We start from the raw sequence: 144,179 nt of genomic DNA on the forward strand, positions 1-144,179 counted from the left end.
GGCCTCCTTGATAAATTGGAGCAGGCCCTGAATCCCCATGATGCTGGCTGAACTACAGGCGGGAAAAGCCAACTCGTGAGGACAAGGAGCCACCAGTCGGGTTGCGGGCACGGCGCTGCAGTGGACCCGAGACACGAGCAGCTCCCGCGCAGCTGAAGCGCCTCTCCGCCGGCCGAAGAGATGCAAAGCCTCGAACGCTACGGGGAACGGGGCCAGCAGGCTGCCGGGTAGGCAGCGGGCACCGGTTCGGGAGGGGGGCACGAGAGGGGACAAGCGCTGGCCTACCCCCACCGCCTAGCTCAGGGGTCACAGGGCCCTCCCTCGAGCGGCGCGTACTGACACCCGGAGCTGTACCCGTCCCCGGGAGGGCCTAAGGCAGCTCTCCCGGCTCGGGGCCGCACCCCCAAAGCGCCACTGCCCGGGGAGCGGGGAAAGCAGTGCTGAGGGGAGCGCGACCACCGAGCGCCAACCGCCACCAGCCAGTACCTCGCTGCGGGAGAACTGAGCGCCTGCACCGCGCCGCTCCTCTCAGCCGTGGCGCGTGGCAGCCGCCTAGGGTTTTCAAGCAGCCCGCGCTCAGGGCGCTGGCCCCGCCCCTGCAGAGGACTACAAGTCCCAGCGTGCTCCGCGCGGGAGAGGCCCGGACCGGCATGGCGCGAGCTCCACCCTCTTGAGGTCGACCCGCCCTGTCCGGCCTTTGGAGTGCCGTGGATAACGGAGGAGAGACGGGGAGGGGAGAAAAGGGAGAAGAGCGGCGGGGTGTGGGCCTCTAGGTCCGTGGCCAAGCTGACCCTGAGCTCCTGGTCATTTAGGGTTCTTTCCTGTGCTGGGTACCGGGAGGTTTCTGAAGCCTCCTACTCATTTAAAATCGGGCTTGAAAGCTGCAGTGCTTGTAGGACAGCTGCAAATGCTGAGAAAACAGGCTCTGACATGGAAGGGTAAACCGTGAAATTTGCCTCTGGCGAAGGAAGTGCAGCTACTTTAAGCATCTAGAGAGATCTTAAAGCTTATCTAGTTAGAACCTGCCTGCCATGGGCAGGGACATCTTCCACTAGACCAGGTTGCTCAAAGCCCCATCCAACCTGAACTTAAATGCTGCCAGGGATGGGGCAGCCACAGCTTCTCTGAGCAACCTGTGCCGGGGCCCACCACCCTTACAGGGAAGAGTTTCATCCTAATGTCTAATCTAAATCTACCCTTTTTCAGTTTAAAACAGTTCTCCTTGTATTGTTACACGCCCATGTAAAAAGTCCCTCTCCAGACTAGGATGACAAGGGACTCCGCAGTGCCAGCCTTAATTTCTTCTTTCATACATGCTGGAACCTAGAATAGTCTGAGATTGATCTTACTCCTGATGTTTGTTGTCTTCATACATTGCTAAAAACAAAAATGCAGCCTAGAAACTAAAGAATGGGAGAATTTGAACAAATGAGAGACTAACGCATGTAATACTTGATTATGCCATTTTTCTCTACACTCAAAAACATGCATGTCTGCTTCATTTGTTGAGCTAGTACTTAGATAAGACTGGAATGAATACAAGCGTACATGCACGTTTCCAGCTGCAAGTAATGAGATCACGGGACTAGAATTTTGCCAACACTCTAATTAGTTCACTGAAGCAGGTATTTTTATTGACTGATTTTCTCAAATTAAAAAAGAAAGCATGATGTTTAACTGCTTTATTAAGCTGCTCCTAGTGAAGGTCTGGTGATAGAATCCTGATTAGGGGTCATGTCTCTGTGAAGAAAGTTTGAGAAATTATTATATTGTCTTGGGGTGGAGGAAATGTGGTTAAATGAAGAGGAATCAAATGTAATGCTTAACTTGAAATTTCAGCGAGTTTAAATATCTGGTATGTTTGTAATTATAAACAGGAAATGACTTATATCTGTGATTAAAGTTTTCCATTCCTGAGCAACATGAATGTACATGCCCTTCCAGGCCTCATGGCATAGCATAAATGCCATAAATATCATAAATAAATATTGCATAAATGCAATAACTGGTATAAAAGTAATAGCATAAATTCATTTAAGAGTATCTTCAAGAGCTTTCCTTCCCCTTCCCTCCCCCACCCATGCCTGTTTCCTACACAGGCAGGAACTATGGAATGGGCTTATCCTTGTGTGACATGTCTGCTGTGTCCTGATGAGATCCTGCTGTTACTCCAGAAGGCACAGCCAGAACATGGAAATGAAGAAAACAGCCCTCCAGCAGAGGGCTTGTCAGAGCACACAGTGACATCTCCCACATCAAGGCCAGTGCCACATTTGCCACAACACAAGCTATCTCAGATGTTAGTACTGCAGTTCCACTGCAAGGATTTCTTGTTATGAGTGACAATTAGATTGTCTGGAGTAAAATGATCAACAGTTGACAAGTTTTGAGTTTGAGATATGTTGTAGAGCTTCTTTTTCTTGTTAGTTAACATAAAGGTATGCTTAAATTAAAATTTGCAGTGAGAAATATATCTGAGCTTTCCATTTTGAAGTCTGTATAGTTCTTTCAATACTTCGACTCCATTACATGGATGACTCAGCCAGCCGGGTAGAAAAACAATGTTTCCAGACAGTGGACGGCAAGGCCTAAATTCAATGCACTTTGGAAAAAGCACATCTGAATTATAGCCGCTTAAGAATATTGTGTGTGCACTGAGAAATACATAGAAATAATCTGGCCACGGTAACAGCACAAGATATTTTAAAGCTGAAAATACTGATTAAATTTCTTTTTGCTGATTCTTCTTTTCACTCCATGATTCTGTCTATATTTGATATGCTCTGGAAGTTTAAATTCAATTGCCACTAGAATTCCATTTGGATTAGGGTCTCTGAAGAATTTGTTCTTATATAAATTCTAACATTTCTTTTTCCTTCAAACTTCTGTGTTAATGGAAAGAACAATAATCAAGGTAGACAATATATCCGTATCTTTCAAAATGTCAAGAGCAGTTCAATTAAATCTACTTTTGATTGTTTCCTCTAGATTACATTAAAAATGGTCATAAGGTGAACCTCAGTTAGAAGCACTGAAGCCAAAGAACTTGCATTGAAAGAAGCCAGAGATCCAGAATTCTTGCTCAGCTCAGATTTTCCTCTTTGATTCCTTAAATGTGAAAGGGTGGCTACCTTGGAGCTGAAGAGTTAGCATGATATGCATTAACATTCAGTTTGTTACAAATATCTTCAGCCTGACTATCTATGACTGACCTTCATTACATCTCATACAAAATAATAGTTTTACACAGTGAGTCAAAGGCTTTGCTGGTTTCAGTAGAACTATCTTGACTTAAAATGGCTAAAGATACTGGTCTTTAAGCTCAACAGTGTCTCTTGGAAGGAAGTAGTCAGAGGATAATACTTTGGTGAGTGATTCCTTTAAAGAATATTTCCCATAGATACTACATGAAACTGAAGAGTAGCAATGAGTTGTAGTTGTCTACAAGACTTATAATAATATATATAATCGTTTCCTTTCACAGGTAGCTCGTGTATCTGGAGGATTTGCTAGGACTAGAGGTTACTATGACAAATTCCTGTTGTGCGTTTTTTATTTCCTTGGGTAGTTTTGTAATAGTGACTGGCAGAACACATTTCAAACAGACATGGAAACAGAAAGTGTAGCAGGAGCATTTTTGTTTCCTTACAATTGTTTTGTTTCGTGTAATAAAAAACAAGAGCTATAGATTACAGCCTTGTTGACCCCCAATGGAAATTTAAGATAGGTGCCCAAGATAAGTGTGCTAAAGTACCTTGAGAAGTGCTTCTTTCTCAACACTGACTATAGAGAGGAAATGGGATCACTAGGTTGGATGCAGACAGCTAATCTTTTCACAGCCAAGGTCAAGCAAAATTAATTTTGTCCACACTGTGCACCACAATGGACAAGGCCATCTTACAGATTTTTAGTAAACTTCCTTCCCTACATTGTCTGGCACTGATGGAATTGTTTTCACAGGGTAGATTAGAATACTTGGAATAAAAATGGGCGCTTTGCAGAAGCTTTCAGCCAGCTCTGATGACATCTGATTTATACTAGTTTTTCCAAAATTTCAGTGAATTCCTTATTATTGCTACTGTATTGTCTTTACTGCATAAGAATTTGATCACTTTTATTTCAGAAAGTCTGGCTGCCAGTTAGTTGGACTATTCAATAAGTATGTAGGAAAAGAAATTCAATCTCGTTCTGATAGACAGCAGTATTACATTTACTGCCCCCTTCATCTACCTTTTATTGAAATTTCCATATTTTCACACTTTGCTTAGCTAAAAAGCCGGGCCTTAATAGCACAAACAAACTCATGTACACATTTCTAGAGAAGTCTAGAGGAAGACATTCTTAAAGCTGTATTTAGTAGCAGAGGAAATATTTTTAAAAGCTCCTCATTTATGAGGCAAATATTGTATCAATAATGTTAGTAAAGTAATTAAAAACCCAGATTATCTAGTTAATATTGCAACTGCCATCTGCTTCAGTAAAACCAGGCCAAAAGCATGATTTATGTGAAAGGTATCTCACTTATCAACAGAAATACTAGGGACAGGATGTAGGTTTGGTAGAAGATTTGTATTTTTTGGATTCATAAGTGGTTCCACGAGAAATATGCTGAGCAACAATCACTCTAATGTGCAAGAATGATATTAGCTGACAGTTAATTGCTGTCAGTTACTGAAAAACATCCTTGCGAGTCTCAGCTTTATTAGCTGTATTTATCTGATTGTGTGTACCAAGTATGCCGTGGTTTAAACCCAGCTGGCAACTCAGTACTATGCAGCTGCTCACAAACCATCCTCTGCCCCCCACCCTGGGCTGTATGTGTAGGAGAATCAAAAGAATGTAAACCCCACAGGTTGAGATAAGAACCATTTAATTAACTAAAGCATAATATATTACTTCCATGAGCTTGCATGCCCTTGTGAGGTTGAGAGCTATGCTGGTGGTGGCATATGCCTCCGGTAGGGTCTTCCATGCCAGACAGGTCTCAACTGAAGGGTCAGACAAAGTGAGTCCGTGGGCAGGATGGGCTCACTAGCCTTCGGGCAACCATCCTAGGAGAAGTACAACTCTAACTTCAAACCCGGGTAGATGGAGCTCATTTAGCCTTGTAAGGCCATCCATCTAAGAGAAGGATACTCTAACCAAACCTACGACCTGAGTATGTTGCTGTCACCGTCCAAGCTCACTAGGCCCTGGCAGATAGACCTCAGGTGTAAAGGGTGGGGCCAGTTCTGCGCACGCTGCGCCTCACCTAAAAAATCCACTGTGCAGGCCTGAAGGGTTTACTCATTGGCCTTTTTAGTCATCAGTGTGCTTGTAGTAAGCGTGGGAAAAGCCCTTCCCAAATCTTCGTTCGTGAAGTCAAGCTGTCATCATCATCACTAATGATGATGATGATAAAGGAAGTGACAAGGGGAGAGAATATAAAACTAAAAGGGGAAAGGAAAAAACATAATAAACACAGGTGATGCACAATACAATTGCTTAGCACCCACCGACTGTTACACAGCCGGACCAGAGCCATGATTGGTGCCTTCCAGGTAACTCCTCTCAGTTTATATACTGGGCATGACGTGCTGTGGTATGGAATACACCTTTGGCTAGTTTGGGTCAGGTGTTCTGTCTCTGCTTCCTCCTGCCTTCTTGTACCCCTCCAGACCAGCAGACCATGAGAGACTGAAAAGTCCTTGATCAGGGTAAGCACTACTCAGCAACAACTAAAACATCAGTGTGTTATCAGCATTATTCTCAGACCAAGTCCAAAACACAGGTCTGCACCAGCTACTAGGAAGAAAATTAACTCCATCCCAGCCAAAAACAGCACAGAGTGTGTTCCTCCTTTCCTATTAATCTGTAGTTTACCAAAACTCAAGTAGTCTAAACAGGGATCATACATTATATCAAAGAAGTTAAAACAGATGACCAGCTGTAACAGAATGAAACAAGCCATGGAAGCTCCAGATCAATAGTATGGATTACCACAATGATTCAGTAGCCAGTCTAGCTTCCATTACATAAGCAGTATGTAACAGATCTATTTTAGTTCTTGTTATTAACTAGCTGGCTGTTTCACCAGCCATGTTGTTTTACATCGGAGAACAACAATTTCCAGGAAGGCAGAAAAGTCAATGCCTGAGGCAGTCTGTGTGTCAGCCATCTCAATCTAATCTGTTGCTCTTTGTCAGCAGACTCAGATCCTTACACAAGCTCAATGCAGTGCTTTGCAATGATAGGTTGTGCTCGGTTATGGATGTACTGAACACAGGTAAAAATGCAGTCTTCCTTGGTCTTTACAATACAGAAGAGGCATAAAAGAGTTATATTTCAAATTTCTATTTACCTTCATAGAAAACTTTTCTTGTACACATTGTCAATATGAGGATGTATGAGCCACAGACATAACACCCAGTCACTGTCTCTGAAACTTTAGATGCTGACTGCATTCATTTTGAGTACCTGTATAGATACAACATTTGTATAATGCACTAATGATGTGAAATGCTGTCTTGTTACTCACCAGAGGTTTGTCAGTGCTAAGGCAGGGATGTATAGGAGAATTAAGCCAAGGAGTACAATCCCAAATCCAAGCAAAACCCCACTGAAGCTTGCAAGACTTTTGTCGAAACACGATGAAGTAGCTCAGGGGCTAGAGGTGATTTTTGCTGCTTTTTTTTGAAGTTCACCATATATGTATCACCAGAAAGCATTTTCGTCAGTTCATAAGCAACAATCGAAGTATGTGTATTTGCAGCAACAGTTTGCAATTACAGCAACTGAGTACATGCATGCAGGAATATTACCTGTAACACTCATAAAATCTTTCAGGCTCCGTATATTTCTAGAGGCACTAGAATGCTAACCCCTGTCCCTTCATGTAAGGGCCCAACAATTTTTTTGGTGGGGGTCTGTAAATGATTTAATTTTTAGAAGGAATTTCCATTTGCAAAAAAACCATAGAAGTAATTTAATATTTTGCACAGCTGTCTGTAGAAGCTTAGAGGAACCTGCTTCATTATTTACTCTACAATGAGAAGCCTGAAAGAAGATGTGCATTTTGCTGATTTGTTAAGAAAATACTGAAAAGGACAGACAGTACATCCAGTTATCACAGCCAAGAGACAATTGGTTAACTGTGGTTCTTCACTCCTTATTAAAAATATTCTGAAGTGATACATAATGAGAAGCAGAATGGGATCCTAACAGTCAGCAACATGTAGCTGTGAGCTGCTGCACATCAGTAACAACGTAAGTGAGAACACCAGGAAAAGAGATCATGCTATACCTGGTCATGGATGCAAAACGGAATCAGCATCATGGAAGACTCCTGCATTGAAGCCTACTTGGTTGAAAAACAAAACACTGTGAAAAAACAAAAAACTGAAAAACAAAACACCAGCAGTCTGTCTGTCTTTTTCTAATTTCTTTCTTTATTTATTTTCTACATTTCTTTATGTCTCTGTATTTTCTTATTATAAATTGACGTATTTCCTCCTTTATTCATGTTGAGATCCTTCTGCTTCCAGTATTCCAAAGGACATCCCTGTCCCCACCCTGCCAATCTGTCTTTTTGTCTTTATCTTTCAACTCAGAGGCCTTTTCAGTTTGCCATCTCCAGTTGTTTCCATTCTTTTCTCTGCCAGGCATACCTTGGATTGATTCTGAGTGCAGAAAATGTATTTTCTCATAACAGATGGCTTTAAATGCGTAGATGAGTGTGCACAAAACCAGATGTATCCTATCACCTTTCCTACAGTGAAGTCTCAGAAAAATTCCTAGGCTTCCTCCAAAAGACCCCAAAAATTAAAACCAGAATTATGCCATTAAACCTCAAAACCCTCTTCATTACAAGCTTTGCCACCTTTACTGATGACACTGACTATTCTGAGCTTTCCTTTGGTGTGGTTGTGCTGCTTGCAGATATTTTTTTTTTATATCCATAAATGTGTCAGTATAGAGAACAAAAGCACGTTAAGCTTCTAGTATACCAGTGCATATTTTTTTCCCTTTCGTGATCCTTTGTTGTGAAATGATACATCCGGGTGCAGCTGAAGCCCCTGTGCCACGTAGCTGCATGGCCCAATCTGGCCTCTAGAGACCTCTGGAACAGAGGAAGCCCCAGCTGAAGCGAAGCGCCGTAGTCAGTCCAGTTTCACTTTTGAAGGTGCAGAGGCAGGAACAGCTCTCTCTCCCTTTCTTTATAGGTAAGCCTTCAAACAAGTCCCACAGTAATTACTACCAGTTTAATACAGTGTGGATTTTTTTTAACCTCATGATAAGTTTAGCTATGATCAACAGAGAACTTGGAGCCTGTTATTTTGTTTCTTATGCACATGGACTTCCACCATTGTGTTGAAGAAGACAAACAGGTACATTTTCTAGCATATTCCTCCTAGCCGCACATGCTTCTGTGCTTCTCTGAACACCATTCCTTTGAGTTAAAATCCTTTGGAAAGGCGTGTGCTTTGCTATGATAAAGTCCAAAATAGCAGTTCTAGCCTGTACTACTGTGACTTCACATTTTAGCTCTGCAGTCCCCTGGATGTTGTCCAGAAAAGCAATCTGGGGTCATAAAGGTCCTCCGGACTCTCCAAGTCTGCCCAGAGCCTGAGCTATGCTGAGGCAACTTTCTTCCAGTTTGGGGATTATATAGAGCTCTCTCTTCACATATCTTTAAGGCCTGACCTAGTAGTGTTAACAGCTTGATTCAGTCATTAACAAGAAATTGCAAAAAGACAAGCAAGCTGCTGCAGATGATAACAAACAGTTTGGGAGTGGGTGGGAAAGCTGTGTCATCCTATTTAAGATGAGAGCCTGAAGCAAAGGAAACCCAAATCCTTCTGGAGCAGGTGAGCAGCACCTGGGAGTTGTTGCTGTTGACTTATTTAACTTGGTGCTGGGTCTCACTACACCTGAGGTAAGCTATTCTTGCACTCTCTGCATGTGCAGTCTCATTTTCTGAGAAAAGGGATTTTGAATGATGGTTGGAAATATTCTTTTCCCCAGTGTTTCTGGTAATGCAAACAGTGAACTAGTAGGTGAAGGTCTGTGCCTCAAGAAAATCTAAGGAACATGAACTATACAAGGACTTAGATAAAAACTTGCTTTTAGCCAGTAGCTTAAGTAAAATGACTTGTTAACTGAAAGGTTAAAAAGAAATTAAAAAAGCTGTTAATTATGCTCTGTAGGAAAACTGATTCTCAGGGATCTGATTCAAGCTCAACTGTTTTGGTACTTTCAGCCCCGAAAGAAGAAACAAATGTTTGCTTTTCATATGCAGGCTCCTTAGTGTGGATGAGCTCAGTGGGCAGCAGAGGTTATCTCTAAAAAGCCGGCAGGATTCCCTCATGTGGGAAAATAATATTTTGCTGCATTATTTGAGTGAAATTGCCCTTTCATTTTCCAAGAGTAGCCACCTGCTGGGAGGGTGCTTCCGTACTATATCCTGCCCCCTCAATATTGCTGGCTGCTTTCACACACTCCTAGGCCAGATGCTATGGACAGATTCTTGCAGATCATCTTTCTTAACTCTGTCCATTGTCTGCTCCTCTTATCCTCTGCATCTCTGCAGGTGATGTAATGATGGGGCAGGACAAACAGGGCAGCCTGCCCATCTTCAAATGCATCGGTTTACATACTCCTGACCTATGTTGAGAGGTTTTATTTAGTTGTGGAAGTGAAAAGTATCCTTTTTTTATTCTGCTCTTCACTGACTCGACTCACTCATTTTATATCCATCCAACGTAGTTACACTCAAGGCACTGATCTTTCTAAAGGTGTAATGCCTTCAAAGCCAGCGTCTTGATGAATTGCAGCTTTCCAAAAAAAGGCAGAGTTAGCAAAGGCTTAGAAACATCTTAGCTCCTTTGGAGAGAGTGGAGACTTAAAACCTAAAAAGAATAGAGTCACTCCTTAATGCGCTCACTGGTAAGTATCTATAATGCTACCAAATTAACTCAGCCTGGAGCACAACTGGAGGTGGAGCTTCATAGCACTCAATTTTTATCAGTCTGCTTATTTTACATAAGCCCGTGCTGGTCTGAGCTGACATAGCATCTAGTTCCTAGATAACAGAAGTATTCCTTTCTGTGGATAACAGAAAGACATTTCATACAGGCCAATGCGATACACATGTTCTAGCAAATTTTGTTGGAATTTTATTAAATTTCAGAGGTGAAAAAAAAGGGAGACTTTGGCTGACAGAAAAAATATTTCAACTATTTTGCTGGGATCTAGTGCTTTTCTGGAATCAGATAGAATGATCAAATAGAGTTTGTGCTTTCAGGGGAAATGAAGGAGGCCCAGGGATCTACCATTTCCCTCACCCTGTTATTCTGGGAGAATCCTCTCTTTTAGAAACACTGCATCAGTTACATCTAGCCACACTAAGTGCTCTATTCCATTTCGTTTCTCATATAAGTACTTTTCTTCTTTGTGCCACATGGAACAAAATTAAAATAGGTTAATCGGTAACCAATGACTCCAGCAGCAGCTGAACAGTCTCTCATATGCTCCCAGCTGTAAGTAATCTAAACCCTTTTGCTTTTTCTTTTATGTAGGTACTGATATATTCCCTACTGCTGAGTCTTCCAGCAGCAAATGAAGAATATGTATATGTTCCTCCTTTCCACTTTATATTTGCTTTTGAAATCCACTGGCACCAAAGAGGTTATATTTGGTCATAATAATTTCACAGAGTATCAAGTGGGCAACATGAACCTGATTCTCTCTGTCCCACATGGTGGGTCAATGGAACCCAAAGACATCCCTGACCGAGAGGCTGCTTGTTGGGATGCAAAGACATCCTCATGTATTTTCTCTCATGAGTGTCCTCCTGGAAGTATCCAAAGTTATAAGAAATGCAAAGTGTCTACCAACCAAGACAGGTATACTATAGAGGTTGCTCAAGCTCTTGCTGAAGAAATCAACATTACTGGTGGCTTCTTCCCACATATCATTATAAACCACCTTCAGAGATTCAAGATGGATGCTAACAGGGTAAAGGAAGAAGCGTGCTTTGGAATTCCCCAAGCGGAACAGGCATGGGAGGAATACATGGGATTTTTGACCACTGCAAAAAGACAGATGACAGAGGGCCTGATTCTGGATATCCATGGACAAGCACATCCTGAACGGTGGATAGAATTAGGTTACAGTCTTTCAAAAACTTCTCTTAACTCAGGAGACTTTTCTGTGTCATGTTCCTCAATTAGCCACCTGGCCAGTCAGCTAGTCAATGTGTCTTCTCAGACTTTGGTTGCAGGGAACAGAAGTTTGGGTAAATATATTGAAGAACAAGATAACAGTTATGTCTGTGTGCCTTCTCCATCCAATCCTAGCCCAAATAACGGGAGCTATTATAGTGGTGGATACATAACAAAGACTTTTGGTTCCCTTAGCTCTGGCACTGTTGATGCCATTCAGCTTGAACTACCCCAGTGGGTGAGAGCAGCTGAAGAACGTCCCAGATTTTGTAAAGCACTAGCAAGGGCTGTAATGAAATTCTGGCAAACTAACTACTACAGCCAGCACAACCATGAATTTCTGCTGTGCTGGAAGATGCTGTCCTGTAAAGATAGCTTTCCATAATACAATAATGATCTGGAACAATGAAACAGCTGATACACTTAGAACACTTAGGCCTGCAATATAATTGTGGATGATGGTGGAAAGAAACTAACTTGCAAAGGAATACAGAGACATCTACATAGAGAAAACCCACAGCTAATACCAATAAGCCCGTTAATACACAGCTTTCTACTACATCCAGCATTGAAAAGACTTCTTGGAAATAAGTGGGTATATTTGGAAGTATCACTTGTCTGGTATGCTGCTCTGTGCCTTATTACTTTCCAATAGCATTCTCTAGCACACAATAAACAACTGTTCTTCTAACTGAATTCTGTGCAGTGTCTTAGTAGATGGTCTGTTCAAAGAAATGAAGCATCTCTGCTTTTCTCATGATGCTTAAGACAATAGGGTTGTCATGTGTACTATGTTTTGGGCTGGGACCAGTTTTTTGGTGTTTATAAAGCCCTAGGAGTTGGAACTCTTCAAGTAAACAGTAACATTGAGCAATGATACCCAGTCTGAATGACTGCAGGTTTTGTTAATTTAATGAATTATGAAAAAACCTCTGAGAGCATTAGAGTGCTAAAATCTTGTCACAGTTTAAATAGCACAACAGTAAGGCGTTATCTTTAGCAGCCTTCCATCCAGTTACAACATATCATGCATTTTTGAAAGTTATCCTTACAGCATGCTTCCCTCCTGAGAGCTGGTCCATTGATTTCATTCAGCATAGGATTAAACAGTTGATTGTTACTGGGAATAGTATTGCATTGTGGATGGGCTGTTCTGCACCATGGAGAATATAGCGGCATCAATAGAGGTAAGTTTATTTATGCCACAGTAGACAAAGCAGCTCTTGGAAAACATGGGCAATTAATAAGGAAAACCAAAAGGAGCAGACATGAAGACTGAAAAGAGTAAAATTCATAAATTAGGAACCTATGAAATCCTATCAGTGCTTTTTGTAAAAATGAAAGAATGAGTTAATAGTTCTGAGTAAATAAACAGCCAATTAATCAGCTGAAGAGAAGTAGGATTTCTGCATCTTGCAGCCACAGTAAAATACTTTAGTTCTAACTATAAATAGAGACAATATCAAACAGAAAATCTTGCACGACTATAAAGCAGAACACATAAGAAGCAATGGAAGAGGAGCTCTCTGAACCTGAACTGTTCACTTTTAATAATCTTTGAAGACTAGGCAATTTTCAGGTAACTGGAAGACAGCTGATCTAGCTGTCTTTCAAAGGCAAATAGGACTCATGGAACCGCAGGGTGTTACCTTTCATATGCTAACTGCTAAATCATGGGTCAGATGAAGGGACCACAGATAGTAAATGAGGGATTACATTTTATCTGGTGACACTTGGTTTGTCAGACAAACTTGATTTTAGTTTTAATGACAAGGTTAATTGTGGTTATGTAGTGGGTTTACCCTGGCAGGCACAAAGCACCCACCCAGTTGCTTGCTTACTTGTCCCAGTGGGATGCAGGAGAGATATGAAAGAGCAAAAGTTAGAAATCTTGTGGGTTGAGATAACGAGAGTTTAATAGGTGAAGCAAAGCTGCATGTGCAAACAAAATAAAGTACAGAATCCAGCCATTGCTTCCCATCAGCAGGCAGATGTTTAACCATTTCCTGGGAAGCAGGGCCTCAACGTGCATAATGGTTAAGTGGGAAGACAGGTACCATAACCACAAATATCTTGATTTGCTCCTCCATTCCATAAACTCTTATTGCTGAGCAGTACATTATATGGAATGTAATTAGGTTCACCCCAGCCAGATCCTGAACAGTTGGTAACAGTATTTTTAAACACCTTCCCACAAGATATTTTGCTAAAAAAAAATTTTGCAGATCAAACACCATTCATTACTAGTAATACAGAAGCCCCATTTTTTCCCCCAAAATAGTAGGTAATAATGGCACTAGTTACAGGAATTATCTTAAATACTTACCACAGTGACACACTTGGCAATGATTTGTACCTTTAGTGAAACAAAGGATGATAGAATATGTATTCTGTGACCTGTGTCATGTTGTGGCAGCGTCTGGGAATCTGAAATGCCAGGAAGGATTCAGGGAATCATGACTGATAATGAATTGAATGTGAGCTCAGCATGTAGTCTTCTGGTTTAGAGGGTGAACATGCTCTCTGAAAGCATAAGCAAGGAATTAAGAGGCAGAAACAACAGGACATATTAACCCTTTTTGTGAATCTGATGTTTATCTGATTGTGAGTGTAAAATGGAGTTCTGACACATTAGACACTTAAAAAACGTATAACCACTGTGGTGGAAAGGCTTGAAAAGGCTACAGAAATCTGCCTTGTAGTGACTCACAAAGCTCAAATTACAGTTAACTTTGCTATCAAGAGTAATTGTGAGGCTGACAGAGCCTGGGTAAAGGAGAATGCCATCTTTAATGGTATCTTTAAGCAGGCTGTTTCTCATTATTTGAACCTAGTTCTCAATCTTTCTTCTGTCTTATCTCCACATGATTAACAAGGGAATCTAAATGAAGACATTTGACTAGGATACTGTGGCATATCTGTGCTACCTACAGAACATCCCATCATCTCCTTGCCTAGCTAGGGACACAAAAGTTCTTGAAATGAGAGAAAGGTTAGAGCAATACCTCTGGAATAACATTTCCTGTTCTTCAGAGGAATCTATATGGCTAGCAAAAGCAGAATTTTTGCAGATTTATGGCTCTGAATCTTTAAGCAGTTAATCACAGTAAGGTCCTTTTCCTTCTTAGCCATCAAAAAGTGGAGTGAAATAGACTTTTCTGTGAGTATCTTGTTATAACCATACACTGTCTTTATCAGAATTTTTTATCTGCATGAAAGACTGGGTTAGAAGTAAAGGTTTGATTTCTAGATGTTCTACTTAATCGTGAGATGGATTTAAATACAATTAAAAATCAAAGAGAAACAGAGAAAAAATTAAATAAGGAACACGTTAATCCACTTGTCCTGCAGATGGACACTATGTTTATTTGTCTTGACCCTGTTCTCCACCTGTCTGCATTGTCTATCCAGTGGCATTTGGTGTCTCAGCTTTTCTCTTCTGAAGACCTTGAAAAATAAATTGCAAAATTTCAAGAACTAAATAATATATTCAGGTGAACAGACCAATTGATAGTGTTTTGTAACAACACAGACAAAAGAAAATACTTATTGTGCATGCAGCTCATAGAAAAAGTCTGATCTCATTTCATTGTAAATCCATCGCAGTGCCATTGGCTTCAGTGTAGTCGCTCCTAATTTCTTAAGGCACAAGACCCCCTGAATTTTATTTTCTTCTTCTGGAATAAAATGAAGCATAGATTTCCGAGGCACAATAATGGTCAGAAGGATAGCGTATGTGCCAACTATTTGAACATTGTGCTCCCAAGTTTTCTGTTTTCTGAGATACTCTGTAATGGTGCATGCACAAGCATTAAGCCATATAGATCTGAATGCAAAGTACCCTATTCATCCCACCTAACTAGCCATCTAGATGCTAGAGTCTCATCCAAGCTAGTTTTCTAGGTACCCTCTATAGAAAGAGATCACCACCTCTACTAGTGGTGATTCTTTCCATCCTATGATAGGTGGGATAAACACCTGTGGACATTCTGGTCTTTCTCCATAGATGGAACAACCTAGGAAGCCTTGCTAGACAGCTTGCAATAAATCAAAGCAATAGTACCTATAAAACAGTATTAACTTACAATAGCCAAATCTTTGTGCAAATAAGAATTAATTTTTGGGGGCTGGCTAAAAGAGTCAAGTCTGAGCAAAAAGGTAATGCGTTCAGAGTGAACAGGAGAAGCAAGTGTCTAGAATACTCACTTGGTGGCATTCTCTCTTCAGCTGGCTTCTCAAGCTTCCACCAAACGGAGAATTGAGTTGGATGGGTAGTAATGCAAACCATGTTTGAAAATTAAATTGAGAAGCAGATAGTTAACAATAGGATGTCAGAGTATATGATTGTAATAATTTACTAGTGCTAAAGGCTTCTGCTTTATGAATGCCACCGCAAAAGGTAGAAAACACTTATACTTACCTTATATATAGGAAGATACCCAAATACTGCACCAGCCAATCTGTTTCCAGGCTCAAAACATTTCACAGGTTGTTTATAGATCTGACCAAGGGAAGCCAAAGTCAGTGCATTACTAGCTGAAGACAAATGATAATGAAGACATTAGTTCTGTTGTTAGATTGCATAGTAAGATTCATGTTATCTGCAGAAATGTATATCACTACTATCTAGAGAGATCAGGGTTTATGCACTGGTTTTCTCTGTACCATGTAAAGGCTACCTTGAACTTCTTTTTTTCTTTAAATAGGAGGGATCATTATTCTACTACAGAAAATGCATATCCAGCAAAATCCTAGCTTCCCAAGGAACACAACACGAAGAGTTAACAGCAAAATGCCTTTTATCACCTAAGTTAAAGCTAGTTTTAAACACTTAGTTCTCTGACCTATTAACACTGTGGATAAGATCAATAAAGGAATAGTAGTAACAGTTTAAAAGATACCACATCTTCAACAATGTAAAACATTTATAAAGGAATCTTTTCCAGTATCTGTCTGCCAATTCTCAGCATTATTCATGCTCATTAATTACTAAGCCTTACCTATTTCAGAAAGATATGACAACTGAATTATGGTGAGCTAATGATATACTCTAGGTATTTGCACAGCCACTGAATAGCACACTCTAGTCTAAAGTGCAAACTGAAGTTCACTGGTTTGTTCTGCTCTAAAGCAAATGATAGGAAATCAAACTTTTTTCTCATCAAAAGCTTAATAAGAAGGAGACTGGTGCTAACATGTATCATGTATCTTCTGCTATGAGACCTCCAGTAAGTCATCTTTCCAAACAACTATGTAAAATGCAAAGCAGAGCCTACCTCTACTGTCTTGACCTACAATGTACTCAACCACTGACTTTGCTACAATAAATTTCATGTTTTATACCCAGCATCAACATATTTTTCCAACTAACTGTTCTTTCTTATTATACAACACTGTATCTACAGCTGTTGAACAGACAGGGACCAGTGATCAACTGCCTATACTTTGTAGTCCGTCCTTCTACAAAAAAGTAGGTATGTCAGTCTCCCTGTGATTTAAACACAGGCTGCTCTGGAGATTGTGGAGCACCTGTGACTGGTATAACTGTGACTTAAGGGAGCTCACCAACTTGTTGCCGTTCTGGGGTGAAATGATGGAATGCCTTAAAACTCCATGCTTGACTAGCTTTGTGTAGCAGCAAGTAATCCACTAGCTTCAATAGCCAAGCACCTAGACAAGATGAAAGCCGATCTTGAATCCTTGGTGTCCCAGTCAGCAAGGACAAATGGGAAAGGAAGAACTGGCTGGCAAGAAAGGGCAAGGATAGTGATAAGGCAAGGGGTAATAGGTTTAAACTTAAACAGGGGAAGTTCCGGTTAGATATAATGAAGAAGTTCTTCACTGTGAGGGTGGAGAGGCACTGGAGCAGGTTGCTTTAAGAAGTGGTAAACGCTCAATCCCAAGGCCAGGTTGGACAGAGCCTTGAGTGACACAGTCTAGTGTGAGGCATCCCTGCCCATGGCAGGGGGGTTGGAACTAGAGGATCTTAAGGTCTTTTCCAACCCAAACCATTCTATGATTCTAAGATTCTATGATTCTATAAATAGTGGAGAGGTGTCTTACACTCACCTTGTCATTCTTTCTTCCAGGGTACACAGAGAAAAGTAGCTGGCCACATGGGGCAATGCTGTTTTTCACTGGCTACTGTTTGGACCTTAGCTGGCCACATTAGAATTGTGGTACATAGAAGACTCATGGTACCGCAAAGTTTAGGAGAGGTTTTTAAAGCGTTCATAACCCTCACTGGCTTTTGACCAATAACCTCTAGGTCAGAGAAAGAATGGTCAGAAAGGTACTAATAGAAGCTTTTTTGGCAAGTGGTCACAGGATTTGTATCTTTTTCCTTTTCTGCTGCAACTGCAAGAGAAGTTTTATCTGTTCCCATGACTTTTAAGGGCTAAGCGAGGTAAAAATGGAGGACCTCAACCATTATTTAATTCAAGTTATAGAAAATATTTATAGCAATATCTACAATAACTCAGAACTCCTGGTTTCTGATTTTATGGGAACTTTAAAAGAACTATTGTGTATAATCAGGGATTCACTCTTGTTCTAGTATTTTCACACTTCGAGTAAATTTAAGATACTTAGGATTTCTGTTGGAGCATGTGAAAATTCTAGGTTTTTTTAATGCTGTTAAACCAAATCATTGGTGAATCACTGCTTTCTAAATTGGAATTTGTAAGTGTGAAACAATGAGTATGAAAACCAGAGAGGTTTCTTGAGTCCTTCTGTTCATGCATCTTTTTTCTAGCTTGTCCATTGAATGAGAAGGATATGTAGGATTATTTATGGCTAATTTCTAAATGAGATATACAATTGTATTTCCTGTATGTTGCACAGAACAGAAACAAGTTTGTCATATACATTAGCTACCTTTGGAGAAGCTAGAGATTTGAAAAACTTTGAGTCCTGTATTGTGTCCATATGTTTAAGACCTTTTAAATCTGAAGGTGGTCTGGTCAGTGACTTCCACCTGTAAAGACAAGACAAAAAATCTGATGCTCCTATAAAAATGGCAATTTTGAATGCAACATTCTTAGCTGGCTCCAAAATAAATTATTTTGAAGTATAAATTATTCCATATATCTGAAAAATACAATTTATATTAGGACATTCATAGGTGTCACAAAGTGCTTCACTAGCGCTTTGTCAATCCAGATACTGGCTTGTCATCTTTAGAAGGCTGGCAATGTTAATATAAAAAACACTAGTTACAATAGCTGGGTGCTATTCTGCTGTTTGATAATGGTTTTTCAGCATTTCTGTCAGTTCTAATTACAGTTCCTGTATGCTGCTTAGTAATACAGAAAGTTCCCTCTGCTCATATACCTGGTTTCCAAATTTAAAAAGAAATGATCTAGAGTGTAGATTAACAGTTTCATTTCTAATCAGAAAAATTAAGTCAGGTCACACAAGCTAAAGTATTATGAACTACAAAGAGAAACTGAGACTGTTCTTTTATATGGGCCTGTCTACATGCTGGCATTTTTCAATAGATAACCTGAGCTGCTTGTTTGAACTGTAAGCACCTATGCTATTCAGCTGTGTTTGTACCTTTCCAGGTATATGCACATTTGGGCGATATCTGTAATTAGCATTTATAACTTGTTTTGTTAATTGAAATTCTAAAATATAATTTAGTGACTTGACAGCTATCCAATAATCAAATTGTAGAAGTATCATAAAGATAAGTGACTTGACCCAAGAGAAGCTTCTGTGTCCTGTAAAGAACAAAGCCTAGCATCCATAACTAACACAGCCTTTTGGATGATGGTTGCCTAGCTATCCATTACACATTTGGTACAATTAATCCAGAGGCATCAAGTTAGTCTTAAGGTGGCAGCACATATAGAGTATATAGAATAAGACTGAAACTTTCTATTGTGCAACATGTGTCCACTTTATTTTTTTCCCCCCAGTTCTCTGCACAGCTAAGCAGGCTTTGCTGCCAGTCTAATTAATGCGCTTTTAACGTATGATAGCTGTTCTCCTTTACTGAAATAGTTGAATAGTCCTCCACAAGTAGTCACAGTTTTACATAGGCATGTCATTTATGGAAAGGTTCTTCAAAGTTAGCTGGCTTAATTATAGTATCTTTGATTCCAGAGGTTTCAGATTAATTGCTGAATATTCAAAAGGACTACAGGGGTTAGTCCTTCAAACACAGCCAAGCACTTCTCTATATTGATGAATTAGCATTTTGACTTCAGTACTACTCACATTATTATGAATTCTAAGGAATAATAAGTGTTATCAGGATGCTGACCTAAATGGAGTAATAGCAAAGCACTTGAGGGATTTGCCGTTGTCCCAGAGTGCTTTGGTTAGAAGGCAGCTGTTGTGGATTAAACCCAGCTGGTAACTCTGTAGCATGCAACTGCTCACTCACTCCCCCTTTATCCCCCCACCCCTGGTGGGATGTGGAGGAGAATTGAAAGAATATAAACTCCACGGGTTGAGATAAGAACCATTTAATAACTAAAGTACAATATAATAATGCTACTACTTCTAATGAAGATGATAAGGGAAATAACAAGGGGAAAGAAAACTAGAAGGGGAAAGGAAAAATCCCCAATAAACACAGGTGATGCACAGTACAATTGCTCACCACCAGTTGACTGATACCCAGCCCAACCCTAGCAGCGATCTGGGCCTTCCAGGTAACTCCCTTGTTTATATACTGGGCATGATGTGCTGTGGTATGGAATACTTCTTTGGCTAGTTTGGGTCAAGTGTCCTGTCTCTCTGAACCTTCTGGCTTCCTGTACCCCTCTTCACTGGCAGAGCATGAGAGACTCTTGATCCAGGGTAAGCACTACTCAGTGACAACTAAAACATTAGTGAGTTATCAGCATTATCCTCAGACTAAGTCCAAAACACAGGTCTGTACCAGCTACTAGGAAGAAAATTAACTCTATCCCAGCTGAAACCAAGACAGCAGCATAAGAATTGACTGGGTATATGAAGCCTTACTACTAAAGCAGGCATGACTTTTAAGTCTGGGAGTAATTTTTCCCAGATTTGGACTGGTTTGTTATTAATGGTACTATGCACATTGCCTCTGAAGATTTCAGCTTCAATATTTATGTTAGTTTGGTCAATCCACTAATTCATGAACCAGGGAGCTCCAGGAATATGACTTAAGCTAGAAGTCCGAGGCTCTCTGGCTTGACTGGTAACTAACCTAAATCCCTTGAGAACTCTATCTAGAAGGAGGGAGGTCCAGCACTGCTATTGAACACACAACATTTATGCGAGTGTCAGAATGCTATTATCAGAGGTATGTGAATGTATCCATAACATCCCATCAAATTTAAGAAGACTATTTTTTAAACTGAAAGATTATATTTGGCTTATTTTTACAGAAGGATTTGGTTTTGAGTTAAAACTGTTCACATTAAGATTTTAAAATAAATTTTCTGGAACCCCAGAAGTACATTGGCTTGTGGAACTGGAAAGGAAACAGGCTGCTAACCTGAACAGTGTACATAACATACAGACTCTAATTAGACTGAAATATGAGACAATTATCTAGCCATCACTATTACTGAATTCAAATTCTGAGCATCACTTAATCGTGGCTGTCACCTAGTCATAACAATTCAGAGATCTATCCATGCTATGTAGAAACATTTACACAAAGGACTTTTCTAACTAACTCATAGAAATACTCATAATTCTTTCTGACCTTCAGGTGAAAGATGCTTTTTACATATATTTTCAGAACTGTTTGCTCAGTCCTATGTGTATGTAAATGTATGAGATCTTACTTGTCCCTGTCCAGCACGAGACGATATTCAACCTCCTCCTCTTCCATATACTTGCTTTCTTCTTTAATTATAATAGGAAAGGTATTAACATCACACGGCAAAATCAACCGAGTAGTATCTGATAATTCAAACTTCCTGGGTTGTCCATAGTAACCAAGATAGTATCCATTCATCGCATTCCAGAGCCTACAGATGTAGTAGAAGCAGTGCCAAAGGACAGAAAGAAAAAAATGGATACTCTTAGAAGTGGCACATAAATGAGAAAATACCAGTCTACATTATCAAGTTCTGCAGCACTGTTCTAGAGTTCAGTGTGCTAGTCATAAAAAAAAAGTGATGTGATTGAAGTTCACTGTTTGTAAGGTAAGTAACTTGAGAGTAAAAATATCTCAGAAGGATGTTGTAAAAATCAGAAAACAAATAGTTCATCTTTATAATTACAAAACTGAGTAAAGGCAGCGGTATCCTGAGTTGCTCCTACAGTAAGGTGCTGCCACCAAAGCAGGATCTACACAAAATTTCCTCATTAATTCCCCCAAATACCCCAAAGAAACCCCTTCATATGTACTTGTTAGCAGAGAAGGAATTACCGCTATCTGTAAAGCATTTCAGGCTGCAATGATTAATTACATAAGCATTGGGTAGATGCAGTGCTTAGGACCCACGTCAATTTAACAAGTATTGAAAGCTAAAATAGGATTAGAACAGGTGGCTGTTCCTAAAATGATGGAGCCATTAACTATGCATTCAAGGTCACCTTGCTGGAAGAAAACGACAATCTGCAAAAGGTCTGACTTCCTAAGAAACCTGGAAGCTTTACCCTAAAATATGAGTTCTTTCAGGTGCAGAACAGAAAATGCACCCAGTTGTATTTATTTCAGTTCCTGCCTATATAGAAGTCCAGCAAGAAGAGGAACTCTGGAGACAGTTCTACAGATTTGCCATAGCCATAAGAAGCAGTACCTGACTGAACCATCAATAGATGCTGTTACTACCACATTTTTCTCCTCTTCATGAAATAAGTCAACCACTTCAGTAGTGTGTGCCCTCCAGCAGGCCTCCTCCTTTATCTGCTGAGGGAAAAAAGCAACATAACCACATTAACGGCAGTTCTGTAAGGTTGGTAGGTTAGTGGATTTATCAGCATGGCTTTCTGAAAATTCAGAGGTGAAAAAGGAATCCCTCCATGAAACAGTCTGTGAATGGCATATGGTAGAAACACCACTCAGAGGACATGGATAAATTCACTCTTAACGTAGCCTCTTTGAACACAATGGAATAATGTTAACAGCATTTTACTTATGTTTTTCTTGCTTTTCACAACATCAACATTCAAGCAAAAGATATGACCTTTATGTGCAGGAAACATTTTTAGTCCCCATAGTGCTCTGAATCCATTTTTCTGCTTGTCATATCTTTGTATACTGTTAAAGTTAAGAAAAGCTGGCAGATATTTGCTTACATTTTTATCTTTTTGTGGATCTTCTAAGAATGAGGCAATGCACCAGCGCATAATGTGTCCCTCTGTTAAAAAAAACAAAAATCAAAACATTAATAAATTTCATTAGTGCTGCACAGTCACTTTCTGCTACCATATGCTCTTGTAAACATTGGGCAGAATAAAGCAGAGATTAAAGGTCAGTGAATGTTATTTTAAGGTGAATGTCACTATCTCATCATCAAGCACAGGTTAAAAAACTATGGGCTATTCACTAATATGCAAAGAAATATATATACTGTTTGTGAACAAGGTATCATTAAATGGATAGGTTTGAAATGGAAAGAATTTAAAGTTTTTTCTTTAAATGACATGAGTGAAAAATAAGTCATCTTGCCAAGACAGTTTTCTATTGTACAAACTAGGTATGAGAGCTTCCTGGGGTTTAAACTGTTTTACAGTCCTGGTGAAATAGATGAAGTTGATTAATTGCAGACATAATGAAAGCTTAATATTTGACAACCTTTTAGTGCACTCATGTGAAGCTAGAATCAAAGAACCATTTTCCTTACGACCCGCAACTGCTCAGTTTACTGCCTAGGCTCTCTCTTTCCTGATGAAGTTGCCTCTTATCTCGTGTTTCTACTACTACACAGAAAAATCTTTTGTGTAATTCCAACTTTCATACTGGTTACATCTGGTTTCTAGGACTGTATGTTTTCAGGCAAGAAAGGAGGCTGACAGAGAAGTTGACATTTTCCTAACAGGGAAAAATCTATAATGGGAACAAAAAATTGGTAGTAGCACTGCAGATAGAAGAGAAGGGTGTGGAAAGTGTGGAAAGCCTGAAAAGCAAATACATAGCGGCATGAATATAAAAGGACAAAGGGACGGTATCATATGAATAGGTAATAGGGTGGATACTTTTCCACAACTAATTAAAATCCTGTTCAGTGCATGCTGCCTTCCTGAACTCATTTACTGATTTGACTCAATGGGGAGTGGAAACTACGTTTTCAGCATCAGTGTCAAGGTACTGCTCAGTTTTGCAACAAATGGAGAAAATGAGAAAAAACTTTCTCCATCCAACCTCTGACAGCATAAGAGCAGGAAGCTGGCAGGAAACAGTTCTAACAGCAATTTTAGAAGAAAACTGACACATTAAAAGACAAAAATCTCATTTGACAGATGCAAAAGAGGAAAATTTCCAGGGTGATTCTAAAGGTTTGGAGGAGGATCAGACAGCAGATGACTTTCTGCCAAATGAAAGCCAGATTTCGTGTGAAATTAAGTCTAACAAAGAGCTGCTAGCACAGACCGCAAGTGCTTTCTTTCCTTATACAGCAGGGTACTGCTGAAGCCAGTATTGTACACTCCACATCAGTGTCCATATCATTGCTCTTGGTACAGCCACAGCTGCAGTTTCTTATTTAGTTTTATTACTATGGATGTGAAATTTTTGACTTTTTTAGCAGCAATCTTTGCCCTTGGTATTAACACAATAATTCAGATGGAAAGTATATGCAGGGCATGTGAATGAAGAAAATTGTAATGTCTTTTATAAAAACATTTCTGTTGATAATGCTGCTAGCACTAAGCTTTAATCTACTATCCTTTCATACTAGAAAATACCTTTTTCAATTATTTAATTATAGCTTTGATGAAGAAATTCCGGAAGCATTTGGACATTCATTTCCACATTTCTGGCACATTTACAGCATTATATTTTGTGGTCCTACAGACTGTCCTGAACAGAATGACTATCATGTTTACTCACGCTTACTGCCTGCCAAAAGTATTTTAGTGGAGATGTCTGTACATAGTGCTGTCAGAGGAACTGAAGGATGTTTTGAAAATGGCAAAAGTTCTTTCACCAAGTTTCCCTAAAATAAATAAACACACACATATTTCTCTTTAAAATATATACATTAAAAAAACCCAAAAATCAATGCATCAGAAGTTCAGTTCCATCGATTTGCTGAATAGGTCAAATTCAGCATTACTCAGTTCATATCTATTCAGAAAGATGCTAAAAAAGTGGTTATTTAATCTACCGAATGACCAAGATAGCTGGGGTGTATTCTGGATTGCTGTCTCTTCTACATCAAGAGAAGAAGCTATTTTACTGTTCGGTGATCCGAATTCGGTACTCCCCCTTTTTACAGTATTTACTTTTTATCTCTTGTTTAGAGTAACATGTGTGATCACATATTTTCTGGAATTGTGTCTTATGGATCTGAAGTGATAAGACAACTAAGTCATTGACATTCTGTTGCATAACTGGCTTTAAAAGCTGATTATAGCTGTAGACTCTATGTGTTAGGTACTATTCTCTCCCTGTTTGTAACCTTACTAGTGCTAGCTGGCTTGTGCAATGTTCCAGACATATTTCTCACCTTCTGACAGGAGGATACTCTGCCTTGCCTAATATCCTTTCTTAGAATATAACTGTTTGGGGTGAAAAGTCAACTTTCAGACTTTGACATAACATTACAGTCAGTTTTTGTTAAAATGATTTCAAACAATGCTTCTTCAACTAATTTGTGGAAGAAACTGTTAAGAAAAAAATCAATAAAATATCTGCTGCTGCAATTGCTAGTTAAAAAGCATGTTTTCATGTTTTCAAAGATTAGTAGAATTACCTTCTCAATAGTCCAGTCCCATCCCAAAGACATTCAGATAGCTACCTGAATACTCCATAGGCAGATATAGCCATTTTCATGAGCAGAAGCCAGTATGGGTGAGTGTCCTGCTTCAGCTTTGGGTACATACTGCATACTCTTGCAACTAGTTGTGTCTCCTGCTTTAGAACGTAAATGATCATATATTTTCTCAACAATTTTTAGAGCTGCTTTTGAACGCCCAGAAATTACATAACGCTAGAAAAAATGTAAATTTGAAAACAAACTCCATCATCAAGATGACATTACTCTGAAAACATTACAGATACGGGTAAAAGACAACTGAAAAGAAATTAGAACAATCTTCATGATCTTATCTAAACCATCCAGAACTATTGCTTCATGATGGTGGGGGATCTTTACTCAGCATAGCAAGATTTTACAGAAACTGCAAGCACCAGTGAGAGTGGAGCAGAAGTACAAGACAGTGGTCATCAGGACAACTGAGAAGCAGTTCTGCAGCATCTGCATGAGGCTTCTAGAGATTACTGTAAATTCAACAGTGAAGTTTAATAACTAAATGACACTTAATTCTGGAATCACAGATTTCTGTACTTCTTAAGTTCAAAACTTTAGCTAAATGCAAGGTAGTGATTACAGAGAATCTTTTTTGAGTTCCTGCTATGACTTCCCTAGTGTTGGAAAACCTGGGGTGGGGGTGCCTTATGAAGGTGCTCAGTGAAATGGATATTCAGTAGATGCAGGAATGAGTGCCTATTTCATTGGGCAGCTACAAGGCTTAGGGATATTCTGGTTTCAGAGCATGTTTTCTTTGCAAAATCAGTTCAGCTTAAATCCGCATTTCAGATGATCAAATTTCTTGTTATTGGGAAAGTCTGCTTTACAGCAGAGGTTGAACAAAGGATTCAGAAGAATCCAGAGGATTCGCTTCTTGCAAATTCATGACTCCATTTGCACAGCTTTAACTCTTAAGCACTTGGTTCTCTGTTTTTTTTTTCCTGTTGTTTTAAGGATATATATCATAGGAAGACTTTTTCTTCTAAAATTTCATCTACTTTTGAAGATTTTGTCTGTGAGGTCATTCAGTCATACGTGAGTCAAGTTGGCTTTTGCTGTACTATTTCAATGATTAATTGCTCAAATATTTATGTGGCAGATAAGTGTGTACAGTTGACATTCCCATATTCTGCAAGGTTTTCAGCATCACGTCTACTTAGAAAAGGCAGCAATTAAGCCCCTGCATATCCTGCATCATGGCCTGGCTTTTGGGAAATAACTGCAAATCAGGAGGGAGCAGAAGATGTTAAGGTGTATCACCCACATACCAATGGTATCCCAGTTATTATAAATACAGTTTGTCATTCAAATCAACAGACTCATGCTCTGTGGTAATCTGGACAAAACTCATGGATCAGCAACAAAGAGAATGAAAAACGTTTCCATACCTGTTGTCTTTCCAGTATTAATTTCATCACTTTTTACATTTTCCTAATAACAAGGAATAAGATGTAACAGAATTAGAAAACAGAACACAGGTGTAACTACAGAACAGTTCTCCAGTTGAAATAATTTTAAGAATTTATTTTATTTTAATTGAAGGATTTAAATATTTCCACAGTTTCCATTCAATATGGGACAGCACTGAGTGAAAATAAGACACATTTCATTTGAAGAGAATCAAAATCACAGATGAACATATCACAAATGAAATTAATTGGCATTTAGGATCATGCTAAAGGTAAATTTGGATGAATGGCATTAACTTCTTAGGATAAGCAAAGTCAATCATTTAGAGTCATGTGACCTACATTTCTTAGAGAGTTTAATTCAGAACATGCATATAGTCTCAGCACTACTTTGAGCAAAGATGAACAAAGTACATAAGCAGCAATAACATTTACTCACATCTGCATCTTCAGGATGAGAATTGTGAGAGTCCTTCATTTGTGCCTTACTACACAGGCTTTTGAGGATCCCCAAGGCTGACAGTATACTGGTCTCAAAAATTGCCAAGTCAAATAAGGCAGGAAAAACTATTCAGCCACCAGTGTTTGAGATATTGTGGTATCTCAGAAGAGGACAAGTCACTTCAATTTCATCCTACCTATTGATCTTGATATGTCGGGGTTTTGGGGGTCTTTTTAAGAGCTGCAAATGGCTCATTTTGTTGCTCTAGTGATTAAATAGCACAAGATATTGTATACTTTAGTTTGCGGATGACAGTCAGGCCTGTGCCTACTTGGGGATCTATGAATGTGCTATACTCTGCTGAAACAACATTGTGGAAAGAATCTGGGAGGTAGCAGGTTCTTTTTCTTTTTGCCTGCTTGCCGTTTGTTCCTGTGCAGACGTGGCACGTTCTGGCATAAAAAGACAAAATGTGTCACAAAAATCGTAATGCTACCCTTAGGAAAAATACACAGATTGAAACACTGCCATCTTGATGGTAAATTTAAAAAAAAAGTAAAATCATACTGTCATTTGAAAGAATGCATCCGAGCAAGTGTGACTGCAATGTAGATGTAGTTCCAATTTTATTCAAATACTTCATGATTTCTCTATTTTACCTTCCCCTTTGAGTTCTTCTGTACTCAGTACTTGCGTACTGCTGTTTCTCACCACTTGAAAGTCAGCATTGCTATTGATAAGCGTCTGACAAACACTTTGGTAGTCAGCTATTCCATGTATCACTGAGCCAGCTGCCTGACAGAATGTATTCTTAATTCCCCACCTCATTCAGCTTAGGGGAACAAAGTTTGTTTCCCTGCAATTCTTGATACTTAGTTGTGTGCATGTCTTTATGGAGGGAATTCAGTAAGGTACAGGATTTTAAAAACAAGACTAAGATGAAAACAGAAATTTGCTTTGAACTCTACTGAACCCATGAAGCCACCATACTTACCTCTTGTAGGCTCAAAGAACTGCTCCTGTGCTCTGGAATGGCACCATTATGACTCCTCACAGTAGCAGCAGTAGAGGACAGGGAACTGGATTTCCTGTGTGAAAGAAATTATTGGATATCACTGACATTCTTGAAGAACTGTTTGCTGTCTGGAAAAACAACATCATCCAGTGTAATAAAGCATAATAAAATAGTGCCTGAATTGATCACACTAAGGGTTGGTGGTGTTTTAGAAATTTATGCAAGTAACTAGGCAATATTTGCATATTACACAGCCAACCTCTCTTGTTAGGAGTTTTGAGCAAATTAAATCCATAGTAAATCAAAATTAATACTGGTGTTTATCCTCAAGAAGTGAAGAGGAAAAATTCAGTGCATGTCAGTGGCTTGTTCCCTTTCATCTTACCCAGCACTTTGTTCTGCAATTTTTTTTTTTCAATTAGTTATAGATTATTTTCAATCTGTTAAGAAAATCTTCAGAAATGGGATTCTGTGGAAGAAACTCAGGAAAAAAAAATTGTATGTGGTCTTCAATGTTTATGTTTCCAAGTCAAGAAAAGGTCTGACTGTGCTAATGAGAGGTTTTTACCACATAAGTTACACCAGTTTCACATCTGCTCTTTTTTTGTATCTGAACAACAGGGATAATGTAAAACCCATATAGAAAGTATATAGCTGGGTTTGCCACTTAAATTTGGACAGGTGGCCATGGCTTTGTAATTTTTCAGTGTTTGATTTCACAAACTTGCTAGCATTCTTGAACATTGTGTGTCTGTATCTGTATATTATCACAGTCAAATTCATCCAGGTACCTTCCTAATACATACAAAACATCCTAAGCGTATATGATTCAAAGTCATTGTAGGATCCTCCTGCTTATGCATAATCATAACTTTTCCTGATTTATACAAATTTCTATTTCTGAATTGTAATCACCACATTTTTAATTTAGCTAGGATTTCCTAAACTGATCATTAAGCTATAATGTAAAATATAATAATATAATGTAAAAAAAGCAAATTTATGTTCAGTTAAGTGGCACTTGTACATTTAGGTGTGTAGTAAATGCATAAGCTACTTGAAGGTTTTAAAGCAACATAAGACCATAAATCATTCTTATGGTTCAGGAGAGCAAAAATGCTGCCTAATTGCTTAAGACCTTGAAGTCACATTAAGTATTTAAACCATATTGAGCCCTTCTGCCTACTGTTGCCTTTGCGCAACTATTGGAAGCCACGCTTCTGAAGTTATGTACATGTGCAATGCTTTTCTCTCAAAATGAGCATATTTGGCTAAAATTCTGTTGTCCATCCAACACTAAAACCCTGTGCCAGCTTCTAGTTTGTTTTAAGATGAAATTTGAGGCTACACACTTTAATGAGCTTGCTTCTCTCTTTGTTTGATCAGAGTGTCTAATAGCATGAGGATTGTATCCATTTTTAAATAAAGAAAAAGCCTGCTGCCACAAAGATTTATCTCATAGAGATAAGAATCAAAGAAGGTACAGTACACAGGAAAACTGATACCTGACAAAAGCTGATTTCTGTTGAATTCTTCAACAGAATTGAGAGTTATGACGTCAGATAAAAGACAAAAGGATAGCTTAGTGGAGCATTCAAAAAAGAATTTATAATATTTATGATTGATAAGCATTACAAAAGTTTAAGGATAGGAAAGCTAATTAACTGTTTGAACTTGAACTGATTAAATGCAACGAAAATCTCAATTTAAATCAGCTGTCTTGGACAAATATTACATGGGTGTACAACGAATGACTGCACCTGTCCTGGGAGGTAGATACAATGCACACAGTTACCTGGAAGAGAAAGCACTATGCACAAGGAATAACATGGCACTGACTCCAGATGCCTGAAGATCTGAAGCCTGGCTGTCTTCATTAATTTTATACCTGAAAATAGAGATGTTCTTACAAGATGTGTCAGAAAGGTTGCGTATTGTTCCCAGAAAAAGTTGCAAGCTTTATTTGTAATCTAAAAAGTCAAACATGTCATTTCCCAGAAAAGTGTTAGACACAGTTTTTCAGAATCAGTTAATCAGTTATGATGGATTAATATCAGTAAAGTGTAGGTACAAAATGTGCCTGTGTCAGGAAAACTAGGAACCTGATGGAATGATGAGCATTTTGTTCAGCCAAGTATTTTCTTGAGAATTAGTATCTAAGAGAAAAATAATGTAACTTATGTTGAAGTTAACTGCTAAGTTAATGTTAGAAAAGTACCTGTTCCTGGCATTCAAACCAGTCATGTGAACCCTGGGTAAAATACTCTACTTACAGATTGACTTTCCTGTCTTCCATGCATCCACATTAATTTGCTTCCTCATAAATGAGGAGGCAAAAGCAAAAGAAGAGACAGAGCCAGAACTGAGTTAAGTTTCATTATTTCCTGTGATACAGAAAAACTCAGCTCACTTTCTCACAAACATGCTGATTTTACATATGAAGGATGCTATGAAACTACTGGGTAGGATAAGTAAATATTGACATTGTATGGTATGAAAAGGCATGTATTCCACCACCATCACAGAAATACTGCCGTTCTGCTCCACACAGTCTAACCAGACATGTTGTAATTTTTCATTTTCCTCATTGTCCTGGGTTCAGCAGTAGCAGTCATTTTTCTCCTTCTTAGTAGCTGGTGCAGTGCTGTGTTTTTGACTTTCAGCCTGGGAACAGCGCTGAGAACACCGATGATTTTAGTTGTTGCTCAGCAATGTTTACTCTGACCAAGGACTTTCTGAGTCTCATGCTCTGCCAGGGAGGAGGGGAAGCTGAGAGGAAGCAGAGACAGGACACCTGACCCAAACTAGCCAAAGAGGTATTCCATACCACAGCATGTCATGCCCAGTATATAAACTGGGGGCAGTTACCCAGAAGGGCTAGATCATTGGTTTGGTCGGGCTGGGTATTGGTTGGCGGGTGGTGAGTGGTTGTATTCTCTCCACTTGTTATTTCTCCTATCATTATTGTTATTATTGGTGGTAGCAACAGTGATTTGTGTTATACCTGAGTTACTGGACTGCTCTTATTTCAGCCCGTGGGAGTTACATTATTTTGATTCTCCTCCCCATCCCTCTGGGAGTGGGGGGAGGAAGGGGGGGGAGTGAGTGAGTGGCTGCGTGGTTCTGGGTTGCTGGCTGGGCTTAAACCACGACACTCATGTAGCAATTAGTCTGCAGGAGAATATCTGGAACCAGTATGCTCACATCTTGTCACTTTCTGTGAAAGAATTTTACTCCCAAACCTCCAAATCTACTTGAGATTTCCCCTTGTTGAACCTGACTTCTAGTCGTCTAGGTATTGATAATTATACTGATACAATAATGTAGAACATCTGCCATTATCATGTGAAATAGTATTATTTCTAGATGCCCTTCCAGACATGAGACTTCCTAAATAAGGATGTTTCTTCAGCTCAGTAGCAGCCTCTAGTCAATGAGAGTGATTTACATAGAGTTTCCTCAGTGGCAGTGCTGAGTAATGTTAAAATACTATTCTTAATTACATCATCCCTTCCCCAGATGACTCCGTCTCTTGACCATGTCTCCTACCTGCAATGTCAGGAATAGCTAAAAAAGTATTTTGAAGTGGGAAGGAGAGGGGCACACATAATTTGCTACTTTAACTCCTGCTTGGCCATCACCCTTTATAGCTGGCATCTTAGCATTTCCAGCATGCCATTTGAAAAGTTTGTATGAAATACTAGAGGTCAAAATGTCTCCTTGAAAGCAATACTTACAGGCATCTCACAATGAGAGATTCGAAATCCCACAGAATTATTGCGCCATTTGCACTTCCTGTAGCTATCAAACTGCATCCTTCTACTTTTAAAACAGCAAAACATTTGATTTCCTCAGAAGGTACAAAATTCTACAAAGAACATTGACAAAAAAATCGAGTAGAAGCAATGTGGACACTAGAGAGTGAAATGTTTTAACTGTTAGTGTAATAAGGTGCCTAAATTGACAGCATCTGCAACAACTGTGTATTGAATGCTATTCTAATCCTATTGTATTTGAGCCACACAGAAGCACCAGAAGGAAGCAGGGCGTGATAGTACTGGGAGACTCCCTGCTGCAGAGGACAGGAGCATCCATCTGCTAACCTGACCTGCTACCTACAGCATAGTTGCAATTAGAGCATGTAAAAACTGCTGTAAGAACTCTGTAAGAACTAAAGATTAAGCAGAAGTAGGTACCTATGGAGATACGGTAATCAGGTCAAAGGAATAAGTCACTGAACAGAAATATAACGAACTTTCCTTAAACATCATCTAGACCTGTTACAAAGTTAGTGAAATTATACAAAACAAAACTTAAATCTCATGGACTAAGTTAAATTGGTCAATAACTGAAACATAATTTGACATTTTACCGAAGCAGTAAGAAAAAATGGAATCACTTTAACACCCAGCTTGATCTTTATATGCCACTATTGCTGATGGTCAGTCTAGTTATAGTAATGAATGACACTGAATTTCTAGAAGACTTCATACAAGAATCTCAACTTATTATTTTTTACAGGAATGTAAAGTGTATGTTCAGAGCAGCTGCTTCATCATGGCAAAAACCATGCAATGAATTACTAGGCAGATATAGCCCTTAGAAACAATCACTTTCTTACATGATTTATTTTAGACCTTCAGTGTACTGATAATTTTGAATACTTATTTGGTTCTTATGCTGTTACTAAACATTAAATCTTTGAGGGCACAGTAAATATTTTACTTTCTAATCTTCTGTAAATTATGTGGAATTTGAAGTTTCTCACCTCTGTATCATTCTTTGGAGAACTGGTGTCAGACAGAAGCTGAATATCCGGGAAAAAGTCATGTATTTGTAAAGTGTCAGGCTTCAGTAACAGAGACACAACTGGATTCTTTCGTGGAAATGACACTGCCCCAGGAAGCACCCATGTGACATACAGGTATGTTTCAGCTGAGTTACCCTATTAAAATAACTGACTCAATGAAAAAGGAAGGAAAGGATTTCTCTGTTCATAAGGAAATTATCAGTGAGTGTGTGTCAAAAGCTTATTTCTGTGTCAAACTATAAAAACTGTTATAGGTATCACCTAGCATATGCCTACACTGCAGACTGACACACCAGCCACAAATATTCCAGTTTACTTTAAATTACCTGCTGTTATATTAGAAGCTGTGGAGTTCAGAGCTTTTGATTTTATTCAGTTTAACTACCTTCTTAAAGTAAGTTGTTCCTTCAGTTATAGCTGCTTATTTTATTAATGCTGCTGGTCTTCAGTTCACATCTACCATAAAAGCAAAACTAGTGGCTGTTCCAATTGTGTGAGAAGAAGCCACAAGTCTATGGCATATAAATGACTGGGATATGTCAGCAATATCTGAGTCTGAGGGCTCAGCTGCTGACTGGGACAGTAATGTTACAGAGGACAAGTATCCAGAACCCAAGGAGGTGATGCTGTGTCTTCCACTGCACAAGGAGTGCACTAAGGCAGAAAGGCAGCCGTGAAGCAGGAAAAGATACAGCTTCCTCATGAGAACATGGCCGTAGGCCTGAGGTACTGTTAAAAAGGAGAGCTCTTACCAGTGCAGTGGGGCTAAATACATAAACAGGATTTGCAGACACAGTTCTAGCCAAATGCAGCTGCTGGTGAACTAGAAACTCTTACAACAGGTAAACACTGTCTATAATAACAGCAGCATTATTGTAAAGCTTTTAAGTTTTTACTGAAAAGTCAATCACAAACGGAAAAGCAAATGCCAAATTTCATCAGAATGCTGAAAACCAGGAATGAGCTAATGAACATATTAATACTTAGACAGAAAGGCAGAAAACTAATTTGACAATATGCAGAAAGTGGATTGTTCCTTGACAGTTTCTAAAAATGTATCTACTAACTAATGATGAAGTCCCATTTTACCTCAAAATCTAGGAGCTACCAAATGAAATGAGGAAAAAAAAAAAGGTGTATTTGAAAAACCTGAATGATTTTCATCTTCCCACTCTGTTCCAAAGCAAGAAGTGCATGTTGAGTCTCATCAGCCTTCAGATAAACTATCTTCAGCAGACGACACTCATCTTTGCTGCACTTGGCCAAAGGCAAAGCTTTAACTTCCTGGCCACTTTCAAACACCCAGATTTTCACTGTTCCTACACATGGATGAGAAAGATATACAAAAGGGAATGAACTTTTCAGCACCTGTGCTTCAAGTCAGAAACATGAACTGGATCAAATGGGGAAAGTAGAAGTAAAAAGAAAATCCAATTGAAGGTTCTGAGCTATGTCACTGGCCTTTTGAAAGCCATAACAGCGTGTGTGTTTCTTAGGAAAGCACCTTCAGGGACACAAAACTTACAAGAAAACATCTTCACCACTAGGCCCACCATGTTTCCACCTGTTTTTTCCATGGCTGTTTTATGTTACAGACCAGGATAAAAGACAACTACCTATTGACCCAGGGAATTACAGACCAGTCAGTCTCACCTCTGTGCCTGGCAAACTCTTGGAGCAGATTCTCCTGGAAGGCATGCTAAGGCACATGAAAAACAACAAGGTGCTTGGTGACAGCCAGCATGGCTTCACTAAGGGGAAATCCTGCCTGACCAATTTGGTGGCCTTCTATGATGGGGCTACAGAACTGATGGACAGGGGCAGAGCAGTTGATGTCATCTATCTGGACTTGTGCAAAGCATTCAACACTGTCCTACACGACATCCTTGTCTCTAAATTGGAGAGACATCAATTTGATAGATGGACCACTCGGTGGATAAAGAACTGGCTGGATGGCCGCACACAAAGAGTTGTGGTCAATGGCTCGATGCCCGGCTGGAGACCAGTAATGAGTGGTGTCCCTCAGGGGTCGGTGTTGGGACCAGTCTTGTTCAACATCTTTGTGGGTGACACGGACAGTGGGATTGAGTGCGCCCTCAGCAAGTTTGCCGATGACACCAAGCTGTGTGGTTCAGTTGATACGCCAGAGGGAAGGAATGCCATCCAGAGGGACCTCGACATGCTTGTGAGGTGGGCTGATGCCAGCCTTATGAAGTTTAACCATGCCAAGTGCAAGGTCCTGCACCTGGGTCGGAGCAATCCCAGGCACAGCTACAGGCTGGGCGGAGAAGAGATTCAGAGCAGCCGTGCAGAGAAGGACTTGGGGGTGTTGGTCAATGAGAAAATGAACATGAGCTGGCAGTGTGCGCTCGCAGCCCAGAAAGCCAACCGTATCCTGGGCTGCATCAAAAGGAGTGTGACCAGCAGGTCATAGGAGGTGATCCTGCCCCTCTACTCTGCTCTTGTGAGACCTCACTTAGAGTATTGTGTGCAGTTCTGGTGTCCTCAACGTAAAAAGGACATGGAACTGTTGGAATAAGTCCAGAGGAGGACATGAGGATGATCAGGGGACTGGAGCACCTCCTGTATGAAGACAGGCTGGGAAAATTGTGGCTGTTCAGCCTGGAGAAGAGAAGGCTGCGTGGAGACCTCATAGCAGCCTTCCAGTATCTGAAGGGGGCCTGTAAGGGTGCTGGGGAGGGACTATTCATCAGGGACTGTAGTGACAGGACAAGGGGTAACGGGTTCAAACTGAAACAGGGGAAGTTTAGATTGGATATAAGGAAGAAATTCTTTACTGAGAGGGTGGTGAGGCACTGGAATGGGTTGCCCAGGGAAGTTGTGAGTGCTCCATCCTTGGCGGTGTTCAAGGCCAGGTTGGACAGAGCCTTGGGTGACATGGTTTAGTGTGAGGTGTCCCTGCCCATGGCAGGGGGTTGGAACTAGATGATCTTAAGGTCCTTTCCAACCCTAACTATTCTATGATTCTATGATTCTATGACTCTATCTTACTTCTGTTTCTGAACTAACATCATTGGAGAGCTGTCAGAGTGTGGGCTGGCAGGCAAAAGACTTCAGGTTCTCAGCTACAGGAAGGAGCAGAGGCACCTGGTTGCTGGACTTGTCCAACAGAGCTAGTGGGGAGAAAGCGCTACAGCATTATTTTAAGTAAAGCAGTTATTACGTATGACTTCACTTCTGTAAGACTTGATAGAATTCACCTTCTGTCATGCTCTTATAATCTTAAGGGTGCAGTCTGTACTCTCAAGTATAAGCAAGAAACATTAGCCAGTATACCATGTGGAAAAGGTCATCTCTTTATGTGATGCAGCTTTCATATATATTTAATATATTTTGATGCTTCAGGTGTGTACTCTTGAACATTTGAATGTGAGAAGAATTATTCAGTTATGTTACCAGATTACAAAACTATTAAAGTTTTCTTCAGAATTCAGTGTAGCACTTGCGTACTGGAGAGGTCTTGTCACATCACCTAAACTTGATGCACCCTAAATAAAACATGTGAAAAATTCAGGAAACATGTAGATATATGTAGTCTAGTGTTCAGTGTCTGCAGACACTGTAAAATTGAGCTTGGATACTACAAAGTTGAAAACCTGCTGTTCTCTGTCTGCAGCCGTTTCATTACAGATCTAGGTCCTAAGTGCTATGAGGAACCATCTTTTCAGACCAAGAGTTTTGAAGACAGTGTTCTGGAGAGCAATATGCTAACAAAGTACCAGAGCCCAAGCAGCCAAAAATCACCCTTCTATGAACTATCTAACAGATAAAACCCAACCAAGACGTGCCTCCTTTTCTCCAGACAGACATCTGTGAGTTCCTTCCCACCTTGGAAGAAAGCCAAAATTCAATCTTCTGACACTGTAAGAATCAAGGCAAAAAGTTCCGTCTCCTCTTGTAATATGTCATTTTAAATAAATATAATAAAAATGTGATAAATATTGAATTACTTTACCATCACATGCTCCAGTAACGAAATAAAAACCATGTATTTCAATGGCTGCACAGGTCACTTCAGTATTCAGCCCATGCGCATCTTCCATCTGATATACTTGATATCCTGTTTCCAGGTCCCAGACCTGGAAAAATAAGACAGTAATTATTTTTACTACATCCTCTAAAACTCAGCACACAATGTGTTCTAGTGTGAATGACTAATGCTTCCAAGAGAAAATCTTCATATCTGTGAAAAAGGTTCTCTTTTACAATAGCACGCTGCCATGTTCTGTTACTGAAATACTAATGTAATTTCCCTGAAAATGTTCCTCTCCCCAGAGATGCCATTCTGGCAAGGGGAGACTGTATCTAGTATGCTATGACAAAGACCCTTGTTAAGTCAGAGAGGCTTTTGTTAAATGATTTTTTACAGTGCAAAAGCAAAGAAATCTAACTAGAAAGAATGGAACTATAATTTCTATGCTAAATAACAAATGAGGCTTTGAATAATAAAGAGTAACTACCTAATTGCCCAGTAATTTATTTGTAATTAAAGAAATTGAGACTTTTATTTTTCATTTTAAATGGAGACAACTTACACTCACCTTCAATATTGACTCAGAGCAGATAGTGAGAATCTGGTGAAAAGCCCAGTTGTAAACTAAAACATTGATGCTTTTCTTATGTGTCCTTGGCACGTGTTTTGTATCTTGTATCATATGAGTTAAGGGATAAATATCAATGACATCTGAACCTGCACAAGATGAGAGTGTGGGAATATATACATTTTGAGTATAGTAGCAGTTACTTTCCCTGCATATAGAAAGATTTTATGTAAAACATAGGGTTCATTTGAGTTCTTCTGAAGACAATAAGGAATATTGTTTGTTTCTTTAGAATATGTGCTCTCTAAACCAGAAAAGATTCACACGCACTCCCCACAAAGCATGCTGAACAATGGCTAAGTATTTACCTGCCTTAAACAACCACCTGCCCACCTTTGATGGGACTGATACCCTTACTCCAAGTCATTAGGAGTCATAAATCCCCTTGTCTCAGATGTCAGTAGGCAATGGTGATGTCTTTCCAGTACCTTCCTTCATATAGCATTGTGAGTACGAATGGTGTTTTCCAGACATTTTCCAGTGCTCTCAGATTAGAAGGATTGCAAAGACAGAGATATAGGTGGGGACAATAAGACAAAAGAAAGTAGAAGTTTTTTACAGTGGAGGCTCACAAGCCAGACTACACGTGCAGCTTCCTTTTGCAGTTACAGTTACAGTTCTACCAGCAGAGGAGCAGCAGTCAGCAGTGAGTATGCAGCAAAGGACCAAGTAGCTTAATACTTGGCATAAGTCCAGCCATAGAGGCCAGCAGCTTGGAAAAAGGCACAGAAGGAAAGCTATGACAATATTTAGATGAAGCATGAAGGTGAGTCGTGATTTATGGGTGTTAGTGAACAAATAATTGAGAATCTCTGTAAATCTAGGTACATAACAATGGGAATTCATTTGCCCATATACAGCCTCAGTCTTGTGCCCTTTTCAGGGGCAAGGAGACATTCACTTAACCTTTTAATGGAATCATTAACGGAATCCAGGACTAGAATTTTTCTGATATTTAGGCACTGCTCCAGTCATTGTTACTAAGGCCAAAGTTATTTCCTTTTGTCAAGGATTTATCCATGCAAAATCCATACATCGCTAAGCCTTGAAAATCTTACTAACAAATTTGAAAAAAAGATGGTATCTTTTATCCTTTAGAAATAAAAATAATCTTAAAAAACTTGACTGATTAATATTCTTGGCATTTTTAAAATAAGAGCTGAAGTTTCTTAAGATTTGCTATGAGTACCAAATGCCTAAATCAATACAACAATTTGTGGGCCCTAGTTCAGTGTATATATTTGGGCTTCTAAAACAACTTTATTGGCAATGAGATTCAGCAGAAACTACCAGATCACTGAAAGGAAAAAAAAAGGAAAACAAAGAAGTCTCACATTCATGTCCTTAGATTTTACAAGCTTTGCAAGCTTTGTGCCTTGTTCCTAATCCAAGGACAGAAAAAGCTGTCTCCAAAGACATTATTTGTCTGGTATGTCTCAGGCCTCGATAGCCCCAGAAAAGGTTCAGAGCTGGGCTTTTTAGAGTGGCTACATCTCTGGGGAAAGCAAACCCTGCCAGTTTCCAGAGTCTCTGCCTTAGACACAGAAGGCTAACATCTTTAGTGACGCCTGTAAAGCTCTGGTCCCTTGTAGGTTCCAGGCTCCTTGTTATACAGTCAGGAAACAGAGCCCAGAAACTGTGAGTTGAGTTCACACAAAATTTTATCCCTGACCAATTGGATAATACATCTGTTGACAACAGAGACTGGGGGGCTTTCTGTAGCTACGGAGTTAAATAAGGTGTTTGAATGCACTTGTCAGGTCTCCACAGAGACTATACTTTGCTGCTTTGATCTCCAAATGGTAGGAGGGTGCTAGATGAATAGTTTGAGAAATATCAGTGGCTTAGTAGCTTTCAAGAAATGGCACGGCTACAGAAAATATCTGTAGTTTATTTTTTCTAAGGAGGCTTCACCTTACATGCTGCGTATTTTTGATGCATATTCCTGTATTGAAATTAGCACTGTATATAACAAGATCCACTTTAAAATGGTCTTAATGTGCAAATACCCTTACCTCCCAGTATTCTGTACATCTTATATACTTTATTTCTTTACTCAGCTTCAGTAGTATATAATCATAAAGGAAATCTCATTCTAGGAGAATGGACATTCTCTCATACATCAACTGCAGCAACATACCGGAGATAAGCACGCCACGATCATTGTCAAATAACATAACAGAGTTCTCCATCTCTTCAGGGTTGACTTGAGTATCATGGAAGACCTGCAGCAGTGAAAGAGTCTGTATGTCCCACACTCTAAAAATCTGGAGGGAGAGAGCAGGGAGAAAATCTAGTACTATATCATGATTGGATTTTCAACTACTTTTCATTTTTATGATAGTAATATTATAATCTCCAACGAAAATCACATTGTTAAGCATGGTACTTCCCCAAATTAGCAAAACAAATATCACAGGTATCTTTATCCCCATTTTACCAAGGATAAAAGGCACAGAAAGGCTGAGCTCTGTAATCTTAACAAGTCCATAGTAGAACCAGATCTAAGAATTGGTTCTACTCCTTAATGACAAGATGGCTCAATTGTGTCATACATTTCAGTCACTTACAGATACATGCCAATAGTTTACAAGCTTGTATTTGAACTGGACTATCAAATGGTGTGCAACAGTAAAAAGATAAATTTCACAGGGTTCCAGGTAAAGGAATTCTTGTAATCTTTGACTGACAGCAGATGTAGGAGCAAATCAGGATCAGGAAACACTGCAGAAGGATCATTTCAACGCATGTGTAGTTCTTGTGTTCTCTCTAAGCAAATGGTAGTGATCACAGCCTGGATACTAATCTGTAAGGAGCACTAGATACATTAGATGTATTTGGTTTTACTTTCAGTTTCAGTGGAGAACACAATGGAAAATTCTTTAAATCGCAGAATTACTTGATAATAATTGTATATTATTAATCCTGCCTGATTGCCTGATCATTGCCTGTGTTGAACTTACTGCTATCCCATGCAAACTGCTCTCAGTCCTGCAAGAAATCACGATTTCATTTCTCAGATCTCATGGCTTTTAGTGTGGTGTATTTTCTTGCAAGATAATCTTACTATAAAAAAAAATTTCAAAAGTCATTCTGTCATCACATCTGACTGCAATTTTTATTCAGCTGCCAAAACCATGGTGAGTTTTATGTAGGCATTTGTGCAAGGTATCTGTATTCATTCATTTGTGTGAAAAGGTGGGGCTGCATTTTTAATTGGGATTTTGACATGTTGGTACAGTGCTCCCATCAATGCTGGGAGTGTTGTGCGTGTTGACAAAAAGTCATTGAATCGTTGCATTAAATGCTCCATATAATGTAAGTCCACAAAAAACATCAGGACAAACCCCTGAAATATTCAACTGAATTTGATAACTGGGCTGCATCTCAGACAGAAATTTCACATAAATAATTCTGCTTCCTGTGCTACAGTCCCTGGAGGTCTTCCTCTCTCAGCTGTTCCTTGTTCTTTGTCACTCAGTTGATATCTTAGTGGCTTTTATTTGGTGATCTTGATGCAGTTAGTCAAATTCATGGTCTTGGCCGGGAAGCATGAAGCAGCCAGCCTGCCCTGACTGGGGCTGGGCTGCTGTTTCTCTAAAAGAGCTGTAATTTTGCAAGATCTGATGAAAAAAAAAACCCAAAAAACCAAACTAGGAAAAATCCTAGGGAAATCTGCAGCCATTTGTTTGATTCATCCCAGGATCTCCTGTATTAACATTATGTTAAAGGTCCAAGTCCAAGGGTGTCTGCAGCATACTGCTTTGATGAAGTTTCTTGCATTATATTCCTGAAAGCCTACTTGATTCACCTACAGGTAAAACCAGCTGTGTTGGTACATTAATCTGTCCATTGTGGATAGACACCCAGTAAGCCCCTTGAAACCAGCCTGAGCATCAGTCCATAACAGCTGAGCATTGTAACAGAAAAGGAGTCAAGTGGAATTGAGACAGAGACTGGAAGCTCATTTTGAAATTACTGGTTTTTTTCTTTTTTACTGATCTATTAGACAGTACAATGACTGGAATCTTTGAAAAACAGCCAGACTAGCCTGAACATAGAACTCTGATTGGCACTTTCATATAATTTCATAAAAGTTTTAATGACATAAGCTACTTGCTAAGGCCATTAACAAGTTACGCCCCAAGAAATTACTTACAACCAGTCTTATATCAGAAGTGCTAAAAAATACTATCTGATGTGTAACTCAAATTCAGCACAGTCATGCTGCTACTGACTTATAAAAATTTGTGACTGGTAGAAGGAAGATGGATTAAGTTATCATTAAAGAAATTTGATATGCAAAGTAATTGCTTTTAGATCATCTTTCCTAACACCAAGCTAGAAATCTGACAGGAAGAACTCTGAGGAAAAAACAAGAACAATCTGTCAACCTCATACATAAAACAGCTACAATCGAATTCACTGCTGAAAACTCAGAAAATTCAGTTCCATAAAGTTGCTCACCTTTAAATACAAAGACCTTTGAAAACCTAAAAAAGCCCTGAGAAATACTTTCTATGCTGATTTGCAATTAGATAATTTTATGTCTGTAGAGCACCACTAAAATATGTCCATTTGATCCCATAAAATCTTAAACTGTTTGTTGGTTGTTTTTTTTTTAATGTAAATATTCCAGGAAAAAAATTCATTTTACACCTAAAAACAAAGAAAGTAAGTGGTTTCCCAAATGGCACACAGCAAATATTAGTCTGAAACATAACCCACAAGTTTTGACTATTTCAGCTTTCTTCACCATAGCCTATTCCCTTCTGAAATCTATTTATTTCTCTGTTGAACAGAGCATGTGCCCATTACAATTCACACGCAATACATCATGTCCTTAAAAATGCTTTTGATAATGAGGAAGAATTCACTTGTGCGTATGTTCATGTTATGAGAAGTTCTTTCCAATTGCCAGGAATTATTTCTTCCCAAGGCACACACACCATGACTGAGAATGAATGTTTGTTACTCTGTATGTTATAAAATGTTATGGTATAGGTCTTTTTTTCACTAAAAAGAGGATCTCAGCACAGGAAAAACACCATTGCCAAAAAAAAAAAAAAAGGCTTAAACAAATGCTTTCCATGCTAAAAGCCCCCACAAATAGAAGACCGTTCACTGTATGCAGAATAAAAATAGAGACAATAATGGATGAAAATTATTCAGGGAAATACACAGATTTTGAAGTTATTGGAATTTCCATTAGTAACCTGATTTTAAAGGAAGTTATATTGGATTAGCAAAATTTTGAAGAGGAAGGAAAGAAAAGAAACAGATCCATCCTTTGGCACCACAGAGAAGTTCATGGTGGGTGTTTCAGAATTTTAAATAGAAGAAAATTTTTCTTGCATACTTTCTTTGTTTTCAGGAAAACTCAAAAGGAAAATGCTCTGAAGAACTTCTTACAGAGACTAAATTTTCCCTGATAACAGTACTGAGTTAGAGGAACCATGTCCAACATATTCCTCTGATAGGCTTCTGATTACATTTCAGTTTACTCAGACATGCAATTTCTGAAGCATACCAAAACAGGCAGTGAGAAGGCTTGAGAAAAGAAATCCAGTTGAATAGAAAAAATGGTGAAACTGTTCATCCACCTGACAGTAGACCAGCAAAAACAGAGAAGAATTGGTGAAGAAAGTTGAGAAAGTTAAGGCAATGTTGCAGGTAGATATTCAAGCTCAATTCTGGCACAGTCACAATTAAAGCATGTAAAAACAGTTAGTGCTGATTTTACAGCACAAGTGAATCTAAGTAAAAGCTTCTTGCGCTATTTCTCGCTGCTTGTTTAGCTATTAATGCCAGTACCACATTAAGAAAATGCAGTCACTTAAAGTGACAGCAAAAACCTGGACAAATCACAGTATTCATGAATCTCTTCCCTCCTTCCAGCTTTCTTCCTTTCCCACCCTATGGGCAGGGATGGTGAGATTACATAGACCACTGTTCCACATGAATGACTATCACACAAGGCATCCCTAGTGTGGCCACTAGATATGTCACTGCTATTCATCTGCATCAGCACACACATGACTGCATGAATTCAGGCACAGAGAGTGGCAACAAAAGGCATGCAATTTGGAAATTGGGAGGTGACTAGGGGGAGTTGCCTTGGGGACGGTTTGTTAATAGTAACTTTATTGTCCTACGTATTTATTGAAGAACTTTCTTATCTCGGCTGCAACAGCTTCAGCAAACTACTTCGTTGTCCTTTCCAGGATCATAGTCTGGGTCAATTCCCTCTATTCTAGGGTGCTCTTCTTGTGTCTTTCATTTTTCAAACCAGTGGCAAACCCACCTAGTTACAGATGGGATTTCCACAGACAAAGCAAAATTTGGAACTAAATAACTCCAGAATTCTGTGAGAGTTCTTGTCAAAGCCTTCTGAGAGCCTTTAAAAAAATTAAACGTGTATATTTGCATACATAAACACTTCTCTTTCAAGCACTACCTTCCTTCAAGCCCTAAAAATTAGAACATAGAAAAAAGCCTGAACTCTCTTTTCCCTCTAGTTTAAAGCCTATGTTTTATGAGTATGTAAAAACAGTAACGCCTTCTGTTCTATTTTTCTTAATACACACACAGAGACAGACAAAGAGCAGAAGTTAGAATCTTACTAACTTAAATGGGAGCAGCAGAGGGAGGCAGAACAAAGAAGGCAAATAAGACAAGACAAAATTGTTACAGAAATATTTTACATGTTCTCAGTACAATAAAGTTCAGGTTCAGGAACACTTATTTCATGCTGGGTTGCTGAGATGAGGCCACTGTGGAAACATGCTTTGACTTCGAAAGAAGTGAACCCTCTTCTGCCCCTTTCTGTCTGCAATAAACTAAGAAAAGTACTGAAGAAGCCCAGGATTTGCTGACCCTCCTACACCCAGCAAGAGATAATCCCTTCAAATTACTGCTAGTTAAGAATAAGAAAGTGACCTTAATACACTACTTTGAAGAAAGTAACAACTCTCAAGAGAAAACAGTAACTTCTTTTCAGTACTTCCAAACTCTCACATCCTGCAGACACTTTTTGTAAGTTAAGAAAAATTTGGGTTTTTTTGAAAGACAGACAACTTTCCTCAGTTTTACAGAATGGTGATGCTGCAAGTCTTTAAAACAGCTTATGAAAAAACACTTGTGCAGGAAAATCCAAAATCCAATGACTCTTGCAGCAGAAAGAAGTTACACTAGCCATAGCACACGCTGTAAGCACAGACAGGAAGAGTAAGCAACAATTAAAGCTGATTTTCTGTTTGAGTGTTCAGTTCATCTGCCCCTATTTGCTACACTGTTCAACTGTGGTCACTGAAGTCTCCACAGTCTATGTGGAATATTTACAGATTCATACAGAACCTCAAAGACAAAAATCACCAGGCATGAAGCACAGATCAGACTGCCGTTCTGCTTGCTCTATTATTTAATAGAGTAAGTTATCTGGAGAGAGTGCCATTGTGTGTCTTGTGATCCCTGAAGGTGATCCTGCAAAGTACTATAACTCGCTGTAGTTATTAGAAGACGTGGGAACAAACTGATGTCAATGGGATTACTTGTGAGGCTAAGGCAAGAAGGATTTATCTCTAAGCATATTAACGCAATGTGGTGTAGCAGATGGTACTTTAACTAGTGCCTTATTCAGACAGTAATTTGGCAAAGTTCAAATTATGAACATTTCAGTTTACTTCCTCAGATAGTACCATTAGGCTGGTAATATATAAAGTTACTTTCCTTTTCCCAAATGTGGAGGAATGCTCGAAATAAATCAAACTGGTTTATATGCAATAGTGAGTCTACTTGTGTAGCAATGAGCCTGCAGGGTATTTACTGGGTGCTATGCAGTGACTGAGAGTGTGTAAAGCCTCTGTATGCCCCTCTCTGTACTCTGTGTGCTGACAACAGACCTACCTGATCCCTAATGCAAACATAAAATAACCTCCAACACCTCTGGAAAACAGTTTCAGTGAACATTTAGATGGTTTGTGGGTCAGAAGCAGGAGGCTAAAGGTGTAGGACAGAGGTGACTGCCTATGAACACCTGGATTAGAGGAGCTCAAAAAGTCAGGTTCTTCCTACCAATTTTGAGCCAATCTTAGAAGGATGCCCTCACCTTAGACATAAGGTTTGAAGTGATTTTACTTTTTCACAGAATCACAGCATCACAGAACGGCTTAGGTTGGAAGGGACCACTGAAGACTATCTTGTCTAAGTCCACTGTTCAAGTGAGGCCACCTAAAGCAGGTTGCCCAGGACCATGGAGACTCCACAACCTCTCTGGGCAACTTGCACCAGTGCTCATTTTCCCTCCCAGTAAAAGAAGTGTTTCCTGATGTTCAGACACAACCTCCTGTGATTCAGTTTTCATTTCCTCTGGTCCTGTTGCTGGGCACCACTGAAAAGAGCATGGCTCTATCTTTATACCCTCCTTTCTGATACTTATATACGCTGATGATCTCCCTTGAGTCTTCTCTTTTCCAGGCTAATTCTGTAGGTTTGTTTTTATTTTTGCAGACTACTCAAGGCACAAAGAAATTCAAATGATGGAAAATGGGACAGGAAGTAACAGAAAACAGGGTAAGTTACATGAAAAGTCCAGAGAATAATATTCAACATTCTTGAAGGATTATGCAATATAAGAGGAGAATAAAATTCTTAATAGCTGGGTGGAGCAAATAAACTGAAGAGAATAAAAGCTCAGCAGCGAGAGAAGGATTAACTTTAACTTTCAAAGCAGTATATGAAAAATGTATCTGATATAGATGTTGCCACATAATTTCTGTGCAGAACGACTGGAGCAAATTTCCCAAATGCCTCTTTTTCAAATTATCTCGGTTAAATTGAATATTGTTGATATACAGAACATTCTAGTAACAGCCGCGATTAGCAATGGTTTGACATAAAGTAAACATTGTGCTTCCAGCTCACCTGTTTCCCAGAAGACAAATGACTGTATTATAAATATATCCTTAAAACAATGTCATGTGCTTTCAAAATAGGCTAGATAAAAATCCACACTAACCTACACAGACATTGATACAATCACAAGACAGACAAAAGACATTTATGACTTCCCACAGGGATATTGCACAGCCAGATTGCCATTATGCAGGTCTGGAGAGAGAGCACTGGAGACTGATAACATTAAGGTTTGAGTAAATATGCAAAAGTCAGAAAATACAAAAATATGTAAGATATTTTTACCTCACTTCATCCTCCCTGAAACACTAAAAATCTGCCCTTGAGTTCTGTAAGAATAAAACTAACATATATTTAGCAGAGTTAATTTAGTATGGGCAAATTTCAGCAAGGAACCGTTTTTGTGCTTGCATCAAGTTGGCTGCATTAGGTTTTGAAGAAATTACGAATGGAATGAAACCCTGCTATGCCCCAGAATGGAGAAGTGAGAAGTCACCTGTTTATTGCACTACTCTCCTGCCATGTGTAAATGTGTGCATTGCTCTTTTGGTATTTGCTGCCAAAAATAAAATTACTTTTAGAGAGAAGAGAAAGTCTAAAGAATAATCCCTTCACTGATTTAAAACAAAGGTTTTTTGCTGTTTACAAATGATACCACACAATGGTGTAAAGGCTGGGAATATATACTCCTTGCACTAGCCCTGCTACTCATCAAACAAAACTGAGATTGTTTTTAGACATTGAAGCCTGTGGGTTTAAGTCTTGCTCAGCTGACTTACTTAAGTGATCTAATTCAACCAAACCCACCACTGGAGGTATTCTAGTAAAATAAATGGAACAACTGGCAATTTTGGCTTACTGATTTCCACTAACAACTGAAGTTAGGCAAGACATGAAATTGTAGCCTCCATTGTTCCAGTTGTGAATCCTCTGTCTGCACTAAAAGAGATAGAGTTTGCCAGTGCTTCACGGCCTTTCAGTACAAGGGCTATGCAGTCTGGTCTGGACTCTGCCATGGCCTTAATCTTGTTTCCACAGAGCATTATTAGTGTAAGATCATTTTTCGTATAATGATCTACTTCCTGCAACATCTCCAGGTTTAATAACCCCTGTCCCTATGAGTATGTTTTTTTAACTTAATGCTTTCTGAATGCATTCAGAATTCTGTTATATGAAAAAAATTAAGCTATATATGTTTCAGGCTTCAGAACGAGAATAAGAATGCGCAAACTACAGAGAGGAAGAGGCAATGAAGGACTGAATGATGTGGAGTTAAAAATTAACACAGCAAAGGTTTCCTGTCCAGCATTCTTCTACCTAGGGTGTAGTGTCAGGTCAGTTTTCCATTATTTCTCTAGTCCACAGAATGCTCTCGTATTACCCTGTACTTGGTAGAACTAATTCTCCAGCTGACTGGGCCCATTTTAAAAAAGGCCAGCAATTTCTATTAAATTTGTAGAAAAATGCCTTTAGTGCCAATGTAACAACCAGATAGATGAAGTACTTTTATACGGATAGTCTTGCCTTGCCTTGCCTGGCTTGAAACATCCAACTCATGTCATGGTTCATCATCTAATTAGTGTATCCTGAAGCATCCGAGGATGCTGCTTAGCTGTAATTCCAAGTCCAAAGATAGCGCTTTTTAAAGGACTTGCATATTCTACCAGCATTTCTCTTCAGTAAAAATATATTGCCTCAGTGCTTGAATAAGCTATGTTATTTCATTTTGTACTCCCTCAGACCTAAGATAAAAGGTGTAAAATAGTTGTAACCAACTATGGTGGGGAATACAGCACTCTTTCCTCTTTTTATAATGATAATTATCACTTGAATTACAAGCATAAATCAAGAGAATAGGCTGCTCCAACCATATTGGAAAATGTGTTTCCTGATATCTGGGTTAGCGGCTTCTGCAGAATAATTCCAATCAAAGAGCTCCTTATGTACATTTGTATTTACAATTAAATACATATGCTTTCATTTTCATGCCAGTGACCTAATCTATGACTGCAACACTCTGAAACTTTAGCAAAGAGTCCATGTATTATGTAAAAATCCATGACTGTTTTGGTGCAATGACACAGAGCACTAGTTAATACCTTCAGCCAAATTTAAGAGTATTTCCTTTTTGGAAATATTTACAATGAAAGGGAGACACACTGTAAGTGTAGCTGTGATGAATGTGGTTCCTCTTGTTCCGTGATATATAATTTAACACAGAGAATAGTTTGTGTTTGTGGTAAATCTCAATATAAGATTTGAAACATGTTCCTATGATTAAGAACAGATAGATCACATTGATATTTCAGATCTCCTAGTAAATTCACTTAACTGAACAGATGAAGAAAAAGACATGGCTATGGAGTACAACTATAATTGCACCTATGCACACTTGGCTTTAAGATCTTGAAAACCTGGAAGATCAGGAACAGATCTGTTTCTGGGAATATTATATTCTGAAGCAAATCCAGCAGCACAGAATTATGACAGTCCCTGCCTTGGCCCTCCTCTCTTCCTCAGTGTCACTACAGTGGAAATACTAAATCATATGACTAAAGGGCATAAGAAATTATTTCCAAATCTATGGCTCTGCTTCATTTGTAGCTATTACGTTATAAACCCAAGAAAGTAACCTTAACTTTCATGATGAGAGATTTTGAAACACACATTATTTTTAATAGCTGCCTGACATCAGTTTAGTAATAACTTGTTCCATCAAGAAATCCTTAAAGTATTGGAGCAAACAAAGTGTTCAAGTGCAGAACTAGTTTGAGGAATCTTTGTTTTCTTAAATTGAACAATCATTTCAGTTGAAATTCCGAAACAGTTTCTCAATTCTTTCTTAATCTTTTTTCAGTTAAACATCATAGGAGGTTTCTTCAATGCTTTCCAGGAAGCTGCACTGCACCCTGGCCAAAGTGGCCCAGTGTAAACAAAGAATCTGCTCAGAATAGTTCAGATGAATTTCAAGTTTAGCTTGTATTGGATACCTTCAATATTGTCTTTAATCTAGCATCCATTTATAAGTAATTTATTAGTTCTGAAGAACTCTTGCACTTTAGAAATAAAGACAACCTTTCTTTGATTTCAAGTCTACACGACCATGTTCTTCTTTTCACAGAGAAAATTTAATTTTGGGGATGTCCAGAAAAAGTACTAATTTAATCTTTCTAAGCTTTTCCCTAATTCTGCTATTCTGTCAAACAGCCAATGAAAAATCTGTTAACTATAAAGAGATTTTGTTTCCCTTGGTTACAGTGCTTCTGTGAGACCATTAATATCTGTCTGGTGTATTTTCAGTAAAGATACATGGACTTTCCTTGTTTTGTTTCAGGGGCCTCCTATATCACAGTCAATGAAAGATGAAAACAAAGTAGAGAAAACTATTTTGATTTTTCTTATGCTAGACAGATTGGAATGCAAATTGGTCTTTGTCACAATAAAGTGATCGCCACTTTATTTATAAAGTTCCTTAGACTTCTCTATGAGGGATCCCTTCTTTTTTGATACAGTTTTCAACTGTGACCACAAGAGTTACCTGACTTTTGAAAGTCTAGGAATTTATCTCTATTTCTTTATATTTTTGAGAAGTGCAATTTCTACTTGTAACTCAAAGAGCTGTTTAAAGACACTTAGCTTTTAATTAAAACACTTTCACATATTCATTTTCATGTACAAGTGATCTTACTGAAGTCATGGCACAACTCAGCTCCATTTAGTTAAGATCAGGTGTCCACATACTTGGAGACTCATAAAATAGATTTTACTTCCCTTGGAATCATCACATGGAATCACAGAAAGGCCCAGGAGGGACCTCAAGGAATTTTCTGGTCATTTACTTCCCCAGGGCCTTCATTCTTAGTTGCTTTTCTATAAATATCTTCATGTACATTCATTTCCCTTAAGTCATGTCTCATGTCTTATTCCATTTTCCTACATGTATAGCTAGCAGGCTATCTGTCAAAACCCTCCTTAATCTGGCAGTAATACAGGCAGTAATCTGCCTGTAGCAAATGTACAGTTACCTACAGAATAGACAGGTATAGATTTACAGGAGGAAGGAGGAATGGTTATGGCTCCAGGATTATGTGAAGATGGGAGATTTCTGGTGACTTATTTTCAGCTAGTAGTACTTTTAGAAGGGTGTGGATTATTTTAAGAATAGGACTAAAGACATGAAAAGGTGGTATTTACTGGCACCCCAGTGAGCAGTGGTAAGCAATTGCGGCAGAGGAGCAGCACAGACAGAATAGCTCAGTAATATTTCCATCCATTTCTTCCAAATCTTGCAATATCTGGTTGAAGACATTTTATTATTGATTTTAACCAGGAGAAGTTCAGGTTCAATATAAGAAAGAAGTTCTTTACTGTTAGGGTGGTGAGGCACTGGAACAGGTTGCCCTAAGAAGCTGTGAATACTCCATTCCTGGCAGTGTTCAAGGCCAGGTTGGACAGAGCCTTGGGCAACATGGTCTAGTGTGAGGCGTCCCTGCCCATGGCAGGGGGGTTGGAACTAGGGGATCTTAAGGTCCTTTCCAACCCAAACCATTCTATGATTATATTAATATTCCTGTTCATGGACAATATTTTGGATCAGTAAACCTTGTAAAAGGTGCTTTTCAGAAAGAGGTCAATAGTTGAACATGATGTATAGAGTCACCAGTGTAAGAAAAACTCAACCTATGGATTTAGTAGGCTAACAGGCAGAGACAAGGGTAAATGAAGCTGTAGGAAGCTTTTGCAGGTGACCACTACTGAATGGAGCGTTGAGGAACAGGTTATGTAATAATTCTAGCAGTTGCCAAAGTAATATGGAAATTAGGGTTAATATCTACTGTTGTAAGTATTCTTTTGTCACATTCAGAAAGAAAATATGTCAAAGAGTTACATTCTAGTCTTGCTTCTCAATATAAAAAATTTGGAAATTCTCAGCTAAAACTGCACCTTTTATTAAAATAAGGGATGAGATTAGGGCTGGATACCATCAAAAGCCTAAACCAAATGCCTACTTGCATTTATAGCATTGATTTCCATGAAGTGTTTTACCTTTGCAGAGGAAAGGCTGATCACATGTTGATCTTTTTCATTTGTCACAATTTCCACAACACTATGTAGGTGCCCTGACAGCTTCCCTGAAGGCTTGCTATTAACAGCAGGATGCCACAAACGAAGATATTTGTCATTACCTGAAAGGAAAAAAAAAAAGACCAAGTAGTCACTGGTATTACAAATAAGCTTTGTAATGGAGAGCTGTGTTGTTAAGTCTCTTGCTTCCATCACGTAGGCAATTCACACATAAGGATGTGAATTCTTCATTCTAAGGGCTGGATTCCAGCTTATGTTTTCATTGCTTATCCCCAAACTTGTATGAAAAACACACAACTGATTTGTGTTTCAAAGCTTTTTCATTTTGCCAGAGGAATGTTGGAGACACGGGATATGACTACCCGTGCTAGTCTCATAGAAGCAAAATACTTTATTAGAAATAGAACTGTGACACTGATTTTTTTCTTCAAAGAACTGATTTAGAAAAAACATCAGAACAATTTTTGTGTCCACTTAACCAGGAAAGGAAGGGATGACCACCTCTGTGGAAGAGGGTGGGCATGCAGAACAGGATGGGGAGCAGGCATGGAAGTTAAGGACTGATAGAAAACAATAGCCGCTGATGAGTGATTTTGTGTCTTGAAGTAAATGGCAATCAGGTCTTTCATATTTATTTGTGTGTTCAAACATTAAATTTACCTACATTTTAGAGAATAATCCTTGATTGCATTGTAAATGAATCCTTCTGTACTATTTTTGTAAGTTTCCATAAATATTTCAAAACACAAAGATGTATTAGTAAACTCCTGAGTTTACATACTGATCTAAACACAACTGTACCTCATGCACTGAAATAATTCACATTTCTCACAGGAGTTTCAAGAGAACATGAGCACAGTTTAAGTTTGACATTAACTAATTTATATTTCAATTTCAAATCCTGGCAAATATTGCAATTGAACTAATTGTATGCAATTAGTTGAACACTTTATCTTAACACACAATAAATGAAACAGCCATGTTTTTATCTATGCTTCAGTTTGAGTTTTAGCTTTTTCTTGGCTTGAAGTGCAGAAAACCAAAACCACATAGACTAGGAAGGCCCAAGAGTTTACCCAACCTGAACACTATGACACTGAGCTCAGTTTTGTTAAAAGAGAGAAAAGGTCTTGCAGTCTTCTCTCCAGGGATCTTCCTTAAGCTTGTTCAATCTACTGCCATTGGTCAGTGCCTCCCTCCATCTCTCACTCCAGAAATCTGTTACTTTTCTTCTTACTACAGCAATACTCAATTTATTTAGAAGCACCCCATCTCCCTTGTCCTCCATTAAAAGTTATTGTCCTCTCAGTTAAATTGGTTCCACTGTTTATGTAGCTTCTCTCTAAATGAGAGAGTCTCACTGGAGAAATGATCTATTCTTAAATTAGCTACAACAGAAAGTAATTTTGGTATATGCTGGCTCATTTCACAAGTGTGACTGAGAATGCAACCATGCAAACAGCTGCGCGGGCACAATGGAAGGATAATTTCTGCACAGGAAAGAGGAGCCATGGATAAGTACCTGACCAGTAGTAACTTTGGTGGGAATCAGTTTCTTTTCTGAAAGGGCAACTTTCAGACAGAACTATTCTACATTAGCTGTCTGTGCAGTAAGCATGGCAGTAGGTAACCTAAAAGGCTATAATTGCACTAGTGAAGTCCTTTCGGATGGGGAGCTACGGAGTGTGATGGGCCCCTGCTAACTTCCTCATATGTTGTGTTAGACAATAGACATGTCCTGCAAGTTAGCAGAACCCGTGTGATCCAGCCAGTACACATTACTGAGAAATAAGGCCAGGGAAGTAAAACTCAGCATTCAAACCTTCTATGGGGTCACAGGAGGGCACAAAAAATGGTAGACTGAAGCCTCCAGTGAGGTTAATGAGATCAGTTATAATGTCATAGGGAACAAACACTGCTTCAAACAACATGTCCTTTAGCAGCCCCAAATGAAAACTGTCATGTCTTAAGACTGTGGTGAACTAGGAAGGAGCTGTTGACAGTATCTGACTAACTCAGCTACCTACTTGATGCACTCTGAGGAACAGTATCTTTCTTAGTCTTCCTAATTGCTCTGTTCTTTTTATTCCTGAGGTGACAGCAGATGAATAAAAGGGGGATACTGCCATTTAACTGAGGCACAGAGTTTCTTTTAAAAATAGAATCACTAGTACATGTTATTTATTTATATTAACAGGAATAACAAGCAACATCAGGAAAGAAAACATTTTCCTACATTAATAATGCTGTTTGCTTCTCATGTTATATAGTGGACCAATTTTAGATCCTTTTACTGATGTGGATTTGGTTTTAGTAGATGTGTTCTCTCCCCTTTTTCTGGACTAATGCCAGATTGGCCTGAACATTTGCTGCTTCGCTGCTTCACTGGAACATTTGCTGGAACATTTATTCTCTCTGTGCTCCAAATATGCCTCCAGGATTCAGAATCCTGTCACAGAAGACATGGGTACTAACCACATTCAAGAAAAGCGTAAAGAAGATGAATTATCTTTCTACATATCTGTTAGAAAATATTTAAGATTCTGTGAAATCAATGATTTGACTCATAATGGGCTCAGTTCAGTGTTCTCTCATCCCACCTAAATAATTATGAAAATATATAGGGTCTTTTGTTGTTGTTTTTTTGTTTGGTTGGTTGTTTTGGGGGGTTGTTTTTATTTTTCTAGGCTTGGTTGCATTTTGTTATGGATGTTTGTTTGGTTTTGGTATTTTGTGTGTGTGGTTTTTGTTTGTTTGTTTGCTTGTCTGTTTGTTTTAACTCAGATTCTCTGACCACAGCTCTATTCTAACTGGATGTTATGGATTCCAATGTCGCCTTTGAACATGTGATGCTTTGTCAAATGATTTTCCTTGCTTACACTGTTCTGCTGAGATGTCTGTGTCTCAATGGTGTTTGAAACCCCCTTGAGAACAATAGCATTTTTGAATGACAAATGCTAGGCCTAGTGTAGCATCCTCTGATAAAACAGAAATGAAAAATATAACTCTTGTTTTCTTTCTATAGTGCTTTTCTCACACAGACATACCCCTTATTCTTTAAAACAGCTTGCCAGACCTTCAAGCCTGACTTTAAAATAATCTTGGGCTGTAATATTTGCAAAACCTCTTCAGAACAGTTAGATAACTGGTAAATTAACACAAGTTCATATGTTTATCATATTGACCAATGTCTCTTTCTTTTTCTGCAGTCATATGCTCTTCTTAAATTTAGAATGCATCACAGAAAAGAGTCTGCAATGCTTCTGAGGGCTAATATTAGTCCTGGGATGTGATTTCTGTACAGGATTCTTGAGAAATTCCTGAAAATGTCAATGCCAATGTATAGTGCCAGTAAAAGAAAGATATGTTATGAGTTACTTCACTTGTGCCAGGAATACACAAAGGATACTAATAAAGTACAGAGGACTTCCTTGTATCAGTCTTAAGCTGCTACTGCTATACTTAGAAATTACTAATTATTTTTCTTCTACTTTATTGCTCACAGGAGAACCATACCTGGATTTGAGAAACTAATAGTGTTAGAAGTTGCTGTATCATATCACTTAAAACTGATCACCTCCAGCTTTTATAGGTACACATAATTTGGTTATAACTGTAGCTGTTCCCTGAGCTGGTAAGACATGATTGGAATTGAAATGGATACAGAATAAGAAGAAAACCATATCACTTTACCATTCAACATAGTATTAATGCAAAATGCTACACAGAAAAGTTATTCTAAATTACTGTGGGCTACATATTTTAGGCCACTATCAGGCTTTTATCACTTTACTGGATGAAGTCTAGCTTTTAGCATAAAAAGTTAACACTGTACCAAGTTTGCTTTTATCTTTCTTATTCATTACTATAAATGTCAAATATCAGGAAGACAAAATTAGGTTGTGTCACAGAACTGGCAAACCCATTAATTTATTCAAATACGTCTAAATAAATGATGAAAGAGTAAGGGTGTTAAAACATGACTTTTGTAATAGTCACTTCACATTGTAATAATACATTGTAGTACTTTGAGTACTATTTGTGCTATAAATACCTGGCTAAATAACAACAGTTTGGGGCTTAGTAAAGTGGTTAGTAGATTTATCCCCACTGAATACTTTAAAAGCTAGCCTGCAGTCAAAGGTTGGATTTTTTTCTTTTAATTGCTGAATGTGACATATGAACATAGCTTCTGCAAATGTTTGCATATGTCACCAAGAAATCTATTTATTACGATACCTGAATTATTCACCTGCTCTAGTTGTTGATTTTTTTAACTGAATCATCATTTCTCAGCTAGACAAGAGATATGGAGATACAGAAACATAGTGTGCTGTAGTCAGACTGTTGCACCATCATGACAAGTGTCTTTTATTAATATAGCACTGAACTCTAAAGCTCAACATTTAGTAGACAGATCTCTCAAGGACTGTAACTTTATTCTTAATTCTGGGTGCAGCTTCATAGTAGCCCTTAGTTGATCTAAACTTCGCAGTGAAGTTTGAAAGAGATGATCCCTTCCTGTCTGTCTTTGGCCATGCATTCCCACTGTCTCCTGTGGCTCTTAGTAATTTAGCTCAGGAATAATTTATTTTTGTGCTTAAGCGAAGCAGCAGAGCTAAGCACTGGGAATAATAGTGAGAGGCAGGAGGATGGCATTTAATATCAAGGTGAAGGTCAATGAATGGACAAGCAATACAGGATTTCAACTCAAGGATATGTAAATGTTATAGTCCAGAAATAGACTGAAATATTGTTACAAGTAAGTACAATTCTTATACTTTTTCAAAATCATCCTTACAGACTCCTTGAACACCATATTATTAAGCTTTTGTCATGTTACCCATGCTTTCTGTACTTTTGTGCAGTGAAAGTCAAGACAAATTAAAATGCAGCATTGAGAAAGCTCATCTGCTTCTACAATATTCTGATTAGGTAGCTGGTTAGATGGGATAGGAGGTCCTGCATTCCAAGTCTAGCCTCCAGCCTCTATACTTTCAAAAATTTTAAGCTGATGAGGGTATTTCTTTCTGCAACTGCTGCTATTCAGAAAACTCTTCTCAAACATATCTGCTCTAATTTGTGGTCTAATATTTATCCTCCTTATATTTTTAAAGATAGCCCTGATATTCCTTGCTAATTACCATTTTGCTAGGTTATAAAAAATGCACTCTTCAGTCTCTGTGGGATAGGTTTTCCCCAACCTTCTTCACATTCAACTAATCTTTTTCAGACATGGCTCATATCAACCAGGTTTTACTAGTGTTAGATTCAGAGAAGTTAATGCTTTGTTACCTGTAGGACAGATATTTCAACTAACACATGTACCTAGGGCAAGTATTGCTGCATGACTGCCCTATTCCTATACTCTGCCATAAGTGTTTATTGCTGGTCACTGTCAATGAAGGGATAGTGGGTTAGGCTGACCTTTGGTCTGGCGTACCATAGCTAGTCTTATGAAGTAAGTTTATGCAGATTTTCCTCTTCCTCTGCTATTTCTGTAAGAATTTTCAGTGTGTGACAGAAACTTTTATTAGTTCTTGTGTAATTGACCTGTACTATTCAGACACTTCATGCTGGTTTTATTACTACAGTAAAATCCTCCAGTTTTGCCTGTAGGAAATACTGACCACATTCTGTTTGATAGGGTCTGATTGCTTAACACAGGAAAGGATGGGAGCCCTGCTAATAATGCAATCAATAATGTGTATAACCTGGCCAAGACCACCACTGTGACTTGGAAAGGTGCCTTAGAGTAGTTCAACATATTGTTTCTCCTGTTTTATTATATGAGAAGAGAAGGCTGTGTAGAGACCCCATAGCAACCTTCCAATATCTGAAGGGGATCTACAAGGATGCTGGAGAGGGACTCTTCATCAGGGACTGTAGGGGTAGGACAAGGGGTAATGGGTTAAAACTTAACCAGGGGAAGTTCAGGCTAAATATAAGCAAGAAGTTCTTTACTGTGAGGGTGGAGAAGCACTGGAACAGGTTGTCCAAAGAAGTGGTAAATGCTCCATCCCTGGCAGTGTTGAAGGCCAGGTTGGACAGAGCCTTGGATGACATGGTCTAGGGTGAGGCATCCCTGCCCATGTCAGGGGGGTTGGAACTAGATAATCTTGAGGTCCTTTCCAACCCAAGCCATTCTATGATTCTGTGATACTTGATTCCAAACCAGACTGAGCCCTTGATAGATTCCTGTCAGGAAGTATATCTTTTCAGAGTAAGGCTCCCAGCAATTAAAAGCAAGACATCTATCTCCTATAATTTAAGACACTATCTTAAGAATTATTTAAATTTTTAAGATACTAACTCAGCTTTACTTGATCTTATTTAACTGGGGAAAAAAAATCACAACAGTACAATCTCTTGGGAAAAAAATCCAACACTTACCACCAGTGACAATAAGTTTTGCTTTTCTACAGTATGTGAAGGCATTGACTCCTTTAGGGACAGAAAATTCCTTTACAGGTCTGTAATCATTAATAAAAGAAAAAAAAATTTAATTATTACTGGTAAGAAACATTAGGAAAATACAGTCTACAGTCATTCCACCTTATTTTTCTATAGTATATAAATAGCTGTTTGCATAATGTATACAGTCTCTTGTTAAAAGCCAATTGATTTGTAACAGTGACTTACATAGCCTTACAGTGATACTAGCATTAATAAAATAGGAACATACTGCACTTTCCATTAAATAATAAATCTCTGATTTGAACATCTTAATCCTTTATCAGTCATACTCCAAACAGTATACTAAAATGGTAGCTGTTGCCAAAGTAAGCCCTCACATGCATCTCCATGCTTAAAGCAGTTCATCACTGAGGAAAGTATCAAACCAACTGCCTTTGGCCATTTCACACATGGAGGTGTATTGTGGCCTCTATTTTGCACGAAGTGCAGTTACTTTTCTGCTGCTTATGTATAATTGTATAATGCATAGCCTCTATTTTATCTATTTTGTGTTGTATAACAACATGAAGAGACCACAGGCTTCTGGAACTCAGCTGAATTATTCTGTTGTACTCACTCATGAAGCACAGGAATTCAAACAGCCAACATAGACTGGGATTATCTCAGTGTCCCTTCCAAACCCATCTTTTGAGCAACTTCTGCTTGTCTCTCCATGTTGCATACATTCCTACTAATAAGTGAATATTTTCTTGACCTTTGAGCAATAGCATGACTAACACCAGTCTCTCCCCGGAAACAGTGACTGTCGGTGTAAATAAGTTTTACAGAATTAAATGAGTATACATTTAAATTTTTTCTTTGAAATCCAGACAAGTAGGTAGTTCATTTAGTCCGGGCTAAAGTGTAACCATAAATATTGAAACCCTTACAGATAACAGTAAATTTGTCAAAAGACTCTGGAAACTTTGAAGGTTAATGAAAGAGCTTGTTCTTTCCAGGCAGGTGTAAATAAAAGGCTGTTCACTCCCTGTTACATAGAAGAAGCAAAGCTTTCTTTCCAGACCTCTAACAGAGGAGTCTCAATTCTCTTAATGATATAAAATAGCAACTAATTGATATAAATGTGTGTCAGATTTCATCAGGATTTATTATCTTTTTTCCCCTTAATTCTTTAATCTAATACTTTTATATGACCCTCTATTGGCTCTTTAATGAATGGTCTTGATACTCTTCCAACATCAGTGTGAATAAGGGCTTCTGGCAGCTTGAAGTCCTGCCTAAGTCATGGCCTTGCAACAGAAGTACCCTATGATCCCACCTACACCCCCCCCATTTTAGATACAAGAAAAGATTATAACTGCTTATCAGCCATTATCCACAAAGAAACTTGACAGTCGCAGAGAAAATAAGATCATTGCATCCTTCTTCAAGCACAATAGCAATTGCTCTCTGCAATGTTAACTGGGGAAGTTTATTTTGTTGGCACCAGTAAGTCATATATTTCAAGTATAATTATGTATGAAATGGGCATTTCAAAGTAATTTGATCCATGCCTATTTTTAGGGCTATTAATTTCATTTTAACAGCTGTGTAATTTTTCAGTTGTCTAAATATAATTTCATTGAGGTGTTGCATGAAACTACTTAGAGATATCTATTTATTTAGTTGGAGACAAAATTATCATCAATGCTAAATGAAAAAGACCTACCACGATATTTATAGTTAATGTTGTGTATTACAATGTATGGTGGTAGCACATACTCTTTTGACCATACTTTTGGCTCTGCAGTCTTTGTTTTCTTTCTCCTCAAATTAAGTCCAAAACTCTTAACAAAATCAAATGGGATTTCTCAGCTTTTCTCCTCACACAGTATTTGACCTTGGACAAGCTGTATTTCACATTTCCCTTTCCTAACCCCAACAGACATGCAATGCTCATAAAAACTAAAATTATTAGATTGATGCAAGAATTATTATGTGAATATTTATGGCCTGTTATACAAGACATTAACTGGATTATCATAATTGTTGTTACTAGCCTTCAAAATCTATTTATCTCTGGATGTACCTTATAGAAGAATTGTGAAACTGATCTGATGTTTACACTGCTTTAAGATATTTGAATGAACAGTTCTATCTATAAGTTATTTAAAGTTCTTCTTTACATCCAATTGTCTTTGTATTATTTATTTTCTAATTGGGTTATAAACTATTCTAAAATCATAGACTAGTAAGGCTTGGAATCAGCTCTAGCACTGATGGGCCATATGAATAAGGATACGGCACAAATAAGGAGGCCACAACCTCTTTCCTGTAGAGTAAATCAATTTCACAGCCCTCAGAGTAAATTGTTTTGTTGGTTGAAGCTTGTGTAACTGAAATTGTGAAATTAAAACTGTAAATGAAACTTAAATGTATTTTTGTGTGCATATAAATTTTTAATGAATGGATATATGATATACACGTAACAAAACAATCATTCTTCTAACTAAAATTAGCCTGCTGAGGAGAAGTTGGAGCAAACAACACTGCCAACACAACTTAGTTTTAAGGGTTGTGAGTAATGAACATATATGGATACTTGTCTCCTACATCAAAAGCTAACAAACAAAATTGTTATGCATTTAAGCAGTTGTATTTTTGTTTGTATTAACAATACTAATAGAAAAGACAACTTCCATACAACAGGATGGCACCTTGCAAGGCACTGATCTCATGCAAAGTTATACAGCAAAAGGTCTGTTTTTTCAGAAGATGTCATATACTTACAAGTTGTCCTCTAGTCGTTTTACATCATCCAAAACAAATGAACAAATGCTGTCTGAGGAGCAGGATCCAAAACAATGTAGGTCAGAAATATACTTAACTTTCATAACCCAGTCATCATGTAGCTTGCGTTTAACACTAGGGATATAAATTGAGATGTTATTGGGATACACTAGCATCAACTGCAATATGTCTATAGGGAGACAGGGATTTTTACTGTGAGATTATACATAACCTATACTAAAATCTAATATCCAGGGCGGATACAGAGCCAAAAGCAAGCAGAGCTAAAATTAGGATTGTATATGCACTTCTCTATTTGCAATTATGCTTCCATAGCAGCCTTCCAGTATCTGAAGGGGGCCTACAAGGATGCTGGGGATGGACTATTCATCAGGGACTGTAGTGACAGGACAAGAGGTAACGGGTTAAAACTTAAACATGGGAAGTTTAGATTGGATATAAGGAAGAAATTCTTTACTGAGAGGGTGATGAGGCACTGGAATGGGTTGCCCAGGGAGGTTGTGAGTGCTCCATCCTTGGCGGTGTTCAAGGCCAGGTTGGATGAGGCCTTGGGTGGCATGGTTTAGTGTGAGGTGTCCCTGCCCATGGCAGGGGGGTTGGAACTGGATGATCTTAAGGTCCTTTCCAACCCTAACTATTCTATGATTCTATGATTCTATGTCAAACTGGATAACAGCACTTGTGAATTCTTCCATGGAAGTTGAAAGTTCTCTTACCAGATCCCCTGCTGGTAATGATGGCAGTTCCTTCACACAACAGTAAGCAAATCACACTTACTGTAGTTTGAAAAATTATTTTTTTTTGGTAGATGGGGTTAATTTATACAGAAAAGCTAATCCTCCATTTACATGAGAGAAAATCCAAATAGAAAATCAAAATTGCTAGACTGATATTATTTTATCATAAGCAACTTACATGTGAAAAGTTTTGGAGTCCAAGACCTGAAGTTGTGATTCTCTTTTGCCTCTACATTTTTTTAATGCCAAGTGATCACTGGTCACAGTAAGCAAATAAACATAACCTTTATCATCTCCCATTAGGATAGTATCCATAGCCACTTGCTTTGGCATAGTCACCGTGCAAACACAGAGCAGGCAATTTTCCATTGGTTTGATGACAAAGCAAATATTCTGTGAAATATGGTAGGTAGTTGATTAGATATTGCACACAAGCCCCTAAGTTGACTGAACATCATGCTTATCTACTCACATCACCATTCAATTCTTGACTTTGCTTTTTCAAGCTCCCCCTGTGATAGCTGTTTCCTGCTATTAGAAACTCACAGAAGATCATCACTAAGTGAAGTTAAATGCAATTTCAAGGATTTCATTTGGGCTTTATTTCATAGATTACTTTTTCCATTTCAGTGAGGAAATATTAATTACAAATTTTAGGGAGGATCTCACCATGCTAAGTGGGATGGTGTATTTGCTAAGACTCTCTATGGTTTCCTGTTCAAAAATAAGATGCTGTCTAGAAGAAAATGGGAAATAGACAAATTAAAGAATTATTCAAACCACTAAATGCAGCAATAACACAGAGAAAGAAATAAATTATATTTGAGTCCTAATTATTAATACAGCCTGGAAGAATCAAGTGTACTTATGTGGGCAGGTGTTTCAATGTTCAGGAACTGAGATAGTGGGAATGAATACAGCTGCAAGACACTGTGGCTTTTTTTGCTAGACTGAGAAGGTCTGGGAACGGGATTTTGGGTTATCTGCATTATGCTGTTCACTAGTTCTACTGCGTGACTCCATCTGTTATTTGATTAAACCATCCTTGCCAACCCAAACTGGCAACTGTTCACATGCCATAGAAATTAACTGCTTCAGTGTTGTCCATGTAGCAGAAACATTAAGGAGACATAACAGATATAGAACCGTCTATATGTTATTTCTGTGGTCTTGAATGAGAACTGCTCCTATTCAGTCATAGTCAGGACACTTTCAACACTTGCTGATGTAATGACTGGAGGAAACCTGGAGAATAATGAGTGGAGAATAAATTTTTGAGCCTTCTAAATTGGGCTGACAGAAAAGCTTCCATTCACCTGTCTGAGCATAGGGAGCATCTTTTTGTTATTGTGAACAACAACAAAAAATTCTAAGACTTGAGCTTATTCTAAAAATATTTACTTTGCTTATCTTCTCAGACAAATCAGAACTGCTGAGGAAAGTCCAAGGAACAGGAGGAAAAAGCTAAGGTATGGGTCAGAATTCCTTATAAAACCTCTATTTTGTAATAGGCACTCAAGAAAACTTTAGCGGTTTGGACATACATTATCAATATCAAGATGCCTTTGCTTTTGGAGAGTCCTGAACAAAATGCAGGATATGAAGAAATATTTTCTTTAAATCAGGAAGTTACCTCAAAAGATTCTATGCTAAATTCCTTGGAAAACCTGGCCCTTGATTCCTAATACATTCTGAGATGTACACATGCAGGTGCACACGCGTTAGATATACGTGTCCACATATGCATTAGGTATACACAGAAAATAATTTCTTTGGGGGTTTGTTTGCAACATAGTACAGAATTTTTCTCTTTCTTCCAAATTTTTAAGACTCTCTAATAATCCCATGGGGTGCAAAGTATAAATTCCACTGTTTCATGCAGTTCCTACAAAGAAAAAAGTTAATGCCTTCATCCTGTTAGAACAAAAGAAAGTGAATTTATATTGAAAACAAAGACTAATCTTTTTCAGGCTTCCTCTTTAACATTTGCCTGACCCAACGTAATACCTGACTTTTATATTTCCAGATGATGACTGTCCTTTCAGTTACAGCCACGACACATTTCAGTTGAGGGAGGAAATCACACCCAGTGATCCAAGCAGTATCCTGATGAAAATAAAAAAGCTAGCTAAAGAAGGATTTTCCCTATACCTCTATATACAGATCTTAATGTAAAATGATTTCTCCTGCAAATTCTAAGATTAGAGACTCAAATTCACTACCACATTGGCCAGAATTTTGGGTTTGGTTTGGATTTTTTTTAAACATTAATAGATAGCTGGGGGGTTTTTTATCCAAAAATGTAATGGATCTTCCTAAATGAGAGTGAGATTGAAATGGAATATGGTGCATTTGCTATGTGTGCAATGGCACAACTAACTACTACTTTAAAGTAATTCAAAACACTTATAAAATAATCTTTTCAAGATTAAAGTGACAAAGAAACATTTGATACACATTTAAACAACACCGTTATTGCAGTTCTTCAAGTAAGCTGTAGCCCCTTGTAATATCTAAAAATTAGTTTCAGTGACAAATAGTTGAAACAGGGACCTATGTTGCTAAAGATACAGTTTACAGCCACAAAGTGAGTTCAGAAGCAAAAATCACAATACTAAACCCATAGTGAACTGAAGGCAGCTGATGACACTTCTACTTTTATTTCCATTATTGAATGCAAAGTTGGTTGATAGAGTGATGTCAACACTTGCAGGAGAAGGCTTCTTTCCTTCCTAATGGCCTTTGGGCAAGTGGTAATACATTTACAAGGATTTCAACTCTGCTGTTTTCAACATTGTTATATTGTCAATATTATATTTATATGTTATATTTGACAATATAACAGCAAAAGTAGTAAAAAATGTGTTTATTGCATGAATTTATTAGAAGTTGCCAGTCAGGGAAAGATCCAGCATAAAGAAATTGAAGTTTCCTGTAACGGGCAGCAATAGAAGTGTTTACACATATATAACTGAATCATTCTTAAGATGTGTCTAAATTTGTCTCTAATAATTCCAGTGAAACTACTACTACTTAAATTACACCAACCTATGGCACCCTATGACAAATTATGCAGAAGTCTCAAGGTTGGCAGTAGCATTAGAATAATGCTAAGTTTCTAATTATTTCATTTTAGTACCTGCTGATTTTTAATTAATTTCACAGAAAGAGGAAAGTGAACTTACTTCAATAGAGGTGTTTGCCAGAACCTTCATCTGAAAAAAACCAAACAAAAATATGCTGTCACAACAACAAGTTTGCAATTAAATTAAAAGTCTAAGACAATCAGCTCTCCTCTATCACAGGTAGAACAGAACAACAGTACTCAACAGAAAGAATCTGCAGTTAAGGTCTTCTGAGAAAGATCTTTAACCTACTTACTTGTGTGCCCCGTACATACTCAGGAACTAAGAACTCCTCTCTTTCTCTCAGAGTGGTTTGTTTGTTGGTTTGTGGGAGGCTTTTGGTGGTGTGGGGTTTGTTTTGGTTTTGAGATTTTTTTTGTTCTGTTTGGTTGGGTTTTTTTGGTTGTTTTGGGTTTGTTATTTTTTTAAAATTGAAGTGAGCGAAATAAGTGAAACAATACCATTTTTATTACTGTGGAGTATAGATCAGCTGTTCTGATAGAATTGTGCTTCTAATGGTCCTTCACAACTAGAACAGCTTCAAATCCTGGAAGAAGTAGGATGTGACATATAGAAACCCAAGCTAATGCTGACTGAGATGACATATCAACTAGTGCCAGCAAAATACTAAGTACAAGTAACACTTCAGGCTGCAAATACAAATACCCATGGCACAGCATCTTTCAGCAAAGTTAACTATTAGTGAACAGTGTAGTGTATGGCTCTGAAGTGTTTAAAATCCCAGGGTGGTAGGCATACCTGTCACTATCATCCAATAGAGACAGGATTGCCTGACCAAATATTATTCATTCATGTACATAGAACATGTTGACTTCTGTAGGATATACATGCATCCAAGAACACCTTATGTTTAATAATCTTTAAAATGCAACAATTATACAAAAACAAGCCTCTCTATTTGTCAATGCACTGCTCACAAACTCATATTTTGGCCCCTTTACCCAGAACACAAGTCCTACGAAGCAGCATCTTCATATTCTCTTACCAATATGCTGTAAAGCCAAACTAGAGAAAACAACTCACTAGCTGAGATTTCAATGCCAGCTCTTTTCAAATCCTTGGTGTTTGAGAGTGGAAGAATGATGCAAAAGTTGCCAACTCTATATTTGCTTTTGTGAAGTGGAGTCATATTCTAGCAAGAGGACTCAAAATGATTGCAATGCTAAAGAACTAAAGTTTTCTCTTGTTTGCATGAAGATATATTAGAGCAATTCTAATGAAGTCAAAAGCCATTTGCTCAGATCAACAGAGATCAGAGATTGTATCATGAGTAAGTGACTGCTGTTGTAATGCCTTAGTCATTTTCAGAACATACAGTTTTATACGTGAGATTTGAGGTCTAATTCACTGCGTTAAGCTGTTGGGTGTAAGGTCATTTACACTGCAGTCACTGATGTCAGAGTGACATCAGTCCAGTCTATGAAGAGGCAGCAATTCAAGTTGAAAGCAGCATGGAGAAGCAGGGGGTGGGGAAGAGAGCTATTTTTAACATAACACTTAGTGCAATTATTTTTGGCAGATACAGGGATAATATGCTAGAGGACAAAGAACTAGGCTTTCAAATAAATTATTTTAGTATTTAGCAAAACTGCACTACTGCTTTGTTGCCTAATCATCTACAAGAGTACTTTCTTGTGTTATATGCTCCTTTCATAAGCATTATGCACCAATTAGCTAAAGCTCCTAGAAAAGATTAGTGCTGCGTTAAAGCTTTACTGTATTGTTTGAAGCAATTTTTATCAAACTGGTTGTATGAAAATTGTTCAAATGTAAAGTGTCAATGAGTATAGATGTGTGATGTACCTCATAGCATCTAGAAGTGTGTACTTCTAAATAGTAACATGATAATCTGGGATAATCATTTCCAAATTCTACTTTAACAGCATCTTGAACCTGAATTTCTACTCAAAATGGTGCTCTTTTAGAGTCTGCTGATAAGGGACTAACTGTGAAGCAGTATCATGTAGACTGTCAGAAAATTCAAGACTTTCAGGTTTCTAGATGTTGCTGTATTGAGTAACTCTTCTTTGCAAACAACTGATACATATTTCTGCCCATTCTAGATATTTTGTGTAGTTGTAGAAAATAGTTAATTCCCTGGTTTCCATTAGATATGCAAAAGTTAATTCCAGTAGCATATTTTGTATTAAGGAAAACTTTTTCTAAAAAGAAATACATAATATTTCTAATAATAAATAATATTTCTGTTAAACTATCTTCTGTTAAGAATGATTTTTATTAGCCATCTCTGCTTTCTATCAACTTTTATGGACTGTTCAGTAGGTTTATAATTGGAAATCACAGTGTATATTTCCTGCTGTATTTAAAAAAGATAGAAAAAGTTAACTTTAATCAAAAAAGATACCTAGCTTTTTTAAATTCTTTTTAATGGGTAAGTTTGCACGCTGGATCGCAGCTCACCTAGTTCCCATCTATGCTGCCTAATGGAAAAATTAAAAGTTTGTTTTAGTCAAATTACCTGCTTGTTAAAAACTGTTAGCACTCCTTTCTGAGAGGATGTTACTATGAAATCCAGATGAGGCACCTTCACTATACCCTTAATCGCATCATCTCTCTTCACAACTGTCAATAACAAAATATTACTCTTCATCTTTCAGACACAGAAAATCTAAACAAATTAAACCATAATATCAAGAACATTTTCTCTTCTTGAAATGCATATTGGTACCAACTCCGTGACAGCAGTGTATTATATTATACATTATCCTATACTTGATTTAAATAATCATGTTTCACCTTCAAATATCACTAATGCAAATATCACTGTGCTACATCTTTTTATATTATTAGAAATTTTTGAAATTATTTTATATTATTTGAAAATTATAGAAAGGCAGAGTAATAAATAAATAGTTGCATAAATAAATACTCAGAGTCAGATCATTCATAATTTCAGAATAATCTGGGAAAACGCACAACTGGGCAAGGCAGCAGTAGAATGTTCAGATGCAGTAAGTTTAGTGAAAAAAAATATATTCTGGAATACATACGAAGAAAAAGAATCATCAATAATAAGCAAAGACAGAAATGCTATCTTATCTCTGTACTTCCACTAAAATGTGCAACACACTGCATTAAAAATATTAGTTTTGGATGCAAAATGAAGTATGTTACCTGTATGAGTAATCTGCTGTTTTTTGGATAGAAGAAAAACCATGTTTTCTTCTTTCAGCTGGGAAGACATGCCATCACTTTCTCCTAAGAAACAGCCAAAAATCTAAACAGAACAAACCAGGCAATTTATGACAAAACTAATTCTGGAATATTTGTTTACATGTATAAAGTCAAATATTTATCTGACATTTTCCTCATTTAATATTCTTTCAGTAAGCTTCCTAGTATTATTTGCCTTAACCTTAGCTGTCAATATGATTTTAGATTTCTGAGATCTCCTACTAAGATCACAATGTTTCTTGAATGTTTGGAGAGAAGCCAGCACACACAGGGCTTCTAGGAATAAAAGCCATCTAATTGATGAAGCTGTTTGTACAGCTTTGCCTCCTAACGACTGTTTCTAAATGATCATCTCCAGTTTCCCTTTTCCAGTTAAGCTACTTGTGCTTCCTCAGCCAGACCTCAGCTAGAAGAAAAATCGGTAAAAGGCAGACAAAACAGACGTCTCTGTATTTATAAACAGAGAGATTCAAAGCAAAATAGTGGTTTAGCCTACAAAGAAGAGCTTTTCCGTGCAGAAAAAGTAATCCCCTTTTGCCCATTTTTCAAAAAATTCTTTTTCAGCTAACCCTAAGCCAGGCAATGTTTCATTTTTACTGATCATGACAGAGATCCCCTACACAGAATATCCAGGTAAGTAGCTCCTTTCTGTTCCAGGGTGGGATAATACTTCAGCATTTCAGTTTTCCAAACCTCAAGCTCTATACCTGTGTATATTTCCTCAGGAAACAAGTTTAGCCACACTCAGCACCACAGATTTTTTAACCTCCTTTCTCAGTATATATAATGGACATTATATATATTGAGTTTCATGAGTTCTAAAAGCAATGCCCCTTTGGATGCAAGACAAAGCTTTGCACTGTTTTCTAGCTCAGTATTGTTCATGTTACACAACAGAACTCACATTTTTCTTCTTTGAGAGATTCAGATGTACATCTTTCAAAAAAGAAAAATATTCTTACACAACATTGCTCTTCATCTTTCACTTCCCAGCTCCCTCCTTACCACACACACAATTTTCTACCATACATCATCAGTCAATACATTATCTCTCTATCATAGCCCCTTACATCCCTCTTTCTAGTTTCTTGTAATATCGCCTTGTGTGGGGAGTGAAGGCAATAAGATTTGCATGACAAAGAGTTTGGGAGTGAGCTCGGAGGCCTCAGTGCTTGACAAGCCCTGGGGGATGAGTTGGGGCGTTGAAGAGACAGGGAATGTCGAAAAACAAGCCTTGGGGGGATGTGCCAGCATGTAGTTGTGGCGGGAGTCTCAATTGAAGATGTAGGGGTTGTGAGAGGGTCTGCAGCATTGTGATTGGACTATTTGCCTGGAGAGTTTTACAGGGGCCAATGAGATCGAATGTGGCATGCTTGTGCAGGTTGGGAAAGTACCGAACAAAGGGATAAAAAGGGGCTTGGTTGTAATAAAGTTGGATTTGAGTCTCCTCATTGAGTCCATGTCGTGAAACGCTACAACCTTGTGACTTTTTTTTTAATGACAGACTGACCCAGCATCAGGTCACTCCCAAATCCTGACAAAATGCCAGATGCAGTGGTTGGGCTAGGCCAGTAGCTGCCCTAAAGCCAACAAAGATGGAAGTTCTCAGTGAGATCAGTGAGACACCTAGGTGTGCCCTGTCATGCTCCTTAAATACATGAGGTGGTGCTACATCTAAACTTCTGCTCAGCAGGCAGAACACTGCCAAAGAAAGGGCATCTTGGAAATCCCTTTTAGGTGTATAAATGTCTTCTGCTGACTCCAGCATGGAGACGGGATACCAACAAGCTCCACCCCATAATGTCTACCAGAGGTTGACAAAGAGCATAAAAGATGAAGCAAAATGCATTTTATATGTCTCTCAGAAGTTTGGCATTAGAAAAATGGAGCTTTCAAAGTGCCAGCTACATTTAGGAAAGAGATGCAGAAGTTGATTTCCCAAGTCATTGATAAATGGTAGCTGCTAGACTGTCCAGTATATGACTAACGGTAGATCTTAATTTAACAAAGGTTAGATTAAAGAGAAGGTTTTAAATTCCTTTAATGTTGGGTTGTTTATTGGTTTGGTTTGGTCTGGTTTTTTTAACAAATTTTTGAGTATGGCTATACTGTTGTGGAGACTGCTGGGAACTTAGGAAACCCTTGAACATGGAGCTACTTGACAAAGAGAAATGTCAGGAAGAAATAAGAACACTTACACAAGGCTGTGATCCTTTAGGTCATGGAAATATATTTGGAAGATTCTGTCAAGCTAAAAAGAGGCCAGATATGAAGAGGTAAATTTGAAAGAAAATAAGATCTGTGAGAGCAGTAAGAGAGGAACAAAGGGTCAGGGATAGAGTTTTGGGAAATAGGGCTGGGAGGAAAGGGAGACAGAGATGATAAAAGAGAAATATCAAAGGAGCACAGTGACATGGATCCCTCTTCCTTAACTTTTGATACTGAGGGCATGCTCAGCAGTGCTAAAAGCAGCAGGGGAACTCAGAACAGGGATGAAATACAGTCCTTTTTTAGAAAAAAAAAAAAAAAAAAACACATTAGAAACTGGAGCACAAACAGCTGAAACTACGATGGCTGTTTAGGATGTTACAGAAAAGTAGCTTATCAATGATACATGGCTGCATTCCTGACTCCAGTACCTCTTCAGGATTACCTGAACCATTTTGAAAATGTACAGTTTGTCAAGAAACAAAATTTAAAAAAGACCACCACCACATAATATATAGAATACAAACCAACCCTATTTTATTTTATTTGAATCCATTCAAATAAGCCTGTAAATACCTGGTTTGATGCAGTCATTACAGATAGGATGTTGATAATTGCAGTAGATCAAAAGCTGACATTGAAGTTATGGTTGATGCAATTTGGGCTTAGACAACAATCACTTGATCAATGCAATGATTATTCTGTTTCAGTGTAAGCTAAATCTGGAGAATTCCAGGAGTCAGCAGTTTTCTTATTTCTGTTTTCAACTCTTTCTCTATACCCTGATTCTCTATACCCACGCTACCCATAAAACAAATCTTAACCTTTTGACCTGAAAGAAGCTTAGCTTTATGTTCCACAATGTTTAGATAGCTTGTAACACTTATCACTGTCATTTTTCCCTCTAAAAGAAAGAAAACAAAAATCCCCCAAAACTCACTGCATCTTTTCATGCAGCATTTTATTTCAAACTTATGGATAATGCTGTTACAAAGTAAAGAAATCCATGTCAGATTGAAGCTGATTAAGTAGTCTGATCTTTGTCTATTTCATAACTAAATTATCACCTCCATCAATGAATTTCCATTTATATTATACTAAATATTTCTCCCCACAGGAGAAAATAAAAACTCCAACATGAATATTTTAATCAGGATTCTTTTGAACAGAGAAATAACCAATATTTCTATTTCACTCCTTACAGCACTTATTATAATCTCACTGATAACCATCTTCTAATGAAATGCATACTGTGAGATGCTGAAGATTCATTGAACACCACATTCCTCTTTTCTCAGGAAAGTTTATATACAGGGTATTTTAAAAGGCTGTTGTCAGTCAGTTCACAGTTGGTAAAATTTGAGGAATGCTCACAAAAACGGTTCTGGGGAATTTTACCACAAGCAAATCACACACACATTTCATAAGGAAACTAAAGGGGCTTCACTTCCTTCATTAGACGGCATACTGTGCTTGCTTGTGTAATTATGTAACCCAGGTAACAAGTCTGATTGCATTGGAAACCTCAAGTAAGGTTTTGGAGTCAAAGATGCTCATTCCAGTAAACAAACTGAGCTTTCTTCAGATCTCTTATAAACTAATGAGCCAGAACATTATTTGCTACTCTTGTTTCCCTAAACAAAGGACCATCAGTCTGGCAGTCACCATGAATTCAGAAGTACTATTCTCTGCCAGACCCTGCTTCATACCCGTAGAGCAGATCTTATGATATATAGGATATGTGTCTAGCTTGCCACATCTACACAACAGACTATGTCACCTCTCTCTAATCCCGTGCAAAGAGTAGTAAGAAGTTTGAAATGAGGTAGATAATTTTGAATAGTACAAGAATTTGACTACTGCTGCAATTGTACAGTTCTTCAGCATGTCTGTTGGCAGCTGGCCATTTCAGGAGCTTAGCGTGTACATCCTGTACCAGCAAATCCAGACATGTCTTCCCCCTCCCCTATTTTTACACAGTTTCAAAGAAATCCTGAGCAGAGAGAGGACTTCACCTTTAAGTTTCCTGTCATGTTGAAAGAGGAAGGAAGAAGGGATAACATATGAGTAGGAGACATGCTAAGATAAAAGATTTAAAATTTAGCTCTCACAAAGTGAATTTCATAACAGAGGAGCTGGATTTGGCCTTAAGTTCTATCTGTTAAAGAGGGCTTATCGGCAAATACTTTAGAAGGCAGTTATGTGATGTTTAATGTCTTCTACAGCTAGCTTTCACAGATTTCCCCCAGGCCTTCATTGAGGAAAATCTTTAAAGCCTGACATGAGCAAAGTTTGTGAGCAATGTGCCATTGTAATTAAAAGCAATGCTAAGAGAAGTATTAATCAGAAATATTCCCATACAAAACCATATTAAATTGAAAAGACTGAACACACTAGTTTTAGGATGGTATTAAGAAATTATAGGAATTGCTGATAATATGTAAAGAACAGATGTTGGGTATCTTTAAGGTTCAAATAATAATGTGGTGTTCCAGCATAACATAAAATGGAAATCTGCTGATGAATTTATGGTTCGTGCCACTTGTTAATACCTTGCCTTATGGCTTTAATTCCAGCAAGGACTTGCCATGTATGTAATGCCACCTATGCTATCATAGGAAGGTACTGTATACTGGGAGTTATATTCTATCTACACAATTCTGTTTTCAGGAGAAAAATAAAGACAGAATCTTTTAGTAACACATGATATAGATGCTCTTGATACAAATTGGCTCTAACAATGTAAAAATCAGTCATTTTTATAGAGCAGTTGCTTGAAACACTATCCATGGGAAATAACTTGATAGAAGATACTTTCTAGAACAAGTGTTTATAATTTCTCATAATGTGCAAAAAAAGGAGAAACATGTTTAAAAGAAACAAGACTTTTTCACAAAATGTGTAAAACTGTAGATGCTATGGAAGTATCCTTTTTAGGTGAGATGAGAAGTAATTTACAAATGGGTAGATTAAAAATCCAGCAAGGGTTACTAAACACAGAGTGCAGTTGCAACTCCGGCACAGAAAATCCTTAAGCTACGTGCAGCCAGAAGCAAGGAGGGGTGAGCCAGGACTACTATTTCATCGTTACCTCATTCTTACACTTTTTTAAAAAAGATTTGCTATTTACCACCATTACAGACAGAAAATCTGATTAAATGGATCTCACCCATCTACACACTGAAATAATACCTACTGAATTCTCTGGTTAAAAAACTCTCTCCTAAAATGCTGCCATACTTCTAATGCTTCACATTTAAAGTAAAGTCCAGATTTATTCCTGTGAAAAGGGGAAGAGGAAGGAGAGGAATCAGAAGAAGGAGAGAAAAGAGAGGAAAGAAAGGAAGTATTTCTGATGGTTTAGCTATAGATAGGACTTATCCTGAGAGCATAAATTGCATGCTGTAGTCATAACAGATTTCACATTTTGTCAATAAGCCCGCGGCCAAAGCGTATCACTGAAGTAGTTCAGGAGAAGACCTGGACATACTCAGGCTCCATGTTCCAGATCCTGCTGTCTTGTCAGGAATCTAGTATATCAAACTTTGTGTGAGGACAAGCAGGTCTGGTAGACAGCTCAGTGCCCTTTTACAAAATAAGCAGGAAAAATATTTTTATTTCGTTAGATCACCCTTTAACATTTATTCATGTGCATCTATATAATAGGCTCAAGGATCTTGATTCATAGAGAACAGAGACCAACTTCCTCAACTCATGTAAACCAGTGGAGCATAATTAATGTTTAATAAAGTATTTGATTTGCAAGTTCAGCTACCCAAACAGATAGGGGCAGTAAAGAAAAGAAGTTCACCTACACATAAAAATTTAACTTAAGAAGGCTTCATTTAATTCATTCTAATTAACCTTTCTTATCAGACCTCCAGTGACATGCCATCATAAGGACAGATACCTCTCAGAGCTTGAAAGAGTGGAATAATTAAGATCAGAACAAATTTGGATCAAAAGTCCTGCTTGCTGAAATTACTGGACTGCTTTTGTAACAAGCACAGTATGGGCGAATCTTGTTCTTAAGAACCTGCTACAATTAGCAGCATGGATTCTGCCATGTGTTAAGCTGGTTTGCATGATATATTTAGAAGTCTGAAATTAGACAGAGATCTTCAGCAGAAAATCCAGTACAGGGAGTGTCTTAACAAAAACTTGTAGAGACAATGCTGTAATTTCAAATTACCCACCTGTTTACCCATGTAAAAAGGGGGAAAGGCAGGGCTCAGCAAAGGTCTTCCATACCTTATTTTTCACTGACACTTGTTAAAATTAAACATCAGTTCTTAAATAGGATAACAGCAACAAGTAAGCTACTCCAAGCTACTTTTTCAATCTAGTTTTTGTTTAGATCAACCAAAACAATATTTAATCTTATTTTCTAGTTTCAAAGGCATGTCTGTTTTCCAAATAATATTGGATTATGGGGGGAAATGGTGGCCGGAATAAATAACGACATGAGAGTGCCCCATTATGGCATGGAACACATGAACAACAGATTCATGAACAACACATAATTAACAGTTAAATACTGTTACCTTTTAAGATTCTAATTGGTTGTTTAATAAAGTTTTAGAAATCCTTACCTCACACCATTCTATCTTTATATCAGGGTTGTTGCTGAGCTTCCAGAAAAAGGCCTTAACATTATAATCCTTCACTTCTGCACCAAAAAGTGCCTGTGTGGCTGCATAGAACTTTTCATAGTCTATCTCATCTGCATGGGAGGAACAATATCCAGAGAGTTAGAACCTGGCAAGCTACAGCTTCCTTCCTTATCCTCCCTACCTACTGGTTTATTTCTCCTTCAATATCAACAGCATGTCAGTTCTAGCTCCTCATACTGTATTCAGTGAGGTATTTTGCAAAACAACAAGAAAGTTCAGTCTTTATGTTCAGTTTTTTAAAAACTACCTGATTTGCAATGCATGATAGGAAACAGATAAAAGAACAGGTGACAAATTCTTACCTTTGCTTTCTCCCTTTATTTTCACACCATGATTCTGATATGTTGTTCTGAACCTAAGTGGTGTCTGGCACAATAGGCACTTGCATTGAGTAAAGCAAACCTTTGCCCTCATTACTTACAATTAAGCAACTGGATTTACATTATTCATTGCATTTGTGTTTTTACAGATCAGTAGAAACATTGCATCGTACTAACTTGTATATGTGGCAGCTCCAACAATTGTATTTTGTGAACAATAACCATAGCATTATAATTTGACCTGAATCCTAACAGAAGGAGAAAAGCATTATCATAGTGCAATATGCCTGTTTCTTGCAAAAATCAGTAAGTCACAGTTCTAACATTAATTTGAGGTCTTTCTTATAGTCTTGCCTCATACCTTCTCTCCATATGAAAATTACACTTTTCCATCAGAAGAAAGTATCTCTTACCATCGTCTTTAACATACAAGCCTAATTTCTCCTTTGTCTTCTGGGTTACTAGTTTTTCAACTAGTTTCTGAAACTCCTTCACAGCATCCTTGAAATCCAGCAATTCAGGAGCAGAGCAACTCTCCTTATCAGAATCTTTCTCAGACATCCTTTATTAACACAAGACAAGGTAAATAGAAGACGGTAAGAGGGAAAGATCTTCTTACAGCCTGGTCCAAGCCATTTTCCACTCCTTAAACTCCCACAAGTTCATATAAGAAGCAACTGCATGACAGGTGTACCAAGCATATTAAAAAGAGGTGACTCAAGCTGGCACCTTAAGCTGGCAAACATAGTATGAACTGTTGATGTCACAACCCCTATTACGTCACAGAATTCTACTGGCCCTAGGTTACGAACAAGGGTCACTAATAACCTGTCAAGAGAGATTATATCATGGCATCTCATGCAACTGGTGGTTAAACAGGCATGAACTTTCTCACTTTCAGAGACAGACAAGGATTTCATCAGGGTTCAATTCTGCTGTATCAGGCACCCTATCAGCAACATGAGAGCACATTCTCCAGTAACAAAGCACTGTTGAGACTAGCTGTTGCAATTTTATTTTATCTTTCAGACTTTTGTACGCAGTGAGGAGGAAGGACAATTATACCAGTTATCTCTAAGTTTCATATTGTTTTCTTATGCTTCAGATTATTTTCAAGTTTTCTGCCAAAGGCTGTGCATCAGCTAATGCAGTTAGGAACAACTGCAACTGCGTATTCCCTTGGATCCACAATTCATCTGGTAAAGAATGACAGAGCCAATTCTTTGTTTAGATATGCTCTGTGACAGGAGACTGAGACCAGCGTGATGATATTCTAGTATGTGCTACTGTGGAGGCTCAGCCAGGGAACTCGATCTAGGTGAGGATGTCTGGTTTCATAGTAGCAATAAGAGCATTTTACGAGGGATATTAAGTTATGAATCAGTATTCATAGAGTATAAAGAGGCCAAAGACATCCAATTAAAAAAAAAAGAACAAGAAAAGCACTTTTTGACAGTTCTTGGAAGTAGAATTTAATGTTTGCTTCCTTAGTCAATCTCTTAGTCAATTTCTTAAATATATGCCTTCTTGACCTCAACCGTATTCAAAATTCCTACCCAATGAACAAGAACTTCCAACCTAGAAAAAAAAATTCCCTACAGAAATACTTTCAATTGTATAAATCATTATAATTGAGATTGCAAAAAATCCAGTTATGGAGTGGTAGAGCTTTAGTTATTTTCAGCTGTCCAAGTGCCTCCCCCTTAAACTCTTACAGCCAAATTCCTTTACTATTTTACTTAACTTCCAGTCAAATTACTATTTACTTTTTTTCTCCTTACAAACAACTAATGAGCCCAAAAATTAAGTGTTAGCTCTTAACATGTGCCAATCCAAAGCTCACCTATATGCCTTACATGGTTACTGTTTTGAAAAGGGTCTGCATTTAACTTGCACCTAAATTCAGTCAGGATCATAAAATCAGAACACTATATCAAAGTACCATTCTGGTTTTTGTTCTTGGGGTATACTTAAACAAAAGCAGGATGGGGCTATTCAGAAAGCAAAATTGCAGCTACCACTTTCTTTTGAAAGTGGCAGCCCAGAGCACTCACTAACTAATCAAAACTGTTTGATAGTCCACCCAATGCCTTGAGATCAAACATGACTTTTGCCCTACAAAAGCAACAGTTCCTGTGTTATATCTCTGTTACCTTTCTATACCACAGCATCCTAATTTTTTCACTGAATAGTGGAAACTTAAGGTATCCAACTGGAGTGGTGGAAAAGTGGATTTATTTTTTTTTTTATATTTCTCTGAAAATAAAGAAAAAGAAAGAAAAGCTGAAAGAAAATTAAATTCGAAACTATCCTCTGAATGAGTAACACAGTGACTACTGAAGAAACAGCAATACTAGTTCTTGTGAGAATATTCTAAAGAATTAAGCTTCATTCATTCTTTGGAAAGGAATGATATAAAAAGCTTTCTTGAAGAATAGTTCAGTGCAGTGCCTTTTAAGAAGGAAGCATTTTCCTGAAAAAAACAGGTGCTTGAAAAAGAAGTTCTATGGCTTGCACCTGTGACCATCAGTAGTCTTCTTCTACTGACTAAACTGTCACAGGTTTTTTAAAAAAGGCTTTAAGTATTGGTAATTAGTATGTTAATTACTTTGGATCATGTTATAATCACAGATTCTCTGCAGATGGAAGCTAGTTATCTTGATCAGGGTTCTGGATTCTATGCTATACCTCAGATGATCAACTTTTAGTTCCAAACCCTTTACTGAATTGGCCCCTTTATTCCTGATGACACTTTGCAAATTGTAAAGGCTTGCCATTTCTTGACACTGCCATCTGAGGCAGTGCATTCTACCGTGAAGTCAGAACTGTTCTTCTCTTGGCTCTGCCATTTCTTCTTTCTTGACAAACTTACAAGGTTACTAAAAACTACATGTAACACAGGAGCAACATCCCAACCTGGAATGAATTCCTTTGTAGTATTACTAATCCTTATAAGTTAATGTCCACGTTTTATGTGTGCCATATCTGCAATTCCTTTTGTATCACTGCACTATGCTGACATTAAATTCTGGCACCTTTCTGTTTATCATGCTATTCTCACATCTCCTGTGCATTACATGATTATTATTGACATAATAAGTATAACTGAACTGTAATTGAAAATGAATAAAACTGTTCATGGTATTAGCAGTGAAATGCATTTACATTTGTTCACTGATATACCAGTCAATGAAGTAATTAATTCATATTCATTACACAATCCCAAATTTCTGTGATCAACAAAACTCTGAAGTACTTCAGAGAAGCACATCAGTGATAATGAGTAGAGGCTGTTATATCCTGCAATTACAAAAAGGTGGAGCTCATGAAGAAATCACAAAAAACCTTGTCCCTCTTTTTATTGCCCTCACCAAGGTAATTTACATAATCCTGGGTTATTTTCATTTTTATACCAGTGGAGACAGTAGTGCTTTATTAAGCATATGATTAAGTTTGGGATGAGAAAATCTGACTGGAACAACCAGGCCAAAATATCCCCCTTTGGCCCTAGTGTCCTTGCTTCCAAATTTAATTTAGGCATCATACATTCATAAGGTTTAAATCTAGAAAAGACCTTGATATCTTCTACTTTCATCTCCTCCATGTTACAGATCATTAAATATCAGCCATTTATCACTGTAACGAGCCAAACAACTTTGTTCTAAAGCATAACTTGCAGAAAGGTATGAAGTTTTAATCCGCAGATGCTCAGAGATGGAGAATCCATGATATTTGCTCCAAAGGTTAATTGCTCACATTGATAAAATTTAAGCCTCCTGTGTGAATTTGCGTAGCTTCAGCTTCCAGTCAGCAGTTGTTGGAGTTTCTTCACTGATTTAGAGTAATCATTAGTATATTCTCCCCCTAGGGGCCTTTGTGCCTGAATTACTTCCCCCCTTTTTTTTTTTTCTCTTGTTAATTAAATCAGCTTGAACTCTCTGCGTCCTCCTGCAACACCTTCCTTCAGGCCTCAAAATAATGTTTGTGATTCTTTTACACATTTTTTCAGCTTTTCAATACCTTTAAAGAATGCAGATGCCACGTTGCTGTGCTATATCATAATAACCAGATAATATTAATGGTCAAATAATGGTTAAATAATGAATTTCAGTCTATTTGTTAAGCTCACTTTTCATGAGACCATATTTATCAATTTCTTTGTATTGTTCTTTAGCCATTGATCTCCAGATCAGCTTTTCTATTACTTCACCAAAGGCTGATGACAGGCTTATTGGTCAAGCCTTTCTTGAATTGCTGTGCATGGACTCCCTGCTCTGTGGAGATTATGTAGTTGAAAAGAAAGGAGACATCATATTTGTGGCTATTTAAATGATTGATATCAATCAGGCATGTTTCAAGAATATAAAATTCACTTCTTATAAAAAAAAAAAACCCAGATAAAGACCATAGTCTTTACACACACTTGGGAAAATCAGCTGAACAACATCTTTGAAACATATAGGGAAGACAATTTGGTATTAAACAAAGTTACTAAAAATAGTGCATGTAGTGTCTCTGCATGAAATAGCTAGTTCTCCAGGGGAAGTGGTGTTTCAAGATATGCTACCTAACAAAAGCAATCAAACTGCTTGAGTTAGATACAGAAAAGCAGCATTGAAAAGGGAGGGATAGCTTGGAAAAGGAAGGATAGCTTGAAAAGGGAAATGGAAAGGGATAGCTTGAGGATGCATTTTTGCTAGTTCCAACAGTAATTCTCCAAGACAATACTCACCTTGTGTGCCAAGGTACTCAGTGGTTGGTCAGATACTGTATGTTGGTCAGAGTCCTGGCTGAATCTTTGTTCTGCAGTGTTTCCTGTTGGTTAATTTTTCAGTTGGTGTCACATAAGCTTGTACAACACCAGGCTATATACCTCATTTCCCAACTCTTATTAGAGTGGTTTAAGGATTACAAAAGGTATTAATGTTCATCCTCAGAGTGGTAAAGTTAAGAACAAAAAGCTATGTTTTGTTACCTTGCAACCACCCATGAAGAAACTTTATGTTATGTAGCATACTGCAAACACACAGAAACCCCAAATAAGGAAAAATTGCTTTCAGGACCAGCTGATTCTGTTGCCTTTGATGTTTAAACTAAAAAAAAAAAGTACTGGACTGACATATGAAAGTGGAGAAGGCAGGAACTGCGTTAGAAGATAAGCAAAGCCTGAAAGTTAAATTCAATATTAAACTGATGAGTAACAGGAAGTCCTTGCATTAGTAAGTCTACACTAGCATTAACTCAATGAAAAGCATTTTCTTTCCTGTCTCCCTTACTGAGACTGTGGAAAGCATTGGATATGCAATAAGGTAGAGATAATGTTTATTCAGAAGTCAAACCTCCCAACTCTCCTCCTCTCAGTGTGTAATCGTATTAGTCTCAATTATTGGAAATTCTCAGGCCAGTGAAAAATCAATCATTTTCAGCCTTTATCTCAAGAACTATCATGAAATTCTATGCAAATTTCAAAATTTTGACCATGTTGTTTGACAACTCCTAACAAATAACCCAAAGCTACTGCAGAAGACAAGCAAAAGGTGACAGATCTTCTTTCCTTCCTCTACTTCTTCTATTCAATGACAAATAGTCCCTAAGTAAAATTATGGTTCAGAATAGCCCAAAGAAAACACAGTAGCTCTCAAATGGCCTTAGTTCATAAATCATAGAATCATATAGCCATAAAATGGTTTGGGTTAGAAGGGACCTTAAAGATCATCTAGTTTTATTCCCCCTGCCATAGGCAGGACACATTCCACCAGACCATGTTGCTCAAAGCCCCATATAACCTGAGCTTGAACACTGCCAGGGATGGGGCAGCCACAGCTTCTCTGGGCAACCAAGGTGTACACATGCCAGGTATACTAGAACTTAGATGTCATGGTACATGCTGCAGCCAACTTCCAGCTCTAGCACAGATGTTCTTACAGCATCTCATCACCTCCCAGGGTGGCCTGCTTGGGTCCCCTCCTTGCTGCAAACATTCGTGCTTCAGTGAAATATGTTTGAGCCAAACACTTTTCAAATCCAGAATATTCTCAGAGTCTTGCAACTTTTCCACTTAGCCTGCTTTGTGATTTCAAGATCACATCCCAATGTGGACTGGATTATATAGCTAGGATTACAAATACTGCAAGATCAAGATCTAATCTCAAACTTTGCCATTAGGCTTGTGTATTTTTTTTTTTCTCTTACATATTACATTATAAACAGATGTAAATCTATATTAAAAGCCTTGTTTTATTGCCAAGTGGTGGGAACAGATGAAAGGTTCCTTTTGTCCATAAACTCTCCTTGCTCTACACACTGCAGCTATATATAGATAGAGTGAATAATCGCTTGGCTTTCATCTGCCTTTAAGGCTAAAGAACTGTAAAAAGAACATGTAAGAAAAAAAAAAAAGACGGGAGAAAAATGTAAAAATCCAAATTAAAAAGCTGAAGCCAGAGGTTTTTTTAGGAGGCTTCTTTTTGGTTTTGTTTTCCTTTTTTTAATTTTGCTTTCCTTCTTTTCTCTTTTCCGGGACTGCAGCCTGGCTGTCTACCATGCCCTTTGAAATAGTAAGTTTTACAAAATTCAAAACAGGCAGCAAGCCACCAGCATCTTCTGGTTCCTGAAACAAATGTATTGAGTAAAGCTTCTTTTCTGCTATCTGCTTGTCAGGAAAGAGCCTGTGACTTGAAAGGCATGATAGCAGAAGATAAAAAGAGAAATTATATAGATATGTGCTTTGAAAGATATCAAACCAACTCAACTACCTGTGTTTTCAGTCTCAGTTCACAAGGAAACACACCCTCAGTCTAGCCCTTTTAATATCACTATGTGTGTAAGAGAGGAAAAGAAACAGAGGTATCGTTTGCCAAGACATATTTCCATGAAAATTCTGTTGCTTCCACAGCTGATGTTAATTGTTTGGAATTAGATACTACGAAGGAGTTAGAAGCTTTTCCTTCTAATTCTAAGCTAAGAATAGATCTAAACTGAAAGTTCTATTTGGGCCCTTGTGAAGGCTGTAACACACCAGCACACATGTGGGTCTTCTAGGAAAGCAAACTGGAGGTCTTTTTGTGAAGAAAATTGGTGTTTGACTTGACAAGGTGTTTTAGGCCTTGCTGAGCAAAAATCACTGTGATATGCTCAGAGACCAGTTGGGTTTGGAGTCAGTACAGTCACCCTAGCACGTCTGGGGGTCAGTACGACACCCTCACTAAAACCTGCTAGGGCTGTACATAGGCACACCAGAGACAAACATAAAATTAGGTAACTTAGTAGCTCAAATTTTGGTACCTTACTTGCTCCATAGCTGACAAAAAGGTGTTCACTTATGCCATGTTTGCCTGGGTTATGATGCTGGTGTTTGCTTTAAGGGTACAACCACTGCCATCTCTGAGCACTGTGGGGAAGCACCTCAGAAGAAACTATTGCCATAATAAGAGTTTTCATCAGCAGGGTATCTGGAGAAACTTAACTATGGGTTCAGCAGCTTTTACCTCTTCCAGGCGTGGGGCACAAAGGAGATCTGCCCAAACATGTCTCCCTAGAAGGAACCGCTGCTGAAGGCAGCCGTTCCGAACCAAAACACACAGAGAACTTTTTAGGCAAGATGAGGATACAGCCACATCACAGCCATGACGAGGCTGCTCACCGCAGCAAGCAAGAGGGTGAGGCGAGCTACTTGTTGAGAAGGAGCCATTCAGCACCCGCGTGTGGCGGTAGTAAGGTTCCCCAAGGGCGGGCAAAGGGTGAAGCCACTCTAGGGCGCGTCCTTAGTGGGCGGGAAGGCGAAGGGGGCTCCTCCTCCTCCTGCCCTCACCAGCGGTCTGGTATGGGGCTAGGAGCGGGCGGGGAGGCTTACCTCTGCTGCGGCCGGGCTGCGAGTCATGCACTCGGGGAACAGCACGGGCACGACTAGCAGCCCGGAGCTCGCGGCGGCGGAGCAGGAGGTGGCGGGCGAGCAGCCTCTCTTCAGCGCCAGCACTTACGAGCTGCTGGCGCTGCTCGTCGCCACCATAGGCATGCTGGGCTTGTGCAACAACTTGCTGGTGCTGGTGCTCTACTACAAGTTCAAGCGGCTCCGCACACCCACCAACCTCTTCCTCGTCAACATCAGCCTCAGCGACCTGCTGGTGTCCGTCTTCGGCGTGAGCCTTACCTTCATGTCCTGCTTGAGGAGCCGCTGGGTGTGGGACGCGGCCGGCTGCGTCTGGGACGGCTTCAGCAACAGCCTCTTCGGTGGGTGCTGGGGTCACGGTCGCCTCCTGTCCCGGTGGGTCCCTCCTCTCGGCTGCCCGTACTCTCCCTGTCAGCTTTCCCGGGGCTCCTGCTCCCGTCCACCCTCCTGTCTGTTCCAAATCGTCACATACCCCCTCCCCAGCCGTCGTCTCTCCCCCGCCCTCAAGCGACCGCCGCGTCCCTCACAGCCTCGTTCCAGGAGTTTCCTTCCTTCATCCTTTCGTCCCGTTTCAGTCAGCGCGCTCTGCCCTCCGCTCCTCCCTGGGAGAGGCGCTCTCCCTCCCGGGAAGAAGGGAGAGTGAGGAGCCGCCGCTGTGGTGGCTGCCAGGGCGCAGGGTTCGGGTTCCCCTCCCGGCGGCTCCGCACGGCAGAGTTCTGGTAAAGTCGACAGCGCTGAGGAAAATGATCCGTAGCAGACACTAAATTCATTGGGAATGTGTTTCGGCCTCCCGCCCATGCCGGTGTGACGGGAAACTTAGGGGGAAAAAGCAGCATTGTTAAAAGGGGTCTCCGAGTTGACCGAGTGTTGCGCAGACAGCACGAGGTTGTATTATACGTGGGGAGACGCTGTGGTCAGGAGTAGCACGTCCGACGTCGATGTCAGGGCCAGCATTGTCCTGCCCCGGTGGCGCGGCTGCACCCTGCGGCAGTTCTGCCCATCCGCCTCCAACGCTGCCCAGCCTGCGGCAGTGCCGCCAATTTCTCTGACCATATGCGAAATTCAAGGACTGTCGTAGCAGTGTCAAAGGAATACGGCTTTGTTTTACTGATAAAGGATACTGCAAAAGAACAGGATTGTGTTTCTGATGGTGAAAGTGGCTAATCAGTAGCCAAATCTAAAGCTCATGTCGGGTACTTTTTTTCTGGGAGAGGTGGGTAAGTTAAAGGTGGATCACAGTGTGCCCGTGCAATGTGTATTCGCTGAAAATTGGCTCTAGTAAGGCAAATGAAAGTCTTTGGTAACCTTTGTAGCTTTCCTTCAATCTTTGTTTCACACGGCACTCTGGTCTACCTTTGGGTTGCTGGAACAAAGCAAATCAGTCATGATCACAGTTGACAGAATGGATGGGAACCTAGCTGACAGCTGATTCCCACTCATGATTGAGAGACATAACAAAGTATGTTTTTTCTCACAGTGTATTTGGTATATACGTTTATGTTCATCATGACTGTTTGTCAGAAAGAGGCAAGAGAACATAGGTGTGAAGCTGTTCTATGACCTTCATACTTGGCCACACTGGGGCTCCTGGCCAATGCTCTCGGTGTGGACAACAGTGAGATCATGAGAAACTGCATGGCCCCATGAGTAAACAATTAACAGATGTGGCATAAAGCCAGATTTTTCTAAGCATATAAAACCAGGACCTTCTTGTAGCCAAATCTGAAGCCTCACCTACAGGTGGACGCACTGTGCAGGAATTTTCCTATTTACCTGACACTCCTGGCATTGTCTGCAATGGGGCTTCCTGGCTGGAAGTGTGAGCCTGGATGATGATTCTGTGGTAATTGGTGATGTATTTCTACTTAATTTCTGCTCTCTCTATGCAGTAATGATTTGATGCATTGCTAATTTTCCCATATACTTTACTTTTTTTTAATATATATATGTGGGTGTGTATATAGATATGATTTGCTTTATAGTATTTATTCATGATATAGAGATATATACCTGATTTGTATTAGTGTGCTTGTTTGATTTAGTTTGCTTACTTAATAAACTGTGCATGTTGTATAGCTAATATATGTTCGTTTTGTTGGGTACCCTGCTTGTCAGCAGAACAGTTGCTCTTGCCTGATTGGACTGCTACTGCATAATGCAGCAAGAACCTTATGGCTTGTATGGCTTGGAAGCTGTGGTGAATGCAAGATGTAGTTACCCACTTGTGCAAGGTTTGGTATTGGATGATTTCTGTGGTACGCAGCTCTCAGACATTTGCTAGTATTACCAGGGAAAGCAGATGTTCAGGTTCTGAAACTTTTCAGTTCAGAAAGTGGCAACAGAGCTACAGACTGTGTCTAGGAATAACTGGCTGTGTTTTGTGTTCCTCGCAATAGTCTGCTTCTGCATTATGATAATTTTATCACTCTGCAAGCCCATGTAGTAGTACCTGCTTGTGTTGTGTTGCACAGCTCAGAATTTGCTGTTCATGCTACTGTTAGCTCTTTTTTTCTGGGACTTGAAAGTTTTTCATTGAGCCTTTAGTATATTCAGAGTTCTGATTGCTACAGTGCAAAATGGATCATTTTGACTATTGAACATACATCCTTGTACACAAGTAGAATCCCTGTTTTCTTATTTTACATTAAAATCTGAAGTCAAGATACAGTTCAGGTACATATGTCTTCACAACAGAGGCCACGAAAAGAGCTTCTCTTTGCTATTACAAAGCCATTCTTAGCATGCCATATACTAGTGTGCGGAAAGCAACATAGATAACTAACAGACAAGTCTTTGATGACGTGGTTGTCTGTCTTAGACAGTAATCCCCATTTAATTTAATTATACTGAGTTCCAGTATTTATTTTTTAATGGGTGGTGTATCCTGGTGGAATATAATAGCTACTTCAATTAAGTGATGTATTTAAACTCTGAGGGTTGCTTCTCCATGAGGTGTGCAGTCAACTCTATGCTGGTTTCACTGAGCCTGCCACCCTCTCCTTATGTAAAATCTTGTAACTTTTCCCCTGTCTGTAGCTGACCAAGCTGTGAATAGTAGCGATCCATGTAATCTCTTCATCTGATTTAGTAAGACTACTCGTACCTAAGAGGTTTGCTGTCTATCACTGAGAGCATAAGTTTTTGGGTATAATTGCTAGAGCAGACACTTGGCAGGTAAACATACCCAAATGTCTTTAAGATATAGATACCCGCTAACCTGAAGCAAGTATTTGTGCAATACAGGCTCAAGGCATAATAATCTTTGTGTGCATCTTCTGCCTTTTCACAAGCAGACTAACAAGATTTTTTAAAATGACAGTGATTGTTGCAGAACTTGATGTGCACAAGAGAAGTTTGTGTCCTGCACATCCCCAGGCGATGGATGTCTGCTTTAACGCCTTCTGTACACAGAAATAGGCCCTGATGGTTCAGAAGTAAGCTAGTCTGATCCTGTGGAATGTACATATGTACCTTTCAAACATATATGACTCAGCTACAAGAAATGGCAACCATCTGCCAGTAGTGTTCTTCTAACACTTTCTGATATGTTTAATTAAGCAAAGGAAGAAAAGAGTGGTAAAACTGATTAGTAATGGGAATGGTCTTGAGGAACAGGAACAGAAATCACATATCTGAGGCAGTCTCTGGACAGAAGATTGCATAGTAAAGGTGTACTTTGGGGTTGGCTTTCTATTATTAAACTTCCATTGTTTGTTATTGAAAGGCTAGTGCTACTGAAGTGTGATTAGAGACATTTGTATTTCCTAACTGTAAGCTGTTCTTGTAAGCACTGCCAGCTTTTAATGTCAAGTTAATTGAAAGTATTATGACCCTTCTGGACAAGTCACCATTGGCATATGGTGGCTGGATCTTGATGAGATACCAAGTAAATACTGAGATCCAGGTGTATACTCCCTTCCAGTAATGTGAACTGGATCATGAGGAATTTTGTAAGCAGTCTTACTTTCCCGAGAAGAGCTGCAGAGTCTACAGCTGAGGTTATGCTATTTACTTGTTTCAGGGCAAGCTGACTGCCTCCCTACTCCTTCCCTCTCTCACACACATATATCATGCTGAAGTAAGGATTAATTGCTAGAGACATTCCTGTGGACCTGGCTTTAAAACAAAGCAAAGCAAAAACATTTTTCTGTGTATAATTGTTAGCTATGTTATCTAAGACTTTTCACACTGAAGGAATGAGGCCCTGTGCCACCCTCTTGCATTACTAATGTATGTTATATGCACTGACTTAATCTCACTAAAAGCGTTTTATATGGTCACTCAGCAGACAATTTTAGGATCTTGTGTTATAGACAGCTGGAGACTCAGTGTTCATTCAGCTTTAGCAATTTTTTTCCAAGCGAGTTAATCACTTGCAGGATTGAACATGGAAGAGGTGTTAATTTCTTTGCAGTTTTATAGGAGAGGTGTATATAAAACATACAAGTCTATTATGCCTAGAAGTGATTTTCATCTACCTAGATTTGCCTGCAGATGCTCTAATTTGTTGAAAATTCAGAAGTGATACATAGCTGTTGCCTAAAACATATCATACACCTAATTGCTGAATTTAAAAAGACTGGTTATATATTTTGTAATACAAAGCTGAAGACTGAAGTAGCACCTTGTCTTGGACAAAAAGTTGTTTCAACTAAATTGCTGCTGTCTAGCTTTTCAAATGTGAATGAGGCAAGGAGGGATTTCAGAAGAGAAGCTTTCCTCTCTGATTAGTATGCAAAATAGTAATTCAGCATTTGGATGTAGGTCAAGGACTAATTGATATAAAAAATATGTTCTTTGACTGAAGTCGTGGTCTGCCTTGGAGTTGAATCTCTTTTGCTACATTATGCCATAGCATAATTTCTTCTTCTCTTCCTCAAGAGAAGGGACTGGGGAGAACTTATTGCAGCCTTTCAGTACTTAAAAGGGGCCTATAATAAAGACAGGAAGAGACTTTTTAGCAGGGCCTGTTGTGATAGGAAGAGGGGTGATGGTTTTAAACTGAGAGAGGGGAGATTCAGGCTGGATGCAAGGAAAACATTCTTTATGCTGAGGGTGGTAAAATACTGGAGCAGGTTGCCCAGACAGGTGGATGTGCCATCCCTGGAGACATTCAAGGCCAGGCTGAATGTGATTCTGGGCAACCTGATCTAGTTGGGGATGTCCCTGCTCATCTTGAGGGGATGTTGGACTAGATGACCTTTGAAGGGCCCTTCCAACCGAAACTATTCTATGATTCTGAAAACCCAGAGTACAGAAGAAATAATTATCACATATGAGCTGTCTACATGCATAAATCATATATGAGGTAGCTGGAAGCAGTGCAAGAACATGCATGATGTACATATGTACTGGGCTATAAAAGGCAAGGTTCTTCAGGTAAGAACTGCCACTAAATGTATGGCATTACTCAAAGCTCTGCGTTTCTGTGGGGACAGCAGAAGAAGCCTTGCATCTGTGTGCTCTTGGCAAATCTCTGCCAAGATTTGACGACTCAAGTAACACCACTGTATTCTGTGGTTACAATACGCATTGTTAGCTGCTATTTAGCAGCCAACCAAAACTGACCCAGAATCAATGTATTCAGGACGTGGGGGGAGAAGAGAGAGAGAACAGCAGATGGAGTTGTCTTTAACTTATATGACTGGCATGAGAAAGTAGTATCTAGGACAGATACCTCAACCAGCATATGCATTAGGTGCTTGAAGTTTCATTATCTCTGGATGAATGATCTGTATTCTCACTTCTTTAATGGTAGCTGTGACTTGAGATCTCTTATGGTCGAGATTTGCCTTTCAGTTTGATTTCTGAGCATGCAAAGAAGAAAACCAGTAGTTTTACTTTCTACTGCTATGTATTCCCATCCTTTCCCACCAAAAAGTACTGTCTAGGATATTGAATATATAACAAATACTGCTTGAAACCATTCCTTGACATCAGAGTTAATTTCCAGTTGAATTAAATTTAAACAAAAATGTATAAATTCTCCCTTTCCAACTTCTCATTTAATTGCAATTTCCTCATTTGAGAGGAAATTTTCCTTCCTTGCAATCAGTGCAGCAGAGGTACAGGTTATTGCTCAAACCAGATATAAGCAACTCATTAAATTTTATTTATTAGTTTTAGTTTGTATTTTATAGAAATACTGTTGAACTTAACAGTGCTGTTAGCATATGGAAAAAACTTGCAGACTGTCAAAATAGGTGTTGCACACTGACTGTGGCATGTTGAGTCTAAGCAAACTTTTTCAATGTCTTTGTTGCTGTGTTATTAGTTTGTGTCATTACATGTGGAAGTGGCAGGCATGTTCCAGCTGTCGCCACTTAAAGTCCCTTGGGCATCTTCTGCTTTTATGGTTTTGCAGCTTCATAATGGAATTTGTTGCCACAAAGTGTGCACACAGAATAGCTGAAATTCCCAGTAGTTGGGAAACTCAAATGACATATAAATTTCCAGTCATTGTTACAGAACATTCAAAGATATTAAAGTCAGTTCACACTCTAGTGGTCTATCAATGAAATTATTCTAGTTATGTGAGGTAATCTGTGCTGCTTTTTTCTCAGAGCTTTTGTTAGACATGTCAAATGTGCGTTGGTTGCGTGTTGATGCAGAATGGAAAAGATGTATAGTGGGGAGGAATTCAGATTTATTTTTTTTTTTTTTTATGTTCTAGTCTTGTTCTTCCCAATACTGAAGTTGTATTAAAAAACCAAGGATCTCCTCCATCCCTCAGTGAAAAACTGGACCTTATGATCCATTGACATTTAGTGGAACATAAACTCCTAAGAAATGTTGACAGTTCTGAAGATTCTACCTCTTGAGATTTTTTTTTTTTTTTTTTTGGTACTTTACATTTAGGAATAAAAGAAATAGTTGGAACATCTACAAGCTGGAAAACTGTTACCAAGAATTACAGTCATTATTTCTGTCAAAAGTAAGAGCTCCCCAGTTTGTGGTGTAACTGAAAGTTGTGCAGCTGCTTGTATTTTGAGGGCTTAAACAACTTGTAGTATTTGAAACCTTGAAATCCTAGGTTTAATTTTCAAATTACACAGACTTTACAGTAAAATCAAAGTTAAGTTTTATGACCCCAAGGGTCATCTGGTCCAACCTTTCTTGGCAAAAGCACGGTCTAGGCAGCATGACCCAGAACGCTGTCCTGCTGAACCTTAAGTGTCCAATGTTGGGGAGTCCACCACTTCCCTCGGGAGATTATTCCAATGGCTGATTGTTCTTATTGTGAAAAATTTTCTGGTAGTGTCCAGTTGGAATCTCCCCAGGAATAACTTGTACCCGTTACCCCTCATCTCTTTCATGTGACTCCTTGTAAAAAGGAAGTCTCCATCTTCTTGTAGCCACACTTTAAATACTGGAACATGGTGATAAAGGTCTCCCCTGAGCCTTCTTTCCTCAAGGCTGAACAAAAACAGTTCTCTCAGCCTTTTTCACACATTTTCCCAGTCCTTTTGACATCTTTTTGGCTCTTGCCTGGACCCTTTCCAGCCTGTCCACATTTCTTTTGCACAGCAGGGACCAAAACTGAACACAGTATTCCAGGTGTGGCCTGACAAGCACTGAGTAGAGTGGGCTGATGACATCTTTATCTCTGCTGGTAATGCCTTTGTTGATGCAACCCAGCATCCTGTTGTTGGCTTTCTTTGCCACAGCTGCACACTCTTATTAAGCCCATTGTCCACCAAGATCACCAGGTCTCTTTCCACAGAGCTGCTCCCCAGCTGGGCAGATCCCAGCCTGTGCTGCCCTCCTGGGTTATGTTTTCCCAGACCTTACAGTTGTCCTGTTGAACTTCCATTGGGTTTTGTTAGCCCACTCTTCCAACCTATACAGGTCTCGCAGGGTGGCCTTCCCCACTCAGTTTGGTATCATCAGTAAACTTCATCAGGGTACATCTGATCCCATCACCCAGGTCATTCATGAAGATATTAAACAGCATTGGGCCCAATATTGATCTCAGGGGGACCCCACTAGTGACAGGTCTCCAATTTGAAAAGGAGCCATCCACCACCACCTTCTGGGTGCAGTCAATTCCCCACCCGCCACACAGACCACTTGTCTAGACCGTAATACAGCAGCTTATGTAGGAGGAGGCAGGGGGAGACTGTATCGGAAGCCTTGGAGAAATTCAGGTAGACAATATCCAGAGCTCGCCCTACATCAACCAAGCAGGTTGTAGAAGTCAAGTTTATCAAGCGCAATTGCCCCTGGTGAATCCATGCTGGCTTCTCCTGGGTATGTGCTTCATTTGAGTTGTGAAAGACCCCAGGAGGATTCATTCCATAACCTTCCCAGGGACTGAAGTAAGACTGATGGGCCTGTAATTTCCTGTATCCTCCTTTAAGCCCTTCTTGTACATGGAGGTGACATTTGCCTTCTTCCAGTCTTCTGGTTGTCCCCCAGTCTCCATGACTTCTCAAAGATTATGGAGATAGACCTTGCAACAACATCAGCCACCTCTCTTAAACCCTCAGGTGGACAGTGTCAAGGCCCATCTATTTGTAGGTGTCAGGCTCCTGTAATAGTTCACATACCAACTCTTCCTTCACTGATGGTGGATCTGTGTTTGCATCAACCTCGATTTTTGTTTCCAAGGTGTGGGATTAATGTAAAGCCCAGGAAATACGTAATATTTCCATGTGTAATATGGAAACAGTTCTAAAACATTCCTATGCAGTAATGGGTGTTTATCTGAAGTCATAAGAGTTACTCTCTAGAATTTCTATGTTAAAAAGATGGACAGTCAAATTTGCAAATTTACAACCCTAAGTTTTCTGCATTCTATGGGAGTAAAGTAGTGTGAAAAAGAAGTGCATGAAATACTTTATTTTTTTTGGTAACATTAAAGGAGGGGAAAGAAAACAAAACAAAAACCAAACCCTGTGCAATCTTTGAAATGCCTCTGAGTTAAATAGCTTCAGAAATGCTGATGACACTACTCAGAAGTTGTTCTTCTGGCTATTTCTGTTCCACTCAGCGATGTCTGAATGCTGAGAGTTGCTGCCTGAAGTTCAACTTGCTCATTCAGTAAAAGCAGTTTATTGGTAGTGTCTGGATAAGGTAATGCTGAGACCAGAAAATAATCTCTGATTTCTGGCATAACACTTTAGTAAGTGTACAGTGGGGTTGAAAAAAAAGAGATTACACAGATAACTGAAAATAACACTGATATTTTTATGATATCAGCAAGATAGGAAAGGACACTCAAAATAACCCAGTGTCTTACAAATGGGACTCCTTCAGCAATATAACACTTTCCTGATTGTTCTTTGTAACGCAAAGACTCCCAGGAAATCTTGAAAGAAGCTGGAATTCTCCTGGTAATTTTGGTCACATTTAAGGTGTACATTTATGCTTTCAGTTGTTGAAGGCTTTCTTTGACTTGAGTCTCAAGGCTGAATCCCCCAGGTTTTTAACAGATTTTGTTATTGCTGATTATCTCATTTTTATATGGCAGCTAACCTTTAAAAAAAAAAAAACCAAAAAAACCCCAAATACCCCAACCTTAAAACAACTCCCCCCCACAAACTCACCTCAAAACAAATAAGCAAAACCCCCTCAAAACCAAGCAACCCAATGACAACAACAAACCCTTCAACAACTGCTAACAGAAAAAGCTCAGTGTGAGCATGGTCTCTCACTTCATGAACTAATATTTAGGAAGAAGTATTGGCTTGTTCTATTTTAATTTTTTTTCCTTGTTCTACTTCTTGGCTATTGTATGTCATGGGTCACATCAGCACCCTTCTCTGAGGAGTTTTGAAGTTAGTGGTACTGTTTGAGTTAGTAGTTAGTAAGTGATGGGGTGTCACCCAAAAAGCTTATTGGTGTTAGATTCACAATGTGAGCCAGGTAATTTTGAGTTAACCTGCTAGCAAAGGAAACGCTTATTAGGAGGATTTCAGTCCAATTTGCAATGTTTGTGAGTAATTCAATTGTTTTTCTTTATTTTTCTTACAGGAATTGTTTCAATTATGACTCTCACTGTTCTTGCCTATGAACGCTACATTCGAGTAGTTCATGCTAAAGTGATTGACTTCTCTTGGTCTTGGCGGGCTATCACGTACATCTGGCTCTACTCATTAGCCTGGACTGGAGCACCTCTTTTGGGCTGGAACAGATACACACTGGAAATTCATGGATTAGGTTGCTCAGTTGACTGGAAGTCAAAAGACCCCAATGATACCTCCTTTGTGATCCTTTTTTTCCTTGGCTGTCTAGTAGCACCTGTGGGGATCATGGCTTATTGCTATGGCAATATTGTCTATACAGTAAGAATGGTAAGTTAATTCAAATGAGAGTCCTCTTAATCTAGCGTTTTCAGTGAAAAATGCTTTATATTATCTTTGGATCAGAGTCTAAATTTGCACTCTTGCTTCCTGTTCCAACTTTTGAATGTTTAATGTTCATCCATGTCAGGTACCACTAGAAAGGATGTAGGGTTGGAGGAGAACCAACCTAGAGTCATCAAGATCTATTTGTTGTGTAGTTTAACAGGGAGGTGGTTTAAAGAATGCTCACACTCAGTAATCCACATCAGGATTTTTTTTTTGCCTTGAAAAAGGGCAAAAATAAAACTGCAGTTTTCCTGATCAAAGAGCTTTCTTCTCCTCACCGCTCCTGAGAAGATAACCCTGTAAAACTCTTCCAAGTGGAGATTAAGCCCTGTTAAAACAGTTTCCCATGTTAAGGCAACCCATTTTAATTCAGTCCAGATCCTTTGTGTCAGAATGTGTTAATGTTTTGTATTCTGTGAATAATTAGTCTGGATCCATTCAAGTTTGTGGTCAACAGTATTGGCACAACAGGTAATTGTTATGGAGAACACTCACATGTCCCATCTTTTTCCTCATTTTATGACTCATTCAGATAGCACTGGGAACTGGCTGCCTAGTGTTTTGCTGTAAATAGAGTTTTCCTAATTTCAGGGTAACAAACTAAGTGGCAGAGCAGTACAGAGAAATCTATTTATGAAATTATCTTCTCTTTAAAGATTGCTGATGACACAGATCTACAGGATTGTCTAACTAGTCAGACAAAGGATCACTCTAATGTAAACTGAACTTGCTTATGCCGGTGGATGAGGGCAAGTTAGTTTTCTAAAATATTTTAATGTGCAGCATGTTTTGTTACATCACTGGATTTATTGTTTTTATATTTGTATATATAGCAGATATATGCTATCTTGTTTTTCTTCTAATTGTATTTTTATACCTAATATACCCAGTAAAAGTCTGGTATGCATGACACAAAATTCCAGAAGAATTGTGGTTCACACAAAAAGGTGTGTAGTGCCTGTGCCTAAAACTGAATTAGCAAATTAGTTATAAGTAAATGTAGAACTATTAATTTTCAAGTAAAATATAGAGCTATCGTACTTTACCATTTTATCTTTTTCTTCTGCAGCTTCGCTGTGTGGAAGATTTCCAGACTGTTCAAGTGGTCAAACTTCTAAAATATGAAAAGAAAGTGGCTAAAATGTGTTTCTTAATGATCTCCACGTTCCTTATTTGTTGGATGCCCTATGCAGTGGTTTCCCTCCTGGTAACATATGGCTATAGCAACCTTGTAACTCCAACAGTAGCCATCATCCCATCTTTCTTTGCAAAGTCAAGCACTGCTTATAATCCAGTCATCTATATCTTCATGAGTAGAAAGGTAGGTACATTAAAGTAAATCAGATCTAAACTTTGCAACTGGTTAGTCAAATAAGAAAATATTTAATCTGTAAATCTTAGATTTTTTTTTTTTTTTTTATTTTTTAATTTGAACAGCTAGAATAAATGGTAAAGATCTGGTATAATTAAAATCCCTGATGGTGATTTAAGTACTACTTTATCAGAAACTGATTTTAAATGTCTGAATTCACACATGAGCACACACATGAAAGGGAAGGGTAGGGGTGTCAAAATTTAAGTGTCTGGTTTTGACAGTTTACCCATGAAATGGGTTACACCTAGAAAACCTCATCTGAATCACTCCCTCATCACAACAGAACTCCACCACAAAAAATTCATAGTATCCAGGCTTTTTTAGGAAATAAAAAGCCTGACTTTGACTTTTCTGTTATGGCAATACAAGGACTGAACAACTCTGCATACTATTTCAGATATTACACCAGTAACAATTTTCAGAGCTATATTGTATTCATTGCAGCACCTCTAAAGAAGGAGGCTAAACACACACACACACCATGCTTCCACAACTAGTTCTACTTTATTCACTCCAGCGTGGTAATATATATAGCGTACAGATACGGGCCTGAGCTACGAAGCTAAACAGAAACCACATCAATCACAGTGACTGTCTTCAGCCACTATAAATTCCATTCTATAAACAATCACTCCCCCAGGCTGTTTCCCAACCCAGCCTTGCACCCATGTGCACAAATACTCCCTGGCTTGCTCAAGACCCAGGTGCACTATCAGCAATTCTTCTTTAATTATCCACATAGGGGGAACAGGACAGCTTGCAGTTCCCACATCTCCCCCTTTTTTGTTTTGCACGATCAAGGCGGCAAGCACTTTGGCTTTCGTTCTTCGCAAGTTGGCAACGAGTCTCCAGATCAGATGGAGGAGAAGCAAAGTGGTGATGTCCAGGCTCCAAAGACAAGATCTCACCAATGCACTGGCCAGACTTACTGAGAGCCTTGGGAACCTGGAGATAGATGCTGTTACTTCCAAAGACACAGTCTTTGGCTTTCCTTATCTCCTTCGCTGCTTAAGAAGTCTTAAATCACACAAGAGAAGCTTCTTGATATTAGCATTTGAACATGGGAGGTTCAAATACAATAGTTACTTATTGTATTATTATTACTTATAATAGTTACTTATGCTAACTTTTGCTTTTTTACTGTGAGGGTGATGGAACCTGCTTTAGGTGACCATGTTTGAGCAGGGGATTTGGACTAAATAATCTGTTGTGCCAACTGCAGGCTGCTTGGTCTGCCATTGCCTCCTGGATGGCCATCTTACAACACAGGAGGCCATCCATCACATCAAGGTCTGGCACAGCCTGTGTCCCTAGCGCTCAATGCCTACTGGGTTGCAGCCAGCAGTGGAGCTAAAGGTTCTTCTTAGTGGCAAACACAGAGGCCAACCAAGTCTTGCTCTTGACTGTGGTAGGAGGCATTTGACCAGCCTCAGTCCTTGTACCTCGTTGCTTCACCTGCCTCATCCAGTAACAAGTCACTACCATGGGAAAGCACACACAGATTTGCATTAACAATATAACTGCTACAGGGTGCAGCAGCGCGTTGAAGATGCTGGTGCCAGTGGGGGACCAGCCACAGAAAATTTCCCACCAGTGGTGTTCTCCCACCTTCTTAATTTGTTCTGTTACCTGCTTTATAACACTACCGGCATGATGTACAATTATTAGGATCTTTCTAGCTTCTGCCTTAGCATATTCTAGCAGCTACTGTAAATTTGCATGCTCTAACATCTCTTTTACAAGTGACAAATCCATACTGATAGGGGTTGGGGTTATACTACAATACAAGGTGTAGTTTCTTATTAGCAACTGGCTAGTAAATGCTGGTTGTTTATGCGTAAAATCACAGCCTCTAATAATAGCTACATTGCAAGCACGCTTATTTGAGTTGTTAAACACAGTCTGTTACAGACTTCATTGATTTGCATGTATTCACAGCAGAATCAGCTGCGATGGTTGCTAAGTAAGCCAGAAAAGTATTAATTGGAGAGGACTCCACACCTACAGCGCTCATCATAGTACTTGCAGTTTGATGTAGACTTCTCAGTTGCCCCCAAGTGATGTTTTGCAAATCATTCTTTTTTCTCTTCCTCTGTCTCGCTCTGATTGGGGTCTTCAAGGTCACCTCCTGCATCTGAGGCACTGGGTTCTCAACTTGTCTGTCCAGCTCATGGTATGGCTTGACAAACTTTGCAGGCAACCACCATGGACCTGTAGGTAGGAGGACACAAACATACCCCCTCCCCCAGGTTATCAGTTCCACAGGCCCTTCCCATTTCTGTGGGCCCAAAGGATCACAATACCACACTTTAGCGCATTCAGAAGGCAGACTATCACAGCAAAATGTCATTGTACTGCAGTGACAGGAGTATTCATGGAAGATTGAGTGCAATTCAAAAAATTCAGTGCATAGGTGGCATTGTCTGATTGTTCTTGAGGGACCATATTCCCCCTTTTTTTGTTTTTGTAGCATGAATTTCAGAACAGTGTGAGTTCATTCCACAATCCCCTGGCCTCCTGTTAGGGGAGTGGGGAATACCAGTGACATGCATGACTCCCAGTTGCTGTAAAAATTGTGATAAAGCTAATGAATTATTTGCAGGGCCGTTATCCATTTTCAGCTGGGAAGGAACTCCTAAGGTAGCAAATGTGTACGTTAAATGTTGGATAACATCACGGGCCTTCTCTCTTTTATGGGCAGAAGCTGGAATCTTACGTGAAAATGTGTCAACAGACACATGAATGTATTTAAAGGCACCAAAGGAAGCAATGTGTATAACATCTGTTTGCCAAATCTCATTTGCCTTTAAGCCATGAGGATTTACACCCATGGCAAATGAGGATTGAGCTGCTGACTGACAGTCAGGGCAAGACATGGCAATTTGCTTTGCTTGAGAAGAAGACAGGTTAAATTATTTCTTTAAAGCAGAGGCATTTTAATGAAAAGAGGAATGTGAAGCAGCTGCAGAAGTAAACTGCAGAATGTTAACAGTCAAGGAGTTTGCTACATCATTACCCTAAGTTAAAGGGCCAGGCAGGTTGGAATGCGATCTAATATGACCAATGAAAACAGAATAATTCCTAGTTTCCAAACAATGTTTTAGCTTCAGGAAAATGTTAGAAAGTGCACAGTTATTGATTTCTTTTAACATGCTAAAAGGAAGGCATGGTAACAATCGAACAAGATATTCTGAGTCACAAACAATATTTAAGGATCCTGCAGAGAACAGCTGTAGCCCATGTAAGACTGCCTCAATTTCAACAAGCAACATAGAGTCATCCACATGTATAAGAGAGGACTGCCAGGAATCATTTTGAAGCCAAACAACAGCAGCTTTGCCAGTTTTTCCAGAGCCGTCAACAAAAATGGTTTTAGCATCTTGAATGCGTTGTGTTTGAATTACAAATCACTCCTGTAGATCAAAATCTGAAAAAGCTTTTAGCAATTTATGTTTGAGAGTACCATAAAAAATTTTTCCTGTAAAGTCTGCTAACACTGTTTGGAAAGAAACAGAGCAAAAAGAACCTGTAAGTCTGTTACAGTTAATGGTAAATACAATTCTGCAGGGTCGTTGCCTGTTAAATGTTGAACCTTGTATGGCCTTTGTCGATTAAGTCAACAATCATATCTAATGGTTCTGTCACAGTCTTTCTCTGGGTATGTGGAAAAAAACCCATTTAAAAAAGTAAACAGAATTACTGTCGATTTGACATATAACTCCTAATGGCTTTCATTGCATATTAACAACAAGTAGAGAAATTGGCAAGTGTAAATGCATTCTATCTGCCTGTAGCAACTCAATTTTTTGAGTCACTATATTCAAAGTGTCAATAGCTTTAGGCGTAAGCTGACGAGGAGTATTCAAGTCTGAGTCCCCTCGTAATAAATCAGAGTAGTTCAAGGTTGGCATTAGTAATACTCAACGTAGGACCCACCCAATTAATAGTACCTAAGAGCTTCTGTAAATTATTCAAATTTGTGATTTTGTTTGCCAGTTTTAGCTTCTGAGGCTTTACTGTTTCTTCTGTTAGCACCCACCCCAAATATTTCCAGGGTGGCTTTTTTTGTATTTTTTTCCTGGGCAATTTGTAGTCCAAAACAACATAAATTTTCTGCTAAATGATTAATGGTAGTTTCTAAATATTGTTCCCTTTCTGCACAGACCAAAATGTCATTCATATAATGATAAATTATTGATTCAGGAAATGGGCTCCTAGTTGGTGATATAGCTGTAGAAACTACTAGATGACAGATTGTTGGACTGTTCATCATTCCTTGTGGCAGAACAGTCCATTGATATCTTTGCATGGGAGCAGCACAGTTGACTGAAGGCACAGAAAAAGCAAAATGATCGCAATCTGCAGGATGCAAAGGAATTGCAAAAAAACAATCCTTCAAATCAATAATGCAAAGAAACCACTCAGGTGGAATCATAGTAGGATTAGGCAAACCTGGTTGTAAAGCCCCCATGGGTTGCATTACATTATTAATTGCAAGCAGATCTTGCAAGAGTTGCCATTTCCCAGATTTCTTTAGAATTGCAAAAATGGGTGTGTTCCAGGGGCTAGTAGATGGAACAATATGTCCTGCTTTCAGTTGCTCTTCAACCAATAAATGTGCTTGCTCCAATTTTTCCCCTTTTGAAGGTCACTGATCAACCCACACTGTTTTTTCTGTTCACCATGAGAGTTTCAGCAGGGGCTTCAGCTCAGTGAGGATAAATTTGCCCCATCTCTGGTAAGCAACAAATTCCACTGTGTTTGCAAATCTTGCCCCCACAGATTCATAGAAACTGGCAGTATATATGGTTGAAAATCAGCTACAACACAATCAGGTGCAATAGCTTTGAGGACTCGACTACTTTTAAAAGGAGATTGCATACCTCCTATTCTGGCTACTGTTGCTAAAGTTTTTTCAAAGGGCCCGTCAGTCAGCCATTGAGATTGTGAAATAATCAAAACATCTGCCCCAGCATCTAGTAATCCACTAAAGACTCTATTCTCCATTTGCAAATTCAATAAAGGTTGTTTCTGAGTAACCTCCTGGGTCCAATAAACCTCAGGTTTTCCAGAGCTTCCAAATCCAGAGGTATTCCTTGTGTTAATTTCTACTTTTGGCACCCAGTATGGAATCAAAACAAGTTGTGCTAGTTTTTGACCTTTTGGAATTTTACAACTGCCATTTAAGGAAGATGCTAAAATTTTTATTTCTCCAGTATAATCTGAATCTGTTACTCCTGGATGAACTTCTGCTCCTTGGAGAGTTGTACTTGAGCGTCGTAACAAAAGACCCATAAATCCGTTTGGTGAAGGTCCCCAAACCTTGGTAGATATAGCTTTAACAGTGGCACAATCTAATTTGGTGTCAGCGCTTGTTGCCAAATCCAAGCAGGCACTGCCTGTTGTGGTAGCTGCAAGACAGGCGATGGAGCATTTGCTGCAAAACCCCTGTTGTTTTGAGGGGCATTGGGTTTCGCCGCACCCCTCATGGAGTTTCCCAACAAAGGATTTCCATCCTTATCAAATTTAGATTTACATTGATTGCTCCAGTGATATCCTTTCTTGCATCAGGGACAGAGTTGAGATAGCATTTTCTTTCTGCTTTTGTTTCTTTTGGGGGCACATTTTACAAATATGTCCTTCCTGTCCACAGTTAAAACATTTTTGCTGACGCATATTGAGTTTTGATAATGCAGCAGCCAATGTGGAAGCCCCATGAACCTCCATACCTATATCCTGACATGCTTTAATAAACTCAGCAATGTCTGTAAATTTTTCCCTGACTGGGGGTAAAGCAGCTTTGCAATCTCCATTTGCATTTTCATATGCTAGCTGAAATAAAAGCACACCAGCAGCCTCAGGATTATCAATTTGCCTTTGTATAGCATTGCTTAATCGGTCTATAAAAGACAAGTAGGGTTCCTGAGACCCTTGGTGAACAGTTGCGAAAGAAGTAGTTTTCTTTCCTGATTCAGGTACTCGCCTCCAGGCTTGTACAGCCATACGGGTGGCTTGCTGGATTTGATCTTGAGGGTGCAACCATTGCTCAGAGCCTGTTAACATGTCAGTATTTATTGGTGTTCCTCTTTGAGCATTATCTAATATCTGTAAAGCTGCTAAGTCACTATATTCCAATCTCCAGATGAAGTATTGATCAGGTGTCAAAATAGTTTGCATTAAAGTGTGCCAAGCCCATGACACCATAGATCCTGAGCTAGCCATCATTTCTAGCAGACCTAATGTATAAGGACTTTGAATTCCATTTTCCATCACTGATTTTTTCAATGCCTTAAATACTGTGTATGAAATACTTTCATGTACCGGTTGTTGTCCCTGCCCATCTGTTCTATAAAATACAGGTAAAGCGAAAGCCATGTCTCCAATAAAATCACCATCCTCTATCCGTTTCCCCATACATTTTTGTATAAGTGTTTTGGTAGCCTTCTGGTTAACTAACAGCTGGCAAAATGATTACCAAGATCAGTGAAGGGAGGTGCAGTAGGTTGAGGAACATGAGGAATATTCGATGTGAATGCCTTTAATGGCATCAGAGGCGGGTATAAATTTGGCTCCTTTTCTGAATCTATGGGGCAAGGAGCAAAAGGATTATCAGGCTTTTCAGAAATGATATTTTCATCCTTTTGTCCTTGCTCTTTCAAATTCTCAGTATTTTGATCATTTGTTTTATCATGTTTCTGAATTATATCCTCAGCAGGTTATAAATTAGGTAACACAGAATATACAAAACCCCATATCACTACTAAATCAGCAGGAACCTCCATACCAAGGTGATTTCGAGTTTGTAAATGTTCTCCCACTCTCTCCCATATCTGAGTATGAAATGACCCTGTTGCTAGAAACTAGTTGCAATTTGTTTTGACCCGTAACAAAAGATTCGTTGCTTCTCTCTCAGACAAACGATATCCAGAGGATTTAAAAATTTGCCATAAAACTTTCAAACATAATTTCTGTTCGGCTGATTCTACTTGTCCCATTTTTCTAATGCAATCCCATAATTCCCTGTACAACGGGTGTTACTGACCTGTAACAGGCAAATGGCAGTACCAGAAATTTCCTGTTGAATTGCATGGACACTGCAGGGTCAAGCAGTTTAGTGCCTCACACAGGGCACCATTTGTGGTGTTTGTAAAGAAAGAGGCTAAACACACGCACACACACACTCCCCATGCTTCTACAACTAGTTCTACTTTATTCACTTCAGCACGGTAATATGTAGCATACAGATATGGGGCTGAGCTATGAAGCTAAACAGAAACCACATCAATCACAGTAACTGTCTTCAGCCACTATAAATTCCATTCTATAAACAATCACTCCCCAGGCTGTTTCCCAGCCCAGCCTTGCACCTATGTGCACAAATACTCCCTGGCTTGTTCAAGACCCAGGTGCATATCAGCAATTCTTTTTCTTCGTCTTTAATTATCCACATAGCGGGAACAGGATGGCTTTCAGTTCCTGCATTCATAGCCAGAGTCTCATGTGGATGACAGTGAAAACATTAACATACTGTTAAGAAGACATACTTTTCCATGAGAAACAAGTTTATATTTTTATCTGCTTTTATGTTCTTCATTATGAAAAGTAGACTGCTGATATAATGGTGGTAATAACTCATTTCAGTGCTTTACAGAGCAGAGAGACAATGGAAGTATTTGGAGTTATATAAAACCATGAATGATTGCTAGAAGAGTTTCCTTGGGATTTCATTATCTTTTGGCTCATTATAGAGATGGAACTGTCTTGAGATTTCCTACCTGGTTTGCAATTGCCATGCAGCAGCCTGGGCCAGCCAGCAGCCAGTGGGGACAAGGCAGCCAAGTCAGTGGCTCTCATCCGCCAAGTGGGCAGCCAGGCAAAGGCTGTAGTGTAGCTCAGGCCGGGACCGAGGGCAAAGGTGAGCTTAAATGCCGTTCCTGAGTGAAGGCAGGAAGCCCCCCACATGTTGTCTTGCAGCTTCCCCCCCAGCCCCTCCAGCTCATTTCACAACAAGCTGATGCACGGTTACACAGCTGCACGGTATCAGAGCTGACCCGGATATTGGGAGATAATAATAATCATGTTCAAAAAGAGTATTTTTCAACAGAGGGATATTTTTTTATACCGTGACACTGACTCTCTACCTAGATATCAGGCTGAGTAATTTATATGAAAAAGATTGTGTAGGTTCTGATATCCAGAAGCAAACCAAACTGGGACCAGTGAAGTCATAGCCAGGATAAGAACGAATCGGCTGCACACACTTATTGGAGATACAATGTGAAGTACTTCTCACTTCTAATTCCAGATTAAGACCAAAATGATATTTTCACTCATCTTCTGGGATGTTTTGCTTTTAAAAGGAATTCTAAAACCAGTTCTTCTCTAGAATATCCTTTCTCTATTTGACCTGTTCTAACATGCTTGTGCTTTCTCACTTCTGTGCTACTCTGAGGTATGACATCATCTCCAAAACCTTCAAGGCTTCCACATGACCATTCTCTTGCACCAGATTATCCTTCTCTATCACCTTGTAACTTTCTAGGTCCCCTTCCCAAAAGGACCTATTGCCTCACCTGTGTCAGAGTAGCATTAATTTCCTATAAGAAAACCTTGTTCCAAACTGGCATGTTGGAGAGTTTCTTGCATAATAGCTGGAAAAACAAATACCCATGCAGGATAATACAGAATGATTTTTAACACAGCTAAATAAACTGTTAAGAAAAATGTCCTCCTCCCTTTTCAGAGGAAAGGTGGATTGTTTCTTTCCCTGCCCTCTCTGTTGTTGTGTGGTTTTTTCCTTGCAAAACCAGAGAATTTCCCCAAAGGATTGTATTTGAGCTTTAGATGTGTGCAGATGTGGAACTACTGAGTGAGTGTACCTTTTAACCGCCCTACTTGAATTCTTTGCTTTGTGAAAGGTGACCATAATTGGAGCATTTAAAACAGTGCTACTACTGGAATTATCATTCTATCTCCTGATATGAGCTTTCAATAAATACTTTGCATTAATTTAGACACAAGGTCAAACAAACTTCCTGTATCATAAGTGGCTTCTAGTTAGCTGAAAGACTTCTATTCTCTCCATATTCAATGGGAACACTTTAGTTCTGTGTTACCAGCCATGGCAATTTCATTTTATGTCTGTGTCCTTCAATGCTTTTCTTAAAATTCCAGACCCTGGAATTAAAAGAAGACACTTCGAGTCCCCTTCCTCCCCTTGTTTCTTCCTTCTGCATCCTTCTGTGAAGTGTTTATGAGAATATTCTTCCCCTGCTAGATCAAATGTGTGATCTTTGAATACAGGAATGATACCTATAGCACACTGTGGAGCCTAGATCCTGTGTTCTTTGCAGATCGTGGTGCTGGTGAAATATTCAATTGCATTTCAGTGCTCCCTACTGGCTAGGTGATCCTAAAGGTACCCACTGAAAAGCCACCATGTTTGTTACAGAAATCTGTTATTTTGAGTCATTTACTGTAGATCATATGTCATAGTGAATGCTTAGGAAGTGAACACTTAGGAAGTATTTATTCTCTCTTGCAGTTTCGACGGTGCCTCTTGCAACTCCTGTGCTTCCGCCTGATGAGATTCCAGAGGACCACGAAAGAGACACCAGTGACAGGGAATGATAAACCGATACGGCCGATAGTTATGTCTCAGAAAGCAGGAGACAGGCCAAAGAAGAAAGTGACTTTCAGCTCTTCCTCTATAGTTTTTATAATCACCAGTGATGAAACTCGGCAAATAGATGACAACAACAAACACGATGAGACAAAAGTAAATGTCATTCAAGTGAAGCCACTATAGGGATGAGTTAAAGAGATGTGAGAATGAGATGGACTTCAGCCAGTAGACTGTTTAGGTTGGAAACCAGTTTTAGTGGCAATGCCTGTGGACTGCCAAGGGAAACCACATTCTTAAGCTGTGAAATGCTGAAGGGATTCTGCATCTAAGGCTCTGCAGGCAGTTCAGTTTTGATCACAGTACTGAAATCTCTTCATCTGTGCCAAAATTGCTGATGGATGTCTTTACTATTCATTTTCTTAAAGCATATTGTAGGACTTCTATTCAGGACATCTTGGTCAGGCTGGAGGAATGCACTGACAGAAATGTTACAAAGTTCAGCAAGGGTAAGTGCAAAGTCCTGCACTTGGGAAGGAAGAGCTATTCTGTAGTACAGCAGGCGAGGCCTTGGCTGCCTGGGATGCAGCTCTGTGGAAAAGGATGTGGAGTCCTGTTACACGAGGACATGAGCCTGCAGTGTGCCCTGGTAGCAAGGAAGGGTAGCAGCACCTCAGGCTGTACTGACAGTATTGGAGCCAGTAGTCTGAAGTAATTATGTCCTTGATTCAGTCTTCAGTAGACTGTATCTACATTACTGCAGTGACTTCTGGGACCCCAAAGCAAGACAGATATCTTTAAACTGGGGTGAGTTCAGTGGAGTCCCCCAGGATTGTCAGGGGTTGTAGTACTTGCCTTGTGAGGAGAGGCTGGGGGTACTGCACTTGACCAGCGTGGAGATGGAACATTTTCACAGGAACCTAATATCAGCCTTCCAATAGAGATGGGAAGGTTTTCAACAAGGTGGAGCAAGGCTCCTCAGGGCAATTCGTAGTGGAAGTATCACAGACAACGAGCATGAACTGAACTAAGAGATTTGGATGGGTAATAAGGAAAAGGTTTTTCACCCAAGGATAGCCAAACAATGGAACAAGTCAGACTAAAGGCTTCCCAAGGTTCCTTTAGTATGGAGTTATGAGGGAAGAAGGAGGAAGAACATTTGAGGTTGGCTACAGTTCAGTTGGTCTGAATTGGTGCTTTGCAGTGTAGGGGCTGAGAAAAGTGATGTCATCAGTGACTGGGGCTACAGTTAAACCAAAAGCCCCCAGAAAGCTGTCCTCTGCACTCAGCAAGCCATTCTCTTGGTGCTATCCAGTAGGACCCATGAGATACATAGTGAAGAAAATCATGCCAATCAAAGCACCAATGAAAAAAGGTCAGTGAAAAGGGAGACTTGGTTTGGGTTTTGTTTTTTTCAGTTATTATTACGTGCTTTATGCATCTTTATCTTGTATCCATTTATTTTGTACATGAACAGAATAGGACCAGGAACATCATCTTGTATTAATCTTGAACCTGCTCTGGCATTCTGGTGAAAGTAACTGTTAGGCAAAAGTTACCTTGCTCTTCTCTAATTGTAATTGTAATTGTAATGTGAGTGATGAGCAATCTAGTTGTAGTGTGAGTAATGATTTTCTTTGAGCTCAGTGAACAGAACAGATAGAGAATTTTATCCCTTTTTTGCACCTTTTAAAATTATTGTTGGTACAAAATGGTGACAGGATTCTGCCCTAGACATGGCTTCCTGTCAGCATGGGGTGAGTTAGAGAACTAATTTTTAATTATGGCAGTTGGTTCTCTACCACATCCATTGCACCAGTGTAATTTCTCTGCCTCAGTCTGATAACAGGCAGTGTGGATCTGCAACATGCAGCTTTTCCATCTCTGTGAAAGCTATAAGAAAAGTAAGAACTTTCTTCTTTCCTCTGGGGACAAATCTTCTGAGAGGTTTAGAGGGAGCATGCACAATTACTGTTGGCACTGCAGCTGTTAGTGCTGCAGTCAAGAATGAAGCTTTAAAAATAAATAGAAAAAATCAGGGTCTAAACATAGAAGCTTTCAAGTAGTGTTCCTGGGAGTAGGCAGTGACTTCAGCTCAGAAAAGTGACATGGTGCTTGTACCTGTGCTTTTGAAGAGGTAAATTCATTATACGTGCACCCCTCCAGAGCTTTAGCACTGGTAAACAGGCTCTGTGTCATGTTTAAAAGTGCATCTGGAGTCCACTTTGTTTTCTGGATTAAATCATATAATGTGAGAGAAAACAGATGGTGATATACTTGTCTTTGTTTCTTTCATATTTGTTATTTTTAATTTATTTATTTTTTAGAATACATAATTTTAAATGCACAGATAAGTTGTCTTACTATGTCAAAGATCTGCCCTTACTGAAGCATGTTCATTGCAATGTCAAGAACTATGTTTTCAGCCAGTGATCACTACATCTATGCACATTTATGTTTACAAATGGAGAAAGATGTACATTAGCATTCCATGTAATTATTCCATGCTTTTAACAAAATGTTTGGTATTTTAGTGATTTCTGTATATTGAGTCTTCAGTGAGTGATTAAATGTACCTTATTTATATCAATGTGTTCTTGGTGAAATATTTTTTCTCCCACCAAGAGGGAGATGGTTTGGTATCATTACTTGTTAGATACTTGCTTGAAGGGTGGCATTATCCCCTGAGAAAACAACAGCATTTCAGGATTCCATCTGACCTTTGTAAAGAACAAGGAACTAGTATAGTGTCTGTAAACAAAAAATACCCAAGATTTATGAAGGTAAAATTTGAGTAATTAACAACAGTATATGATTTTTAATAATTGATGTGCAACAATTATAAAAATACATAGCACACTAACAATTATGTAATATATGAAAACTAAACACTAAATATTGTTGTAAAACTATCATCTTGGCTACTTTGTGTAACTTGGTGGCCTAAAATGATAAATCTTGTGAAACATTTACAGTAACTTGTTATAGCCTGTACAGCTTCACTAGCTTTGTAAATGTAGCCATGGGAAGTTAGCATGCTGCAGTCCTATTTGCTCGTCTTTTAAGGTTAACTATTTTCTGTGGGTGGCTGCAGCACTAATGCAAAATTCACACCCTGCTACAGAACTTAAGCGCTGTAGCAGTCAAGCTTTTAATTTCACCAGGTTATTTACAGATTTTTTAAAATCTCTCTTAAAAAAATCAAGTCTGTCTTTGTTCTGTTCTGGGAATGTCACAACTGAATAGTTTAGCAAGGACTCATGTGGGACCTTTCTCTCCCATTACAGGGAATGGAAGAGGAAGATGGTTAGCATTAACATTTGAACTATTAGCTGTTCCTAAAGTAACAGAAATGCAGACTTAAGAAAGAGAAGCAGAAAGTGCAAAGGGCAAAAGGATACATTATTTATGAAGATTTTAAATAAGCTAGTTGGTAAGAACTTTCATGATCCTGTCATCAAAGGGAAGTGGCAGGTGTGGTGAGTACCATGATAGCCTCAGAGCCAATTAATTTCTCTTAATGATGTTTCATTGATTTTGTGCATTACTGGAAGAATACATATGATTTAGCTAGGATGTTATTTGTAACCTTCAGGAACCTTGGTTAACTTGCTGCCCAGCAGCTGCTGTTCCAGGACTCTCTTGTGAGGCATTTCCACATCCCTTTCATGCTGGGGAAGGATCCCTTCTCACCCTGTGTTATGAGGCAGTCATGAATCCTGAAGCTGTGTCCACTGACCTGCCAGTGCAGTTTGCTGGTGCCCTGGGTCCTGTGAAGGCAAGGAACTCTGGGATGTGAGTTTAGATCTGCACCACAGCCTTGTGACCTTCCCCCTTTTTCAGCATCCAGAAGCATCTAGTTTTATGCTCCATGTATCTGACTTTATACAAGAGTCAAGTCTTAAACTACTTGCACATTATCTTTTATCACAATGATTACATCAGTCAGCAGACCAGTATTCACATGCATTATTCTTTGTCCTCCTGTCCTTTACATAATAGTGGTATCCTGCTGCTATTTCCTGCTAGAATACTGCAACAGCTAAGTGAAATGGATATTTGAGCACTATATTGTGCTAAGCCATCCAGAAAGAACAGCCTTTAGGACTACATTTATCCTTGGCTTATATAAACAACCTTCAGCTCCAGAATGGAATTTCACTGAATAATATTCAGAGGTAAGAGATGAGAAAAATCTGACTATGATGGTAGAAGATTTCACAACCTCATATTTGACCCACATATAAACATCACAGGTTTAAAATATCTCTTGTCAGGTATTTCTTTTAACAGTCTGTTTCACCACAATTAAGGAGCCTTATTTTTTGTCTTATCACAAAGGAAAAGAGGAGGAGGTAGGTGAGGCTGGAACAGTCCCAGAGAGTGGGGATGCCAGTTTGTGCTGCTTTTAAAGGTTGGCAGTAGGTGCCACTTTTGAATTGAACTGGTACTTGCACATGCTCAGGTCCTTCCCTCGGTAGCAGCTAGAGCAGAATGAAAAGCAGGAGGGAGAAGAGCGCAGCTGATCTCCCTTTCTTCTGCTGCAGCCAAGCCGTGCCGCCTTGTCCCACTTGTCTGACACCCAAGGCTGCTTTGCCTGCTGCTCTGATCTGGCTCGGCATTTCGTTTATCCAGTGCAAGCCAAACATTATGAATGACTTTTTCTCTTTCTCTCTCTCCTTACCAGATTAGTATTGAAGAATTACTTGTAACGCATTAAAGCTGGAGAGGAAATAAAATTGATTTTGAGTACAAATTAGAATACAGGTTATTGGCAACAGACTTGGCATCAAACGCTGCCTGCAACTGGCTCTTCTGCCTCCCCTTTGTTGCATTTTCAAACGGTGTTTGCGCTCCCTCTTGTGGCTTGCTCAGGCCGGTGCCTGCTGACAGGAGAACGAGCCTGGCCTCCTAAAAGCCTGTTTTCATTATACATTTCTTCTGCATACGGGAAGAGTCACTGTTTCATGTCTATTATATTTAGTTTATATTGCGTATGCTTTTGTCTTTGAAAAATTATGTGAAATAGATATCTGTAAATAATAGGAAATCTGGCCTGTCACAGTGATAATTTGAGGAGCTTATGTCTTTGCACGTTCTGGAGAATGCAGCCAGATAGGAGACTGGTTATACAGATTGTGTAGGCATGGTGCTGGAGCAGCATATTAAAGTGCTTCTAAATCAGTTTTTTGCCTTACTGAAACTTTGTCCAAGTGAAGGTAAAATTCCATCTGTTACTTGTCAAGGCAGTCTGAGGTCTGCTCTGAGGGAGAATAAAGTGTATGCATACTGGTTAGCCATGCTAGTTTTAACCAGTCTATCTTCATGGATAGATGATTGAAATTGAGGAGCAGATATAGTGTAGAATTATTAAACCTTACTTACTAACTTCCCGGTTACCTACTGACACTTCTTCTTTATTTATATTAAGTTTCCAGGTGTAGCTAAAATGGGATTTTGTTTCTGTGATGGATGTATCTGAGACAGCAATTGGAAAATACTCTTCACCTATCCCATCGTCTTCATGGTTTAGTGAATTGACTTGCATCAATACACCCTCAATATACTGCATCTTTCATTTGCTGTGCTGCTGTGAGGTGTGTATTGAATAGATGGCATGGGCCATGGCTCATACCTTGAACAGTGTCCGTGCAAATTCCATCTGCAATTAGTCTTTTCTAAGGCATGCTGCAGCCTTCAGAAAGAGGTACTTTACACAACTGAGCAGTATTTTCTTTCCTTATGCCAAATACATCTTTATTTTGGCACTCTTTCAGTAACGTGTTTGGCAGTTGGGTCTGAGGAGAGCTTAAAGCATGCTTGATGAGCTGTTGAACATGAATTCTGATTATCCTCCTAGAGGTAAAATACAGAAGAGGATTTTTGTCCACTTCTGAACTCTCAGCACTGAGCTTAAAACATCTTTTGGCTAGAGAGTATTAGTACAGCATCTACATGCTCTGAACCCATTAGAAAACAATGAAACTTTACAAATCACAGAACTATACATGGTTTTCAGTTGCCTGAAAGCTTCCAAATGAGGGGATATTAGGACAGGAGGTGTGTGTGTGTGGGGAAAGGTGTAGATGTAGGAAGACATTCTTTTCAAAAATACTAGAAAAATGCCTTCTAGCGTGAGGCAATGATGGCAGACATATGAATAGTACACATGATGTTTAAGAGTATAAACAGTGTCAAGAGATGCTCAGTAAATAAATAGTTCAAGTAACATTGCTACTTACAGCTACACAAAATAGTCCAACTCATGAATATTAGATGTATTTAAAATTTTAAGTGGAAGCTTAGCTATGGCTGTCTCTTTCCTGCTCTGAAGCTACTTCTATTAAAGTTAATAGCATGCCTGGTTTCCAGAGAATTGCCATGAAATGTACTGACAGCGGGGGGGAGCATTTGTTTGGATAACTGTATTGAAATAGCTTATTGGTACCTATTGCTGCAATAATGTGTGATAGAATAATAACCATATTTACTTTGAGTTTTCTCTAACTAAGTTTTATACGTCCAGATCAGGGTATTGTTGTAAAAGACACTGAGCTTTCAAAATAAATTTGGGAGATCATATGCTGCCAATGTCCAAGGTGAAATAAGGCATCAGTGATTAGAAATGGATATGCTGCTGCCTGAAGCGGACAGAATATTTTCAGGAGCAGTACCTCCTAAGCCTTACCTTTTCAACATCATCTCCTAATAACTGGTCCTTGAAAAACTACAAAGAGGCATAATAATGCGTCTTTGTCGGGAAGATAATGAACAGCAACAGAAATTATGTCTAAAAGGTCAAATATAGAAAATTTGTTAACCACGTCTTTCTTTATCTACACATTTATTCTGCTTTGAAATTGAATTTTTAGACTAACAAATCATTGCTTTTTCTGAGTGAAGGCCCTTCAATTTTTTTCTGTTTTTCAACCAGTTATAACATTCTTTCACCAAGATTGTGTTCCTTTCTAACAGAAAGGTTCAGATGTGTGGATTTTGGTAAGTAAAGAGGGAAGCACGACATACTTGAGATCTATACCTTATTTCAAGGAGGTTTGTGAAGTTACCATTAACTTGGCAGTGGGGAAAAGGATGGAATTACTATCTACAGAAATTGTGAAGTGAGACAGCATTAGCATGTACTTTAAATCTAATATATCCAATCATTTATTTTGCACATAATACACAGTTATATCTAAACATAAGGGATTTGTTGGTCCTAAGAATATGTCAACTTCCATTTGAAACAGCTTGGGATGCGCTACAATTACATAGTGAGACAAATAAGGTGCGTCACCCTGCAGAGGGAGCCGTTGGGTTATCGAGCCAACCATGACTACTGTATTTTTGTTGCTGGATTTTTTTTGAGAGTGTTCTTCATTTGTTGTGTGGTTGATTTGAGGGGTTTTGTTTGGTTGGTTTGAGGGGGTTTTTTGTATGTGGTTTGGTTGTGTTTTGTTGTTTTTTAATAGTGAGCATGCATGAATGTTTACAGTTTTAGTTTCCTTCAGGCTTTGCTATATTTTGCAGAAGCTCATCTCTTAAACCATTTGTCCTTCCTAAAGCTGACACTTACATGCTTAGTGCTTTCTCTAGTAATGAAACAAGACAGGAAAAGAAGTCCATCCTGTTCCAGAGTACCAAGGACAATGCTTAATTTGTATAAAATGCAGCAGATCTCACAAGGGTACAAACTGTCCAAGCGTCATAAACTGCTTTGTGCCGATGGGAGCAGCATCCTGCTGTGACTGAGGAAAGGAGAACTGAGTTACTTTAATAGGAAAGAAGCCTTACCACCGGGGACAGTCTAGTGTAACATGCACAGAGAAGAGGTGGTCTTTACTTACCAGAATTGTATTTGCTGTTGTTTCTAGTTTTAATTATACTGTACCCCACCATTGCTAGACTTCCCCCAAACCAGAAGGCTTGTTTGCCAGTCGCTGAGGTAACGCTGGCATTGCCTCAGATGTTGGCAGTAGACACATGCTGGATTGTAATTATGTCAGACTGAGAGCTCCTCTTGGAAAGCTAAAGCTGTTCCATTTGCATTGTATGTGGACTCAACTGGAAGACATAGAACTATTCTAAGAGATTTTTAATTGCAAAGATCTTCAAGATATCTTTCATGCTGCAGTGTCATACTCCTTGTAATGTCTCCTACTTCTTACTCTCAGGTATTGCCTCTTCACTTAAAGGTATTTATTTTGCTTTCTTCATAAATAAGTGTGCCACCAAATTAGGAACACCACTCATTTCAGAACAGTAAAAGTCTAAAAAACATAACAAATAATTTTCACCAGACTATGTCAGTCCATTTCCTACTATTTGTGACACTTTTCCCTTGATTTTGGAGTCATTTAGCATCTATAAGCAGGGATGTATCAGTGATCTGCAGGATTTTCCTGTGTTATGACGGGCTCGTAGTGTCTTTATTGGTGTCAATGTGAATCCAAGGAGAGCTCCTGTTCTTTCACAGGTCCAAACATTAGTTTGTTTAGTCAACTGTAAATCTGTGTTACCTAGAAATAGTTTTCCTTTATTTTCTGGCTTGTCCTTGTGTCTTTATATCCTTTCTGAAATAGGCCTCCTTTGGCTCTTCTACACCCTGGTTTAGGTAATATTGGAGGCTTATCTCCCCACTGAAGTTTTCCATTCTAAAAGGAGAGGAGCATGCTTTAATTTTAAGACCTGCTAGTTTTTCACTAGTAGATTTTCAGTCCAAAGTTCTCAAAAGTGGCTAAATATTGGTCAAGTTACGATGAGACTTACTAACTTGTAACATCTTTCCCAATGACACTTCTCCAAGTCTAACTTGCTTAAAATTAAGGGCAAGAATTTTTAACATTTTCTCAAGCTGAAGAATATACATCAAAGGTCTGAAAACTATGTTGGGGAATGAGAAAAGACCAGTGGGATGGGGAGGCCAGGAAGCAATATCACTGCTGCAAACCGTTCTCCCTATTCCTTTCCCAGCCAGTGAAGTGCACATTTCTCCTGCTTCCCTTTCTCCACTGGGTAACCCTCTGTCCCAGGCAAAATTCATAATTCATAAAGGCAGGGTAAACTTTTTTTCCACATCCATAATGGATTCAATTCAGTACATGCTGCTTGGACTGTTGTGTAAACATGGAAATTTTTCACAGTGATTTCATGCTCCTAATAAAACTATGCTAGTACTTTAGTTAGGTTTTGGCTTTATATTTTCTCATGTCCATTTATGTCGTTGTAGCTCAGCCTTCTCGTTGCTACTGTAAATGGCCTTGGAAAAGATTTGGCCATGCAAGTCTCTTCTTGGAGGCTTTCACATGAGTCTGTAAGGATGCTTTTTTCCACTGCATGTCTGGAAGTCCTGAAAGCAATAGCAGCATTTTTCTGACAGATCTACTAGACAGAAACAGTTTGTTGCACTCCCTGATCTGAGTGATGTTACACTGCTGTTCAGGCAAACCTGTGTGGTACATACAATGATTTTACTCAAACCACTGTTGCCCAGGGGATTGGCAGCAAAAGTCTGCAAAGCTCTGGTGGCACCTAGTTCCCACCTGAAGAGTCACTAAGACCTGGGCTTGGAAATCTGAGTGAGGCTGAGCAGCCAAGGGGGACAGCTTGCTCTTTGTGAGTAATAAGTGAACAGGGGCTCAGTGCAGCTGGGTTAAGAAACACTGACCAGGGAGTGCAAAAACCAGCATCTGACTGGGATGGACTGTCTGGAGTAAGTGTCATCAGTTATAAGCTGGAAGAAGTAGAGTTATTCAGATTACCTTGAAGCAGATACATGTGTTTGATTAAATGCCAAGTTATGTGGATTCCACTGCCCTTTATCAACTGAAAACTGTATTGACAGTGATGCCTGCTTATAGCAACTGCATGGCCTCAAGTTGCTGCTCCACTAGGGTGCAGGTCGCTTGTTGGTCCTGTATCAAATTTATCATATACCTGTGGATGTCTTGAATACCCTGGGCCATCTCAGGTTGCAGTAGCCACCCATATAGGTGCAAAAGTATGGAGACTTACATCTCCACTGACTACAGTGGAAACCTATACATTTAGTTCATACCCAAGTATCCAAATATGGCTGATTATGGCTTGAATCTTCCCCTTCTTGGCTCTTTAATACAATGACTCTGTCACTTCATAGAGTTCTGTTGCTGGCTCCTGTTTCCTTCTCATTTCCTTCCTCCCTCCCTCCCTCCCTCCATCCCTCCCTCCCTTCCTCCCTCCCTCCCTCCCTTCCTTTGTCTTGAGCAGACTACCATGAACTTTACCTGGACAGCATAGTTCCCTAGCAGTCAATAACCTAGCACCATGGCTGTCAGATGTAATAATGCTTTATCTAGATGCATGGTCTGGCCCAGTTTTTTACAGTTATGTCAGGTGGCTGATAGTTTGACGCAAGCAGTTGTATGGACTGTACGCTGTGTGTGTATTGTGATCATTGCTGATTTCTCGTATGAGTTTGATGCTAATGAATGCAGTTGCACTAAATGGTGTAATTTCCTTGGAATAGGGTATTCTGACTGAAAAACGTTGCACTGGAATGTTTTTGGTTAGCACTACTTGGGAAGAATGAGACAAAAAGAGGCCTTTCAGTCTTTTCTATAAATAAAAAGTCTTTAAACTGTTTATGCCATCCCAAGTCTGTAGGGTTTCTTGTCATTTCAAAGTGAGCAGCTTCAGAAGTATTATAGGCTTCAACTGGAGATAGTTAATGCTACTGTAAAAGTAGCAGAATTGATGGAGAGAAACTGTTGAGAATATTACTCCTGAAAACCATGTTCTAACAGAAGTAGTTTTTCTTGGAACAGATTATTAGCCTGAAAAGGACAATTTTGACTTCCCCACAGAGAGTGAAGAACCATCAATTGACAAATTTACTGTTCCTGAGAATCTTTCAAGTCTGGTGCTTTTTGTTCCTTCATACTTGTGGCAGCACTCCGAATCTAAAATAGTTTTCAACTTGTTTTTATCAGTTTGTTGACAGTCAGTGGAAATGCCAAATGGAGATACAAAATTCTGCCAAATCAAGATTACAGGGATTTGCATGCATTTATCATTCTGGGGAAACCAGCTGCATGAGATACAAGGCGAAAGGGACTCAATACAAAGCTTCTCCAGTAGAATCTACTTTGCATCCTGAAGCAGTAGGCATCTCCATATCTCTCCTCCATTACTGCCTGATCACCCCAAATTATCCTCACATTTCTCTACAGTGGCACAGTACTGTATCTCATACAAGAAATCAGGCTGAAGACAGGCCCCACAGGAAAGTCTGTGACAGCAGAGGGAATGTTTTCCTGTAGTAAGTGCTCTGTGAACTCTCCTGCTCTTGAAAAGACAACTCTTCCAACAGAGATTTGAACCACTTTTCTTGCCCAGAAAGAAGATCTATTTACTGCTGCTAACAAGGAAGGAGAAGAAAACAGAGAGAGCCACAGGGGGGATGATTTTTCTGCGGGTGAAAGTAATTGTCTTTCATTAAATAACTTGCAGTCCCAAACTTCAATACTGCTTTCTTTAGCAGCTATTTTGGGATTCAAGAACATTTGACAGTTATATTTAATTCCAGTGTCTAATTATCTTTTTAATCTTCATTTTTAAAGGCTGTTGAAATAAAGGTCACAAAATGCTAACTATACATTGCCTGGGTCACTGCCTTTCAGTGGCTGTTGCAAGAATGGGCAACAGTGTTTTAACTATTAATATCTATTAAATATGCTAAAATATGTTTCTACTTCTATTATCCTAGCAAACATGAAGATCACAAGGCATAATGATTTAGCAGACATTTTTCCACAGCTTGATCAACCACTGAGTTGATATAAGAATCCCTTTCAAATACAGTTGTTAGCAGTAATAGCAATGCTGGATGTTTCTTTTTATCAGCTAATGACTTACTTTCAGGGAACATGGGTAGACATCGTGGCTATCTTTTTCCGTAGTGCAGTACAAAATAAGTCATTACCAGAAGTTCAAACCTTTAAAACACTTAACGGATAAGAGCCAGCTTTGTCTGTCTTGGAGGCAGATATTCCCTTAATTTTGTGGAAAGAGAGCACAGGGGTTGAGTGCCTTCCCAGCTTGTTGTCTTAGTCAGACTTCTTCATCTGTCAGATTTCCCCACAGTCACTCTCACACTTGGCTCTCAGTATTACACTGCAGTAAGATTTGGAAAATTATTAGCAAGAGAACAAGTACTTTGGGGATGAACTTTTTGTTTTGTTTTCATATTGTGCCCGTCCTGGTTGATATTGACCGTGAGTATATGACACCTTACATTACACACCACGATGTCTCATATGGAAAGGAACAGTATTAGCACTCTCACTCATTATGCAAGACATCTAGCTGAAGTAAATTTTGGCACATCAAGTCATAGCTCCAGTTTGACAAGGCAGATCATGACAGAGACTGTTCAGATGGCCTGAGACTGATTGTGGGTAATAAAATACTGTTTCATGTTCATGGACATGAATCCATTGTGGAATGCCTTGGTGGCAACACTAGAAGCAATGCTTCAGCACATGCAGGGTAAATAAGCAAGCATGTAGAGAAAATAAAGTGTAGCTTGAAATAATGTGTTGCAAGCATTTGGATGAAGTAATGCTCACAGGAAATAGGATGAGAGAGCAAAATCTGTTTGTAGCTGTAAAAAAGGTTTTGGCCTGGGCTTAGCAGTGAAGTATGAAGTATCGGAGCCATAGCTATTAGGCAGGGGGACAGAAGGGACATGGCAACAAAGGTGCTACCCAAGAACTGGGGAGAAAGATCTACGGCAGATAGCTGGATGGGAGGTGAGAGCAGAGGAAGATTAAAGAATCTGGCAGGAGTCTGATACCCACAGAAATAGCTCTCTTCTCTTCCCTCAGGCTATCCTTCTGAAAATAGGACAGCTGCTGATAGTGTAGCTCCTTTGTTGATGATATAGAGAAGCTATGTTTTAACTGCTAACTTGCCAGAGATGTCACTCAGTAAACCTGAAAATCTGCACCAAAATAAATAAGAAACTCTATTTAACATGGGCTGAATGACAATTAGTTATTACTGTTGAGTTTGCCAAGTCAGAGGAGAATGTCACAGGTCAGTTGTCTGATATCAGCAGTTTTTGCTCACCATAGAAGAGGTTAAAGTCAGTGGGAGACTGGTGTAAGCAGTGACCTTTAAAGTTAAACACAATTGTTTAACAGATTAAATTGCCTTGACTATCTGTGGATTTTTTATTTAAATGAAGTTATACCATTCCTCCTCTCTCTCTTTGCATTGGTTTTGTCAACTGCTGTTGTTTACAGGAAGTATTAGAAAACAAGCTAAGCTACAGACCCAGCAGAGTTCTTCAAGGTCAGCTATTATGTAGCTGTTGCCTATAAACACCATTGTGCATATGCTGTCAAGGTCCACAGGCTTTTCATTCCCAGCAACTGCCATTTTCTGTTAGCAGTAATTGGGAGATAAATCAGGACCTTATGATATATCAAGTCATTAAATCAGAGCTTCACTTCTCCTTTTGGTAGCATAAGCACTGAGAAGCAGTTAGTATGAGTTTCATATTAATGTTTAAGGATGCTTCGATATCACAAGAAGCACTGGAATTCAAGGGCAGAAAAACTACAGCACAGGAAAGGAACGCATGTATTTTGAGGCTTTAAACACAGTAACAATGAAACACAGTAAGAAACAGCTATATGAAATACTGTGGACTGTCTATGACCCTCTCAGTAGAACAAATTAAACTAAGATTAAACTCCTCAAAGCCATCTGTAACAGCAAGCTCAGACCCATGCTGGTATCGTTTTGCATTAACATTAAGGAGAAGTACCCTCTAGTGCTGAGCAGATCTGGACACAGGGCAACCCCAGGCCTAATTCTGATGCAGTGATCTCACTTTGAAATGCTAAATTGGTGCCAGACTATGATGACACAAGAGACAGAAGAAAAACTGCAAGTGTCAACAAGTGTCCATCTGTCTGTGTCTCTAAGCATCCTTTGTGCATGTGTAATTCACCCAGAAGGAAGCTATCAGTGCTCTGTGTTAGCTTCTGGCTGAGCCCTCTTCCTCTTTCTTTTCCGTTTCCTTTACTTTCCCTCAAGAAGCAGTGAACCTGGCAAAGTTTGAGTTTGGTTTTTTTGTTCATTCTTTTTTTTTTTTTTGCTATCAAGAAACCAGTGGGTTTTTATACAGGCATTTTGAGCCTATGGGGTTGCCTGTGAATGAAGAAATACATTTGCATGATAGAGCCTGAAGTTCTTTTTTACCTCCAAACCAAATTTTTTGTCCAGTTCCGGGTCTGCATTTCTTTAAGTGACTACTGTTGAGTTGCTTATAGCTGCAGGGTCTCTGGTTCCAGCCTGTGTCCCATCCCTTCTCATCCCATGACTGCAATCCTCTACACTGTATCTAGTATTACCACTGCTTAAGTCCTCTCCTGTCATATTGGACCAGTATTTCTCTATGCTACGTCATTATGTTAGAGTCATAAACATCTTACTCTAGATAATATGTTCTTTTTCACTTGTAACTATTATCAGTAAAGAAACTTTGCTTACTATGCCATGCAAAGAAAAGGAAAAGTAAACCAGGTTAACCACAGTGACCTGGTAGTTGGAAAAATGGAAGTGAATCAAGTGAAAACAAAGCTGCAGGCAGGTCAAGCTAGGTCAGACAGAGCAAGCCTGACAATCCTCTGTAGTGAGGCCATGCAAACACACTATAAAGTGGGCTGCCTGTGACTGCAATGGCAACACTTTCCCTGGCACATGCTCTCTGTAACACATGAGGAAAGGTGCATGTTTGGGTTTTAGCTTTTGGGTGCAATTCTCCCAGCTCATTCCAGTACCTCCATTCCTGTCTGTGTTTTTATCTGTGTCAATACTTTCTCTTTGGCACTAGCAGTAGTGTATGCTGTCCTGGATTTCTATCCCAAACTGCAAAACGTCAGAAAAGATTTTACTCTCACACTCTAGTTACTTTGGGCAAAGACAAAGCACGGAAGGTTTAAGCTGACAAGGAATATAATAAGTGAGGATTGTCTTCAGTTAGAAGACTCAAATAACTCTTTGCAATCTTGATTGCCTCTAGCTACTTGCAAAAGCCATAATGAAACGTCTTCTCTTTAAAGCCAGATTTGCCTTCTGGGCTCATGCTGGGAGTTCAGCTTGTTAGACATAAGAAGACAGTCTTCCAAGTGGAATACAGATTTTGCAGAGGTAAAAACTGAGGCAGGCTCATAGCTGATGTTAGTCCTTAAAGACCCATCAGTGCTGAACACAATGTTTAAAAAATGTCTACTGGATGATCAATCAAAACATCAGATTCTTCACGTCTGTGGTAATGATACGCTCTTTTTCATCTCAATGTCAACCTACAGTCAGTCTGCATTGTGCTTTACAGGGTCGTCTTCAGCTACACAAGACTACTGAAGATGCCTGTATTTAGAACAGAGAACTCACCCTTCATTTTCAGTGACAAAACAGCTGCAAGTTTAACCTCTTTCTTCACTCCCAACTGCAAAAGTATCCTGTGGGAGAAAGCGCTGCCTGACTTGGGGTTACAGTATTAAGAAACTGGTTTTTTCACTTATTAATGTTTTAAATCCATCATTCAGTTGTATTTCCTCAACTCTTTTCTGTCAAGCAGATGTGGTAGGTAAACCAAGACGAACGGGCTGGCAGCTGCCAGCAAAGAGGTGTTATAAAGCCTTCACAGGTAGCATTTTGCTGTCAGCTGCATCAGAGGTGTCAGGAATTTAAATAAGTGGTCTACAAAGTGAATTTTACTCACTGAAAGAACTTGGTGCTGCTCAGCATCATGGCTAAAAACAAATGTTGAAATCCTAAGCATGAAATATTGTAAGCAGAAACCTGATTGCTTATGTCGTGGGATGTGAAGGAGGCAGAAGGGAAAGAGATAGGATCCAGAGCTGGGGCAAAGGGAGTGGAGAGACCATATTGCCTCTCCTGCTGCTGCTGGGTGATCTGGCAGTGAGTCAACAGCAACTGGTGAGTCTTGAGTTCCCCGTCTTTCTTCTTCTCCACCTCCTCTTTTCCCATCCTCCCCCTGTCCCATTCGATACCTCCCATCCTACATCACCCTTTGGCAGCAAGTCGTACGTGCCCTTGGTGGCTTCCCAGGACTTCTGTGAATCAAAGTAGGCATCAGGTCCACAGGCATTTCAGTGTCTGCAAGCAGTTCTGCCATTCTCCATATCCTCTTTTGCCTCAACCTGAAAGGGTGCTGCTTATGAGAGAGACATACTTGCCTGGCTTTGATGCAGAAAGATCCTGTTAGTGCCTGTGTGGCACCTTTCATGTGAAACATGCTTAAAAATAGACAAGTTTTCCAGAATGTCCAATACCTTGCAGCATGTCTCAGGGTTGCAACCTCCTCTGCAGCATTTGTACATCAATTGGTGACTGCCCTGATGATACGAAAGTTTGCTCTGAAGTGTCACCTTTGGAATAGAGTCACTAAGTTTATTTCAGTCAGGTCCTAACTAATTTTGTCATTTTGTGTAGCTGAGGTAACATAAACCCACCTGAGACCTCTAGTGAAAGGATCCCACTTCATTAATGAATTCTTAGGTGAAAGAAAGCTTGTATAGTGTTGAGGACATTGGAAGTCCCTAATGCCATCCTCAGTTTAATAGTGTTTGCAAAAAAAAGAAAAGCTTTAAAGTGTGGCTGTCAGTCACCTCCACACTTTGCCATTTTCTTTCTTCTGACTCAGAGGAAAGTTCTACAAAAACTGGGTTTATGGTCACTTTTGTAGGCAATCTTGGTGTGTTAGTATGTTTCAGTAAAAAGCTAGAAAAAGACACAGTGTGTTTGGGTTGCACATTTGTCCTCTGTAATTAAGTGTGGTGGGAGCTACAAAGCTGTCAAAGACGTGAGAGATAGATTTCAGTGACTGATTTTGAAAGGTTTGTCTTAGTCTTAACATACAGCTCAATTATCAAGAAAGCTCCTCCTATTAGAAATACTGAACTTCATGATAGCTGCAAGCTTACAAATGCAAGGAAAAGGGAGAGAATAGGAAATGTTGCCTGAAGGTTTCATTAATCTGCAGAATTGTTTAATAAATCAGTGCTTATATCTATTTATCAACCTGACAGCTGCTTCCCTTGTCTCCATCCCACTGCTTGTTGACATCATGTTTATTTCTTCATTTTTTGAGAATGGAACATTAAGGCAAGAAAAACTGGTGTAAGAAGTGACTGGTATGGGGACTAATGGAGCTAGTGAAAATGAAATCTTTCATTGATTTTGCTTGAAAGAGAAGGTGACCCTACTCTGTGTGAAGCTGTAACCATGGCAGCAAATCCAGTCACTGGGAAAAATATTATGCAGCTTTTGCAGTAGGAGGTAGAAATGGACACTCTGAGCTGAATGTTTTCAAGCCCATGATTGGGAGCTTGAGATTTTTTCATTTAATAGGCTTTGACTTTGAAGATGGATTGTGCTACTATATTCCTTGCAGAAAAGATGTCAGTGGGAAGAGATCACATTTGGTAATTGGGCCACACCAGCCTAGAGAGCTGAGGGATGCTTGCATTAGGATAAAGCTGAACCCCCAGTGATAGTTTCCAGTAACAGGTATCAGGGATACAACAAAGTGCCCCAGATACACAGGGACCAACTGTTACTTAGATAATGCACTTTTACATCATTGGCTGCATAAAGGGACCTTGAAGCATTGAAAAAGGGCCTGGATGTAACCAGGAATTGAGGCCATAGCACTTACAGGGCACTGTAAGTCTCTCAAGTTCTTTACAAAGAGCTAATTCTCATTATTGCCTGGGAAAGAGAGGAACACAGTTACTGAGCCAGCAAGGTTGGCTTGCTTGCCTAAAGCCAGAGAGAAAAATCTATGTCAAAACTAGTGCTGCAAACCATGGTTTTCAACCCCTTGCCCAGAGCATTCCTGATCGTGCACCAGTTTCCCCCACAGCTCCCAGAGTGTCCTCCTGAGCTGTCCAGGCATGGCCACTTTAATTACTGATGCACGTTGCCCTAAAACATGTTCTGCTACTCTTGAGAGGTTGGAGGGACTCCCAGCCAGGGAGAAAGCTGAGTGATCCTGATCTGGCAGGTTACTCTGGTTTGTGCCACAGGCAAGTATAGCATAACTCAGCACTTGTGGGTACATTCTCCCCTCTGCACCTACAGTGGGAGCTGGGTGAGGGCTGGTACCCATTAAAAACTTAGTTCCTGTGTGTCTCCTCAGGCTTGCTTCAGTCAGTTTGCAAAGCTTTGTTGAGCACTAGTGCATAAATAAAGAGGGCCAGAATGCACATTCTCCATTTTACAGAAAAGAAAAGTAACCGGTACACCATATTTATGAGGTACAACTGGTTGCAATCCGCATAGTGTAAGTGATCCCTTCTTGTGTTTAAGATAAGCACTCTCTAAGGCAATAGCTGATTGGTACACTGGGAAGGTTACTGGGAAATGATAGCAACCTTTGGCTTCTATTGAGCCAAACCATTCTTTGGAACATTTTTAATTAAGGTTAACGTATCCCTAAGTGTATATCAATGATAGCAACATAAACTGGTGTACAGTCCTGCAACCTAAAAGAAATGTTCATTGTTATATTAAATTGTTGTATCTATTAGGCACTGCGTGCTTAATTTGGGACCCATGTTCCTCTTTGTAATTGCACAAGAATAATTGACTTGGACTCCAGAAATAGGAAGCTTGTTTCATAGCAGCACTTCTACTCAAAAAACATTCTGTAATCCCTGCTGTGCTAAATAACCACACTAAAATTAAAAACACTTGTTCTTGTAATGCCAGGTAAGAGAGTGACATATACGCAAGCTGCTGGTTCTGCTTGTTTTTGATGGAGGTTGCCCTGTAGACATAATTTCAGCAGTAATGCACATCCAAGTGGAATTCATAGGAAATGAGAGAAAATCAATATGCAACTTTGAATGTAGCCTTCAAAATCAAGCAATACCAGGAATGTTGCTCACTGTCACAACTGGGCATGCTGTCTGCGTTCTCAAGTGGAATGCATGTTTTCTGTATATAATATCATAAGGTTCCTTTTTAAATCCAAGCATCTGATCCCACACATCCTTACTGGTTTTACAGAAGTCTGTGGCCTGATTTGTGCATCCTGGAGACACGACCAGCATAAATAAGACTTCCTGCAGAGAGGCCAGTCACATTTCCAGTGGAGTCATTAAGAAATCTGTTTCTCAGCAGGTGACTCTTGTTGTTCCAATAAAGACATCCACTGGGGTTTATACCTACAGCACTGTCCCCTGGCACAGCCCAAGCTAAATAGGAAAGTGGGAATGTGACTTTCAGTGGGCAATAAAGCAAAGGGAATTTTCTTCAGTAGGCACCGAGGAATTAGAGTCTTGAAAAAGATTTGTTTGAGGATAATGATCAAAGAAGAGAAGCAGAGGTCAGAGAAAAAGGCAAGTGTGAAAGCTAGAGAAGCAGAGGATGGGAGAAAAAGAAATTGAAAATATATTGCAAACACTGTAATGATTTTGCTTGTGGATTTCAAAGGAAGACAAGGATCAGACTTCCTTCAGTGCTGGGTCATTGATGGAAGACTTCACTCAGATTCTACAAAGATGCATTTTCCATCTTGACAGCTAACAAATGATGGTGCAGGCTGACTGGCAAACCTCTTTTCCAATAGACTAATGTGCTACTGGGATTTTTCTGGCACCATTTTTTTTTAAAGTAGAAATTGCAAGAGAAATAGAAAGACAGAATAAAAACAGATCTCTGCTTCCTCACTTCCTTTTTGTATGAAACCCTGCTTTTCCCACCTCAAAACTAATTCTGGTGTTGTGTAGGGAATATATATATCCATCATAGTAAATGGGAATGGGGAAAGGAAGAACTGGCTGCAGAAAGGCAGGAAAAGAGAAACTAATAGAACTGAACATTCAATGGCAGGAGAGCATCCACACAATAGAGCACATGAGAAAAAAATTAAAGCAATGTCATTTTTAAGGGAAAATTCTGATGCAGATGGACATATTTAGGGTAGGAAGAGTAGCTAGACATATGAACAGTTAGGGGACACACAAGGTTAAGCAAGATGTTGTCCCAAACTTCTATTCAGGCAGTAGATAATACTTCCATATTGTTTCAGTTTTAGCAAATTTGTATAAAAAAACCTGCAACAAACACCTCTGAAGTAAAGGTTTTAATAAACCTGTATTGGTTGGTTTTGCATAACCTAAGCAGAACTAGCAGGGCATATTTCTAAATGGCTAAAGAAGCTTGTTAAAAGCTTTTGGCAAGACTAACTTTGTGTGAGTCAGATTAGCATATTGAAAAGGCATAATCATATTGCCAACAGGAGATAAAAATGTCCAGTTTTGCAGAAATCTTTGTTTTTTGCTGTACTATGATCAGCTGCATATTATAGCCATGTTGTACTAGGAGTTTATTAACTGTGAAGCCACATAATATTAGATACCTTCTAGTGTCATATGTTATTGGAATATCATTTATAAAATCCTCATCTGGCTTAGCAAAGGTGATACTAGTAGAATGCTTCTACGCTGAGAGATCAGAATTGTCCACAAAATGCTCTAATGGTCACTGATATGGGCAGCCATACTATTAAAAAGTTCTTTAGTCTTTGATATGTCTGTTTCAAAGTGGATGGTAAATATCGGTGAGCATATGCATCTGAATGTGTGTGTATGTGCAGAATAAAAGGAAAAACACAGGTACACACACAGAAGGCAAAGGAAAACCGCTAGTACAGAACATAAGGGTTTGTGTCTATTGAGTTACAGTACTGTATTAGATATTTTATATAAGGATTCATGTTTTGGATCCTGAAAATGCTAATCACTGCTTCTTATAATTTACACATGTTCTTCAGATCAAAACTGCATTAAACTCCTAAAAGCTCTTACAAGATGCCTGTGTTTCCCTCGCTGACAGCTGTGTGGTCAGAACCTGAGCCAACAGGGATCAACAAACTAATGAGAAAGTCTCTTGATGGAGGTGACAGAGCTGAATGCCCACGCAGGCTGAAGCCTGAGGCAGGTGCCTGTTAGTCTGAGTGTACAGAAAGCATCTATTTTAAAGACAAGGCATACCATGAGTGAGCTAAATCATAAATTGCTTCAAAACTGGCTTTTGTTGCATAATTTTTCTCCTTGCCTCCTTTCTGCTTCTCCTCTCCACTTCCCCATGTGTTGCGCTTATTTGGATACTGGATTCATGTCAGTACTTGACCAGTGGTTAGTTTAACCATGTTAAGAAAGAAGTTAGATTATAAAAGGAATGGTGACTTTCTCCAATTGTAATTCACAGCTAGCTGCTTCCATACTTGTGATTCATGTTGAACATCACAAATGCTAACTTACAGTAGAGAAAAACAAACCCTGTTCTGTACAAAAAAGAGAGTGAAGAATGTAATCAGTATGGGTAGGATTTTGAAAAGACCTGTGGGTCCAGCTTTTTGGGGCTTTGACCTACCTATTCACTGGTTAGGCTAATTGAATTAAACAAGAGGAATATTAAACTACAACTGTTAGGATAATGAATAACATTGCATATTGAAATTATACAGATCACAGTTTTGCTTTATTAGATATCTACTTGTTCGTCCACACAGCTCAGGTAGGGTGCTCTTTGCCAAGGTTGTATTGTATCAAACACATCGTTGTACTTATTTGGGATCATGCTCAATAATTCCTCAGGAGAACCTTTCAGTCACCACCTTGCTTGCATAAATATGTGGCTTGAATGTTGACCATTCTTTCTTGTCCAGTTAACTTTATTGTTGTTCAGAGTAGAAATGCAGGCAAATGTCAAAGACATGAAAACATTTCCAAATAAGAAGCTGCCACCATCCTCTAGCAAGGAAAATGGAAAAGCTCAGGAAGAGGGCTAGAGCACACACTGATATTTATTTTCCATTCTTGTGTCTTCTTCAGCAGCCTAATTAATTTATGCATACAGGAGTTTCTCTAAATTCTAGCCCTGGAGGAAGGAAATTTAGGATTAGTCTTCATGAAGAAAGAGCTTCTCTGTGTCTAAGAGCTCCCAGTGTAACCTTCCAGGATGTCACTTGTGCAGAGACTGGGCTCTTCCAGTGACTCCCCCAGCATAGCATGTGGAGTGCTGTCATCACTAGCCACCTTGTCCTTCACTTAGTGTCTAATTTAGGGTACCTTGCAGCCTGGAACTGACTCTCTACCCACTTCTGTGCTGACAGAAGGGCAGGGTGATGCAGAAAGCCAATGTCCTTCAGAAACACCCTTGGATTTCTCTCTCAGTTCAACTGTTCTGGACCCCCTAAACCAGAGGGCACAAAAGCCACCCAGAACTCACATCAGGAGGGTTACTTACTGCTGCCTTTAAGAGCATTGATGCAGCTGAAAATCTGTCCCTCCTCCCTTAATCTTGCCTCCCCCTTTCTTTACTGATTCAGTGTTAGGGAATCAAAATGCCAGGCAGAATATTCAGCAGCTAATAGGTGTGAGGATCAGCTAAATAAAATCATTAGGATCAGTGGGAGCAAGCTAACCTTTTTATGTGAGGAGACATGTGAGTCGACAAAGTTATGTTTGGTTTTGGATTAGGTGTACTGCCCTGAATTCACTGCAGTCATTTAAGTGGAAAATGGTATAGAATTTAAAAACCAGGCTGGTGGCAGGAGGGACATTTTGTTTCCTCCCAGGACAAACTAGAAAATTCACATGTACATTCCTATATCAAGCTTCCTTTCTGTGACTGGGAAAGTAGCCAAATGAAGATGTTTTCATGACAAGTAAAACAAAAAAGTGGCAACGACCTATGTTTCACCAGATGCCTGTGGATACCAATGGAGATCAATCAGCAGAAATTACCTCTTCAAAGAAAATTATAAATTAATTAGATAATTCTGCTGGATGCCTGTCATCCTCGATTAGAAGAGTACACTCCTCAAGACGTCATGGCTGAAAAGGGGGAGTAAGCAACACAAAAAGCCTTATTTCACTATGTAACTGAATACCTTTGGATCTATTTGATGAGATAAATAAAAAGGCAATGATCTCATGAATCTCCATTTGGAATAAGTATGTATTTCAACAATTAAACTGAAGGAATAAAAAAGTTGCATAGACTGTTGTTAATATGACCAGTGAAATGCTGAAGGTCTGAAAGAGGAAAGAAGAGCTGCTTTTCCCATGGATAGACATCACTAGTTCTGCTCACCCAGAGAGGCTGTTTACTTTCAAACAGGGCCTTCCTGCATTTGGCCTCCTACATCAGCCAAGATAGAGACCACAGTGTATAAGCTTTTTCCCTCAACAGCCTCTGAAACAGCTTGGGATCTCTAGACAATAATGAACATAGGGTCCAGTGGAGATGTCCGACAGATGGCTTGGGAGACTTCAAGCCAGTTCTCAAAAGCAATTTAGGAATTAAGGAGCTGGTGGGACGTGGATTTACTTGGGAAATGGAATTTTACATCTCGTGAATTACCACACTGCTTCCAAATGTTTGCCTCAAACCTAGTTCTGTCAAGGATACAGGGTGAGCTAAAAAGCATTCAGTTTAATTGTGTAGGAGTAAACCCATTTTCAGTTTGTACAGCTATTTAGTTTACCAGGCAAGGTGCTATATGTTTGACTGGTTTTGTAGGTAGAGCTTACGGATGGGAAGTACAGTACAATATTTTGAGGTCGGAACTGCTGAACCAGATAAGCAGAAGGACTTACTGACAGATAAAGCCTGTAAAGACATTGCAAAGGAAGCTAATTTGGCAAAGATACAGAGAGGTTTTAGAAGAAAATCTGCAGCAATGGAGCTTTCAGACTGATCTGAAAATGCATCAGCTGGAGCCCAGATTACTTTTATTTGGAATTTTATTTCCATACACAGAGCTAGGAACAACAGAATACTGGAAGAGGACATTAAAAAGTGAACTCTGAGGAAGCAAAGTCAGGATCCATCCAAACCAAAGTAAAATAGTTAAACAAAAAAGCTGACAGAAATTAGTTGTCTTTGAGCCAGGGACAAGCTGGCTGGACTCACAGCTACTTAATATGGATAAAAAGAAATCTCCTAGAGAGATATTTTAGAAAAGGTTCTTTCTGTCCCAGAAAGTGTGTGATTTATCACTGAACTGGAACAGTCACACTAACAACTCAGACAGTTTTCACAAAATACCTCAGTGGAAAGATGCTCTGAGGAAGAACACACACAGAAGGAACACAACGATAGCAACAACGTCCATGCACCACGGTATAAAAGTTTTGTGGCAAAAATGCAGAAAGAAAATCTCTGAGTTGAAAAGAGTCTCTGTTATAAGAGATGTTTCTAAAACCACGAGCTCATAAATGAGTGTGACCCCAAGAACAAGGATAAGGACAGCCCCTCTCTGGTGGGGAGCAGCACCATGCCAGAGGCATCCACAGAAACATTACCAAGGTCAGCACACAGACAAACCTGCTTGGAAATACCAAGTGTATAAGGTGCAAGAGTACCAAGCTGCTGAATATCCCAGCCAGGCGAAAGATGCTGAGGACACACTGCTGGAGAGTTGTGGCTACTCCTAAGAGAAACAGGCAGCTTGTGTTAGGCTGTTACTCTAGGAATGCCTGAGGGAGTGCTGCTGCTGCTGGGGATGGAAAGTGAGTCCTGAGTTCATATACCAGAGGCTACACAGGTCAGTGATAAGACGGCTCCTCTGTGGCACTGTCTGGCTTAACTTCTCATCCTGGAAAGGAAGCACTTTCATTTTGAGCAGAATTTGTGCCTACAGCCTTAGTTGTTGAACTCAACATTAGTAAAACGATGGTCTGGAGGCCAGAAAGACAGATAGCCTGAAGTATTATCAGTAAGAAGCTTCCCTGAATCACACTAAGCACGTCTTTCTGTAAATTATTAAGCATTAAAGAAACAAAACCACTCACTTTCATCATCCATTTTTCCACTACTCTGAATCTAGGCAATAAAAATCAGTGGAAGAAGTTTTCACTTTCCATCACTGCAGATTATACCATATTTGTCTGAAAACAGCTACCTCTGGTTCATGTTTACACATAAGCCCTTTTACACAGTGTAAAGGAGCCTTAAAGAGTGTCATTTACATTCACACACACTTCAAGGGCTCTTTATTTTGCCTTAATACCAAATAGAGCCAGGGCAGCCTCCATGAAAGTGCAAATTGGGCATGGTTCCTCTAACAGTGAACTTAATTTGGGCAGATCTGCACCCAGCATCATGAAGGGGAAGGGCACCTGGACAGCTGAGGATGAGAAGTAATGTATAAAGCATTGCCCATAAGGCTGTGTCCTTTAGCACACAACTGTCCTTCCCTCTTTCCTCTCCTGCTGGTACATCTGTTGCAGCACAGAGCTCTCATCTCTAAATAAGAGAGAGGCAGCAAAAATGATTTGATCATGATTTCATGTGATTCCCTGGTAGGTAAAAATAAAGTTGCTAAACTGGTGACCATGCATGAATCTCACAGAAGTGACAGCACCAACTCCTCTGTGCTTTTCTTTTATAGCAGTGCTAAAAATAGCAAATAGGATGTTGGCCTGAGATTTTATGACGGACTGTTTCCTGATGACAAAGAAATAACCTGGCAACATTCATGCCAGTGCCAGAGAAGAATATGGCATGGAATAAATTACATCAGGAACAACCAGAAATGAGAAGAATCTTTTCACCAAAATCTGAGGAGAAGATTTCACTGGGGAGAGCAAGAAACTGATGGGTCTCAGAGTGGTTAGTGTGAGGCTAGGACCAGGAGCAGACGGTATGCAATCAATATCACATGGTGAGAGAAGGCATGTCCCCTTCTTCCCTCCTATATGCAAGAGCTAAGTTATTTTATTTTCTTATGAATTCTGAATAGGATATCCAAGAGACTTCTCTGGTTTCAATGTCAATAATAGTGTTCAGATAGCACTAATGATCGCCTCTTGCTGCTCCCCCACAGTACTCCAAACATATCTCCAGATAGCTTTTCTTTTGATTTCACTTTAGGATCAAAATCTCTGCATTTGTCATTAAACAGAATTACCAGACTCTGGCCAGTGGTAGTGAGAAGGAAAATGTGGTGAACAAGAGATTTCTGTAACCTCAATGTACAATTATTTTTCAAAGCACACTTTTGTAGTGTAAGGATTGAGGCAGGGTGGAAGAAACACTCACAGTCAAGAAAGAAAGGGCTCCTCTCTAACCAGAATCATGTCTCTGCACCCTTTTTGTCTTCAGAAGAGTCTCACAAGGCTGGCTGGGAGAAAATCTGACCCAAGCAGACTTTTAATCAAGTTAAAACTGCTAACAGAAGTGCCTAATAAATCGATCATGCAAAAGCACTTCACAATTGCTATGGCTTTTCTAGCCCACAGTCATGAGTAATCCCTCGTTTCCTTCCTTCTTTCTTCCACAGGATATTACAAGGCAGAACAGATTGCCAAGAGAGCAAATGAAGGGATGGCACCAAAAGCAGCTGTCAAGTTTGGATTCCTTAGATAGGAACAGTCTGATCAGCAGCAAAACCCAAAGAAATATTTGGCTTTGAATAATTTTCTCAAGCACCTTGGGGAACAGAAGACGGGTGAGGGAGAGGAGCAAAAGATTATTTTCCTGCCTGTTTAATTTTGCTCTACATAGCCATCTATATAATTGCAGAATACAAGTTTCTCCATGTCCATTACATAAAGGAGATGCCCAATATGATAAAAATGAAACAGAAATTTACCAAATGCTCAAATGATATAGCTCACACTGAGAAGAATACTATGTCATGACAAAGCCATGAGTATCTTTTATAGTTTGAATGCACAGCTAACTGAAAAGGACAATTATTCCCATGCCAGACGAACGTAGATGAATGTAAAGACTCGATCCACCTCTTCATTATGGAAATGTTGCCACTTGGTTCAGGACTGGACTTTCTAATTTATTTGGGAAAGCTTCATCTATATGATTTGTTCGTTCCTTTCAGTTTTTACCTTTGATATCTCTTTTGCATTTCTAAAGGGTCTCAAGGGATTAGTGGCTAAGGTCTTGGTGGTCTTGTACACAGTTAAATACAGACGGAAGAGACACTTTCAGTGATCTTTCTAGCAGCAGTATAAGTTGTTTCAATGCTTGTATGACACTAAGCGTGTGGAGTGGCAATCTTCCAGTTTTTGCAGGAGTTGGCAGCTAGTATTGGTCCTTAATGGAACAGCAACATATTTCTCTTTCAGATTTGCAGTTTCTAAATGTCACTCTTTTCTTGTTTATTTATAGAGACCTTTTCTTGTCAGACCCAACCAGGGCAATATATATACATGAAATAGATATTATAAACTCTAAAATAATGCTTTTTGCCCTTGATTGAAAAAAAAATATGGTAAAGCTTTGTAATTTTTGTCTCCTTAAAACCATTTTATAAAGTAAATCAAATGGTTGGATGTCTCTGAAAGGGAAGTCTAATTTTATGTAGCACAGTGCACTGAAGAATAAAGATGAATGGCTGCTAATTTACAGACACTCTTGACCATATATTTAACTTCTGTAAAAGATTGTTATCTCCCTGTCTATTTTGATAAATTTGAATGACTAATGCACCTGTACTGTTTACTGGGAGGTATACTTCAGATTTGTCTTCTAATATTTTACTTGAACACCCTGACGCCCCCAAAACCTACATGAAATGGGGAAAAAAATAATAATCTAATAATAACAGTACCACAAATGAGACTTTAATTGGACAGAGCCAGGAAAGACAGTCAGTAACTCAGCAGTCTTACCCCTGTTATTTCCCTTGAAGGAAGAGATAGTACTCGGTGGTCACTTCTGCCTCATAGCCTGAATCCCAGGGAATAACAGATATTGCAGTAAGTCCACCAAGTCATAGTAGCCTTCTGTGTCACTAACAATGCAAATATTGCACATACACATGATGACTGCATCTCTGTGCCTCTCTGCCTTGATGCGGTTGGCACTGCCTTCACTGGAACCACACCAGTTTCAGGCTGTGCTGTGGCTATACCATGTTCCTCCCTCTTAGCAGAGTCATGCATCCTTTCCTGGACCACATTTTAGACAGACTTTTGATGTCAGCAATTGCAGGCATCCTGTATGCCTCCCTCCAGCAAATTCATTTGCATAAAATGATATTTTGCACGATTGCCTGGACAATAGCATCATAGATGAAACATCTGCAACATAGCCTTTGGTACAGACTCCAAAACCTTTGAAACCAGAAGGCCAGAGCATCTCAAAGCATGTCCCTTTGGCCAGACATGCCTTTACAGGAAAGCAAGTTCACAGGGAGTGATGGTGTAAATGTATTTATATCATCTGCTGGAAAGGTTAAACAACACTGACAAACGTCGTAACATCAGGGAATAAATGGCCACAATTGTTGTTCTGTCCTACAGCTTCAGTGTTATCCCTCTCATGATATGACCTTGTACTCTTCGTTTGTGCCTGACCCACATAACAAAATGCTGAACACTATTTCTACTTTCTATACAACATCTACATCAAATGACTAAAAGCTGAGGCCTTCATCAAGTGAATATATGGTAAATACACAAAGTATTACATGAAGCTTAAATACAGTGTATTAGATTACTTTGTAAAGCCAGAAAAAAAAATAATTTACAAGTATTATGCTTTTTAGACACAATTCAGAGAACTGAAAATTCTTAGATAAAGTGTTACTGAAGTTTCAGAATAAAGTATTATGAATTAAAGGAAGCAGAATGGCTGCTGAGAGGCCTAAAGATGGTTAATTTAGATGCAGAGCTTAGTCTGAGTACAAGGTTGAATTTAAAGATGTAAACAGGTTAATTGCTAATGTGACATAAACACATATATAATAAATTGATATGATATTTTAAGATGTACTTTTGGATAATAAGAATGATTTCAGAGAAGCAGCTATACAGAACAGCAGTGAAAGTCTTTCCACCCTGGTGCACTACAATGCTACTATTTCCTGCAGTTTCTTGATAAGGTTCAACTGCATTATCTACAGTAACTATTTATTTGTGTTTGATTAAATTTATAAATAGCCCATCAGAAAATAAAGTTACAGGAAATAACAGGGAAAGCAACAAGAATGAAAAAATTAAGGACTTTTTACGATGACTAAAGATACATAATCATGGGTAAAGTAAAAATAAAAGTGAAACCAAGGAATCAGTAAAACTCTTCCTCAGAGGCACATGATTAACATTTCTCTTTCTAAATGACTGCTAAGTAAAAGGCACAAGTGTTGGGTTTACCCTATCACAGGATTTTTTTTTCTCTGCATTCTGGTTAGTTGCAATACTTGTAATCACATTAATCTGTCAATAGCAACGTAATAAGTGTGCTTTTTCCAATGGGAACCCCTAACCCTAGCTTTTGTAGTAATGTGGCCACCTGGCAACATGAGCACTGACATGACTGCTGTACCATGGCAATCACAAAGGCCTGCTAAGAACTGATAAAAAATTGCTCCATCCTCAGTTCTTGCACAATATTATTTAGTGTCTTTGTGGTTTTCAAGTCGGACAACCAGACAGGAAGTCCTGAAACTTCTCCAAGAGGTGAATAAGATGTGGCTGTGTGAAGAACTGAGAGAAATTAAACAAAAGGAAAGTCAGCAACTAAGATTGTCAGAAGCAGATTAGATCAGATGCCTTTGTTTTAGTCAGAAAAAGATTAAGATCGTTTGCTTCCTATGTTTGATGTTTTTCTTTTTTGTTCTTGCATAATTATTTCTCTTGTCAAATGGCCAAACCATGAAAGCCTAATCCATAACTGAAAAGGAAACCTCAGAAAATATGTTTTGTTTCAAGAAGGAAAAAATAATTGAAATTTTGAACTGATGATTTTTAGAATGACTGTGTCTACTATTGATTTAATTTTTCCTCTTTTTTTATACTGATGAAAATCTAGAGGGGATGCCTCCATGGAATAAACAAGACCCATTCTCAGAGCTGAGGTCTGGTAGCTGACAGCAACTGTGAAGGTGCAAATGCCTTTACATAGCACAAGGAGGATTCAGGGTTATCACAAGATGACTCAACCTGGTTGAAGAGCACTTTACTGGTGCATGTGCTTTCCACACATGCCATAAAATTTCATGGCAGTGCATTAACCTGCTGGTTTGGAGCCTTCTATTCTCAACGAGGTCTTGGTGTTCTTTAGGTGGGCATCTGAAGCAGATCTTCATCCAAAAGAAATTCAGATTCTGTATATTGACAGCTCACTGTGATGCACACCAACACACAGTAAACAGGGACAGCTGGGGAACTCACTCCACTACTGCTCTGAACTAAAATACAAATGTAGACACACTTTAACAACTTCACTGAGGTCTGGTCACACCTTGCCATGCAATTTCTGTGGGAGCTTGTTCTGGAGCCTTTATTAGGAGAAAAGTCACAAACACAGCATTTATGATCCAGTTTGGGTGATATCCTATGTTGCAATTCTTCCTCACCTGCTCTAACAATGTAAAAAATACTTGGTTTAAGTAGTTGTAATGCTTTCAGAAGGCGTTTGGTCAGCAGTGCTAGAGTCTGGGTTTTCCTATATCTCAGGAAGGTTTGCACAATACACAAGTTACTGATAAGTCCTTTAAGATGAAAAGATCACTTCTGCAAAGGGATAATTCACATTTCTGGTGCATCAAATTTTGACTTGTCAATACCACACAAGAACAAGTACAATATATCATGAGGATCTTACTATAAAATTTTTTGTTTATTTGGGAAATAAAGGCACACATTATTTGTGGTTTAGATAAACTACTGAAAAGCTACCAGATTAGGATTACTTTTTGTCCCATACAATTGACTGCTACTGATGACCTAGATGAGGCAGCTTCTAGATACCAACCTCTTTGCCATCTGGTCTTTCAGAAGAGCAAAAACCCTGTATTTGCTTTGAAAGCAGCTCTGCCATAGTACCTATTTAAATTCTAAGCAGCATAGTACCTATTTAAATTCTCAAGGCTGAAGTATACCCTTTAGTTTTCATGAGCATTCTTGAAACTACTTTGCAGAAATCTGGCATTGGAATAACATCCATGCTGCCCATCTAAATGTGAGCCACAGGGGTTTTTTTCAATATTCTGATCTCCCTCTAACAGATACTTTCTTCATATTCATTTGCCAAACATGCATAAGATTACATGTTCTCATGAATATATTTGACCTTAAGTTGCTGAACACTATGCATGTTCATTGACTAATGCAGCATGATTCCTTTGTAAAGTGCTTTGATTTGGCCTTCAGTCAAAGCACCTGAATTACTTCTAACACTTTGGCTTGACAAGAAGATGTAATTGTATTAGTTTCTCAGTTTTTGTGAAAACACTTTAATTTAGGTCCAAATAATACTCAAATTTCAAGCAGCTAAATTCTCAGCTGAGACCTCCTGTATCATCCTGAGGATTAATTTTAGACAGAATGTCAGCTACTAATCAACACTAAGGATCCAATTACTTGTAATTTTTCCTGACTGCTAAATGAATTGTTGCTTGATGAACTGCCTCAAAAATATATTTTAATATGGTACTGTAAATTGTCTATAATGTAAAAACAAAAGTTCACTTCTCCTTCTGCAGAGACGTAATCAAAGCCAAAATTATGCGAGAGTGAAGTAAAGAGACAAAGTGCAGTAAATGTCACTGGCAACTAGTGGCTTTAAAGAAGGCATTTTCAAACACCTTGTAAGACACAGTGTTTACCTTTGATGTCTCTTGCTGGGCTTCTAACCTTTTCATGCAGAACCTGGGACCAGGTGGCTCTTGGAACTGCAGAACAAACTCTGCTCCTGTTGTGAGGAAAGAGTCAAGCGTGGCACCTATATGCCTGCAATATGTGAGAAAATGTGCTAGTATGAGAATAATTGAATGGACTGGTTTAGACCAAAGCAGATACTTCTCCAACACTAATCTATGTCAGATTGCAAGGAACCTTTCATTAGCTTTCACCTTCTTTGAATTCCCAGAGGACCATTGTAAAATCCAAACCAACGAATGACAAAGAAACACAGGACAATCTTTCACACTGGATTAACAGTGTCAAAGATCTCAGGATCAAACTGCAGAGAACCATCAGATGCAAGACATGTCTATACATCTACCTGCACAGGAGTTATATAGGAATTGTATCACTGGTAAATATTTGCCTTGGCAGCTGCAATCACACAAGCAGCCTGTAGTATATGAGCAGTTCTGATCTATACCATGTCTAGTGAGCTTTCTCCTAATCCTGACATTTAAAATACTAGAAACACAAGCAAATTCCTTTTGTCCCAAGTCACGTTTCAATGGCATGCTCAGCTGCTCTGACAGCAAGGTGACGGAGAGAAGCAGGCCAAAATTTGAGTGCCACTTTCCCTCAGAGACAGCAGGTGCCATGCCAGGGATAGACAGAGGGAAGGAGATCAACAAAGGTACATGCACAATGCCCAGAGGAAATGTCTCTTTGAGGAGCCTAGACCTACCAAAGGCAGCTGTCATGAGCCCAGGTGTGATGAGACCTCCAGGCTCTCCAACACAGCAGCTGTTTTCAGTCTGGAATTCCTGAGATAAAATAATTTCTCAGCATGGGTCATCCCAGGTCACTCATCACCAGCTACGCCTGGAATGTTGCCCATTTCTCTTTACTTAGTGTTTTAGACACAAAATCAGCCAAACTTTAGACTTGTACCCTGACAACTGCTGTGGTCTGTAGAAAGGGTTTACTTTCTGATAAAAGATCACGTTTTCTGCAGCCATCACTATTTTTCCTAACCCACAGAATTCAGTTACTAATTCTAAATGGCAATACATATCATTCCAGAGCTAAAGGTAAGTTGTCATTAAGGCAGAAGACTTTAGTAAAGACATTTTTGGCTTAGGGCTGTATCTTTCCAGTGACACAAGTCATTATCAGTACAGGTGACTGCAGTTGTGCAAATTTATCTGTTTTTTTTTCCCTCTTCCTTCTTTTTAGCATCACATTGAGAGCATGTTAAGTCCTGTAAGAAGGCTGTGGTTTACTTTTAGGAGAGAAGGCAACCAAGCTCCAGGGCCTTGGTATGCTTGAATTATCCTGGCCTAATAAGCTGTCTGAATCTACCTGGTTTTAATTGCCTAGCCAGCTAAAAACACCCTTCTTTGATCATACAGATATATTTTGTCAGCTTTGATTTTTCTTTTCTCCCCTTCTCACCTATCAGTCTGTCACCAGCTGCTGTCATCTGTGAAATGCCAATGAAACAAGTTGTAGTCCTGGTGTACTGTCACAATCTGGTAGCATCCACTCTGGAAAACAAAAAAAAGGCAAGCAGATGCAGAGGCCCAGAACTGCAATGTTAGCTGACACAAAACTTCATGTGGTGAAACAGCATAACCAGATAAACCTTGGTTATAGGAATGCTCTGGCAGGGACGGTTGTGTGGTTAACCATGTAGGAACAACCACCATGGACGGGACCACTATCCTCCAAATGTGGCCAGCAACAGATGCAGAGGAAAACTACAGAGGAGAGAGTTGCTCAGAAATATTTCCCTAGTTCACCAAGTTTGCGGGTTGGTAAATTCCCAAGACCAGAGAAGATGGGGTTTTTTTGAATTTAATGGCCCTTGACAATTTTTTTCTTCCAATTATTTGCCCAGTTGTTTTTGCAGCCATATAACTTAGCACCCTCAGTGCCCTGCGTCTCCAAAATCATAATATTTGTTCACCATTTCCATTACTAAGGAATTTGTAAAGTCCCAGTTCTCTCCATGGAAGAGCCAAGGACTTCACCCTTTCCTTCCAGAGGGAGCTCAATCCCAAAACCTCAAGCCATCAGTTGATGTAAGATTTTTCTGAGTGTAATGAAATTCACAAAGTACTTTATGTGTGAACTTTTTCTCTAAATATATCCAACAAGGGAACTGGGGCTGGTGTCAAAGTTACTTCTTACAGAAGGATCAACTATTGTTTAATCTTCACATCAGTGTTCTCTACCGACACTTTATTCTAGACTCTCTAACCTTTCTAGACCTTACGTTATATATGAAATAAATAAAATGAAAATTACTGTTTGCTCCGTGTCATATTTATTTGCACACTTCTCATTTTACATATGCAGTCATGCCTGCATTCCCTGCTAAAAACTGGAATTTCATATTATAAAGTAACAATGTGACTGTTATAAAGTAACAAACACTGGTTGCCATTACAGATTTTACCAAGAGGCCAATCTGTCCCTCCACCCTCAAGCTATTGATACATCCTGGTAAAGGGCCTGACATGGCCATATAACCCAAAAGGGGCCTCTTCCTATAGCCGAAAGAGATGCTTATCCAGTTGGGGTGGGCATGAAGTCTTTGAATTTGCTGTTGTACTATCATAGATGATGATATATATAGTTATATAGGATATGTATATATATCTTTAAGATATGTATAGATATATGAGGAAATACATATAGCTATTGTAGATAAAGACAACATCTGGATGACTTTAGAACCACAGAAAAATCTATTCTGGGCATGCAGTGAGGAAGCCTGCACCTGAGTGTTCCCACCAGCTATAGCCTCCAGCATTGAGCATGCACTTGTCCAAGAAGCCTAGAAGGCTGAAGCAAATTTATTGCTCCCAGGAACTGCTTCTGGCACAGCACATCTGTTTGGATCTCATTTTCATAGTACATGCATCTTAATGAAAGTTATGGAGAAAGTCCAAGGTGAAAAAATTCATTGTTTCACCCATATCTGAACACAGAATTGTCATTTGCCTTCATAATGCTGTTTGACTAGTAACTTTTTCTTGGATATCATAACGTACAGGATATTTTATGAATACACAGAAAACAGTTATTCAGCTATTCTCTCTCCCATATGAGGCAACAGTAACTATTTATACAGCTGCAGAGCTGTCTGTGGTTTAATTTCCCTAATACAGTTTCAATACGAACTTCCAATGCAATCTAAGCAGACCACTAATAATAAAATCTTATTTACTTGTGGTATCAACTACACTATAATTTTGTTAAATGATTTTTCTTAATTGTCTAGCTTTTTTCCATGAGTGCTGTTAATCTGCTTCCAGATCTTCATTCATCCAAATGCAATGCTGGAATGTACCCGAGAACCTATCATACCCCACAGAAAATGCTTAAATATATGCAAAAAAAGGATTTTGAGTATTTTTAAATCAAAATGTCTTTAGTTAAGTGTTTACAATTTACTAACAACTAGGGTTGTAACTGTTTCAAACAAGACAGCAATCACTTTATGGCAGCATGTAACAGGAATGGATTAGAAGACACATCCTGGCTTGAAGAAGTTGTCATTTAAATGCATCAAGCAATCAAAAGTGGCAGAGGCAAACAGTACCGCAAGCTGAAATCTCTTGTTAATGATAAATCAGAGGCAGAGGCAAGACAATAGTCAAGGTCTCCAGGGCCTCACTTTTGCCTCTGTTTCTTGATCACTTTGCTCCATCTTGCACATGTACATTTTGGCCCTAGCCACATAGTATTTCTTTCCAGTGAACAAACATCTGCTTCACTTCCAGCAACAAACTTTCTTATATTTAATCAACCAGTTTATTAGAGCATGAAGGAAAATTGGTCATGACTTCAGATGCTGTACTGCTGGAATTAACAATCCGGCTGTTGCCAGCACTAAACTTGGAAGTGCTAATGGTAATTAAAATGTATTTTCAAGTAAATCTGACAGTTTTAAGGTGGAGAAGTATTTGTTACTCATGTGAGTTTCCAGACTGTGCATTAAAAAAAAGCGCTACTTTCTTCAGGAAGATGTCAGCTGTGGGAAAGAAATAATTACTAATGAATTATTAATGCCGTGTGATACAGAATTTTTTCTCCTACAGTGAGTTTATCGATATACGTGTCCTCCAAACTCTTTGCATAAGAGAAGCTTGAAACTAGAATTTAACTGCATTTTTTAACTTTTTATTTGTTATACTGTTGCTGTACAGAAGGATACAGCAAAATAGTGCTGACATAAACTATCAGGAGATTTATTATCATTTCACAAAACCCCATGTAGCCCATTCAGTCAATTTTCCCTCAGGTGCTTTTGTGTAAAATACCTTATACTAACGAAGTCCTCTAACAGTAGCTCAAATGGGACTGCTCCAAAATGTAATCTTCTTCAGTTTTTCAACATATCCACATTATACAGTGCGAAAAATAAAGGAAGGATAAACATGCTTTGTTTTGCACTTCATTTTCCAATCCTGCTTCCTGGCTAATTCAATCTACTGGATCACTGGGAGGGACATGGGATAGGTTAAAAAAATGCCGACTGCCAGATCATGAGGGGATTTGAATTAATGTTCCTTTGCATAGAATGGAAGCATATGAACCACAGAGTGCAGCTCTACTTGGAAAATTAGTGTCAAAACAGTACCATCTCTATTAACACAGCTGCTGACTTGTGCAGAAATCAGATTTTACTTGAGTTAACCTTCAAAAAAGCAGTGTCAGAGTGACTGCTAACTAATATTCTCTTGCTACACCAACAGTATTGCCTATTAACAGCTTATGCAGGTCACACCTATAGAACTCCACAAGTGTTACTGTATGATGGAAGAACCCATAGACACCCTTACAATAATGTGAAGAAAGCAAGGTCATATCCATTCAACTTGACAATTGCTATCAAGATTCCATTTTCTTCTTGTAAAAAGGGAAAGCACACTTGATAGAATACCCTTCATATAAATAATACAGGTTTCATAGTATGGGCTTACTGCTTAGTTTGCCTGCATTACAGTTCATTTCCAAGGCTGGAGTTCTGTCTTCATATATAATCAGATACAGACATTCCCTTCAAATACTTCTTCCACAGATGTTCTAGCTTGCTTCCCCATCAACTTCCACAGGAAACAGCAAGGATCTCTTACCAATCATTTCTTTACATGCAAGCTATATAATGTTTTATTTGAAGGGAACGCTAAAGGCTCAAAATTACGCTGTGTGAATAAGAGGCTGAAGCTAAAGCTTTACCTATGCATTAAGTAAGACTGCCTTCAATAAGCAACTTTTGCTTCTGCAGCCCGTGCCTGCCTCAGCAGGTACCAGAAAGGAGAGTCATGAAGAATTCTGCTGAAACAAGATACTATTGACTTACACCATTGAAAAACTACAAATTTTTGACATCTTTGCTCATTTCTTTCATCCAGCTTTTTGAGTCACTGAATTATTTCTAAATCCCAAACATACCTGAGTGACTAGCTGTCCTGGGTTCAGCAGTAGCAGTCAGTTTTTCTCCTTCTTAGTAGCTGTTGCAGCACTGTGATTTTGACTTTCAGCCTGGGAACAGAGCTGATAACACCGATGTTTAGACTGACCAAGGACTTTGTGAGTCTCATGCTCTGCCAGGGAGGAGGAGGGGCCGGGAGGAAGCGGGGAGAGGACACCAGACCCAAACTAGCCAAAGAGGTATTCCATACCACAGCACGTCATGCTTGGGATGCAGAACTGAGGGTCCCCGGAAGGGCTGGATCATGGCAGGGTGGGGGTGAGGTACTGGTTGGTGAGCGGTTGTATTCTCTTGATTGTTATTTCCTTTATCATTATTATTATTGGTGGTAGCAGTAGTGATTTGTGTTATACCTTAGTTATTAAACTGTTCTTATCTCAACCCGTGGGAGCTGCATTCTTTTGATTCTCCTCCCCGTCCCTCCAGGAGCGGAGGGAAGAAAGGTGGGGGGGGGAAGTGGACTGCGTGGTTCTGATTTACGGCCTGGGCTTAAACCACGACAGTTCTTTTTGGTGCCCAACGTGGGGCATGAAGGGTTGAGATAACAACAGATTTGACCAAGGCACAATGCTGATTTATGGGCTCTCAAAGTTGTTTCTCTTGATGTCACAGTTTCAGGATGCTGTAGCTTACATAGAGCCGGTATTTGCTGTGTTAGTGTTTATCAAGTGTGGGCCTTGGGCTAAGGTTCTTGTTTCATTGTATTTTATGGCAATGGCTTGTAATGCGGGGGGGCTCCGGCAGCAGGGCGGGATGGACGTGGCCATGGACTTGTACCTGGCCGTCCCGCTGCTCTTCACTGTCCTGGCCCTCGTCCTCGCCTCCGTCTTTGGGAGGCTGCGGGGAGCTGAGGGGGAGCGGCCCCGGGAGCCGGCGGCGGCCGAAGCGGCCCGGGAGAGCGGCCCCGGGGACCAAGCAGCGGCGGGAGCGGGGCCAGAGGCCGGGAAGGAGGCGGCTGCCAAGCAGCGGAAGGAGGCAGCGGAGGAGCCGAGCCCCACGGCCGAGCCCAGCCCCGCGGCGGCTGAGAGCATTCCCCAGCAGCCGTCCACCGAGCCCCGTGAGCCTGAGCCCCCGGAGGATGCAGGAGACCCCGCAGCACTTTCCAGCAAGGCAGAGGAGGAAGATCTGGACTCAGAAAAAGGGAAGCTGGTGGTGAGAGAGCCGGCAAGCACAACAGCTACACTAGCCCCAGTGACAAGTACAGCAGCATTTGAGAGTTTTGAAGGTTTTTGAATGGCCTTTGGGTACCCTTGGAACCTGCCTGCTGATTGTGATGGGGATCACCATGTTGGCACACACACAGAGTGCGTTTTACCCACGGCCATTTTGTCTGATCCCAAAAGTTAAGCAGAGTCAGGTTTGGGTCGTGTCTGGGTTTAGACAATACAGGGGGACCGAGAGGTTTTCCCCAAGGCTGGACAGTCATGAGTGTCATGGTGTGTAGGACAGTATGGGCGAGTATCTAATCCACTGGGCCCCTCCAGTGCTTTGGAAGCATCGGAGATGGAAGGCAGCTGTGTGGAGTCCCCAGCGACAAGTTGCGGAGACTGCTGCAGGGGAGGGTGAATTATTTTGAGCCTGATGGGCCCATGACACTTCAGGCCATCAGGGCAGAGATGCAACACAGAGATGGACTCATGATCAAGGGGTGGACTTTGCAATGGGCCTCTCCTGCTCTGAAAGACTGTTACAAGAGATGGAGCCCACCATCATGGACCGAATGGACTCAGCAGCTTTATAGGGATTGGTCCGTGCACTCAGGTAACAGTGCACTGAGATGAAAGTGATGGTATATTGAATATGTGGGATCTGAGCATGACGTGAATGGTATGGAATAAGGGGTGGATACTGTCCTGGGTTCAGCAGCAGCAGTCATTTTTCTCCTTCTTAGTAGCTGTTGCAGCACTGTGATTTTGATTTTCAGCCTGGGAACAGAGCTGATAACACTGATGTTTAGACTGACCAAGGACTTTGTGAGTCTCATGCTCTGCCAGGGAGGAGGAGAAGCTGGGAGGAAGCAGGGAGAGGACACCAGACCCAAACTAGCCAAAGAGGTATTCCATACCACAGCACGTCATGCTTGGGATGTAGAACTGAGGGTCCCCGGAAGGGCTGGATCATGGCAGGGTGGGGGTGAGGTACTGGTTGGTGAGCGGTTGTATTCTCTTGATTGTTATTTCCTTTATCATTATTATTATTGGTGGTAGCAGTAGTGATTTGTGTTATACCTTAGTTATTAAACTGTTCTTATCTCAACCCGTGGGAGCTGCATTCTTTTGATTCTCCTCCCCGTCCCTCCAGGAGCGGAGGGAAGAAAGGTGTGGGGGGGAAGTAGACTGCGTGGTTCTGATTTACGGCCTGGGCTTAAACCACGACACTAGCTCACTTACAAAACAACTGTGAAAAGAGGGACTCATACTGGATTATTAAATTGATGACTGTAAATCTAAGTTTACATAGAAACCTTTTTATAACTTATTTATGCATGACTTTCTCAAATCATTGCTAAAGGGCAGGCATTGACCTGCAAATGGAAGGTACTCTACAGGCCCTGTTGCCAAAGAATTTGCCTTCTGAAGGCCTCAAAAAGACTTAGCTTTTAGCTATTACTAATGATTTGAGAATGAATTTGTCATAGGAAATTATTTCTTACCTAAACCCCATTACAATTCTGTCATGGACACACAAACTCAAAATGCCGCCTTTCTTAAGGTTTTTAAGGCTGGAAATGCCTTTTGGCTTCATGTGGTTTCTTTCCTGACAGGAGGAAAAAATGGGGATGTGGGAAGGTCTGCAAGTGGCATAAGGTCTGTTAAAGGGGTATGAATCTACTTTGGAGAAAGAAAATATGCTGTTTG

General features: G+C 39.3%; 3 protein-coding genes across 3 annotated transcripts in view; 1 reads left to right on the top strand and 2 right to left on the bottom strand.

Moving 5' to 3' along the window:
• EXO1 (exonuclease 1) overlaps positions 1 to 39 on the bottom strand; it is a gene marked incomplete at both ends in the record, with an annotated part of 17,638 nt that extends 17,599 nt beyond the window's left edge. Inside the window, one exon of the mRNA XM_080615342.1 lies at positions 1 to 39. This exon is cut by the window's left edge and continues 122 nt beyond it. Within this exon, the coding sequence (XP_080471468.1) occupies positions 1 to 39 (39 nt within the window).
• Positions 40 to 16,822: 16,783 nt separating this feature from the next.
• On the bottom strand, positions 16,823 to 75,454 carry WDR64 (WD repeat domain 64; the record flags this gene model as incomplete). The annotated part of the gene is made up of 25 exons (XM_080615865.1): positions 16,823 to 16,945; positions 18,078 to 18,177; positions 20,975 to 21,160; positions 21,938 to 22,047; positions 22,437 to 22,498; positions 24,190 to 24,295; positions 25,100 to 25,291; positions 27,957 to 28,050; positions 29,773 to 29,865; positions 31,715 to 31,845; positions 32,746 to 32,922; positions 33,937 to 34,106; positions 36,764 to 36,887; positions 37,350 to 37,498; positions 39,550 to 39,676; positions 51,369 to 51,508; positions 57,801 to 57,880; positions 60,594 to 60,728; positions 61,530 to 61,744; positions 63,359 to 63,457; positions 64,537 to 64,566; positions 66,977 to 67,080; positions 67,633 to 67,735; positions 74,493 to 74,623; positions 75,307 to 75,454. The coding sequence occupies 25 exons, from the start codon at positions 75,452 to 75,454 to the stop codon at positions 16,823 to 16,825; spliced, it is 3,129 nt and encodes a 1,042-aa protein (XP_080471991.1).
• A 7,316-nt stretch (positions 75,455 to 82,770) lies between these two features.
• On the top strand, positions 82,771 to 104,316 carry OPN3 (opsin 3; the record flags this gene model as incomplete). Its single annotated transcript, XM_080615524.1, has 4 exons — positions 82,771 to 83,122; positions 92,757 to 93,076; positions 94,203 to 94,454; positions 104,053 to 104,316. 4 exons carry the CDS (start codon positions 82,771 to 82,773, stop codon positions 104,314 to 104,316), a joined length of 1,188 nt encoding a protein of 395 aa, XP_080471650.1.
• Positions 104,317 to 144,179: the final 39,863 nt, after the last annotated feature.

Source organism: Psittacula echo (genome assembly GCF_963264785.1).
Source record: "Psittacula echo genome assembly, chromosome: 4".
Classification (NCBI taxonomy): Eukaryota; Metazoa; Chordata; class Aves; order Psittaciformes; family Psittacidae; genus Psittacula; species Psittacula echo.